Below are 144,179 nucleotides of genomic sequence, written 5' to 3'. Positions count from 1 at the left end.
GTCGTGGCCACATTTGCGGCAATTGCAGCGCTATTGGGAGCGGTGCATTATGGCTAGCTATCCCACAGAGCACCTCTTCCCATTCTGGTGCCATGCGTTGTGGGAAGGGGGCGTAGGTGCGGGGTCCTGTCCCAACGCTTCGTGATGCATCGCTTCGCATCCCAGAAATCCCTTTTTTTCCATCCACCTTTGGTGCCATCTTTCAACGGTTTCTGTGCAGCGCGAACTGCTGAGGCGTATGCTGATGAGTCTCGCCAGCACGTCACGTTTGGCTGTCGAACTATTCCTTAAGATCCAAAGTGACAGTGAGAGTGAGGGTGAGAAGTCCAACGATGCTATTGAGCCGCGTAACGCATATGACACGAAATTGCTTGTGGCATTCACGGACATGCTCAGCACCGTGGAATTCCGCTTCTGGGCTCGGAAAACAAGCACCGAGTGGCGGGATCACATCGTCATGGAAGTCTGTGATGACGAGCAGTGGCTGCAGAACTTTCGGATGAGAAAAGCCACTTTCATGGGACTGTGTGAGGAGCTCGCCCCCACCCTGCGGCGCAAGGACGCGAGATTGAGAGCTGTCCTGCCGGTGGAGAAGCGGGTGGCTATTGCAATCTGGAAGCTGGCAACTCCAGACAGCTACCGGTCGGTCACAAGCCAGTTTGGAGTGGGAAAGTTGACCGTTGGAATCGTGTTGATGCAAGTTTGCAAGGCCATTAATCGCATCCTACTCAGAAGAACCGTGACTCTGGGTAACGTGCAGGAAAATAGTGGATGGCTTTGCACAAATGGGGTTCCCTAACTGCGGAGGGGCGATAGATGGGATGCACATTCCTATTCTGGCACCACCCCACCTAGGATCCGAGTACGTTAATCGGAAGGAGTATTTCTCTATGGCTCTCCAGGCACTTGTGGATCAATTTGTGCATTTCATTGACATTAACACAGGCTGGCCCGGAAAGGTGCATGACGCACGCACCTTTCGGAACACTTGGCTGTTCAGGAAGATGCAGGCCGGGACTTTTTTCCCAGAGCGGAAGATCATGGTAGGGGAATTGAAATGCCCATTGTGATCTTTGGAGATCCCGCTTACCCGTTAATGCCGTGGCTCATGAAACCCTACACAGGGAGCCTTGACAGCAGCAAGGAATGGTTCAACTACAGGCTGAGCCGGTACCGAATGACTGTGGAGTGTGCCTTTGGCCGTTTAAAGGCCCCCTGGCGATCTCTGTATGGGAAGCTGGACTTGGCCGAAAACAGCATCCCCACGGTTATATCCGCGTGCTGTGCCCTCCATAATATTTGTGAAGGGAAGGGTGAAAGCTTCACTCAGGCATGTACCTCTGAGGTTCAATACCCGGAGGCTGAATTTGCACAGCCAGAGAGCAGAGCTATTACAGGGGCCCAGCGCGGGGCTGCAAGGATTAGGATTGCCTTGAGGGAGCAATTTGAGGCTGAAAACCAGCAGTGATATCTGCTGCCCTGCATGGGAGTGAAGTGCAGTAGTTCCAATCTTTAGGAATCAGTGTCTGCTAAGCAGACAAGCAGACTTTCAGTGCCTGTTTATTTCCTGTGCTAAGGAGTCTTTTACTTTATGCAATAATAAAGAATGTTTTCAAAGCCAAAAAATCCATTTATTGAAAAGAAAAAAAAATTATTTATTGAAAAGAAACAAGGGGGTGGAGTGGGGAACGGTACAAACACAGATTTGCATATGTCCTGTCTGGTGTGCTGTGCAGTGAGTGCTGCACTTCAGGACAGCTATACTGCATGGTGATAGGGGTTGAGTGCAGAGGGTAAGGGTCGTGGTTTTCAGGGCTGGGTGGTGAAGATACTGGTGTTGGAGGCAGCGGGTGGCATGAAGAACACGGAAGTTGGGGAAAGTGGGTTGGAGGTGACAGTGGGGTGCAACGGAAAGAGTTTTGGGACAAGGGCTGTGGGGGGGGTGACGTTTGCGTTTGCGGTACTGCTCCTCTTTCTGCATGGTTACCAGCTCCTGGATAGCATCTGCTTGGCGCTCCAGGATGCTTATGAGCCTATCAGTGCTTTGCTGCTGGTGCTCCGTGCTTTGCCGCCGGTGCGCTGCATTTTCCTGGCGGATCCTGCTTTCTCTCTCCCTCCAGTTCTGTGCTTTCTCATTCTCTTTAATAGATTGCCGCCTCACTTCTTGCAGCATGTCTTCTTTGCTTTTACGCGGTCTCTTCCTGAGTCTTTGCAGTCTCTGAGCAGGTGATAAGAGGGACGGCTGAGGTCTCAAGGTTGATGCAGCTGTATAGGCAAAACACAACATTTAACAGAGGCAGCATTGTTTATACCAGACAGAGTAATGATTCCCGCCGCACTTAAGGAGTAGAAAACACACAGGGTCTACAGAATAGCATAATTTTCCCGTCCGAAACAGAGCACACATATCCCATGGGAGCCTCAAAATGGTGAGTAAGGGGGACTGATTGTTTCAGGGCTGCACTGTCCTCTGGGTTTCTGTGCCTTGGGGAGAGCCAACAGCTTCAGGGGGCACCTACACTGAACATTGTCCCAACATTTTCCACAGGAGTTCGTCCTGGACGATATCTCACTGCTGAGGGTGACCTGGGAAGCAAGGGAGGGTCTTCTACTGCAATGCGGCTTCCGCCCTGGCCCATATGCAGCTTGCCTGTGTGCAGCAATGGTCCCCCCGCCCCTCGCGGCACAGTGGCGCAGACATGTTAGCCTGGCTGGGACAAGGACCACAGTGGCTCTCCCGATAAACCTGCGCAAGCGCATTACACACGTTCTGCATGAGACATTCGAGATTACCGAGGCCGATTACCATGATGTGATAAACCACATCAATGCACTATTCCACATCTAGGCATGCATGCCTAACCCTCCTCTCCCAAAGAGCCCGCACCGAAAAAATTCCTTCCCGAAAAAAAACCCCGCTTACCGGGAACCTGCTCTTCTGTTTGTCCTTCACCAAGTACCGGCCGCTGCGACTGGTTACCTTCTTCCTGGCTCAAGAAGAGCTCCTGGCTGCATGGCTCCAGGGATTCCGGGTTGTCTCCATCCGGCCCACCACCATCACTCCCATTTTCCTCCTCCTCCTCCTCTTCCTCCTTCCCCCCCCCCCCCCCGACACCGGCTCTGAACGGTCCATGGTGGTGCTCGGAGTGGAGGTGGGGTTAACCCCAAGTATCGCATCCAGCTCTTTGTAGAATCGGCAGGTCGCGGGGGGAGCACCCGAGCGGCCGTTTGCGTCGTGGGCTTTGCGGTAGGCACTCCGCAGCTCCTTCACTTTAATCCTGCACTGCAGGGCATCCCGGTCATGACCCCTTTCCATCATGTCCTTTGATACCTTCCCAAAGGTATCGTAATTCCTACGGCTGGAGTGCAGCTGGGACTGTACAGCTTCCTCCCCCCAAACTCTGATGAGGTCCAGCAACTCGCCATTGCTCCATGCTGGGGCTCGCTTGGCGCATGGAGGCATGGTCACCTGGAAAGATTCGCTGATAGCACTCCACACCACGCCGGGCTGAGCAAAGAGGAAGGGGATTTTTAAAATTCCCGGGGAATGTAAAGGGTGGGTCACATGGTTGGTTACCTGAGGCCAGGGCAGTAGAGTTTGAACTGATGACCAGAGTGGCTAGAACAGGCATTGTGGGATACTGTCGAATAATTCTGGAGGCCATTCACAGCGCATTGGGCAGCCACACTGGCGCCGCAGCGCTGCAGCGGCAGCGCAATATTCACTATTCCTCTCGGGGAGATGGAGTACATGCAGCGCTGCAACACGGAGATACAGCGCTGCAAATGCCTTGCCAGTGTGGACGGGAAGTGAGTTACAGTGCAGGGGGCGGCTTTACAGCGCTGCAACTCGCAAGTGTAGCCAAGGCCATAGACAGAGATGCACTTCCCTTCCCTTCCTGCTTTCTCTCTGCTCCAACCAGGTAGTAATTTACTGCTGACTGATACCAACAGTAAATTCCTCCTGCCTCCCTCCTCCCCCCAGCCTTGCAGGCACTGGCTCAGCTACCCCAGTCAGAGAGTAAAGAATGGGGCTAAGCTTCACCGATTCCCCACCTGCTCTGGAAAGGGATTAAATGGGGGAGTAGCCCCACAGACTCACAGCCTGGGGTAGCCCACAGGGGGCTGTAAAGTGAGCTCTTACAAGAATAAAAGATGAACTCCTGGGAGAACAAGTGCTGCATCCACACAAATATCCTCACCAGTCAGGAGTGAGGGGAAATACAGAACAAAATGGTGATTCAAACACATTTGTTTCTGAATTGGGGCAGCACTGGTTAGTGGTTAGAAGACAAGCCTGGGGGATGGGACACCTGTGTTCTAGTCCTAACTCTGCCATTGATTTGTTATGTGGTCTTGGGCACCTCACCTCTCTGACACTTTCTCCACCTATGGAATGGGAATAATAATCATTCTTAACTCCCTCACTGGGGCGTTGTGGGGATTGGTTGATGTTTACAAATATGAATGTTATATAAGTGCTAAGTATCATTATTAGAAAATAGATGGTTCTCCATGAGGCATCCAGTGGCTTTTTAACAGCAAGCTAAATTTATCCCTGTGATAATTCCAGTGGCTTGAATTTGTCCCAAGTATGTCTGAGTGCTTCCAAATGTAGGGATATCCGGAATGTTGCTGCTGCTGGCCCAGTGAGGAGGTAATGATTTCTAATATGTGGAATGTAATATCCTCTGACACATGTCTGTGCACTGGCCTTCTGCTGGGCTCCTCGTATCGTGCAGTTCCAACATTTCACTGCATCATTAAGTTGAGCTGTTCTTTTTTAACTCCAAAACTTAGCAAGTGTCTCTAAAACCCAAGAATCCACATAAAAAGATTCTACTGACGTCCTCCTTTGATGCTTTGATCTTTCCACTGTGAAAGGGACTGATTGTGTGGTCACAGGCTTGAGTGGGGAGGAAGAAATAAAGGCTGCTTTTATTTATTAAAAACTCTACAGCATCAATTGGGTAATGACATTTGCCAGCGAAACAGTCATGTTAATTCAGTGAAAACAATCCTAATGTATTGCAAATGTTTATGGAAAATCTTCTGGTTGTAAAATATTTCCATTAATTTCATGCACAGTGCAGTAACTAAACCACTTTCAAATTTCCCTTCTGCCAGGAGCCTCAGAAACATCCTGTAATTCTTGCAGCTACTCATTCCTATATCTATAACCCATCGAGTAAAATGGTCTACTTAGGCTGATTGGGGTGATGTTGGCACTTCTGTAAGAGTATCCACTTCACCCATCAGGACGGTTGGACTAGCCCCTGTAGTGACAGTATAATGTGCTTCCAAGTATGGGTGCTGGTGTCTAAGGCTGAGGCTTGCATCAGTGTTAATGCAAAAATGGGAGTATGTCCCCGAAGTCTCAGATACAGCCCAAGTGACCTGAGCCTAACCCCATTCCTTATTGCCTCTTGAATATCTGACTGGGGGAAAACTTATTGGACTTGGCAAGGGAGATTTTGCCTAGCTAATGAGTTTGGGCTCATGCTGCAGCTCAGCAGTGACTGGGAGATCTGTAGGGGGACAATGCACAGCATCTGAGGGGATGTGGGGAAAGAGATGTCTTGGGTCACCTTTGGCCAACACCCTGCAGAGCACTGATGAGCTAGTGCTTCTTGGCCACTGTCAGAAGACAGGATACTGGGCTAGATGAACCTTTGGTCTGACCCAGTATGGCCGTTCTTATTGGGAGAGGCAGATCTCACGGGTGACCAGGCCCCACCCCCCCACCTCCTCCCATCTCACACACCCTTCTGGCTGGTCAAATCTGCATTCATTGCTGGCTGGCCAGCACCAGATCCCTCACTCCATCATATGAGAATTCCTGAGGGCTGCCTGTAATGTTAATAAGTCACTCTTTTAAAAATTCTCACTCATTTAAAGGGCATGTGGCTCCATGCAACTCCCAGCGAGAGGCTCCAGGTGTGTCTACAGTACAGGGACTATAGTGGCATAGCTATATCACCACAGCTATGCTGGCATAACCCTGAAGTGCAGTTGTAGCCTATGCCAACAGAAGGAGACCCACCACCCTGCACAACATTAGCTAGGTCGACAGACGCATTCTTCTATCCCCGTAGCTGCAGTCTGGGTTACACTTAAAACTTAGGTCAACATAGCTATGGCACTATGGGGTGTGACAAATCCACAGCCCGGAGAACCATTGCTATGCTGCCCTAACCCCCAGTGTAGATGCAGCTAGGTCAATGGAAGAATGCTTTTGTCAACCTAGCTCCCATCGCTCAGGGAGCTGGTGTTCCTGCAGTAATGGGAAAAACCATTCTGTGGTGTAGGCTGTGTCTATACAACAGGGTTATGCCGGCAAAGCTATGGAGCTATAGCTATGCTGCTGTAGCCCCTTAGTGTAGACATGGACTATGGCTACACTGGGGGGGTGAGGTTGGCATAGCCAGGGCCGGCTCCAAGCACCAGCTTAACAAGCAGGTGCTTGGGGCGACCAAGGGAGAGGGACGGCACCTGCGGCAATTCGGGGGCGGCAGGTCCCTCACTCCCTCTGGGAGCGAAGGACCTCCCGCTGAACTGCCACCCCAATCGCGGCTTTTTTTTTCCAATTACCGCCGCCGATCGCGATCGCGGCTTTTTTTTTTTTTTTTTTTTTCCTCTTGGGGCAGCAGAAATGCTGGAGCCGGCTGTGGGCATAACTACATTGGTTAGGGGTGTGGATTTTCACATCCATGACTAATGTAGCTATGTCAACCTAAATTTTAAGTATAGACCAGGCCTCCTCCCTCCCCAGCCCACGTGTGTGTGTGTGTGCATGCACACACACACGCACACACACCATCCCTCATTTCTTCTTGCTAAGCTGAAGTGGGGCTGATATGACACCTCTTATTCCACCCTCTATAATACACAATTTTTGGGTCCAGGAACACCCCTCTACCAAGCTCCTGTCTTCATAATGATTTCTCTCTCTAATCAAAGGTTAATCCTGTGTTCTGTTGTTCACTTTATCACTTGGCCCATAAATGGTTACAAACATTTTCTGCACATAAAGCTGCAGAATCCCAGACAGACGTCTTGCATCACAGCAGCTGCTCAGGACTTTGTCCGTCTCTGACTGGCAACACAATATGAGACTAGAGCCCAGTTCCCTCCCCGTCTGGCTGCTGCTCAGTTTGGATTATACAAATCACGGGACCTGTGACCTCTCAGATCACAATGTTCAGTCCTTACGCTCATTGGCTAGTCGTCATCACATAATCACAAAAATATAGGTCTGGACACGATCTCAAGAAGTCATCTATTCCATCCCCCCACACTGAAGCCATGCTCAGGTGGGACCTCGTTACTGAAAGGATATATTAAATGGCAAAATACTTCATTTACACAGAGTGACGGTTGCCTGGTGACAACTCATGCCCTTCTAGAATGTCAAATTCAGCAAATCTCAAACTTCTGAAAACCAGGAAATACAGCGTTAAGGCAAATGCCCTCACAACTTAACTCTTTCCCCACTGGGGTTATGTCTAGTCTAAAGCGCTTCGACAACACAGCAGCTGTGTCACTATAGACACTTCCTACAGCAACAGGTGGAGTTTTTCTGTCACTACACTTCATCCACCTCTCCAAGAGGCAGGAGATAGGGTCAACAGAAGAATTATTCCCCACGAGATTGTCATTTTAACTACATTACTTAGCTGTGTGAATTTTTCACGCCCCTCAGAGACATAGCTAAGACAATCTAAATTTTAAATGTAGACTAAGCCTGGGAATTATCTGCATGCACTCCTGTATTCACTGAGTTAGGTGTAACTGTACTGAATGGCAAAGGAGTAAGTTGAAGCAGTTTGGAAAAGCTATGACTATGATATGAGGAGATCTGGGTCTCAATTCCCTTCCCCCTCCCTCCCCCCCGCCATGTGTGTTATCAGAGAAAAGAGGTCTATATGTACCTTGAGGATCCAGTCTGCATCATTTCAATACAGGATTGTGTAGGCTGTGTTAGTAGCAGAGCATTGGGGTCTTCTTGCTGTGGGTACTGTCAGTAGTGAAATGGGATATGAGAGAAGTCTGGATTTAATGGTGGGTAGGGGAAGTATAGGTTTTGGTGGTATAAGGTGTGCCAGTGTGAAGACACTGTAAAGGGGTATGAAGTGGTTGTTAAATTTTATAAGTGTGATACTCTGACACGGAAGTGGTCTCAGTGTTTGAGCACAGGGCAGGTGCAGGTAGCGCCTGTCCACTACAGTAAAAAGGTAGAGTGTGAAAATGTGTCTTATAGGAATTGTGAGGCATCTCTCAAAGGGGGCAGAGTTACGTTTGTATGGGCATTTACCTTAGCTCTGTATTTCTTGGTTTTTCAGAAGTCTGAGTTTGGTTGAACATGACATTGTAGAAGGATATGAGCTATCACCAGGCAACCTTGACTGTATTAACAAAGTTTTTTGACACTTCATTTCCAAGTGGTTTTTAAAGAGAAAGAGAAATGTTTGCTGGTAGAAGTTAGTGGTCATTCAGGCAGGTGTAGGTCTCCCCTAGACTTGATCTGTTAATCTGCTGCTGTGACTAAGTAAGAATCAAAAGTCCAAGCTTTATATAGTTGTTTCATCAGTAGCTCAAAAAGAACTTTACATCATTATCCCCATTTTGCAGATGGGAAAATGAGACACAGGTAGAGAAGTGACTTGCCCAAGGTCACCCAGCTGGCCAGTGGCAGAAATAGCTAGAAATAGTCCCAGTACAGTGGACTTCCCCTAGGCCACACCATTACTATGTGATTCTGCAGAGCTCATCCTCCCTCCTGTACTTTTTGTTATATGGAATGAGGATAATGGTCGTGCATTGAAATGTTTGCACTGTATAGCTGTTAAGAGGGCTGGTGAGAGAAATCTCATCCTTGGTCTATGTCCCTTGGCAGTTTTATTACATGGTTGTTACAGTAACTTTGGTATGTGAGAGACAAGTGGTGGGTCTCTCTCCTTCTCCATCCCTGTCCCGCCATTCCCTGCAACATGTCTGCCCCCTTCTCCAAACCAGTGGCCAGCCACCTAGCCCCACACTAGGTTGATGTATATCTTAACTATTCGTTTCTGTATTTCAAATGTTTAAATTTACTTTACCGTCAGTTCTTCCACCCCAGATCCCAGCTAACATGGAGGGGCAAGGAGGGAGAGGGGCTTAGACACCCCAAGAGGAGCAAGCTCCTCCAGATTCCAGAACACACATCAGGCTGGGACTGGAGCTCCTAACCTGCAGAATGGTAGGACTCCCCTAGATCCCAGCATACACATGCATCCCAGCTGATGGCCCTCCCCACCCACAACTTCCTCTGCTATCCCTAATATTCTCCAACCACTCCTGTCTTCTTCCCTTCATTTATCTCCCTCTCCATAATACCCCCATCCCTCACTGCAGACCCAAAGCCCTATTACCACTTACTCTTGTGCTCCTAATCCCCCTTCCCATGAGCAGTCGTGTGTAATTTTATTTTATTTTCAAAAGGTTTCAGCACCTTCTGAATATTCTGTAGTACTCAGATTACATTTTTCAAAACAAAACAAAACAAAATCAACAACAACCCACCTTGACAGAGACTGACTTTTTTCTCTCAAATGTTTACAGTTCATTCTCTGGTTTCTGCCAAGAGTGTATTTCAAACTTCAAAATTGCAGGCTCAGAAAGGTGAGAACCCCACCCATTGCTATAGTGAGTGTCTACACTGATGCACTATACTGTGCCACTGTAGTGGTGCTAGTGAAGACTTAGGTCTGGTCTATACTAAGACCTATATTGGTATAACCATGTCACTCAGAGGTCTGAAAAATCCATACCCTGAGTGACGTGGTTATACCAATCTATACCCCTGTGTAGACAGCACTATATTGGTGGGAGAAGTTCTCCTGTTGACATACCTACAGCCTCTTGGGGAGGTGTATTAACTACTCCAAAGGGAGAGCTCTCTCTCATCGGCTTAGAGAGTCTTTATTAAGGTGCTACAGTGGTGTAGCTACATCGCTGCAGTTGCGCCAATGTTGAGTTTTAAGTGTAGATGTGCCCATAGCCTCAGCAGTGTGTTCTTGGTGCATGCACCTAGCAGTCTGTTCTAAGCTCCCCACCCAGAGAGGCAGGGCTTTCCCAGATCCTGGGTCACATTTACGATGGAGGGGTACAGAGATGGGCTCAGATCTACTTAGAGGAACAAAGCACCCCAGATCCCAAGTCACAATGGGGGTGGAGGGTAGGAGAATGGCTTAGATACCCCCCCAAAGGCAGCACCTTCCCAGAACCTGGTTCACATGAAGGGGGAAGGGAGGAGGGTCAGACTGCAATAAATGGGCAGCTCCCCTCCATCCTGCCTCCCCAAGTCTAGCACAAACATGGGGGGCAGGGAGCAAGGCTCAGAAATCCCCATGGGGTCAAGGATGCCAAGATCTCAGCTCACATAGGGGTGGGGATGAAGAGAGGGGTTTAAAGCCCTACAGAAACTCACATGAAGGGAGGCAAGAAAGTGGGGGTCACACTCCTGTAGATGGGCTGGGGGTCCCAGATCATGGTGCATGCATGGGAGGGGAATGTGGGGCGGATGGATGCTCTGCCTCTATTCTCCCCTGTCCTGTGCAATTTATTTTTGTAGCAAAGAGGCGTGGCCGCCCTCAGAGATTGACAGTGAGGGATGCCCAGATGCCCCCTGGTGGGCGGAACCAGGAAGGCCACACTCTCCATGCCAGAAGCAGAGGGGTGGCACAGGAACAGGAAGTATAAAAGGTGGGACCTGTAGCTAGGATGACCAGATGTCCCAATTATATAGGGACAATCCTGATATTCAGGTCTTTTTCTTATATAGGTGCTATTATCCCCTATCCCAATTTTTCACACTTGCTATTTGGCTCAGTTGAGAAGCAGCTGCCAAAGGAGACAGCTGCCAAAGGAGACAGGGTCTCCCAACTGCAGATGCAGGAGCCTGCAGAAGACTTCTGCTGTCCTGAGAAGGACCCCAAGCTACTTGAATGGCCAGACACGCCTGATGCTGAGGAGTTGCTGGGACTGCCGCTCGCAGTGTACCCCAGGGAGATGGAGGTCGACCCTTGGAAGGTACACTCGAGGGGGAGTATAGGAAGCAGCCCAGGGGAACCAGACTACCGTGTGGCTGCCTCCGGAGACACGCTGTTAGGGCACTAGGCTGGGATGCGGTGGAGTTTGGCGGGCCCGCATCCATCCTGCCACCTCACCGCGGGGTGGCAGTACTTCCCATCCTTAGTCAGGAGGCCTGCGCTCTGCGCTCGACCCCTGCGGCGCCCTAGGCTGCTTACTGGGCACTCAACCCGTGCCCGAGGGCTGGAGCACTAGACTGCATGGTGCGCCGCCCTGCCTAAGGGCCTGGGCACCTGAACTGTGCTTTGTTCTCCCCTGCCTGTGGGTTTGAGCCCTAGAGACAGCTAATTCCCCCACTGTACAGACTGCTGTTCCAGGAGCGTGACAGCGAAGAGGCGTGGCCGCCCTTGGAGACTGACAGCGAGGGACAGCCTCACAAGCCTACACGCCTACAATTTTCTTTTCAGAAATCATCTCCGCGCCTTCTGGATATTCTGTTGTGCTCAGATTACTTTTCCCCAAAATAAAAATCCCCCTTTTGAGAGAGGCGGTTTGGAACAACGGGCCTGCCTTTTTTTTTTTTTTTTTTTTTTAACTTCAGCTTTCTGCCCTGGGTTGGCACAGTGCCTGGGGTGCGGCTCAGATTCAATGACTGTAACATAATCCTCAAAGCCACCCCGGTCCTGTGATGCAGAGAATTTTCCAGATCCTTAGCCTCTTCTTCTGTGCATGCTCTGGAGAAGCACTTTCTTTTGCAACTAAAATTTTAATTTGATTTCCCCCAAATGGCCGTTGCATGCCATGCACTTGAGCCTTGGAGAACCTGTTGCAACGAATCTGAATCCCAGTTTGATCTCTATCTGTGAGCAAAAAAGATTGCCAGAATCAGTTTAAGAAAAGCTGTAAGTCCCGGAACCCCTTGGTCAAATGGCCGTGAATTTAGATCACTAAGAGAAACCTATGCCCCCATGAAGCACCCACACTTCAAGGCAATCTGATGAACCATACAGATTTTAGACCACTTAGAACTGATGATCTTCAGATAGGTTTCAGAGTAGCAGCCGTGCTAGTCTGTATCCGCAAAAAGAAGAACAGGAGTACTTGTGGCACCTTAGAGACTAACATCAGGATTGTCCCATGCATCCGAAGAAGTGGGCTGTAGTCCATGAAAGCTTATGCTCTAATAAATTTGTTAGTCTCTAAGGTGCCACAAGTACTCCTGTTCTTCTTTTTGCGGATCTTCAGATAGAAAGCTGGTCTTAAGCTGTCACTCTGCTATCAATATGCATGGAAATCACTGCACCTTGGTCTAACTGCCAGCAGGCTGCCCCTCCTCCCCCCCATGTCAGGGGCCACCTTCTGTAGTGTCACTTAGCACCACAAAGAAGAGTTAACAGTCCATCTGTAGTGTTAATAGCACCTCTGATCATGGTGTGGATTCCCCCTATTGGAAAGCACACTGACATTGTTTTACAAGTTCCCATTCTTCATAAGCGACATTTTTTGTCCTGTTTCAGAGTAGCAGCTGTGTTAGTCTGTATCCGCAAAAAGAACAGGAGTACTTATGGCACCTTAGAGACTAACAAATGTATTAGAGCATAAGCTTTTGTGGGCTACAGCTCACTTCTTCGGATGCATAGAATGGAACATATATTGAGGAGATATATATACACACATACAGAGAGCATGAACAGGTGGGAGTTGTCTTACCAACTCAGAGAGGCCTCTGCCATGTACATTGGCCAAACCGGACAGTCTCTATGCAAAAGAATTCATGGACACGAATCTGACATCAGGAATCATAATACTCAAAAACCAGTGGGAGAACACTTTAACCTGTCTGGCCATTCAATGTCAGACCTGCGGGTGGCTATCTTACAACAGAAAAACTTCAAAAACAGACTCCAACAAGAGACGGCTGAGCTGGAATTGATATGCAAACTAGATACAATCAATTTAGGATTGAATAAGGACTGGGAATGGCTGAGCCATTACAAACATTGAATCTATCTCCCCTTGTAAGTATTCTCACACTTCTTATCAAATTGTCTGTACTGGGCTAGCTTGATTATCACTTCAAAAGTTTTTTTTCACTTACTTAATTGGCCTCTCAGAGTTGGTAAAACAACTCCCACCTGTTCGTGCTCTCTGTATGTGTGTATATATATCTCCTCAATATATGTTCCATTCTATATGCATCCGAAGAAGTGGGCTGTAGCCCATGAAAGCTTATGCTCTAATAAATTTGTTAGTCTCTAAGGTGCCACAAGTACTCCTATTTTTTGTCCTGATGCTGTATGGAACATTTCATGGGAATTTCCCCCACTCTGCCCACACCTCCTAAAAAAATTCTTAATGCTCCAGTCTCTCTCTTGTAGTTTTCTAACCATCATCTAATATCAAAGCCATACCAACATCAAAGCCATACCAGGGCATGCATTGCTAGGCTACTGCTTTGTTACTTGGGAGGTGAAGACAGGGTCATGCACACTCTAGTGGCTTATTTATAATTTAGCCCCTGAAGATCCTGCACTGCCTTTCACATAGGCAGAACCTGCACCCACCCAGAGCAGCTTTCTTGGTTTCAGTAGGGCTCCCTGCAGAGCCAGGTCGGCCCATGCACAATGCATTGCAGATCAGGACCTTTGTTGGTATAAATTCCTTCATCCTCGCTTGTTGCACGGCCTCCCAGAAATGAACAACTCTGTCAAGGACTAAGTCATTGCATGGAACAATCTAAATACAGAGGTCTTTAACAAAATACAACAGTAGACAGTGTTGATTTGTTCAGTGTCTTTCATGTGATCTGTCTGTCAAGCCACTTCACAGCATTCCCTAAAACAATAGGGCATCAACATGTACAGTATAGCAGTGTTTTTCAAAGTTCGGGTCGAGACCCAGTACTGGGTTGTGGCATGTAAGGCACTGGGCCACTCTGGTCAGCACTGCTGACTGGAACATTAAAAGTCTCATCAGCGATGCTACCCAGCTAACGCAGGCTAGTGCCTACCTGTTCTGACACCGCGCTGTGCCCCAGAAGTGGCCAGCAGCGGGTCTGGCTTCTCGGCAGGGGGGCCACAGGGCTCCGTGTGCTGCCCGAGCACCGGAGGGGAGGGGGACAGTGCCCGTGGGTGGGAGCCACTTGCGCACCTCCGCCTAGGAGCCGGACCTGCTGCCGGCCGCTTCAGGCACAGCGCGGTCCGCGGTGCCAGGTCAGGCGGGAAGTCTGCCTCTGCACCCCAGCTGCACCGCTGACCGGGAGCTGCCGGAGGTAAGTCCATGCCCCAACCCCACGCCCCAATCCCCTGCTCCAGCCCTGAGCCCCCCCAAAACCCAGAACCCCTTCCTGTACACCAAACCCCTCATCCCTGGCCCCACCCCAGAGCCTGCACCCCCAGCCCAGAGCCCTGACTCCCTCTGATAACCCGACCCCCTGGCCCAGCCCTGAGCCCCCGCAAACCCAGAGCCTCTCCTGCACCCCAAACCCCTCATTCCTGGCCCCACCCCAGACCCTGCACCCCCAGCCCAGAGCCCTGACCCCTTCCTGCACCCCAACCCCCTCCCACAGCCAAGAGCCCCCTCCCACACTCTGAACCCCTCATAGTAAGGCATTTGATACGGTCTCGCATGATATTCTTATCGATAAACTAGGCAAATACCATTTAGATGGGGCTACTATAAGGTGGATAAGGTGCATAACTGGCTGGATAACCGTACTCAGAGAGTTGTTATTAATGGTTCCCAATCCTGCTGGAAAGGCATAACGAGTGGGGTACCGCAGGGGTCTGTTTTGGGACCGGCTCTGTTCAATATCTTCATCAACGACTTAGATATTGGCATAGAAAGTACGCTTATTAAGTTTGCGGATGATACCAAACTGGGAGGGATTGCAACTGCTTTGGAGGACAGGGTCATAATTCAAAATGATCTGGACAAATTGGAGAAATGGTCTGAGTTGAACAGGATGAAGTTTAACAAAGACAAATGCAAAGTGCTCCACTTAGGAAGAAAAAATCAGTTTCACACATACAGAATGGGAAGAGACTGTCTAGGAAGGAGTACGGCAGAAAGGGATCTAGGGGTTATAGTGGACCACAGGCTAAATATGAGTCAACAGTGTGATGCTGTTGCAAAAAAAGCAAACATGATTCTGGGATGTATTAACAGATGTGTTGTGAGCAAGACACGAGAAGTCATTCTTCCACTCTACTCTGCTCTGGTTAGGCCTCAGCTGGAGTATTGTGTCCAGTTCTGGGCACCGCATTTTAAAAAAGATGTGGAGAAATTGGAAAGGGTCCAGAGAAGAGCAACAAGAATGATTAAAGGTCTTGAGAACATGACCTATGAAGGAAGGCTGAAAGAATTGGGTTTGTTTAGTTTGGAAAAGAGAAGACTTGAGAGGGGACATGATAGCAGTTTTCAGGTATTTAAAAGGGTGTCATAAGGAGGAGGGAGAAAACTTGTTCACCTTAGCCTCTAAGGATAGAACAAGAGGCAATGGGTTTAAACTGCAGCAAGGAAGGTCTAGGTTGGACATTAGGAAAAAGTTCCTAACTGTCAGGGTGGTTAAACACTGGAATAAATTGCCTAGGGAGGTTGTGGAATCTCCATCTCTGGAGATATTTAAGAGTAGGTTAGTTAAATGTCTATCAGGGATGGTCTAGACAGTATTTGGTCCTGCCATGCGGGCAGGGGACTGGACTCGATGACCTCTCGAGGTCCCTTCCAATCCTAGAATCTATGAATCTATGAATTCCCGGCCTCATGCCACAGCCCTCACCCCCGCACCCCAAACCCTTCATCCCCAGCTCCGTTGGGTCGCGGGCATCAACAATTTTCCTCAACTGGGTCCCCAGAAAAAAAGTTTGAAAACCACTGCAGTATAAAATACATGTGTTCAAAGCCACTTAAAAACCAAGCATTGAGCATTCAGAGGTATGAATAAAAGCAAGCATTGAATATGACAAAATAATCCCTCGTGCTCAGTGGAACTCAGACTTTGGGTTTTTCATTGACTGGACATTGGGTGGAAACAACAAACGGACCTAAAAGATGAGTTAGTCGGTGCTGATGGACAACTTTGTGTCACCATTAGGATTTATGAGGGGCACCCTTCCAGGATCTGAATTGGAATGCCTCAAGGAACTGCTCTCGCTGCCACAATATTCACTATGTGAATGAGGCCACTGTATATCTCTTGGCCTATGAACGCTACAGGTTTGCTCTCTGCTCTGGTTGAAGGTTTGGCTGGATGTGCTGGAGCTATCCCAAACTCAACCCTGAGAAAACAGAAGTCTGACAATGTGGAACAGACATCATTGACTCAAGCAGGGTTGCTTGGCCTTCATGTCTCCACTTGTTGAGAGGATTTGTTCAGAAAGAGGGAGTCAGGTTAAGAATTATCAGTGCACTTTTAACCACATAAAAAGCTCTCATTTGTTGGAAATTTGCACCTACTGCATCATTCTCTATCTCATAACTATCTGTGAGCAACAGAAGTGCTGGTGAGCATGAGGCTCAGTTATTGTCACTTCTTCTTCAAAGGACTGTCATCTCGTGCTACAAGTTCAGAATGCAGCAGTATGTTTGCTCACCAGCTTGAGGGATCATGACAGTTTTTATACCTGCCCTGCAATCTCTGTATTGGCTCCCTACAAAGTTGCAGATTGACTCTGTTAATGGAGCAGCCCCTTTTTTTGTTCTAGACCTGGTCCAAGAACCATATGCTGACTGGTACCTGCACCCAAACACCACCTGCTATGCAGAGATCACACTATTCTATCTTAAGTTGTGGGTCCTGGGGTATAGCACTCATTCTTCTCTGGGATTTGTCTCAGGGCATTGTTCCCACTTTATTAACAAACAAACAAACAAACAAACAAATAAACAAACAAAAAAAGCCTCCACAAATATTGCTTCCCAAGGTGTGTTGGAATATGGCTCCATAAATACTCCCATTTCTCCTTTCTTCATTGACCACACTTGCTTGTTTACATTTTAAATGGTGATTGTATTTTACTTTTCATTGCCCAGTGCTAGGAATGTGGGACTAGAAGGGCCTCTTTATAAATATAGTTAATTATAATTATTTTTATTAACTTCAATAGCACTTTCATCACTTAAATAAGCAATCCCTTCTCTTGCTCTGACGGCAGCTTCTTGTCTTTTGCCTCCAAGCAGATGCTGATTTATCCCCAAATGACGATGTAATAGGGGCTGATGATCAGCAGTTCTACAGAGAAAAGCCACATCAGAGGAAAGGCTTGTCATGAGGCTGCCTTTGATAGACAGCCAACAGGGTTTGGGTCCCAGTTACACTGAATTCCACTATCAACAAATTCAGCTCTAGAGACACTGCAGTTACATGCTGGATGCTTAACAAGTATTGATGACACGTATTTTCAATCAAAGTAAGCGTCCTATATTGCATGTTCCAGGGGTTTCTAGCATTCCAACAGCTGGTCTGGGTCGACCTGTGTCAGGATACAGAGGACTGTAAAGTGGACAGAGACCACCCAGCTATTCTGACCTCAGGGCCACCATCCAAGCAGAATAATTTTGCAGCTTTATCTCCTATTTCCTCATACTTCTACCTGTGCTGTATCAGAGTTTCTCTTCTACAGACCCCCTTTGGCACTCAACCTATCTCAGAGGATCCAGGACCCCTCATGGATCCTAAAAGGTATCTGGAGATTTGAACAACATCTCCTAATTACTTCACCTAATTAGGCCTGAAGTTTCTGCATAGTCCTGTGTATTTTGCCTAATGCTTCTGCTCTGTATTTGACCACCAAGCAAAACATCGTCTTGCTTCCTTGCGGTGCTTTCTAGTGTTTGCTCACCCACCTCTCTTGAGTTTTATTAAAGGCCATAGAAATTTACCATGTATTCTTACCCACTTATCACACAACTGCACCTGATGTGATTACAACACAATTTCAGACTTGCAATATAGATGGTCATGAACCATGTTTTATGTCTCTAAATTGTGCTACAAATGTGGCTTTTGCCAAGGTGGTACCAAGATGTAGGGACCCAATTCAAACAGGCTTCCGACTCACCCGTGCTGCAGGACCAAAGCACATGAAGACCTAGCTAGATCCCACAATATGGTAGCTCCCAATAGTGTAGATGGAAGCCAAAATGTATGTCTGTCAATAGAGCTTGTCTCCACATCTAAAGTTGTAGTGTTTTAACTAAAGGTGTGAGGTTGGACTGACTGAGTTAAACCAGGCCAAATGTATGTGTTGACACTAAACATTAGTTTAAATCTGGTTTATATGGTGTAAACTCAATGTAAACCTGGTTTGAACAAATGTAAGTGTCCACACACAATATTTCACCAGTTTATCTCAATCAGTGCAACATTACATCATTACGAAGGTGCAGCTTAGGACTAATCTACTCTTAAAACATAGATCAGCATTGCTGTTGCACCCAGGGTGTAAAAAATCTACACCCAAGAGTGCCATAGCTCTGCCGACCTAGCTCATGGTATAAATGAAATAGGATCAAGGAAGAGTGGTTCTGTCAACCTAGCTACTGTTGCTTGACCAGATGGTGTTCCTACAATGAAGGAAAACCTCCTTCCATTGCTGTAGTCTGTGCCTACACTACAGGGTTATACTGGCATAGTACAATGCCATGGTCATGCCAGCATAGTCCCTGTAGTGTGAACTGAATGGCCTGTTTTGCAATCTCTGATACCCCGGTGTGCTGATTGTTCACAGTGCCTATCTCCGAAGCCTGGAGCAGATCTGTTTGTGTCTCATTATATGGTGTTTGCGTTGTCCAATGTTGTTCCCAGGATAATAGAAACAAAGCTTCTACACTTAAAACACTACAGCAGCACAGCTGCAGCTGCGTTGCTGTAGCACTTCATTGTAGACACTCACTAAAGTGATGGGACGGGGGTTCTCCCGTCACGGTAGGTACCCTCATAACCCAAGCCTGACCCCAGATGTACAGTACCTTCCCTCTTAACTTGTGTATATTTAATTTTAAACATTAACTTTAATAAAATTTTTAAATCTGTCTCCTTCAGAGGCAGTAGCTAGGTTGACATAAGAATTCTTGCTACAGCAATGAAGAACCAGAACCGTAACTAGGTATTTTTGCGCCCGAGGCAAGAATATAAAATTGCGCCCTCCCCTCAGTCCCTCTTGGAGGGAAGGGCCTGCCGCCGAATTGCTGCCGAAGAATGAATGAAGTGGCGGCGGTACAGCCTGTGATTTTGGGGGGTCAACTCATGATTTTTGACTGGGCTGGTAATGTTGCTTCCAAGATGGTCTTTGGTTCCAGTCCAGTTCCAACCCAGAGAGGGACTCACAGGTTAAGAGAGGAGGGAGGTGCTGGATATCAGCAGTGGCCACTAGGGATCAGCATCCCAGTCCTGAGAATGCTGGGAGTTCAGGTTTGCATGGCAGGATCAGGGGTGGCAGGTTTGTAGAAATTTTGGTGGTGCCCAGAACACGCCTCGCCCAAACTCTGACCTCCCCCCCACTCGCCCAAGGCTCTGGGAGGGAGTGTGGGTGAGGGAGGAGGTCTGGGGTGCAGGCCCTAGGCTGGGGCAGGAGATTGGGGTGCAGGCTCTGGGAGAGAGTTTGGGGATGGGAGGGGGTGCAGAGGGAGGGGGTGCAGGTTCTGGGAGGGAGTTTGGGGATGGGAGGGGTGCAGAGGGATGGGGTGCAGGGGTGAGGGCTGTGGGTTGTGGCTGCAGATGAGGGGTTTGGAGGGGGGCTCAGGGCGAGAGTCGGGGTGAGGGCTCTGTCTGGGGCTGGGAATGGGAGGTTTGGGGTGTGAGAGGGGCTCAGAGCTGGAGAAGAGAGTTGGGGTGTAGGGGGTGAGGGCTCTGGCTGGGACTGGGGATAAGGTGTTTGGGGTGCTGGAGGGGCTCAGGGCTCGGGCAGAGGGTCAGGGTGTGGGGGGATGAGCGGCAGCGCTACGAATTGCCAAGTGTAGCCAAGGCCATAGCCTCAGGGTGAAACTCCACTTGCAATGAAGTGGAATGCAATCCCCAAACTGTTAATGGGATTTCATTCTGTTTTTAATGATGCAGCCCTCGTATTACAATGAAGGTAATTATAGCCAGGATAAGTAATTAACAGGATTTAGCACCTCATTCTATATTCTTTATCTGGCCTCTTATCCCCAGTAGGTGTTAAATGCTTTGGAGATAATTGTTAGCACTTGCCTCCTTCCTCTTTCCCTTTTATTTAGCAAAGGCAAGAGCAAGCTAACCTTAAATTTAAACTTCTTGTTTAAAATTAAAAAAAAAAAATGATGATCCCATGTCCCATTCCATAGCGAAGGAGAGGGCTGGCTGGTCAGCAATGAAGAATTGGCTAGCACTGATGATTTTTTTTGGAACAAGAGGAACTGGGTTCCATTAGTATTAAGTTCTGGCTAGCCATGGTGTACAGCTATTAGCCAGGATGGGCAGGGATGGTGTCCCTAGCCTCTGTTTGCCAGAAGCTCGGATTGGGTGACAGGGCATGGATCACTTGATGATAACCTGTCTGTTCATTCCCTTTGGGGCACCTGCCATTGCCCACTGTCAGAGGACAGGATACTGGGCTTGATGGATCTTTGGTCTTACCCAGTATGGCAGTTCTTATGTTCTTATAAAGAGAACTTGTTAGAATGGGGACATATGGGGAAACTGAGTCACAGAACGGCTAAATCCCTTGCTTGCCCCAAGTCAAACAAAGGAAGTGGCAGAGCTGGTAATAGAACCCTGGAGGCCTGGCTCTCAGCAATGCGCACTAACTTCTTTTTCCGACAAAACAAAGTGAAATTGAATGAATTTGAGAAACTGTTGAACGGGTAAAGAAAAAGTCATTATTCTGCAGCAGGGGTTTTCAGACTCTTTTTTTTTTTAAATCAAGTGGCCAACATAAGAGACTGGCTCGTGGATATTCCCCCCCCCCCCCCTTTGAGTTTACCCAGACCAGCTCTCCTCCTATTCACAATCACTGTGCTTGCCAGCTACTGTACCTGTTCAAATGAAAAAGTAATATTAGGAAAGTATGTGTATTTTCACCTGCTTTTAACATGCTTTAATGGCTGGAAATGAGAAGCACCATTTGACCAGGAAGTTCCCTGCAGACCACCAGCAAATGCTCCACAGAGCATGGTTTGGGAATCACTGTTCTGCAGAAAGCAGATCCTCATTGTGATCGGGCATACAAATACCACATTGAGCAACAAGGGGTTAAGCGATTATTTTGGGGTCAGCCAGCCCCGCCCCAGCACACCTGCTGCAAATGCTCCATCTGCTGGAGGAATTAAAAGATAGGGAATTAGCTCATTTGGGTGGCAGTGCTGGAGGTGAGCAGACCTGTAGCTCACAGCCGCCCAGAGCAGAGGGAAGCCTAAAGGCTCCAAGACAGCTTCCCAAAGGGGTCCCCCTGAGGGAAGGAAGGACTCACCTCAGAAAGGGAAGTATCCCCCTCTCCCCTGCCTGTGGACACTGGACATTGGTAACCCCCTCTTACTTATTTGGTTTGGAGTTCCCCAACAAGGGAAAGTCTTGGACTAAGCTGACCTGGGAAGAAGAATGATAGGAAGTGACCCTGGGAGCAACCTTGGTTGCCAGACCACTGGTAGCCCAAAGGGCCCTGGGTCAGAGCCTGGTAGAGTGAGAGGGCCTGGGCTCCGCTCCCCTCCCCACTACTCCTTTGGCAGTCAGGGGTTGCGGTTGTGACCACTAGGCTAATCTCCCCAATGACCCTGAATGAGGACCATTACACTCACCATTACCTTGTAGAGTACATCACTCTGGGCTGGTCTATATTGAAATGTTTGGTCAAGCCAGCTAAGTTGCTGTGGGGTCTGAAAATCCAGTGCAAGGCAACTTATGTTACACAAACTTTGTAGTGTAGACCTGGCCATAGTGTAGACGTGGACTACAGTGTGAAAGGGGTTTTCCATTGCTGTAGGCACTCTACTTCCCTGAATGATGGTAGGTCAATGGATGCATTTTTTTTTCATTGACCTAGCTGCATCTATACGGAGATTTAAGACAACATAGCTACAGTGCTCAGAAGTGTAGTTCTGTTGACCTATGTTTTAAGTGTAGAGCAGGCCTAAGTTTTCGTCTGAGGAGAGGAGCGAGAAACCACTCCACTCAGAAAAAACCCTAGAGGAAGGTCTCTGGTTATCAAGGTTTGAATTTAAAGTAATTTTGAAAGACTTTGGTAGCCAGGCCAGGTGGATTTGGTGCCAGGAAATTTAAAGGGCTCACCTAGGCCCACCACACCCCCACATGATTAGCTCCTGGGTCTGTCCACCCAGAGGAAAATTCTTCATCAGCGCATTTGGCTGGTCACTGCTTTTTTTGCATTCTGATGTGTAAATATGTAGTGTAAAGCTCTCTACAATGACCCAGCAACAGAACATCTTTGTCCTACTCTGAGGACTGCCTGAATTCCCTTTGGAATGCTGGCATTTGTACAGAAACTAAGGCCATGTCTACACTACCATTTACGTCGGCAAAACTTATGTCACTTAGGGGTGTGAAAAAACACCCCTGAGTAAGTTTTGTTGGCATAAGTGGTGGTAGTGCACAGCGCTATATCAGCAGGAGAGCTTCTCCCACTGACAGCTACTGATGCTCATTGGGAGTGATTTAATTATGTCGACAGGAGAGGTCTCTCCTGTCAGCATAGAGTGGCTACACGAGAGATCTTACAGTGGCGCAGCTGCATCGGTACAGCTGTGCTGCTGGAAGTTCTCTAGTGTAGACCTAGCCTTAGTCATGCTAGAGACTAGGATCACTAAAAGGCTGCATTCTACACCTGTGCAGTTTGGCTGCTTGAAATAAGCCAGAGAACAGAGACGTAACTACCGTTTTTTGTCACTTCTCCCCTACCCCCATTTTTCTTCCACCTCCTCCCCCCCACCTCCAGCTTTGCACCCTGGCTGACTGCCCTGCTCGCCCTGAGTTGGAATGGTAGCACTGAAATGCCCATCTAAGTGGAAAATTATTAGCATCGTTTTCCTGTTATCTAACAATGGGCTGGATTCCAGAAAGGGATAAAGGAAGGCGGTCATCTTCATTCTTTCCCATTGTACCAAACAAACAGCATTCCTCGTCTTTGCTTGTTACTGCTTGAATAGTAGATAGAGAGATCTATTTCTTTCCCCAATTTTGAGGGCTGTAGTTAGTTGCTAATAAATTAAGTTAATATCAGAGGACATGTCTACGCTATGGGTGCTATATCTATCTAAATTTTAGGTGTGGACCAGGCCAAAATGTAGGGGCACTGCTGACTGTACTTATCCTTCTCTAGCCATTTCCATGGGAAGATCTCACCGTGCTTTATGATCAGTTCAGAAACAATAAAAAAGCTTGCAACTTTGTCCATTTTCGGATCAAATCCCAAACCTTTTGGAAGGTCTAAATGCTCAGTCAGTTTTCCCCCTCCTCAGATGTTTTTGTTCCTATGCCTTTGTGTCTTTCACACCAGACGGTGTCTAGAAGGTCTGAAAATAATAAAGCCACAAATTAGAAAGGTATTTGCAATGTAATGTGGCTGCAAAAAAAGGACCAAAGTAACTTTGGGCAGCATTTGTTCATAGGCACCATGTCTGAAGATAGAATGGTGACCTTCTAGTCTAGTCTATTCAGGTTGTTATACTGTACCCTTCACTGTATTATCCTCCTCTACATGGCTCTAAAGTAACCACACCCAAATATTGTGTTCCGTCCTAAGCATCATGATACAATATTGACAAATTGGAGGGCTTTTAGAAAGTGTTCGGGGACTGAAAAGGTTGATTTATTAAGAGGCTAAACACATATAGCCTGGATCAATGATAACTAAAAGGACTGGAACCATGACGATCTAGATCTATCTGCAGGGTGTCCAAATCCAGGAAGGAGAGAATTATTTAGGGTTGGTGCGAGGAGGTACAAATAGGACTCCTGGAGTGAAATGAAGAACAGGAAATTCACAGTGAGTATCAGGAAAGGCTTCCTGAAACCGAGCTTAAGGCACTATGATGGGTCTGTCAGTGAAAAAGCAGGGATAGCTTCTCTAAAACTTCCTTGTTTAAATAAAGAATATAAGGAGAAACTTGGCAAATACAAAGAACACAAACAATGCCAACCCAATGTCAGTTCTCTATCAGTTATATAAAAGCTTATAAGCTAGAGCAGTGACTCTCAACCTTTCCAGACTATTGTACCCCTTTCAATAGTCTGATTTGTCTGGTGTACCCCCAAGTTTCACCTCACTTAAAAACTTACAAAATCAGACATAAAAATACAAAAGTGTCACAGCAGAGTATTACTGAAAAATTGCTTACTTTCTCATTTTTACAATATTATTATAAAATTATCAACTAGAATATAAATTATACTTACATTTCAATGTATAGTATACCGAGCAGTATAAATAAATCATTGTCTATGAAATTTTAGTTTGTACTGACTTTGCTAGTGCTTTTATGTAGCCTGTTGTAAAACTAGGCAAGTATCTAGATGAATTTATGTACCCCCTGGAGTACCTCCAGGGATACACATACCCTTGGTTAAGAACCACTGGCCTAGAGCTCCCAGACAGAGCTAGGCTTCTACCTGATCCCATGTTCCCTCCAGAATAAGTGTGGAAGGTTATCTCCCTTTATAGGAGTATCTTACTCATATTCTTCCACCTAAAGGCATTAATAGCTGGCTGCTCATTCAAACCACTCCCATCCCATCTACTCCAGTGTGATGCAAACCAGCCAAGTGATTCATCACCTCATTTGAATGCACGCATTTAAAAAATATATATATTTTTTAATGTAATCAACTGCAAAGACACATCAGGAACAAAATGATCACCTGACTCTTAAACTACATTTCCCAGAACACCTCAGGCCCAGCATCAAAGAACACACTCCTTCCCAGGCATAAAAGCTCCAGCCTATGAGTATGCTTCCATGAGAGCCAGTTTCAACAACAAGGTGCTCACCAAGGGAAGGTAACAATGGTCTTGTGCTCACTGGGGATTTCATGACACTATCAAGCCCATGGTCACCTTCAGTGACACAATAAGGTATCTGTTGGATAATCAATACACAGTTTCAGTTCTAACATCTACTGTATCATTGGTCTCTGAGCTATTTATTTTTCTCCTAGATAGTGCCTTAAAGTATGTTTCTACTCTGAGAGCTGACTTCTTAAAAATGTTATTTATTATATCCGCTCCCTGTATGTATTCATAGGCACATCTGCTGATTTTATTGACTAACAAGTTCTGTTTGTTTCCCTTTTTGTTCCTCTTAGGCCTGTAGACACAGTTAAGAAAGAATGTGCAAACTACTAACCTGGACTTTTAGGTAATTTCCTGCACAGGTATTTGTATTGTGATAATACTTTATCCTTCTCCAGCCCTTTCCTTGGGAAAATCTCACAGTGCTTTAAGATAATTAATTAATCTAGCCTCGCACTGCCCTGTGAGGTAAATTGTTGTTTTTCACACTTCTCAGAGGAAGGAAAGAACCTGAGGCATAGAAAGACCCAATCCTGCAATGAGCATTGTGCAGGTGCATTCATGTTGAAGTCACTGGGCTTCTGTGTGGTTGCAGGGATCTGTCTGCTTGGAGCTTACTGTAGCATTAGGGCTTGCAGTGGCTTGCCCAAAGGTGCACCGAGTCAGTGACAGGAGAGCGTAGAACCCAAGTGTTCTGACTCCCAGTCCTTTTTTCAAGCCTACTACCTGAAACTCATTTTGAATACTATATACACATTTCAGATATTCTTATCACGCTGTCTGGAGTGTCTCACGACCATGAGTGCCTAGCTCAGAGCAGACTGTCAAAAACACGGCAGATATCTCAAACTGGTGATATGTTCTATAATTAGATTTTACCAAACCAGTAACAAATGTGAACTCCTGTATCATTACACCAGTCTCTCCATAGAGTCACAGACAGTCACCTTAGACTCTCCACTCTGTCTTACCACGCAGACAAGCTGGACTTAATTATAAATGGTCACTTACACCAAAAGTCACACCACGTTCAGGTTGCTTTTAGTCTCAAGAGCCCAGTCACTTAACCCAGATCAACTGGTACCCTTGATCTTACTCCAAAGACAATGCCTATAGCCAGTCCTGTAATAAACTACCTAAAAGTTTATTAACTAGGAAAGAGAAATAAGAGAGTGATTTACAGGTTAAAGCAAGCAAACGTATGCACAAATGAATTGCAATCTAAATCCTAAAAGTGACAGAGTTGTAGTGTCTGTGAGTTCAAAGTGTGTTTCAGAGGGGACCCAGAAGGCAGTCACGGGGGATCTCTGGCTTCAGTTTGGTGTTTCTGACCCTGTGAGAGTTCAAACAGCAAAGAGATGAACAATCTTCATGTCAGCTATTTTTATTTCCCACTTCCAGCATTCAGAGCGATGGGATCAAGCCTTCTGCAAGTACTTCTCCATGGGTGAATGGGGCAACTGACAAAGCTTTTGTCTTATAATGGCCGACTTAAATGTTGATAGTCCTCCTGGCTGGGCAGGGGGGACAATTACCATGCCTGGGTTCACAAGTTCAGAGCAAACATTTTGTTAAATTACAGATTTTCTGATTGCCTGGAATACTGACATTACAAGTGAGCTTAATGCAGGCAGAAACATATAAGCATTTCAGAGAGTCTAAACATTAAATACATTCTTGTAAGACTAATACCTATTTTGAGCAAACCTAACACACAGGTGAACTGGCCTGATCTCCAGCTCTGAGTTTTAGTTCACAGCTAATGTCTGCAGTCTTGGCAAAAACTGGCACCTGATGTGTCAGCATCACAATTATAACCTATCCCCCTTAGTTTTCCTCTAACTTTCCTTGAGACATTCAACAAAGCTGGAAAGCCAATTACAATTCTCCTGAATTTTATCTTGTGTACTAATGTAACGGATAACTCTTGCTTGGCAAAGCTATTGCTGCCAAATAATATACTTAGCTTTGAAAAGTCAATGTTAATGCTAGTTAATGCACTTAATTGGCAGACACTTCTCAGTATTGCCTAGTTACATTGCTGATGTAAATATGAGTCATGCCTGAATTCTGTTGATGCTCTTTTTCTTCCGGGGAATACCAGCTACTACAATAAATAATAGGCAGAGTTACAGTAAAAACATGATTGTTTTCTCAGGTATTTATAGATCATGTATACAGGTGCTTTGCAAATAGACAATTACATTACATTGCTTATAACTGAAATGGTCTCTGGTAAATAATTCATTGGGTCAAATGACTCATAAGGCAGAGGCCCACAGCAATCAGAGAGCAATGGAAAACACATCAGCGTGAGATGCTGAATTTATTGTCCTGAAATGTTGGTTTGTCCTATAATTTCTTTAGCCCACAAGACTTTAAAAATGCATGCAATCGTACTAGAGAGAAAACTAAAACCAATATTCATGTGGTTTGAAAGCAATGCCTGCAATAGCTCAGTAAAGAGTGAAAGCCAGCCAAGGACTGTCGTGAATGGTGGTACTTTCTAGCCCCTTTCATATTTAGTAATTTATTAAATTAGTCACAAAACCCTAAAAATATTGATGTTGATAAGAAAATCACTGTTTTTCTGAGAGACAAAAGCTTAAAGTTCTGTCCAAAGGAAGCAAATGTTGAGAAAAGGGTTCTGTACTCTCTAAACATATTGTCAACTCTTTCCATATTAACGAAGGGATCTTTCTGACCCCAAGCCATGTGGGTTAGAATTGATTTGTGGCGCTAATTAAAAGTGTATTATGTTAGCCTGAGTTCTAATCCAGTCTTTGACACTGTGATATCAGACAAGCTATTGAATGTTTCTGATTCATTTTTAACATCTGTAAAAATGGGAGTAATTCCGTATAGCTGCTCTCAGCATTGGAATGTTTGTCCAATGGTTGGTAATGCAACATACCGTATCTGTGTCTGATCTGTACTGTCTGAGCCTGCTGGGACAGTAATCATGTGCTTAGAAGCAGGGTGTACAATGGAGAAAAGAAATCGTTAAGTGTTTTATTTGAAATAAGTTGTGATTGTGTTAGTCTATCTGAGCATTCACCCAGCTCTAGTGTCTTCCTTACAAACCTGAAGGGGCTGAGCAAACTGGTGGTTATTAGATAATGATGATGATTTCGGTGGCATGAAAATTGGGCAATAGTATTTTGTTCTTTTTGAACCCCTAATTTTAATATATGTGAGCCCTATTGAACCTAAGTCTCATGTGGAGCTATTATATGGTCCCTCTGATTTAAATTTAAACCTCATTTTAACAGGCGCCGCTTTATACTGGCTAAAAGATTCAATCCAACTCATGTAGGTGAACCCTATACCCATATAGAGTTCTACTGAAGTTAGGGCTCCTCATGGCATTCAGGTCTACGTGTTGGGAGTGGATTACATGATCAGAGCCCTTGTTGCTAGGGCCAGAACTACACTATGGACCTATCTTGGTATAACGTTCAAAAATCCATAGCCCCGAGCAACATAGTTATACCGACCTTAACCGCCCTATAGAGAGCGTTATGTCGACAGGAGAGCTTCTCCAGTCAACATCGCTACTGCCTCTTGCGGAGGTGGATTAATTATGCTTATGGGAGAGCTCTTTCCCATCAGTATAGAAGCATCTTCACTTACATGCTACAGCGGCACAGCTGCACCAGTGCAGTTGCGTCAATGCAGCATTTTAAGTGTAGACCTGCCCTAGGTCAGTCAAAATTCACCTGGAGTATCAAGGATTCAGTTCAGATAAACATCCAGCAGGTCAGATGTCCACCTGAAGCTTAATCAAACTATCCAATATCTTGTGTCTATATGTCTTCTAAGGCCAAGCTGTCTCATAGCATTACATGTGCCCCGTCTTAAACTTCCCATTCTTCAGGTCCTCCTTCCATTTCTGTCTTCTGGATTTCTTCCACTCAGCTCACTTCCTGACCTGGTATGACATGCTTTACCCCTTTACTTCCAGTCTGTCCTTAAAGCCCACACCTCTTCCAAGATGCTGATAAACTCTCAAGTGTTCTGCACTGCAAATATAAATATATTGAAAATCCTGGAGCTAGGATGAGGAGTGTTCAACTTCACTGTGCAATCTCAGATCTACATTTGTGCTGGCTACAGTGTTAAACAGTATCACCCAACCCAGTTCACTGCTTTTTGTTATAGTCCATCCTCCATTTGTACTTTGTTTAGCCATTAAGGCCCAGATCCTCAAAAGATATTTAGGCTCCAACTTCCACTGAAATCAAGTTAGGAGCCTGACTACCTTTAAGGATCTGGGACTAAGATCTTCGGGGCAGGGCCTCTGTCATCTGCATTTCTGTTAAGCACCCAGCAGCTGTTGCTGTACACTACTGCTAGAACTTCCACTAATCGTGGGAGACCCAGGCCCTTAGTCTTCCACTGACCTCACTGGGAGTTGTTCTCCTTTTGCATTGGGAGAAGGAAGAAGGAAAGAGTGTTATTGTTCTTTTTGTTTGTAAATGTTTGGTAAGTGATCAGATATGATGATGATGGGGAGCCACATATGTACCTAAATAGAATAGAGCTCTGGAAAGAATGGGGTGGGAGGGAGTTTAGGCAAATGTTACAGAATCTGAGGATTGGTTTGAGTTGTTCTAACAATTAATGATGACTCGGGTTTCTTATCTCATCAGGATTGCTTCACCCACCTCTACCAGACTCTGTGATCCTATCCTTATAGAATCTTGGAAGAGAATTCTTGCCTCTGTCAAGAGTTAGGCTATGTCTACGCTATGGACTTTACAGTGGCACAACTTTCCCGCCGGCATAATTAAACCACCCCCAACCATAGGCACTGACTTCTGCTCCTGCCGATAGGTGCTTGACCCCCCTCTGCCACTGGCCCTGCTCTGACTCCGCCCCGCCCCCATTCCAACCCCTTCCCCAAAGTCCCCGCCCCAACTCCACCCCCTCCCTGCCCCTATTTTGACTCCTTCCCCAATCCCCCCTGAGCCCCACCTCCTCCCCTGAGCGCGCCACGTTCCTGCTCCTCCCCCTTCCGTCCTGCAAGCTCTGGGAGGGAGAGGGAAAGTGCTGGGAGGTAGGCAGAGAAGCAGGGACATGGCACGCTTGGGGGGGAGATGGAGGAGGATGTGGGGGAAGGGGAGCTTGGCTGCCGGTGGGTGCAGAGCACCCACTAATTTTTCCCCGTGGGTGCTCCAGCCCCGGAGCACCCATGGAGTCGGAACCTATACCCCCAATGAGTGGCAGTATATATGTCAGCAGGAGATGCTCTCCCACAAACATAGCACTGTCCACACCAACACTTTTGTCGGTCAGGGGTGTGTTTTTTTTTTTTTTAAACCCCTGACTGACAAAAGTGTTACCGACAAAAGTGCTAGTGTAGACATAGCATTGGAGTTAGCTAATTATCTTCTAGTACATTTTTAGCATATGATGAGCATGTAAATTTAAGACTCCTCCATAAACTACATGACTCATATTAAAGACAGCTCTGGCTGTTGAACCTAAATGAATTGTAACAATCAGACAGTGATTTACACAAGGTGAATGCTGATCTCTGCTGTGAAAAATTGCTAATGTGATATTCTGTGTTGTCCTGGTGCATGGGACACCCTTCACATTCCCTGCTTGCCAAAATACTAGTCTCCTCTTTCAAATCCCTTCCAAAATCTCACTCCTGCAAGAGAGAGAACCCTTTAGCTATGCATATTCCTTAAATTGGTAGCCATATCATCTCATTATTGTCACTCTTGGCCTACCTTTCCCCTCCTTGCCTGATTATTGCACTTGTTGTGTCCTAGAGAGACAAGGTAGGTGAGGTAATATCTTTTATTGGACCAGCTTCTGTTGGTGAGAGAGACAAACTTTTGGGCTACACTGAGCTCTTCTTCAAATCTGGGAAAGGTACTAAGAGTGTCACAACTAAACAAAAGATCAAACAGATTGTTTAGCAGAAGTAGTTTGCACTTATTCTAAGGCGGTGTTTCTCAATCAGGGGAACATGTACCCTTAGGGGTACGCAGAGTTCTTCCAGGGAGTACATCAACTCCTCTAGATATTTGACTAGTTGTACAACAGGCTACATAAAAAAGCACTAGCAAAGTCAGTACAAACTAAAATTTCATACAATGACTTGTTTACACTGCTCTCTATATATACAATACACTGAAATGGAAGTACAATATTTATATTCCAATGATTTATTTTATAATTATGTGGAAAAATGAGAGAGCAATTTTTCAGTCATAGTGTGCTGTGGCACATTTGTATTTTTAAGTCTGATTTTGTAAGCAAGTAGATTTTAAGTGAGACGAATCAGACTCCTGAAAGGGGTACATTAATCTGGAAAGGTTAAGAGCCATTGTTCTAAGGGACTATTCAAGGTGAAGTGGCCCATTAACACCCCTGTAGTCACAGGAAAAAAGGGGGGTTAGTGAGTTATGGGTTGTTGCAATAAGCCATACATCCAGTGTCTCTATTCAGTCCATGATTTTAGTGTCTAGCAAAATTATGAATTTAAGCTCTCAGGCTCGTCTTTTGAAAATATTGTGCAGCTTTCCTTTGAGGATGAGTACTGATAGGTCAGATATAGAGTGATCACTTTGTGAAAAGTGTCCACCCACAGATGGTGTGGTGTTTTTTGCCTTATCATTTTCCCGTGTGAGTTCATTTGAGAGCGTAGTGATTGTCTGGTTTCACCCACAGAGTTGTTGTTGGGGCAGTTAGTGCACTGGAGGGGGTACACCACGTATTGTGATAGGCATGTGTAGGACCCTTGGATTTTGAAAGGTGTGTGGTGGGGGGGTGTTGATCAGTGGAGCTATGTCAGCAGGTTTTGCGTCTGCTGTTCGAGCTGGGTCTGGTGCCGCTTTGAGTTGGTGTATCCTGGTCTCTGGGGAGCTTGCTTCTGGTGATGAGCTTAGTGTGTCCTATCTAACATCCAGGTTGGAAGCACTTCAGGACAAGGATCGGGTTTTTTTAATTTGTTCTGTGAAGCAGTGCAGCACCTAGCACACTTTGGGGGCACCAAACAAATAACTGATGGTAATGAAACTACTCCAGCACTTTCATTTTGGGAGACCTGGAGTCAAGTGCTGGATAAGGCTGCAAGTGAACATGCTTCTGTTATTCAGAGCCTAGTCTCGGTTCAACCACATTTCAAAACAGTCCATAAATAGATATAATTGGGAATGCCTGACAGCCTCTGCTCAAGAAAGACCCAGATCGGAGGGAGCCAGATTCAGGTTGGTTGACTCACTACAGAGTGACCTTTGGTTGCAGAAGGATTTTAGGATATTGACTAAGGCTCAGTTTGTTACCTTTTGTAAAGCTCTTTGAAGATTAAAAATATTAGCTCAGGAATATGCATCAAGTAATTTGCCCATCTATTGGTCCTTCCATATGAGGTTCTCAAAGCACTTCACAAACATTAATTCCCCCTTTTAAGGTACAAAAAGCATTATAATCCCTATTTTACAGAGAGGAATTTAGCTCTTACTAAATTATGATTTCTGGGTTATAGAAACTAGGGGATTCCGTAGTAATTTGGCCTCAATGCTGATATTTCTGGTACGCACAATCTTGCCAGGTGGTGTAATTATGCAGCAATTTACCTCTCTAGGGCTGGAGAGTAGTTTCACCATCCTCTCCAGTACACACTTAACCAGAACAGTGACTCGCTGCTTGTAACTTTAAAAAGGGAATGATCAAATCTGAGTAGGTTTGCACTAGGGAAAAACTACTGCTTCACTGCAACAAGAAGTCGTACGTATACTTAACTTACTTACTTTCTGAATGCCTACATCAAAAATATCTGGAAATCACTATCCCGTATTGCTATGAATGTCAAAAGTAACAGGTTTGGGGGGATATTACTAGATTAAAACACTTTATCACTTAATAATAAAATAATAATAACTTATAAAGATTTTTGATGACTCTTCTTGTTTCTTAACAGCAAGACCTGAAATTAATATAGATCAGAGGTGGGCAAACTACGGCCCGTGGGCCACATCTGGCCCGCGGGACCCTCCTGTCTGGCCCTTGAGCTCCTGGCCTGGGAGGCTAACCCTCCTCCCCCACAGCCTCAGCTCACTGCGCTGCCGGCACAATGCTCTGGGCGGCAGGGCTGCGACTTCTTGCCGGGCAGCACAGCTGCAGAGCCGCACCCTGACTCGGTGCTCTGTGCTGCGTGGTGGTGTGGCTGGCTCTAGCTGCCTGTCCTGGTGCTCGGCGGTGAGGCTATAGCGCTGCCAGCCACCAGTGCTCCAGGCAGCACTGTAAGGGGGCAGGGAGCAGGGGGGGTTGTATAGAGGGCAGGGGAGTTAGGGGTGGTGGTCAGGGGGCGGGGGTGTGGATAGGGATCGGGGTGGTCAGAGGGCAGGGAACAGGAGTGTTGAATGGGGGCAGAGGTCTGGGGGTGGGGGGCATCAGTCAGGAAGGAGAGGGGGGGTTGGATGCGGCAGCGGGTGCCAGTCAGGGGCAGGGGTTCCAGAGGCAGTCAGGGGACAGGGAGCAGGGGGGGTTGGATGGGGCAGGAGTCCCGGGGGGGCTGTCAGGGAATGAGAAGCAATTGGATAGATGGCGGGGGCCGGGCCAAACCTGGCTGTTTGGGGAGGCACAGCCTCCCCTAACCTGCCCTCCATACAATTTCAGAAACCTGATGTGGCCCTCAGGCCAAAAAGTTTGCCAGCCCCTGGTATAGAGGAATAGAGCCAAAAAACTAAATTGCTGGCTAAAATCCTTGATGAAGTCCTACAAATCAGGGGATAACTCTGCCAATTTTGCCCACATACCCTACTGATTTCTTCTGCCCCTGATTTATAATGTCACCAACATCATTGTGCTCAGTGCTGTACAAAACAGAAGGAAGACACAGTCCATGCCCTAAGTTTAATAGCATAAAGTTGACCCTCTCACTTCAGTGTACCAGGAATGGCCTATTTGTGCAGTGTGAACCCTGCTGTCTATGGAGATGTGCCTTGTAGAGAGATTTTCCATAGGGACATTTGCTTTAAAAATCTCACCCAGTCAAAGAGCAGTTGATGCACCTCTTGGTCAGAGGAAACTGAACACAGTGGGGTTTGTTTTCATCAAGGTTTTTCTTATTTCTAAATTCCCCAGGAACCTGGTGACAGGATTAGCTCAAGGAAAGAGGGCCAGCTGCAGATTAGAAAAACCAAACAAGATTGAAAATCTTCACTTAAAGGAAGCACTTTGGAGTCACTCAGTCTCCTTTCCCTATCATAAAAGGGGCTCTTTATATAGTGTGTTTGATAGCCAGCCTGAGTCTGGGTCTCTGTGGAATAATTATAACCTCACTGCTCGTTGTTTCTTCCCACTGAAAAGGAGTGCTGTGAGGCTATAACTGCACAGCTTCTACAGGGGTCATCTCAAGGTAAATTATTCCAGAGGCTAATTGGATGCATTTGAGTAGGACAGGAAGGAAGTGGGAGGGTTGGTGTGATCAGAAGTGTATGTTTGGGGAGAAGGGCCAAATACAAACCGGGTGGAAAATTGGGACAGCTGTGGCTAATGCTTTGGTTATAACTGCCCTCTGAAAGCTCTGATCCATTCTGCAGAGAGTTATAGAGAATTTCAGGCTGGTGGGTGCCTCGGGCACAGGAGATCAAACAACTACACTGCCAGCTCAAGAGATCTGCTTTAGAAAAAGGGATATTGTCACAAGTGAAATGAGTTTGGTGATCGTTTGCTGCACATATATACTATGCAAAGCTTTGCATATTACTTAAGGCTTACACACTTTGGCTCAGGACCGGAATAGCAAGGGAGGCCACATGTTGAGACCAGTTTTTGAGACTGATATTTCAAAAGGGCCATGTTTCAAGGGCTCTTTGCAATTTCACATTTGAGTTAATTATTTAACCACTAATATGCATACAAATCAAGTATTTTCATAATCATGTTCTACCTATAACTGTAGATACTATTGAGCTGCTGGCCCTTGGTGCCTGAACTTTTCGATAGGTAGATGTTTATAAACATGTATATTAATACCACTCTCATGGCAGTAAACTTGCTACCCACCATTAATATCTTATACACTGATCCCACAGCAAAATTACCCTGGAGACCATTAGTGTTGGGTGACAACCTCCTTTCCTTTCTAGATAACAGGAAAGAGAGTGGGAAATTATCTAATATTTTAATGTGGAATTAATCAATCTTTAATGCCAAAAAGAGAAGAAAACAAGAGAATTTTTTTTTTAAAGCCGGTTCTGTAAAAACACAACAGGGACCAGATCCACAGTTTGTGTAAGTCAATTCCATTGAAATATCTGGACCATGATCTTCATTGTTAATGTTGATCTGATTTCCCCCACTCCATCCCACATTTACATAAACATACAAAGTTGACAGATGGGTGTGTCTGCAACTTCCAGGTGACTGGATGGCTGTGTCACAGTAGATTGGTGGCTATGACAAGATTATAGCGTGGAAGTATGGAGCTAACTGTGGTGCTCAGGGCATGAAATTTTTCACAGCCATGAGCAACGTAGCTAGGCTGACCTAATTTTAAAGTGTAGACCAGGACAAAGTGTTTTGCAGACATAGAGAATCCTTACTGCAGACCCGTGAGGTAGGATGTTTTCTAAGTATTATCCACACTTTACAGATGTGGAGACTGATTTAGGGAGATTAAGCAATTTGGCCGATGCTACAGAGCGAATCCATGGCCGAGCCAGGCTTAGAATTCATGAGTGCCTGACTTCTACCCTGGTTCACAAATCCCTGGATGACGCTGACATTCTGTGCTGCTGTGAATGCACCTCACCTTTCCTATCCATTCTAACTGGCAGTGTTCTGTTTTGTTCTTTCTTCTCTCTCAGGGCAAAGAAAGGAATTTCAGTGGAAGATGCATCCCTTTGGTTTGTCACCCCCAAAGCTGTGAAACCAGCCCCCCCATGCACCAGCTTTCTTTGACACACACATTCCACATTGTTTGCACAACAGAGACGGGGGGGGGGGATGTGGGTGGACAAACAAAGGTTTATTGAATTGAAAAACCAGTGATTCAAAGATGGGCAAACATATACAGGTTACACAGTGAATAAACATAAAGACACAACTTCAGGCCTTACACTTCTATATTAGATCAAATCCTTTTGCTAATATAAGTTACCTATTTCATTTGAACAGTTGCCCCATGTACCCCCTCACTTAGGCAGGATCCAGCATTTCACATCTTCCTACTTAGAAGGTGCCCCTCAGGACTTGTCTACATTTAAATCAGCACTGCTGTAGCGCTTCGATGTAGACACTACCTACCTAAGCTGACAGGAGGGATTCTCTTGTCAGCATAGGAAATCCACCTCCCTGACTGGCAGTAGCTAGGTGGAGAGAATTCTTCCATTGACCTAGCACTGTCTACATGGGGACTTAGCTCTGAACAGTGCAGTTAAACTGACCTGTGGATTTTTCATTCATACCCCTGAGCAACATAGTTATGCTGACCAGGGCCGGCGCTTCCATTTAGGCAACCTAGGCGGTTGCCTACTGTGCCAGGATTTGGGGGGGCACCACCCTTGGCGGCAATTCGGCGGCGGGGGGTCCTTCCACACTCCAGGTCTTCGGCAGCAATTCTGCGGCGGGTCCTTCATTCGCTCCGGGACCTGCTGCCAAACTGCCCCGAAGACTGGGAGTGTGGAAGGACCCCCCCCACCGCCGCAGAATTGCTGCTGCCAACCGGGAGCGTGGAAGGACCCCTGCCTAGGGCGCCAAAAACCCTGGCACCGCTCCTGATGCTGATCTAATTTTCTAGTGTAGACCAGACCTCCGTTTCTTGAATGGCTTTCATTTCAAACCCCTTTCATTCTAAAAAGGTTTGCAGGGGGGAGGTCTTCAGTCACTGTTGATATTCATGGTAGGGAAAACTCCCTTCTTGCTTGGCTTCCGAAGACTGGAATTTTCTTTTCAGTTTCAAGTTGTCTCAATGTCTCTCCAACGGTTCACGGTTGTCTTTTCCTGGGCTGGATAATGGATATATACTCGGAGCTGGTTTTGTGTGAACACCTGGCTTAGGTAGCACCCCTCCTTGCTGTGAGGTGTAGTTGAAATTATGAGCACAGTTTTCTGTATACACAAATACATGTATTCAGGTAGGGATTATGAATATGTATCTCATAATGACCATCCAGTTCAGAGCATCAAAAGCTTTTATAAAAGACCTTACTCAATACACTTTTATAATACAAAGAATGAGGAGTACTTGTGGCACCTTAGAAACTAACAAATTTATTTGAGCATAAGCTTTCGTGGGCTAAAACCCACTTCTTCGGATGCATGCAGTGGAAAATACAGTAGGAAGATATATATACACACAGAGGACATGAAAAAATGGGTGTTGCCATACTAACTAACGAGTGTCATCAATTAAGGTGGGCTATTATCAGCAGGAGAAAAAAAACTTTTGTAGTGATAATCAGGATGGCCCATTTCCATCAGCATGCAATCAGGTGGTTCAACTACTCATTTGGGGGATTTTAAACCTTCTTTTCTCCACTTGGAGTGTCTGAAGCCTGATTGTGACAACCAGTCAGGATAACCTAGAGCCCTGTAGTTAGGGTGTTCATATAGGACTCTGATCCCTGGTCTACATCAGGCAGAGCGGGGACTCGAACCTGGGACTCTCTCATCCTGGATGAATGCTCTAGGCACTGGCCTAAAAGTTATGCTGGGAATGGGGTGGCACCATTTCACTGCCACCATTTTTTGAATAGCACCAAAGTCCCTCTGAATCTAGCACCTCACAAAAAAACGTTTGGCTGAAACTTTTTGGCAAATTTATGTCAAATTCAAGAATATAGTTTCCAGTCAACCAAAACGTTTTTTTCCCCCACTGAAAAACACAATTGGTCCAAAATATTTCACCTGGCTTTATTCACGAAGATCCATAAAACCCAGTTTTTCCATGCATTTACCAAAATGCAAATGAGGATGCAAATTTCTCCAGGTTCACTGCCTCCAAGTGTGATGACAACAGGCAGGCAATGAGAGGAGGTAGGACCATAATCCCTCTTACACTACGGAACCCCACCAGAAAAGTAAGTTCTTGCCTCAGAGAGGTTTAAAGCCTCTTAGGAGTACTACTATCTGGCTAGACTTTTGCATGCTATCCCATCTTGCCTCTCCTCCCCTCCCCCTCCGCCATTAGCCACTGAACATAATTCATGCTATACCTCTACCCCGATATAACATTGGTCTCGGGAGCCAAAATATCTTACCGCATTAGAGGTGAAACAGTGTTATATCAAACTTGCTTTGATCCGCCAGAGCGCGCAGCCCTGCCCCCCCGGAGCGCTGCTTTACCGCTTTATATCCGAATTCGTGTTATATTGGGTCACATTATATCGGGGTAGAGGTGTATTTCCAGTATGTACTATGCTTTTATCCAGTCAGACTAATTCCATCTGCACTGAAGTTGAAACCACAATCAAAAATGCCTATGGTGATGTGGGAAGGAGGAGACATAAGTATCACCAAGACCTTGTCAAAAAATTTCAGATGGAACAGTTTAAAAATGCTGATTCAATAGAAAAAAAAAATCTTTTGCTGGAACACGTCCATTCCATCCAAACCTTCAGTAGAAACCAGGCAGACCCCAGGCTGCCTGATTTGCCAACTTGCCAGCTCCCCAGCTGCCTACCTGGTAGGCAGAGGGGCTGCCTAGTAGATAGGGAAGCTTGACAAAGCCCTGGCTGGTATGATTTAGTTGGGGATTGGTCCTTGTAAGCGGGCACAGACTCACCCAGCGGCACCTCCTGCTGGGTCGTCCGTAGGAATTAGCTCACCAGCCCTCTGGAGCACCCTCTGTTGGCCAGTGATCCACTACCGCTGGGCCCCCCGTGTCCCCTCCAGACCCCCGTGCCCCTTTCTCTGGGTTGCTACCCCCCGGGCAGTACCCCCACACTCTCTGGTTCTGGGTCTCCCCACCCAGGGGAACCCCCACCCACTAACCCCACCTCACCTCAGTCTGGGCTACTGCCAGTCACCATCTAGCCCCACTCCCTGAGGCAGACTACAGTATAAGCCACTCATCACAGGCAAGGGGGTTCGGACCTGCTGCCTTCCTCTACCACCCAGAACCCTTTTAGGCCTTAAACTAGGCCTATGCAGCCTGGGGAGTTGCCAGCCAGGAGCAACTCTGTTTCTCTGGCTTTCCCCAGCCCTGCTTCACTCCTAGTACCCTTTCTGCTAGACAGCCAGGCCTTGCTCCCTCTCAGATCAGAGAGAGCCTGTATGACGGCCCCTGGCTTCCCTGCCTTTATAGGGCCAGCTGAGTCTGTTTGGGGCGTGGCCACAGCTGAGGCTGCCTCCCAATCAGCCCAGCCTAAGGCTCCCAGCCCCAGCCCTTTCCAAGGGCTAGCTTTTAACCCCTTTCAGGCCAGGAGCAGGTAACCACCCCGCTACAGTCCTGCTTTGCAGGGCCTGAAGTGCCTCCACACTCAGGTCCATGTCTTCCGCCTCCAGGCCCTGCAGAGGCTCCTTTATGGTGCAGGTAATCCGGCGTGGAGCGTATTGGCGCACGCCTTCCTGCGCCGCTTCCGAGGGCTCCGATACGACCGGCAGCTCTTTTATCTCGATCCGAGAGGGCTTCCGCGAGACCTCTCCGGGCTGCCGGTCTTCTACCAGGACCTCCTCCGGACCTGGAAACTGTTCTCAGCGACCAGGTCCGTGGCGGCCACCGAGGGGGCAGATCTCCTCGCGGAGCCCCTGCTACACAATCCCCAGCTCCGTGTGCAGGTGGCGGAGTCCCCCGCGGTGCGCCAGAGGTTGGTCCTGGCAGAAGTCACTAGAGTCGGAGACCTCCTGGACTACGACCGGGGAGACTGGCTGGATCCCCTGACGCTCGCTCGGCGCATGGGGCTCTCCAGGCCTTGTACTCCCCAGCGCGTACTTCAGGAGGTGAGGGCCGCTTTGCCGCCCGCTGCTCGGGTTTGCCTCGACCGGATCCTGCATGAGGGCACGCCCCGCCCACCCTCCACCCCTGGCCCTCCGGACCTTTTCATCGGGCCCCTGCCCCGTGGACCCAACCGGCCCCTCCGCCCCTTCTCCGTGAGCCGGCTGCACGACTTGCAGCCGGTTCGTTTCCTGACCGCGCCAAGGAAACATCTCTACACGCTCGTGCTGCACACTCTTCACTTCCTCACCCTCGTGTCCCGCCCCGATACAAAGTGGCGGGACCTCCTGCCACCTGTCGAGGGTGAGAAGCCCCGGTGGGCCAGCCTCTATTCCACTCTGGTCCCGAGGCCCGCCGGGGATATCAGCTGGCGGCTCCTTCATGGGGCCGTGAGCACGGGCGTGTACTTGGCGCGGTTTACCCCTGTCCCGGACACCTGTCCTTTCTGCGGCGTGAGGGAGACCCTGGCTCACGTTTACTTAGAGTGTGCCAGGTTGCAGCCCCTACACCGGCTCCTCACCGATATTATGTTACGTTTTTGGTTACACTTTTCCCCTCACCTTCTCATTTATGCACTCCCTATCCGTGGCCCCACAAAGTCGCGGGACCTCCTGGTCAACTTCCTCTTGGCACTGGCTAAACAAGCCATCTATAAAACCAGGGAGAGGAGGTTGGCCGATGGAGGTGCCTGTGACTGCGGGGCCTGTTTCCGATCCTCTGTCCGTTCACGTATCCGGGCAGAGTTCCTCTGGGCGGCATCCACTGGCTCCCTTGAAGCCTTTGAGGAGCAGTGGGCGCTGTCCGGGGTTCTCTGCTCGGTGTCCCCGTCTGGTTCTCTTCTTTTGACCCTTTGACCACACTCCTGTCCCTGTTTTTACATTAGTTGTCCCCCGTAATTATTTGAGTTCCAGGCCCTGTGGATCCTCCCCTTAGGCTGGGGGGGGATCCTTTAGCAGTGGGCGGGCTTACGCCCGCCCACTTCCCGGAACCCAATAGGTACAGTCCTGCTTTGCAGGGCCTGAAGTGCCTCCACACTCAGGTCCATGTCTTCCGCCTCCAGGCCCTGCAGAGGCTCCTTTATGGTGCAGGTAATCCGGCGTGGAGCGTATTGGCGCACGCCTTCCTGCGCCGCTTCCGAGGGCTCCGATACGACCGGCAGCTCTTTTATCTCGATCCGAGAGGGCTTCCGCGAGACCTCTCCGGGCTGCCGGTCTTCTACCAGGACCTCCTCCGGACCTGGAAACTGTTCTCAGCGACCAGGTCCGTGGCGGCCACCGAGGGGGCAGATCTCCTCGCGGAGCCCCTGCTACACAATCCCCAGCTCCGTGTGCAGGTGGCGGAGTCCCCCGCGGTGCGCCAGAGGTTGGTCCTGGCAGAAGTCACTAGAGTCGGAGACCTCCTGGACTACGACCGGGGAGACTGGCTGGATCCCCTGACGCTCGCTCGGCGCATGGGGCTCTCCAGGCCTTGTACTCCCCAGCGCGTACTTCAGGAGGTGAGGGCCGCTTTGCCGCCCGCTGCTCGGGTTTGCCTCGACCGGATCCTGCATGAGGGCACGCCCCGCCCACCCTCCACCCCTGGCCCTCCGGACCTTTTCATCGGGCCCCTGCCCCGTGGACCCAACCGGCCCCTCCGCCCCTTCTCCGTGAGCCGGCTGCACGACTTGCAGCCGGTTCGTTTCCTGACCGCGCCAAGGAAACATCTCTACACGCTCGTGCTGCACACTCTTCACTTCCTCACCCTCGTGTCCCGCCCCGATACAAAGTGGCGGGACCTCCTGCCACCTGTCGAGGGTGAGAAGCCCCGGTGGGCCAGCCTCTATTCCACTCTGGTCCCGAGGCCCGCCGGGGATATCAGCTGGCGGCTCCTTCATGGGGCCGTGAGCACGGGCGTGTACTTGGCGCGGTTTACCCTAGTCCCGGACACCTGTCCTTTCTGCGGCGTGAGGGAGACCCTGGCTCACGTTTACTTAGAGTGTGCCAGGTTGCAGCCCCTACACCGGCTCCTCACCGATATTATGTTACGTTTTTGGTTACACTTTTCCCCTCACCTTCTCATTTATGCACTCCCTATCCGTGGCCCCACAAAGTCGCGGGACCTCCTGGTCAACTTCCTCTTGGCACTGGCTAAACAGGCCATCTATAAAACCAGGGAGAGGAGGTTGGCCGATGGAGGTGCCTGTGACTGCGGGGCCTGTTTCCGATCCTCTGTCCGTTCACGTATCCGGGCAGAGTTCCTCTGGGCGGCATCCACTGGCTCCCTTGAAGCCTTTGAGGAGCAGTGGGCGCTGTCCGGGGTTCTCTGCTCGGTGTCCCCGTCTGGTTCTCTTCTTTTGACCCTTTGACCACACTCCTGTCCCTGTTTTTACATTAGTTGTCCCCCGTAATTATTTGAGTTCCAGGCCCTGTGGATCCTCCCCTTAGGCTGGGGGGGGATCCTTTAGCAGTGGGCGGGCTTACGCCCGCCCACTTCCCGGAACCCAATAGGTACAGTCCTGCTTTGAGGAGGGGGTTGGACTAGATGATCTCCTGAGGTCCCTTCCAACCCTGAGATTCTATGATATGCTCAACCAGGTGGCTAGCTCCCCAGCTGGCAAATAGGCAGGCTGCCTGGTTTCTTTGCTGCCCAACAGGTAGGCAAAATAGATTGTTTCATTTCTCCAGGAGTTCCAGAATGTTGCTATTTTGCTCCAGAACAAAATGTGGGCAACCCAGAATTTTTCGCAAAATGGGAATTTCATTTTCTGGTCAGCTGTGGTCACCACGGAACATCCAGCACTGCATCAAACTGTGAGTCTATAACTGGTATAACCAGGACAGGCACGTCCCCCTTGATATCCCATTTTCCAAGCAATATGCATCTCGTTGAATATCTTATGAAGATATCACTGATCCACCGAGTCCATGCAAGCGCTTGACTACAATAGCTTTTGGCACGTCTTTGTAAGGAGCTTTTTGGGTATCCCTCTATTTCTAATGAGGAGGGTTGAAACCTCCCCTCTTTGCTGTGGCATATCAGCGCATGTAGGATAGGAAAGGTCCACTGGTTTAGGATTTGAATTTAAAAAAAAAATGTGTTGGGATTTTTCATCACCGTCATTACACATTAATGCATGTGATGGTCTGCTTTATTTTTGTCTGCTGAATGAGGCAGCGGTGCGTCAAAGGCATAGTTGCACGATCGTTTTGCTATTTATGCCTGGGTGTCTTGACAACATGCCCCAAGTTCTCCTGCCAGGGGGTCCACAAGGCAGTAATAAGACATGAGACAAAGTTTGCCTCCTCTATTCTGCTTTGTTTGTGTAACTGTAGCCTTTGTATTTCAAAATCTTAACCTCCTTTCTTTCCTGATCCCCTTCCCAGAGATCTCAGTTTTAGCAGTTTCCTCTATTTGTTTCTGTGTGCAATTTCTTCAATTTAAACTTGACTTAACAAGTCCCTTAGTTGACAAGGGATGTCCCTTTGAAGTGGAGGTGGGAAATGTCATTTTCTAGAGGCTGGTACCAGTGCATTCCCAGTTTCTATGCCTGCATACTTCTGGCAGGAGAGAACTTTCAGTTTTACTGCTCTGCACAGCTGAAATGTAGATGCTTTTAGTACTGCCTGTGGCCTTCAGTTTAACAGTGTCCTAATCAATTCATATCATTATGGAACTCAAAGTTCGCCCTCTTGTCTTTCCTGGGCCAGGAAGATGTTTTATACCTAATTCATATAGCTACTAGAATCAAGAATGAACACAGGAATTCATTTATTCGGACAAACCTATACATTCTTATGGACCTGCAGATCTGAACTCAGTCTTCATCCCTTCCAGCAGGACACCTTCTTGAGAAGGAGGGGGTGCCAAAGTGTGGGGCCTCTGGCAGGTGGCAGTGAAAGCCTGGTACACCCATCTACTTAAAGGGGAAGACTTGGTTGGTATTCTTAAGTCACTGGCAAAAAATCAGAAGCAAAATACACATCCTGGACCTTTATTATTTTCCTTGTGGACTCAAACATCCTGTTGAACTCAGTGAGACTTCTGGATCACACAGGATATAATGCCTCAGAATTTGGGCCTGATTTTGATCTCATTTATACCCATTCTATATCAGGGTACCTCCACTGGCTTCAGTGGCACTAACAGAGTTACACTAGTACCCTGTTTCCCCGAAAATAAGACAGTGTCTTATATTAATTTTTGCTCCCAAAGATGCGCTAGGTCTTATTTTCAGGGGATGTCTTATTTTTCAGAAATGAAAAATGCCTTATTATCGGTGGATGCCTTATTATCGGGGAGGTCTTATTATCGGGGCGATGCCTTATATTACAACGAGAGGCAAAACTGTAAGTAGGCCTTATTTTCGGAGGATGTCTTATTTTCGGGGAAACAGGGTATGTGAGGGAATCAGCCTTGTGTCCTATTCCCATCACGTGCAACCATGGACTATCTTGGAACAATTGGTTTAAAATGTTGCTCACTAGAATAGCCTCATAAGTCACATCTCCCTTTCACAAAGTGGGACAACAGTCATACAATATTAGTCTAGCATATGTCAGTAAAATCCAAATAGCATAATGTAGGGTACTCTTTCTCAGAGATGCCACTTTTAGCCTGAGATGCTGCTGGCTCACACAAGCTAAACAGGCATGAACCTGACCAGTGCTTGGATGAGAGGCCTCCAGGGAAAATACAAAACACAACGTGCTGCAGGAAGAGATACTGGTTTTGGTGAGTAGGTCGTCCTTCTGTTTGAGTCACTACAAATTAAAAGTGCAAGCATGGTTTTTGGGGTCTTGTGGATGAGACACAAAGCCAAGTGCTAAAAGTTCTGACCATGTCCAATGCCCTTTTTATCAGAATTAAGTGTTCATCCCCATGTTCTGATCCAGTTCCAACTCTGACTACATTCAGCCAGCCTTAACTACGCTGCTAGTTTCAGTTGGCTGTGGAATTCTTCATTCCGAGTCCCAAGTCACTGTATAGCAAGACTTCATGCTGTTAAACAGCTACTGCACTCCATACGATTGGTGGCTGCATTAGAGGTCTTCTTTGCACACAAAACTTGGTTACTAGTTGAAGCTAAATTGATATAAATTTGGTGTAAACTGCTATAAAAGTGACCACATAGGTGCTTGCACTGGTTTAACTAAATTGATTTAAAAACTGATTTTAGTTGAACAAGGCCTCGGTGGTGGATGGCGTGATTCCTCTGTCTGTATCTTGGGATCCTTTGAGATGAAATGGGCACTGCCACTGTGTGATAGTTTTAACACTGCAGGCAGACCAAGACAACAAGTAGTCACAATCTCCTTACAGTGTCTGGTCTCCAATTAGATAAGGGTGAGGCCTCAAAAAATGCTCAAGTGCTGAAGTTCACCCCTCTGCAGCAGATCAACACAAAGCCTACAGACCACATAAATCCCATTCAGTTTGTGTCACTAAATGCTGCACAGACCTTGTGTTGCCCTTTTACAGAGGGGTGAATTTATCCCAAGGTGTGTCGGCCCGTGCTCCCCTTCGCTTCCCTAACCGATTCCCAGGATTGTTTTGGTGACGTCTCTTCCTAACATGTATTCTATATGCTGGTTGTTCAATTAGTTTTCTGTCAAACTCTTTGGAACTGCTCTGTACAGTAGTGAAGCTCTGGAGCTGCAGCGCATACTTTTACAGCCGAATCTCAGAGCGCCCTCTTGGCTAGCAGCCACTAAAGCAAAAGAGGCAATAAACCAGTTTATAATGGACACATTTGTCTGTCAGAAGAATGTCAACAAACAAATTACCACAACCTGCCTGAACCAGCTCAGACCTCCTGGAAGTCAGACCAGGATTGTCTTGAGAGTCTTTGTTTTGTTGTCTTTTAAATAGACAAAGAAATCAATGGGTATAATCATAGCAATCAGCAAAGCGAGTAGATGATTTGCATGGCTAGCCCACAAGGCATTACCACTGGAGCTGTGTAATTCCCTGGTTGCTATCATCAGCACTAATCACACCTGGATAAGTACCAGGCGTCCCATGAGTCACAAACTTCTGGCTTTCATCTGCTGATGGTAGATTCAGGAATGTAGTTTATATACTGGATCCATCTGGAAACTACCCCAAGATAGATTCCTTGTCCTCATCTCCTTAGATAGCTGTGAAAGTTACTCCTACAGGATCTGATGTGAAAGGAGCACAATCATTCAACTATTTGGAATAAACAACCACTCCCCAGGATTAAAGATACCAGAGTCTGGTTGGCAGCTGGGCCAGGACTGGATGTTGGGGTCTACCAACACTCTCTCATCACACCTCATTTTAAGATTCAAATTTACCTCCATCCCACCTACATCTGGTATCTTGCATTAGTTAGGTAATCGGGCCCAGATCCTCAGTGGCAGCTAGGTGCCTAAATACCTTTGTGTCTTGGTCTAAGTATCAGGGTGATGAGCCCTATAACAAAAGCTGAGGTAGGTTTCACTTTTGTAAATTTACATCAGAAATGATGACTTGGGGAAGTGAGGTGATTTATAAAATTAAATTCTACCTCACACTGATCTTCCTGTATTTTGATATGTTCGTTACAATTATTTTACATCCTCAATGTTGCCAACTTCTGTGATTTCATCATGAGTTATGTGATTTTTGTCAGGGGCTGGAGCCAATAATGCAAGAAGCTCCAGCCCTCTCATGAATTTCTCTGCACTGGAGAAACCATCCTCTGAGTGGCTGCTTTCTCCACTTGTCTGCCTCTTGGGGAAGAGCAGCCAACCAGGTCTGCTGCAGGAGGCAGATAGAACGCTCCTTCTCCACCCTTCCCCTGGCCTCAAGAACCAAGAGCAGTTTTTGGGTAGGAGATGCGGGAGAAGAAATAGCCCAGCCCTCAGGACAGCTCTGCCACCTCTCTCCTGTGAAGAATGGGTCAGCATGCTCCCACCTACCCTGCAATCCTGGCAATACCAGGCCTGGGGAGAGGGAGGTAGAGCCCCTGGAACTATCCCCCCAGGTTGAGGAAGGGGGAGAAGGGGACCCCATTGCAGCTTCCCCCACCAGGCCTGAGACAGGGCATGAAAAACCCCCTAGAACTACAGGGGGATCAGAAGTGTGTGTGTGTGTGGGGGGGGGGGGACTTAAGAATTGATGTCGGAACTGGGCTCACATAATTAGTTGCTGGGCTGGGGGGGCACATAATTAATTAGAATGTTGGGGTTTAGGGAGAAGCTGGAAGCTCTGCACACTTAGGCAGCTGGTGATAGCTCCCTCAGCTGGGGCACAACTCACCTTATTCTGTACATTTGGGACAGTGGGCAACACTAATTCTCTGTCACACACATTTGGAGATGGGAAAGGGAATTTAAAAAATCAAAAGACCATGAGGACTAGAAACTTTTTTTTTTTTTAATGACAGCTGACCTTCTCACGTAATCACATGAATCCGGAAGCTGGTGCCTTAAGACAAACAAATATTTTGAGAATCCTACTAAAAAATGACAAGAGTTGGCAACACTCACCACTCTTTTTGGTATCAGGCACTTGGCACCCAAGATGACTTCATAATGCAGAAAGAGACAAGCAGGGGAGCCCAACATAAGAACAGTCATATTGGGTCAGGCCAATGGTCCATCTAGCCCAGTATCCTGTCTTCTGACAGTGGCCAGTGACAAATGCTTCAGAGGAAGTGAACAGGACAATTTGAGTGATCCATCCCCTATTGGCTAGTCCCAGCTTCTAGCAGTCAGAGGTTTAGGGTCATCCAGAGGATGCAGTTGCAGCCCTGACTTTCTTGGCTAATTGCCATTGATGGACCTATCCTCCATGAATGTATCTAATTCTTTTTTGAACCCAGTTATACTTTTGGTCTTTACAACATTCCCTGGCAATGAGTTCCACAGATTGAATGTGCGTTGTGTGAAGAAGTACTTCCTTATGTTTGTTTTAAACCTGCTGTCTATTAATTTCATTGGGTGACTTCTGGTTCTTGTGTTATGTGAAGGGGTAAATAAAACGTCCATACTTTCTCCACACCATTCCCTCCATCACCTCTCCCATTAGCCCCATCTCTGTTCCAAACTGAACAGTCCCAGGCTTTCCAAACTCTCCTCATAGGGAAGCTGTTCCATACTCTTACTCATTTTTGTTGCCCTTCTTTGTACTTTTTTGCAATTCTAATATATCTTTTTTGAGATGGGGTGACCAGAACTGCACATAATATTCAAGGTATGGGCGTACCAGTGGCATTATATTTTCTGTCTTATCTTCTATCCCTTTTCTAATGGAGCCTAACATTCTGTTTCCTTTTTTGACTGCCGCTGCTCATTGAGCAGATGTTTTCAGAGAACTATACAGGATGACTCCAAGATCTGTTTCTTGAGTGGTACCAACTAATTTAGACCCCCTCATTTTGTATTAATATTTAGGATTATGTTTTCCAATGTGCATTACTTTGCATTTATCAACACTGAATTTCATCTGCCATTTTCTTGCCCAGTCATCCAGTTTTGTGAGATCCCTTTGTAACTCTTCCCAGTCTGCTTTGAACTTAATTATCTGGAATAATTATCCATTAAAGGACCTTCCCTCTTATCCCATGACTGCCTACTTTGTTTAAGAGCCTTTGATGAGGGACCTTGTCAAAGACTTTCTGAAAGTCCAAGTATACTATATTTACTGGATTAACCTTGTCCATATGTTTGTTGACTCCCTCAAAAAATTCTAGTAGATTGGTGAGGCATGATTTCCCTTTACAAAAGCCATGTTGATTCTTTTCCCAACAAATTTTGTTCATCTACATTTCTGATAATTCTGCTCTTTTCTTTAGTTTCAACTAATTTGCATGGTACTGAAGTAGGGCTTACTGACCTCTAATTACCAAGATTGCCTCTGGAGCCTTTTTAAAAATGGTGTCACATTAGCTATCCAACAGTTATCTGGTACAGAGGCTGATTTAAGTGACAGGTTACATACCACAGTTAGCAGGTCTGCGATTTCATAAGAATTCTGAAGGAATTCTTATGATATACCATCTGGTCCTGGGGACTTTTTACTGTTAATTTATCAATTTTGTTCCAAAACCTTTTCTACTGACACCTCAATCTGGGACAGCTCCTCAGATTTGTCACCTAAAAAGAACAGCTCAGCTGTGGGAATCTCCCTCACATACTCTGCTGTGAAGACTGGTGCAAAGAATTCATTTAGCTTCTCCACAATGGTCTTGTCTTCCTTGAGTGCTCCATTGGCACTTCTATTGTCCACTTGCTCCACTGATTGTTTGGCAGGCTTCCTGCTTTGATGACGTACTTAAAAAAAATATTTGTTTTTAGTTTTTGTGTCTTTTGCCAGTTGCTCTTCAAAGTCTTTTTTTTTGTTCAACCTAATTATATATTTACACTTGACTTGCCAGAGTTCATGTTTCATTCTATTTTCCTTGGTAGGATTTGACTTCAAATTTGTAAAGGCTGTCTTTTTGTCTCTAACTGCCTCTTTTATTCTGCTGTTTAACTGTGATGGCAGTTTTTTGGTCCTCTTACTGTTTTTTTTATTTTTTTTATTATTATTATTTTTAATTTGGGGTATACATATAGTTTGAGCCTCTATTACGGTGGTTTTGAAAAGTTTCCATGCACCTGGCAGGCATTTCACTCTTGTGACTGTTCCTTTTAATTTCCATTTAACCAGCCTCCTCATTTTTGTAAAATCCCCCTTTTGTAAGTTGTTGTGGTAGGTTTCTTTGGTATTTTCCACCCTATAAGGATGTTAAATTGAATTACATTATGGTCACTATTACCAAATGGTTTAGCTGCATTCACCTCTTGAACCAGATTCTGTGTGCCACTTTTAGGACTAAATCTAAATTCATAAATCCCTATGTGTAATTCATCAGCTGTTTGAGTATTTACTAACTTTTAGAGTCAAGTCCTGTACAAACATCTTGATCACTGTCACACTGATGTGAATCCAGTTAAATTCCAATGGATTTACTCAAGATTTAGATTCAGATAGGAATCTGGGTCACAAGATATAATTGAGGCTCCACCTCTGGAGGGAGAAATTACAAAATTCCCTTTGTTAAATGAATTAAATTAATATATAAAGAGAACAGATGGAGAGGACGTGTGTTTAAGCTGCATGTCATAGGCGCATGATTAGAGCGACAAGGAGGGTGAGGAAATGTCTTTAACACCAACGCAGCTACAACAACACTGCATAGGAGCACCATGTTCATTCCACTCTTGATCAATGTATCAAGCAATGTTGTCAGAAAATATTCTTCCCGTTTTAACTTTCCCTGCCTCTGGTGCATGAGGATAGCTTAGTCAGAGGTGCTAGTTGCTGGGATGAAGGCCCTTAATTAAGAGTGCCCTTCAACCTGTCCCCAAATGTTATAGGAACTAACCTAGGCACTATGATAATACCAAAAATAAATAATATCATAGTAATGGCAAGAAAAACCGAAAGTGCATTGACAAGACAATAGGACAGAGGCAAGCTATCAAGAAAAGACCATTCAAGCCTTCACACATAGTAACAAATACAGTGAATTGTACTCAGAATTGAGAGTTAGTTCAGAGAGCAAGTGTCTATATGCTCCTAGCTTCTATTCCGCACTAGTTAAGGCTTTCAGGTTTTTTAAAAGGAAACATGAAGAAGCAGCATTGTAGGCCTTATCTACACAAACAAGTTGTACTCCTTTAGCTATACTGGTCTAATCAAACTATCAGCAGTAGGTGAAGAGCTGAAAAAAGAGCACACAAGTAGGAAACTGCAGTATAACGCTGTAAGATGATAAAATAAAGGCCATATTTCAACAGTAGGCAAGGGCAGCTGGTAACAACTAAGGCTGGGTCTACACTACCCGCCTGAATCGGCGGGTAGAAATCGACCTCTTGGGGATCGATTTATCGCGTCCCGTCGGGATGCGACAATCGATCCCCGAATCGACGCTCTTACTCCACCAGCGGAGGTGGGAGTAAGCGCTGTCGACGGGAAGCCACAGAGGTCGATTTTGCCGCCATCCTCACAGCGGGGTAAGTCGGCTTTGATACATCTAATTCAGCTACGCTATTCACGTAGCTGAATTTGCGTATCTTAAATCGACTCCCCCCTGTAGTGTAGATGTAGCCTCTGTAACAGAAAGGGATAGTGAGTACCATAACAGCATGTATTCTGGAATAATCAGTGGATGGGATTAGTAATCTTTTTGACATCTTCTTTATTTAAAGATGAAACTGTCAATGGAATTTGTCCCTACCTTAAAGTGATCTGCAGAGAGAAAACAATAGTTTGTGCCCTCTTTCTCCTTTGATGTCTGGAAAAGCAGTGGTTTTTTTAAAGTGTGTGTGTGTGTGTTTTGTTTTTTAACTTTCATCAGGAATGTCAAGTCTGCTCTTCTCTGGTTTTGCTGGTAGACTCCTTGGAGGGTTTGGATTTGGATTTGGATTGTGAGCTTTATCAGCCTTTCATAGAAGAGACGAGAGGGAGACTGTTAAATCTTTAACAAAGACAAATTTTCTCCTAAAGTGTTTCTCCGGTATTTTGTGATAAGTAGACATTAACAGAAACAAACAAAAGGCAGAGAGTTTAAAACAGTGAATACAAATCACTCCACATCTCAGTTAATCAAGTTTCATTTTACTGAGTATCTCTAAAGTAAGATGCCAGTTCTTTACTCGTCAATAGAATTTTTCAGGAAAAACAATGTAGACAAAACTTGCATTTTTAATTTTTAAAAACAAAGCAAAAATGGGGAGAGGGATATGAATGAGGAAGACCACCTTTTAGGTGTTTATTAATTTATCATAATTTGCATGTTATCTTTGAGGATTCACATTTGAAAGATCATCGGGTAATGGGGGTAGAGTTAAATGAGGATAAGTTAATCCAGATATAGCTCAAAATTGAGGTCCGGTTTGAAGTAGTTATTAACAAACCTTTTTATGAATTTAACACTTTATGGTGTTGTCAAAAGGTCAAACTCCAGTCCAGTGTAACGCCAAGATACTTTGGATTAACTTCGTGGCTGACACTCTCACCGCAGAATTGCACATCGAGTTTGGTATTAGCCATTTTATTGTTCAGATGGAAAGCAGTTACTATGGTAGTGTTTTGTTTTGTTTTTTAATTAGGCCTAAGTTTCCAGCATTGGAAATAATCAGCCGTTGTGCTAAGATCTCGGTTTAGGGTGCCGCTGATGGTATGGAGACTTGTATGCTGAACAGCTAGGGCAATATCATCTGCATACATGAATTTCCTTGTCTCTGTCGCTGGTATAGTGCGGTGTATAGATTTTAAAAGTATTGGGGCCAAGACAGAGCCCTGAGGGATGCCCAAGTTAAGCCCCTGCAGCTTTCTGACTTTTGGTTTCCAACAGCACAACATTGATCTCCTTGACAGAATATGGAGAAGAGAGTGGGGATTCCTCTGGGCATTGTTGAAGGTTTCTGCAGAGTTCCCACTAGATCTCCTGGCACAATAAGGTTAGGTCTCGTGTCGCACTTATCAGAAAATTGCCCAGAACATCATGGGGCTCCAGTCCATGGACTTTATGAACCGCAACAATTGCCTAGGTATAGTCTGCAGCGGAATATTTGCACCAGTGTGGTCTCATAGCAGTCACACTAAACTCTTTGACACTCAACTCAATAATGCTATACACATTGTGTTGGGCACGCTCAAATCTACTCCAGTTGACTGGCTCCCAGTCCTATCGCACATCCAGCCTCCACAGATTAGAAGAGCTGCTCAGACATCTCGCTTTCTTAATCATGTCAATGCAAATACGAGGATCCCACTTCACCATGACTTGCAGAACCCACCAAAGACGAGATTAAAATCATACAACCCTCTATGGAATGGTATCAAGATCCTTACACCCAATTTTGATGCTGAGGCTCAATGGAGAGTCACATGGAGCACTTCAATCACTCAAAACAAACAGCTCATTGTTGATCCTGTTGAGGAACCACCAGGTTTTGATTTATGTTGGAAAGAGACTGGTGCAGACTGAATCGCATCAGGACATCTCCTGGGAGATGTGGACAAACCCTCTTTAAATAGAAAATGAGGCAAACAGCTGTATGCGACTGTCATCACCAGGCACAAATGATAGAGCACATCATATCTGAATGTCCCCTTCGTTCTTTCACCAGGGGCCTGAAGAACATTCACTGTGGCAAGTGCTGGCTATCAAACTTAGGGGGAGGGATAGCTCAGTGGTTTGAGCATTGGCCTGCTAAACCCAGGGTTGTGAGTTCAATCCTTGAGGGGGCTACTTGGGGATCTGGGGCAAAATCAGTACTTGGTCCTGCTAGTGAAGGCAGGGGGCTGGACTCAATGACCTTTCAAGGTCCCTTCCAGTTCTAGGAGATGGGATATCTCCATTATTATTATTATTATATTATATTATAAATTAGTAGTTGTTGCTACCTACCCAAGCCATATGAAAGAAGAACACTTTACAGTGGTTTTTCTGTTTTATGGGGAGTTCTCAAATCTTGTTACCCATCAGTAGGCTTGGAAGGAGTAGTTCTTCTCAGTAAATACTGGTGAACCCTGATTTCACTGAACACACACAAACCAATGAAAAAATATTTTCATCAATAATAATCAAAATGTACAGATGGGCAAAGTAGGAAAAATTTTGCTTGGACTTATTAGAGTCAAAATTAAGTGATATAGACTTTTGAATTCGGCTTGTTACAAATGGACTAGTAAATGAATAGTAAAACAGATATGATTTGTTGATTTATGGGTATTGGCTTTGTATATTTTGACATGTGATGTTCACAATTTGTGCTTTAACAGTTTATAAAGCTTTAACTTTTTGAATCTTAACATCTACTGTCATTATATAGTTGTCTGACCCCTCTCCCCTATAATTTCTGGAACCTGTAAAAATAAAAATCTAAAAAAAATCTTAAAAATAAACATCAAAATGATATAAAAAAATAAAAGTAGAATATTGCCAACCCTACCCACAAGCATCCAGCCCCACCCAGTATGTTTCATGGCTACTACCCAGAAAGTAATCTGCAGCCGCTAGCAAAAGAATAGATGGTCAGAGGCATTGTTACTACTATCTGAGCTTTGGTCTGCTCTTTAAAAACAAGGTTTAGGATGTCCTGTTGAAAGACCTTTCCAGGGAGATGTCATATATTTTCACTTAGCCCAATAAAAGCTACAAAACAGTGGAGAACTGCTCTGGAAACGAGACATATATTGAGGGGGGAGAGTGCAGGTGGTGGGGTATTGTAATCAGAAACACTGACTTTCTATTGTAGTGGGGGGTGCTTGACCCCTGCTCTGCCCTTGGCCCCGCCCCCACTCCACCCCTTCCCCCAAAGCTCTGCCTCTTCCGACCCTCACCACCTCTTTCCGCCCCCACTCCGCCCCGCTGCGCCCCTGCCAGACCTCTTCCTGCCCCATTCTGTCCCTTCCCTGATCATGCCTTGCCCTCACTCCCCCCCCCCATGCCTCCTGCATGCCATGAAACAGCTGATTGTGGCAGGTGGAACTTGGAAGGCACTGGGAGGGAGGGGGAGGTGCTAATCGGTGGGGCTGCCAGAGGGTGGGAGGAGCTGATCGGGGGGGCTGCCAGTGGGTGCTCAGCACCCACCATTTTTTTCCCTGTGGGTGCTCCAGCCCCACAGCACCCATGGAGTCAGCGCCTATTTGTAACTCAGAGCTAGCTCTGGGTTTAGAAGGTGACTTGAGTTTCCAGGAAACCTGTAAGAGCTGAATTCTCCATGTCCAAAGAAAGTGCTGGGGATGCCACTCCTCCAGCTTTCTTTCTGGCCTATGTGTATAAAAGAACTTGTTTCTGTGTCCACACTGTTGGAGGGGAAGCACTGCTATGGAAAGTGGCAGTAAAGATGACAGAGACTTTGTAGGTCCTTATATCTGTTTATAAAATCCCAGTCCTGTATAGGGTGACCAGACAGCAAATATGAAAAATCGGGACAGGGGGTGGTGGGTAATAGGAGCCTATATAAGAAAAAGACCCCAAAATCGGGACTGTCCCTATAAAATGGGGACATCTGGTCACCCTAGTCCTGTATCTGTGTTTTCTAAAGAAAACAAAAATTCAGTGCCAGCAACCCAGCACTCATGGGCAACTCTCCACTGCCAAGTCAGCAAATGCGAGTGGTCAGAGGGAATGGGACAAGTAAGGAAATACATTTCCCTTTCAAGTTTTCAAAGAATTTCAGCAGTGATTAAATATTATTTTAAATTTGTCATGTAAACTGAATTTCCATTTTAAAATATTAGTAAAAGTTGCAGTGATGTGCAAATTAAAATACAAACATCCACTGCAATAAATCAGCTATTTTGACTCTCCAGTACAACTAGCATGGGTTGGCAATGCTGGGTTCTCCCTCATTTTCCCAAGCTCTGAGACAACCTCAGCGTATCAAATACAATATTCCATAGTATTGTTCTGTGTAGTTTTAGTACTATTACAGATCCAGAAGTTAATTTAAAACAACTAAGTGGCTGCTGGCACTTCAACTTTTATAAAGCAAATGGGGTGGCGGGGGGGAGGAGGGGATGAACCACTTTGGTACAGAGCAGATTTTTCAGATACCTCCCTTAATTGCCCACAATACATACCTGGATCAATTTGTGAATGCAAAACTCATTTACACAGTCAAATTGCATTAGTTGAGTGCAGTTACCAGACTTGCATGATAAGATGTGAGATTATTTTCAAATACACCTTCAGGCAGTGTGGGCACAGTTAAGGTACGCTACTGAAAATATGATCCTACGGCCTGGTCTACATCTAAATTTTAGGTTGACCTATCTATGTTGCTCAGGAATGTGAAAGATTCAAACCCATGAGAGACATAGGTAAGCCACCCTAAACCCCAGAATAGACACCACTCAGTCTGCAGAATAATTCTTCCATCAGCTTTGCTACCACGTCTGATGGGGGTGGATTAATGACAGTGATGGACTCTTCCATCACTATAGCAAGTGTCTACACTGTAGTGCCACAGCTGTAGTCCCGCAGCTGTAGTGTAGAAAAGCCTGAAGTCTCATGACAAAGCCATGAAATAATCCATCCAGACTGCTCTGAACTTGGTTGATTTGAGTATAAGCATTACAGCACTCATTGACCTGAGCCCGGTGGGATCTCGGCACCTCCTCTAAGGTGATGAGCTCAGTATCTTGTGGGATTTGCCCATAGTTCTCCATCAAAAGAACATACTGTACAAGTGCAGGGATATTGCATCGTAATGGGAAAATATTTCACAAGTATGGGATAAGCAGGTATTTAGAAATATAAATGTTATGTGCCCCACTTCTTTCAGGCAGTCCTGTATATTTAGGACATGATGCTAATCTAAAGGGCAATATATGGTTAGCTTTTTATTTGTTTTTTTTGGGGGGGTGGAATTGTTTTTAAAGTTCTGCTGCTCCTTATGTTTTCACTCCCCACCACAATTTTCTCCTATTGTGTGATCCATCAGCAACAGGCTTCTGCGGAGAACCTGTAAACAGTCCATCCCTCTGAGAGCAAGGGACAAATAGTTTGTTTTATTGTTTTTTTTTTTTAAAGAGCTTTGTTTCCTCTCGTATGCTGGACCTTGAGAGGGGAATGTACCTTCAGAAATGACCAGCGCCCTTCAAATTCTTATCTAAAGGAATCCCACAGGAAACCTTGGAGCTCTTACAAAAATTTGGACTGTCTGTTATTTATCAATTTTGCAAGGACAGTAGTCTTTGGCTATCAAGCCCCCTTTAAGCCATCAACTCCCCCCTCCTATTCTCCTTGCTTTTAACAGTAGAGTTAAACATTGACTCAAGTTTGTTCATATCGGTGTATCTGGAGTACAAACACATTAACTAGAAATGTTGGCAAGATCAGCATTAGCCACTGAACCCTGACATCAGTGCCTGCTTATGTCAAGAAACAGGTTCTCTACCAACTAACTGCAAACACTTTGGCCCAGCCCACACTGGGTGGGGAAACTGCATAAGCATCTTTTTCACAAGAACAGGTTCTCCAGTAAGGTCTTCCTGGCTCATATGGCCAAAGCCTTTCTCACTTGCAGAGCTCTCCAAATTCTCATGGCTAAATAGCTGTTATATGATATAAAAATAAAAAATATTTCCCATAGAACTATCTATCTACCTGTAGGGCCCCCTCACCATCGTATCTCAGCATCCCACAAACTTTAAGGTATTTATCCTCACAGCACCCACATGAGTTAGGGAATTAGCATTCCCATTAGACAGATAGGAAACTCAGGTACACAGTGCGAAGGAGACTTGTTCAAGATCACACACAAAATCTACGGCCTAGTCACAAATTGAACCCAGGTTCCTGAGCCCCAGTCCAGCGATTTAAAATAAAACCACCCTTTTACACTGCAGTTGTCTCATAACATGTATTACAGCTATATTTCAACCATGTGCTACAATAGTTACATATGTTTAAAAGATTACACTGCTGCCCAGTGCTTAGGATACTTAAGCTATATGGCCACCCAGCCTTTTCTAAGAGCTTGTCTACAATATCGAACCATGGTAAAGAATTGTTCTGTAACATATTTGTGAACCACATGTGTTTATAACAGTGTGGTCCTGCCTGTGTGAAAAGATTTAGACCCTCTATGATTTAACCCTGATCTTTCCTGGTAAGTAATATGTTCCACAGTATTCGAGAACTAAAACAATACATCTCAAAAATACCATATACCAGTGGGATTTATGATAATGTATATCCAAATATTTTGGTGATGAGATGGTTGATATGAATGGTTTTAGGTGGAGAGAGTATTGGGAGTCAAAATTCTTGGGTTCTATTCCTGGCTCTGCCATTGATTTTCTTTGTGGCCTTGGACAAGTCACTTAAACATCTCAAAAAGAACAGGAGTACTTGTGGCACCTTAGAGACTAACAAATTTATTTGAGCATAAGCTTTTGTGGGCTAAAACCCACTTCATCAGACGCATAGAATGGAACATATAGTAAGAAGATTATATATATAATTATACAGAGAACATGAAAAGGTGGAAGTTGCCATACCAACTCTAAGAGGCTAACTAATTAAGATGAGCAATTATCAGCAGGAGAAAAAAAACTTTTGTAGTGATAATCAAGATGGCCCATTTCAGACAGTTGACAAAAAGGTGTGAGGATACGTAACATGGGGAAATAGATTCAATTTGTGTAATGACCCAGCCACTCCCAGTCTCTATTCAAGCCAAAGTTAATGGTATCTACTTTGCATATTAATTCAAGTTCAGCAGTTTCTCCTTGGAGTCTGTTTTTCGAAGCTTTTCTGTTGCAAAATTGCCACCTTTAAGTCTGTTACTGAGTGACCAGAGAGATTGAAGTGTTCTCCTACTGGTTTTTTAATGTTATGATTCCTGATGTCAGATTTGTGTCCATTTATTCTCTTGCATAGAGACTGTCCGGTTTGGCCAATGTACATGGCAGAGGGGCATTGCTGGCACATGATGGCATATATCACATTGGTAGATGTGCAGGTGAACGAGCCCCTGATGGCGTGGCTGATGTGATTAGGTCCTATGATGGTGTCACTTGAATAGATAGGTGGACAGAGTTGGCATTGGGCTTTGTTGCAAGGATAGGTTCCTGGGTTAGTGTTTTTGTTCTGTGGTGTGTGATTGCTGGTGAGTATTTGCTTCAGGTTGGGGGGCTGTCTGTAAGCGAGGACAAACCAGCAGACTAACACAGCTGCTACTCTGAAACCTGTCATTAAACATCTCAGCACCTCATTTTCCCCACCTGTGAAAATACCTGTCTGCCTCACAGGGATGTAGTGAGGATTAAATAATGTCTGTAAAGCAATTTGAGACCCTTGGATGAAAGGTGCTATGTAAATGCAAAGTATTGATATAGTGACTGCTCAATCAGCTTCTGGCTTTATGCCACCTACATATATTTTGGAGCCAAATTTGAACAAGGGCTTTAAAGAATTTCTAATATGATAACTTTTCACTTTTCTGCAGGACTTGGAATATTTTGTTTGATGTGTGATGTGTTTGTGATGTGGGTATGTGTATACATCCTGTACAAACTTACAATGGTTAAAGTTCACCACATTAAATAAAAACTCTTTGCTGACATTTGTCCCTGGCTTTCAAAACCAAATGAGTTATAAAGGGCTTTAAACAATGAAATACTTATGGCTAATAAATTCACAACTTGTTTTTCTGCATTTTTACCTTGAGTGATAGATTGCTGTCAATGAACTTGCACTTTAAAGAACTTTCCGTGACTATGGAGGTTAAGAAGGTTGAAAATAGAGAGAGACCTGAACCAAACCTCCAGCTCTGAACATACCTGAACTCTGGAAAGTTCAAACCAGGAATCAGACTTTGAAGCTCACCTTGAGTCCACAATAATCCTGCAAAGCGTATCTCTTTAAATGTCTCTTTCTGGGTTCAGATATCGAGGGCATCCCTCCATTGTTCTGTGGCATAAATAACCCTTCACTACCATCACCTGGGCCCCCTGACACCTATTTTCTGTGGCATGCAGAGATTAAAATAAGTAAGGGGGAATCAAGAAGGAGCACAGCTTCTCTCATTCTGCTAAAAGCAGAGGGGATCTCTCCTTGACTTAAGGAAACAGCATGTTCCTCCCACGGATTCCCCATCTTCTTGGCTGGTGCAATGAGAGTTCCCACTCCTGTTTCACTCTAGGTTAGCCACTGGTGGTGCTGAAAGCCTTCTCATTTGTGTACAGGAATCTAACACAGTGTTTAGAGCCATTTCCAGGGTGTCAGCCCTGAATACAGGAATCAGGGAAATTGTGTGTCCTCTGAGCTGCTCAGCAGAATATTAATTAATTTGTTTTGTTTTAAAGATACCTATCCCTTGGCACTTGCAAAGGTTTTCAGGATAGGACTCCTTAGGGAAATGAGAACAGTATTCTACTGTACAAGAAAATTACCAGGGATTTAGCGAATATTTTGATAACATGTCCCCATAGTCCTTTTCCAACATAGCATACAGAAAGTAATATTTAAGCAATAAGACACAAGACAGAACAATTTTGGGGGGGATTACCAAGGGCCTTGGCCTGAAGCTGTAAAACTGAGTGACTCTGACCACTTGGGAAGTGAAATAATACCCAAGAAACATGCTGCCTGGAATGACTTTTTGTTATGAAATGAGATTCCTACATAAGAAAACAAGGGAAACATTCAGTCTGATGCATTATTGATGTGGCTATGAGGACAGTGACACAGACTGCCTGGGGTGGGGTATGCTGAATAGGTTTGGGATTAAGGGTAAAATTCACCCCTGTGAAGAGGTCTAGCAGGAGTCCTGTCCACCATTGAAGTCCCTTAGGGCTTATTGGTACTTAGGACTCATGCTGATTGGCTGCATAGAGTGAATTTCACCTTCAGGGATTAAGAAGCAGGTTCTTGTGTGGCGCTATCTAACAAAAGAGGAGATTTCTGAAAAACATGGGTCATTGAGTTTGTTTTGGTATTTTTACATTGAAATTCCTGTTGTTTTCCGCTTGGCTTTCTGTTCTATTCTGGGGCGTTATTTTTGGAGAAGCCAGGCATGTCCCTGCCTCGGCAAGTGCAGTTGGGAGCCTTGAACTGTGATAGCATAGCCGCTGTCTTTAATGGCATTCTGAGCTCTTGCATAGTAGGTTGGGGAGGGAAAACAATGTACTGTACACAGAAAAGAATCTGACACAATGTTCTATTAATCATCATCATCAAGCATGTTATGGCGCAGACACTCAAGCAGGAACGTTTCTGAATAGAAAGCGGACTCCAACCATTAGGAAAGCATGCAGATAATCAACGAAATGGCGTGGGAGGGGTTCTCACTGCTTTATTCTTTTGCAACCTTTATTCTTTTTTATGTGTATTTTTCTACAGACCCAAGGGCTTGTGTGGTTTACAGCCACAAAAGTAAAGTCCCTGCCACAAGGAACAAACCTGCAATTTCTTTCAGGATGAAATTCACTCCTGTCCTGTGCTATGCATTACTTAAGTCCCTCTTGAGGCTTAAGCAGGGCAGGCTCCAGGCACTAGCGAAGGAAGCAGGTGCTTGGGGCGGCCAATGGAAAGTGGTGGTCCGGGTCTTCAGTGGCAATTCAGCGACGGGTCCCTCAGTGCCTCTTGGAGCGAAGGACCCACTACCAAATTGCCGTCGAAGAATGAAGCGGTGCGGTAGAGCTGCCGCCGAAGTGCCGCCGATCGCGGCTTTATCTTTATTTATTTATTCCGCTTCGCCGCTTGGGGTGGCAAAAAAGCTGGAGCTGGTCCTGGGCTTAAGTAGGATTTAAGTGTTGCACAGGCCTTGTGTTGGCTCTCTGCATAGGGTAAATTTCACCCGCTACAAAATACTCAGAGAGAATGTTAAATGGAAAAAGGGACAGCCAGCCCAGTGCTCTAGTGCTAATGTTCTGTCCTAGATCTCCAGTTGCATCAGCTCCCCACTTGGTCTAACAAGTGTTGGGATCACTATGGAAGCCGCACACTAAACTGGAAAGCTAGTGGCTGCAAGATTGGCTATATAGAGAATGTGGGGAATGGGAGTTTTTCAGAGCTCCATGGGAGTGAGATGTTGCCCCATTTCCACTCAAGAAAGAACAATAATACTGGGGCCTTTGTAGTTCCACTATATGAATGTGAGTATTTAACCTTCAGAATATTTGCATAAACCTGGTAATAATCTGTAAACCTGGTGATACTGCACTTTACAGATTACGCACTTTACAGGTTTATGCAAATATTCTGAATTGGATTTTACCTTTCAGTGTCAGTGTACTTTTGACAGCGCTTCCAAGTGCATTTGTGTTCTCTGATTTGGTGCCTGGGGAATGTTAAGTAACTTCCAGTGTCCAAAGACAATACATATCATAGCTGGCAGGTCTGACCCCCTGCATCCTGCACTCCAGTTAATTTCTAAGCTTTCACTTTCATTTGAACCTGCATTCACACAGTGATCACTGTTAAGTTTGGACAGACTTAATTTAAATGCATAGAGAGGAATGGAGATTCCACAGCTCCTTGCTGTAGCAGAAAATAGAAAGAACCCCAAAATGTTTTTCTTTCTGTGCATCTCAGTGTGGAAAAACAAACAAACTGGGTCAGGCGTGCAGGGTTCTCCTATTGTCCTATCTACTCTATTTCAAAAATAGGGATAAATGATGTAAAGATACTGACCAAAAAAGGCAAAGAGCTGGATATGCACTTTGCAGTTAGCTCAGCACGGATTGATTCTCTGAATCATTCTTTCCATTGTTATTCAAACACTTAAATGCTCCCATTAACTGCATGGTACAGTATATTCTTTTGAAGGGATGCTGGTCACAACACTCCCTTGTGTTCTGTTAGCTATGAAACTGATATGCCTTAACCACATCACCCTGATGTGCCATTGGCTTGGAGGGACTTTGACTATGTTACTAGGTGAAAGTGTTAGATTCTGTTTTGTAAGCAGGAATGGCTTTTTAAAAAATCTAATCTATGCCATGATCACACCAGAATGCCGGGGTCTGAAAAATTGTTGGTTAGATGTCACAAGAAACTTCCAAACTAACAGGTTTCAGAGTGGTAGCCATGTTAGTCTGTATCAACAAAAACAAGGATTCCTCGTTCTTTTTTCCTAGCTAACAATCTCTCACCCACATGTAACTTATTCACAGGTGTTTTCCATTCAGTGGGCAACTGAGCAAAAGACAGGAGGAGGTTTGAATTTGAATGGATACATACATGTTGGGGACTCTGTCCAGAGCCAGATGGGAATTTTCATTTAGATAAAACTAAGGAAAGTCAGATTCGCTAATCCACTCCAAATAGAAAAGAAACTTTTTTGGCAAGGAATACATTGGCAATATTTATCTATTCATCAGACATGCTTTAGTTTGCTACAGATGACTTGCAACTGGCCTACACAGCCCTACCAGTAGGTTCTAATGCCATCTCTTTCATGATGTCCAGCCACTTGACTCCAATGCCAGTTTTCCAACATTGCCCTGTCAATGAACTATCCACTCTCCCACACTGTTTAGACCAATGGTCCCCAAACATTTTCTGTCACGCCCCCCCGCCCTTTACCCATCATAGAATCTGTCTGTGCCCCCCTGGGAGCTGCGGTCAGGAGCCGAGGGCCAGGATCTGCAGGCTGGGTTCTGCGGCTAGGGCCAGAGCTGTGGCCAGGGGTGGGGCTGGGTTGCGCTCCCTCCCTGCCCCCTGTGGTGGCTGTCCTGGGCTTGCACAGCCCCCCGAACATTCCTCCACACACCCCTGGGGGGGCACACAGAACCCAAAGAGACATAGCTATGCTGACCTAACCTGTAGTGTAGACAGGACTAGGTTGATGGAAGAATGCTTCCGTCGCCCTACCCATCACCTCCTGGGGAGGTGGATCAACTACAGCGATGGGAGAACCCTTCCCATTGCTGTAGTGAATGTCTGTGCTGAAGTACTATCGCGGCATAGCTGCAGTGCTGTAGTGTTTTAAGTGTAGACATAGCCGAAATTAGGTTTATATTACAAAGAAAAGGTTGCTTTACTTGAGCTAGACAGTGCAATAGGTGAAAAGTACACGCCTTAGTTCTTTTATTGAACTGACAAACATTACTCATTTGTTAATTGTTTTTATAGCTCTAGATCAGTTATCAGCTCCTTCAGTCAAAGTGCAAGTTTCATTGTCATCTGTTTATATAGGCACAAATTTAAATAACATAAAACACAGTAACTCTACCTGTCAAGTTTCTGCTTAATGAGATCAGTATTATCACGTTTCATATTAGTGAGATGATATTTTCTCCATTGCAGGTGTGGGTGATGATGCATGCTCCATGCATCCCAAAAAGCTCTACAATACAGCTCAAGGCTACCGATAAATAACAATGGCAGCAATGCAAGATTATAGCACCCAGCCTGCAATTCTCAATTTAGAGCTCTCTTTAAAGCAAGATGAAACAGTGCATGCTGAGGTCTGGACTATCTGCAGGACACACTTCCATATTCAGATACTGGCTGCTACCTGCAATCGGATTCCTTTTATGAAAGATGAGTGCAGCCCTCAGGCTCTTGGTATGTTGCTAATGCAGCTCTCATTTGGGTAAAATGAAATCTTGCAGCCCCTCCCTTGCCTTTAAACTGCATCACAAAGGCTGATGTTGCAAAGTGAACTACAGATCCACAGACCTACCCTTTACTAATTCTGATTGTTACCCAGTTGCAAAAGTCAGAAAAAAAGATATAAAAACAGATCCTTCAAAACATCATTCACGTGAAGAGTTTTTATTGTAAGTATCCCACTGAAGTCAATGGGACTGCATATGTGAGTAAGGCTACTGACACGAACAACAGTTTGCAGACTGGACCTATAATCTTTACGGGAGTCTTTGTACCAAATGAATTTTAGTCACATTTAGAGAAAACATTTAATTTTCAGTTCTAATAGCAGTGCCAACTTCAAGACTGAATTCATTGGTGTCCCCAACTGAATCAGACACTTAAAACATGAAATACCTTACATAGCTTTATTTTCCTTTTTTCCTATTTGGCAACAGAAAAATCTGACAGTCTAAGGAAATAAGTTGCGAAATCTCTATTGGATATAGCTGACAGTCTGCTAATCATTAGTTTTCATAACCCTTGTTGCTAGCGTGATATATACATCAGACCTGATCCTGGCCCTAATCATCCACCTTGGATGGAAGGGGACCCTCAGGGAGGAAATCTCCGTTAAGATTCCCTTACAGAGAATCCTGCTACATCATCCTGTTGGGGAGAGGACCCTCCACACAGAGAGAGAGACCCAGGACCATCTCAAACCTGGCAGATCTCCAGGTATTTGTGGGAGGCTAGTGCTATCGATGCAAATGTCCTGTGTCTCTCCCCAACCACATCCCTGACATTGTGGGTACCTTGGAACTCTAACCAGGGATTCCCTGTAGAATTTGTGTGGGCTATGCAGTAACACAGAAAGAAGATAAATTATTTATATCTGCCCTAGCCCACCCCCACTCACCCCCAACCCGCCCAGTCTTTGTTCCCTTCTCTGGCACAGACAGGCCTCTGCAAGGTCTGGAGAATGTGAGGGAGATGGTGCTAAAGAAGCAGCTGACAACTTCTATGCAGAAGGGGAGAAACCACTAGGGAGAGTCCCCTCCAAACAGGACTAGGGTGCACAACTGAATATGCTGCAATTTATAGAGTCCCCTTAACTTCTTCCAAAGTCAATGGGAGTCAAAAGCATTCAGCACCCTGCAAACTTGGTCACATGGTCAACTAAAATTTCCAACCAGCTTTGATCTTTATAGTGGTGGCAAAAACCTAGTCTTTAACTGAAGCAACGGTTCTTATGGATTCTTTCTTATGGTCTTCCAACTTATCAGCATGTTAGCCAGTTTTATAGCAAGTTGCTTCCGTAGAGTGATATCAACTAGTGAACTTTGCTTGCTACTCTGCATCTGATCTTGGTATGGAATTGAAGGAAGCAGTGTGACACAATGAATGTTGAAAGCTAAGTACCCTCAAACCCTCTTAATATCCCTCCTGCTTATAGTATCGATTCCTTTTTTTCCCAATAAATTCCTGAGGGTGACATTTCAATAGGCAACTGAGAGACTTTGGGGGAGGCAAGCTTTATCAGGCCTGGCTGTCTTAACACAGAGCCTGCTCCTTCTAATTGATATCCTTTATTATAGGACTCTATTCTGCAAGGTCCTAAGCATCCTCAATATCCGCTACCCTCATTTTGCCACAGCTCCTTGATGTTTGCATCACAACTCATGTTGTATCATGACAATTTGATGCTGCTTCATCTCACTGTATCTCCAACATCATGACAAATCATCAGGGTGTAAAACACTATGCCCTACTAAACTGTATGGAGGTAACTCCATTTTCAAATAAGACCAGGACCAGCTCCACAAGATGTTGCTGCAGGATTTGGGACAAAGGAATAGGAGATGATGAAAACCTGATTTTGTTGTTAGTTTGTTTTGGGAGGTGGTTCTTCTTCCAACATTCTTCTTCCAACAAGGTGACCATCCTTAGAAGGCCACATAAAAGTGATTTAATTAACCTGAAACAGTAAAGAGGAAAAACTACCAACTTTGTCTCACTTTCTCCTGTAGGAATTAGTCTGATGCATTTGCTTCTATGAGGAAAATGGGAGCTATTACTATAGCAAGGAATCCTATGGGCAGACAAAATCTGCACACAACACTCAACAGACATTTTGGCACTGGACAAGCCTTTTAATGCTTGTAAAATAAGGTTAACGAACTGAAGAATTATGCAGTGTTGAGGATTAAAATCGTAATGGAATTTGACAGTTTTTGCAAATTTATATATTTACTACAGTAATACCGTTTATTAGAAACAAACAGAAATTAACAATTTCTTAGGAAACTAATTACACAGACTCTTCAATCATAGAATCATATAAATGTAGGGCTGGAAGGGACCTCGAGAGGTCATCTAATCGAGCCCCCTGCACTGAAGAAGAACCAAGTATACCTAGAGCATTCCTGACAGGTGTTTGTCTAACCTGTTCTTAGAAACCTCCAATGATGGAGATTTTCAACTTCTTTTGGAAGCCCTTCCAGAGATTAATTATCCCCTTATAATTAGAAAATTTTCCCTAATATCTAACCTAAATCTCTTTTGCTGCAAATTAGGCTGCTTACTTCTTCTTCTACCTGCAGTGGACATGGAGAACAAATTGATCACCATCTCTTTTTATAAGAGACCTTAACACATTTGAAAACTACAATGAGGTCCCCCCTCAGTCGTCTTTTCACAAGTCTAAACATGCCCAGTTTTGTTTAGTCTTCCATCACGTCACTTTCTCTAAATCATGGGTGGCAGGTAGCATAGGCAGGGGAAGGCTGTACCTCCCCAAACAGCCTGGAGTGGCCCCCCCACGATCCACTCCAAGACCCCCTCCTGCCTGCTGTTCCCTTGTGTGGCCGAGAGGCTGGGGCAGGCAGGCTGGGGCTGTGGTGTGCACAAGACCCTGGAGCTGGGGCCATGCCACGCTGCCCATCTGTCCGGCACTGGGACTGCGCTGCCCACCCAGCGCTCCAGGGCTGGGGATGCTCTGGCTACACTGCCCGCCCAGCGCTGGGGCTGGTGGTGCTCCGGGATCCTGTGAGGGAGGGGAGCAGAAGGGGAGGAGCCGAGAACTAGCCTCCCTCAAGGGCGTGTTCACCCACCGCCCATGCTCTAAATCAGTGGTTCCCAAACTGGTTTGTTTACCTGCCGCGTCCGCAGGTTTGGCCGATTGCGGCTCCCAGTGGCCGCGGTTCGCTGCTCCAGGCCAATGGGAGCTGCTGGAAGAGGCGGCTCTAAATCTTTTTTCATTTTTGTTACTCTCCTCTAGACTCTCTCCAGTTTGTCCACATCTTTCTTAAAGTGTGGTGCCCAGTACTGGACATACTACTTCAGCTAAGGCCTTGCAGTGGCAAGCAGAGTGGAACAATTACCTCCCATGACTTACATACTACACTGCAGTTAATTTATTAATAACCTTTTCTGTAATTGCATCACATTGTTGACTCATATTCAATTTGTGATCCACTGTAACCCCCAGATCCTTTTTCTGTAGTACTACTGCCTAGCCAGTTATTCCCTATTTTGTATCTGAGCACTTGATTTTTTTCTTCCTCGGTGTAGTACTTTGCACTTGTCTTTATGAATTTCATCTTGTTGATTTCAGACCAATTCTCCAATTTATCAAAGTTGTTTTGAATTCTAATCCTGTCCTCCAAAGTGCTTGCAACCCCTCCCAGCTTGGTGCCATCTGCAAATTTTATAAAGCATATTCCACACATATATCCAAGTCATTAATGAAGTTATTGAATAGTAGGGGACCCAGGACTGATCCCTGTAAGATCCCTCTAGTTATGTCCCCCCAGTTTGACAGTAAACCATAGATAACTACTTTTTCATATGGTCTTCAACCAGTTTTGCATGTAGTTTATAGTAATTTCATCTAGTCGACATTTCCCTAATTTGCTTATGAGAATATCATTTGGAACTGTTTCAGAATCTTTATAAAAAAAATCAAGACATATCACATCTGCAGTTTCCCCACTATCCACTAGGCCAGCAACCCTGTGAAAGAAGATTAGGTTGGTTTGACATGATTTGTTCTTGACAAATCCATGTTGTCTATTACTCTATAACTCTATTATCCTCTAGGAGCTTATGAACTGATTGTTTAATAATTTGTTCCAGTATCATTCAGGTATCAAAGTTAGGCTGACTGGTTTACAGTTCCTCAGGTCCTCTTTGTTCCCCTTTTTGAAGATAGGTACTATATTTGCCCATTTCCAGTCCTCTGGGACCTCATCTGTCTTCAAGTTCTCAAGGATAATTGCTAATGGTTCCAAGATTGCTTTAGCTAGTTCCTTAAGTAAGCTAGGGTGAATTTCATCAGGCCCTGCTGTCTTGAAAATATCCAATTTATCTAAATATTCTTTAACTTGTTCTTTCCCTATTTTGGCTTGCGTTCCTTCCCCCTTGTTGTTGTTGTTGTTATTAATTGAGTTAAGTATCTGATTACCATTAACCCTTTTTAGTGAATCCTGAGGCAAAACAGGCATTAAACACCTAAGCCTTCTTGATGTCATCCCGTTAATAGCTATTCTTCCCTGCTAAGTAGAGGACCTACACTTTCCTTCACCTTTCTCTTGCTCCTAATGTATTTCTAGAATCTCATCTTATTACTTTTACATCCCTTGCTAAGTGTACTCATTATGTGGCATAACTTATTAAATTTATTAGCTTATTATTCTTCATACCTTTCCTTTGCATCACAATAGTTTGCTGTTGTGCTTTTAATATTATCTCTTTGAGGAACTGCCAGCTTTCCTGAACTTGGGAGTTTACCTACAAGTTCACTGTGTTTGTTAAAGTCTACTTTCTAGAAATGGCTCATTCACCATCTCCTCCTGATTTGGTGGTCTGCAGTAGACCCTACCATGACATCGCCCATTTTCCCCCTCTTATCTTCACCCACAGACTTTCAACTGGTCTGCCTATCACCTCCTTCTGGACTTCTGAACAAATGTATATATTCTTGATATATAATGTAACACCTCCTCCCTTTTTTCCATGTCTGTCCTTCCTGAACAAGCTATACACCGGTGTACCAATATTTCAGTCATGAGAGTTATCCCACCAAGGCTCGATGATGATGATAAAGGCATAATTTAGCTTGTGTACTAAGACTTCCAACTTCTCCTGTGTATTCCCCATACCCAGACTCCTTACATTTGTGACATCTAAGATGTGGAGCAGTTTCTCCCACTGTTCTCGCTCACATTGCTTCTGTAACCCTAGCGTAATTTTCCATTTCCCCCACAACACTGAGCCCTCTATTAAGGTCACTTTTTATTATACCTACCTGTGGGCCTTTTCCACCTACCCCTTGTGAACCTAGTTTAAAGCCCTTCTCCCTAGATTGGTGAGTCAGTGTGTGAAGATGCTCTTCCACTTCTTGGTCAGGTGGACCTCATCTCTTCCCAGCAGTCCAAATTCCTGGAATAGCATCCTGTGGTCAAGCAAGCCAAAGCCCTCCTTTTGACACCACCTGTGCAGTCATGCATTCATCTCCAGAGTACATGTCCCTATCTGGGCCCTTATCTGCAACTGGGAGGTTAGATGTTTTATATTACAAACAATAGCAGAATATTTGGCAATTTTCACCATTTTTCTCCTACAATGTCCCAGTAAACCTGATCATGAGGCCTGACTGCCAAAGTTTTGTGGGTATTATGATGGTGAACTAATAAAAGAAAGTGAATACAAAGACTGAAAATACTGCAATTGACTGATTTTTATAACCATGATTTAGATTTTTCCAGGTTGATATGCATGTTAAAATCAAGAGTTATAAGAAGAAATTGGTATTATCAACGTTTGTCTGCAAGAGTTGAAGTGAGGTGGAAGAAGTTTAGAGTTTCTTCATGCAATAGTTTGAGAGAAACAGGACTACACTGTCCAACGTTGAAGGTCAGATTTCTATTGTAGATAGGCGAGGAGTAAGACAGTCAATGACATGCACAGATAATAAACTAAGATATCTGAGTTCCCTCAGGAGGAAGATGCTCATGAAGATTAAAAACTACTCCACTGAAAAAAGAAACTGCAACAGTGTTTAGGCAGCAAAGCAACAAATTACAACCCCCTCCACCTCTCTATGTACAAAAAAGTAAGACAAGATTAGCAACAAGAGCTGAGAAGCAAATCTAGATGGGTCAAAGCTTGTTAAAAGAGTGAGAGATGCAGAGTTGATGGATATCACCTGGCGTGAGACCATGAGCCAATTGGAAAGTAAGGACGTCCAGGTGAGAAGTGTTGAAGCCTGAGAAGATAGATGCCTGAAGCTAATTGCACCTTTCATAGTAAAATCTGCAGCACTTGTCACTATGCAACAGGTTTCCTTTGCCGTAAAATATTTTCATGTGCTCAATCTAAAACATTTTCTAACATTTATTTATTCATTTCAGGGTTGTTCTAGGAAACATCTGTACAGCAAATGTGTCTTAGACATACAGCTTGGCTGAAAGGGATTTCCTTTTTGGACTGGAAAGCCTGAAATGATGATGACTTTTGCAAACAGTGCAAATGGTTGATACTTGTGGTTTCGCTCACAATAGTACTATCTGCTGTTTCAGCCCCGAAATTTTTTAGCCTTTGAGTAAGCCACCCCAGCCTTTTCATTATCTCAACTGGCCTGGGAAGCTGTGAGGCCCATATGACAGGTGCTGTGGGTGAACAATAGGGGCACTATTTAATCTGAGGGAGACAGGGAGTAAAAAAGGGCTGTGGATAAAAGGAGATTGGATCTTTTTATGAGGGCAAGAAAAGCAACAAAGAGAGGTGCCAGCTATGGAAAACCACTTATAAAAAGCACAGCACTATAAGTATCAAATAAAACCACCCATGACTTAAACACATTCTTTCTTGCTACACTCACTTTCAATGCAGTATGAAAATGTGCCTTGTATTTTGTTCTGCTGCAGACAAAAGAAATTGAAGTGAAATATCCAAGCAAAAGGCGCGTACTGACAGACTCATAAGATCACTTCTGCTTCTAGAGGGTAGAATTTGCTTCCTACTGAATTGTGATTAGCTGTTTTCTTGTGTGGGTTACCTCTCTAAAACCCAAAGAAACAGTCTGACAAGTGGAGTAATATTTCAAAATGTCAACTGACTCAATTTCCTGAAAGATTCAGCAGAATAGACGAGGTAGAGTTTGAAAGTAGAAAGATTCCACCCAATCGTAACGTATGTTCCATAACTGTGTTGAAACTTTATTCACTCCTGCTTTATTTGTTATGCAAATCTGCACTATGTTTTGGGATGTTCATGTTGTTCCCTTAATATGGTTGTTTCAGCAATGTAAAGAGTTATAGGTAGTCAGTAAAAGAGGTACAATTTCAAAAATGCAGTCATATATCAAATACCCCCAGGTAAAGAGGCACAAGAACAGAAAAATAGGAACATGTGGTGGATTTTCAATCATTGGCCATTTTAAACTCAAGACTGAACGTTTGTCTAAAAGATATGCTCAGGTTCAAATAGGAATTAATTCAGGGAAGTTCTATGGCCTGTCATATGCAGGAAGTCAGATGAGATTATCACAGTGGTACCTTCTGGCTTTATAATCTATGAACACAAAACTGCTATAACCTGATCAGAGCAGTGGTCAATCTAGCTCAGTGTCTCATAGATAATTCAGAGGAAGCTGCAAAACCCCCCAAATAGGCAATTATACAGTAACTTGCCCAGATCCTTCCTTTATATAGGATTTAAAAATAAAATAAAATGTAATGTAACTGTAGATGTTTTCATTATCCATCAACATCCAGTGTTTTTTTAAAATTATACTAAGCTTTTGGTCCAAATGACATATGGCAGAGAGTTCCACATGGTAAATGTGTATCGTGAAAAAAGTTTTCCCTTTTATCAGATTTAAATTTGCTGCTTTCCAATTTCATTAAATGTACTCTTGTTCTGGCTTTAGGAGAGAGAAAAAATAAACTTGCCTGATTTACATTCTCTATCCCATCCACTGTGTTTATCATCTCCCTTCTTGTCTCATCTCTAAACTAAACAAACACAATATTTCTAATATCACTTCATATGGAAGTTTTTCCATGGTTCTGTGACCCCTTTTGAAGAAGCCTGCACATAATTGGGGATTCCCAAGAGAAGACAGAGATACTGAACAATCAATACATTGACAGATTTATGTTTTTAGTGAACATAAGAATTCTCATACGGGGTCAGTCCTATGGTCCATCTAGCCCACTATCCTGTCTTCTGACAATGGCTGGTGCCAGACGCTTCGGAGGGAATGAACACAATAGGGCAATTTATTGAGTGATCCTACCCCTGTCATCCAGTCCTAGCTTCTGGCAGTCAGAGATTTAGGGACACCCAGAGCATGGGGTTGCATCCCTGACCATCTTGCCCAATAGTCAGAGATGGACCTATCCTCCATGAACTTATTTAATTCTTTTATGAGTTATACTTTTGGCTTTCACAACACCCCCTGGCAACGATTTCAACAGGCTGACTGTACATTGTGCAAAGAAGTACTTCCTTATGTTTGTTTTAAACCTGCTGACTATTAATTTCACTGGGTGACCCCTAGTTCTTGTGTTATGTGAAGGGGTAAATAACACTTCCTTATTCACTTTCTCCACAGCATTAATGATTTTATAGACCTCTATCCTATTCCCCATTAGTGGTTTCTCTCACCTTGCTACTAAACTGCTAAGCTTGAAAAAAAGAGCACCTACTGTAGATTATAGTTGCCTGTGATGAAGGTATACATTGTTGGAGATGGCTGTTTATGTAGGGAGCAATTTAGTTTTCTATAAGCAGTCTCACAAGAGCACTACTTTGATATCACTTCGTGTTTTACACACCAATAACTGAACACCCATACCTATGGCAGGATTTCCCCCCACATTTCTCTCATTTTTATCTTAATTCCACTTATTTCTTCTCATTTTGCTCTGTTTTTCTTCCTTCCTGCACTGTCTCTTCTTTCCAGCTTCCCTTCTCGCCTCTCCCCTCCACCCTTTTTCTCAGTACATGTCATCCTCCCCTTGTCTCACATTTCCAACTCCTCTCATCCAACACAGTGCTGCAACTTTTCCTCTCTCTTTAACCCCTTCTTTAAAAGTAAAGGTCAATACAATTCCTGGGCAAGGCTTTATGAATAAGCCACACTGGACTATCTCAAAGCTGGGAGTTTTTGAATGTCTTACAGAAGAACACTGGCAGGGGTCTCTCTCTCATATGCATTATTTATTAAAGGCATGAAATGTACTAGGGGTTTTACCACCACAGAGGAGGACACGGTTCCTTCCCTGAAAATCTTACAATCTAAACCGACAAGGTAGTGGGCTCCTTTCCCTGTTTTTTGGCCCCTTGCCCATGTTATTGGTCTTCGCCACTTTGGCCAGCTCAGATGAAAACTAAAGACATGTTCCAAAAACTTGTCTAGTGACAGTCTATTCCCTCCTCAGGAGAAATGAGAGCTGCATCCTCTTACCCCTGCTCAGCTCCAGGAAAAAAAAGGATCAGATCTCACACCCCATTAACGTGGGTGGTCATTCACATATATGGGGGAGGTGTGTAGAGCCCCCAGGCACCATAAATGTCAGTTATCTTCTAGATTCACCCAATCTCCAGTAACATGGGTCACCCTTCTAGCCCTGACACTACTAGTTTTAAATAGGGGTTTGTGCTCAAATCCCCATTTATCTGTCACAGATGACAATACACACAGTACAGGCAGAAGTGTCTCACACCCACAGAGAGAGGGTAAGGGCAGAGGTCTCTCTCAGACACACACACAGGGTACAGGCATCTCACCCCCACAGTGCAGGCGAAAGGGTAACACTCTCATGCCCCCACAATACAGGCAGAGGGGTGACTCTCTCTCTCTCTCTCTCTCTCTCTCACACACACAGGCACAGCAGTGTCTCACAAAACCCACACCCCCACAGTACAGGCAGAGGGGTCTCTCTCTCTCACACAGACCCCCACAGTACAGGCGGTGGGGTGCCTCACAGCCCCACAGTACAGGCGGAGGGGTGACACTCTCACACCCCCACAGTACAGGCAGAGGATTGACTCTCTCACCACCCTCCACACACAGTACAGGCGGAGGGGTGACTCTCTCACCACCACCACCCCTAGTACAGGCGGAGGGGTGACTCAGACACATAGTACAGGCGGAGGGGGTGTCTTTCTCTCTCTCACGCACACAGGGCACCTGCGGAGATTAGACTCCCTCCCAGCTCTTTCTACTGGGGCTCTAGTCGCCCTTCTTGGGGCCGCCGTGGTGGGTTGCGCGGCGGAGCGCACACACGTGTCTGCCGGGGGCGGGGGCAGCCCAGCGGAGCGGGGTCACAGCGGCACATGGAGCGGGTAAAGCGCGGCTGAACGCAGGTCCCCTGGCCTCCCCGTCCCGGATCTCCGGGGTGGGAACCTGACCCAGAGCTGCTCAGCCGAAGCGGAGAACTTTCCCCTCCATCTGCCCCGCATGCGCCGTCCGGGAAGGGGAGGGGGAGAGTAGGGGCACCAAATTCAAACAGCCGCCGAAGGCGCAAGGCGGGAGGCAGCCAGAGGGAGAGGGGAGAAGAGGAGGGAGGAGACGGTGGGAGGAGAAAGAGAGCGAGAGGCCAAGGGGAGGGAGAGAGAGAGAGAGAGAGAGAGAGGGAGCCACACAGACAAAAAGGGAGGGAGAAAAGAAAGGTGTGGGGGGGAGGGAGAGCAGGGCAGGAGAAGGAGGAAGAAGAGCGTCCCAGTCACTCTCTAGAGAGAGAGCCCAAGGCTGCTGTTCTCTTCCTTGTGCCCCACCAAGGCATTTCCAGCGCCCTGCTTGTCCCTGTGCCTGAGCCGTCCCCTCCAGCACCATGGTAGACCGGGGCCCCTTGCTGACTTCTGCCATCATCTTCTACCTGTCCATTGGGGCAGCTATCTTTGAAGTCCTGGAGGAGCCGAACTGGCAAGCAGCGACGGAAGATTACAAGGACAAGAAAATTGAGCTGCTCAAGGAGTTTCCCTGCCTGAGCCAGGAGGGGCTGGAGAAGATCCTGCAGGTAAGTGGGGGCAGCTGCCTCCTCTCTGGGGGTGACTATGGAGGGTTGGCCGTTTGAGAGTTTCCCTGCATTGTGTGTGACCCTTTTAACGAGGATCTCAAAGCGTGGTTAAGAGAGCTTCACAAATCCTCCCTGTGAGGCAAGGCACAAGGCAGCATTAGTAACCCTTAGCCGAGACAGGGAGAGCTAAGGCTGATGTCTCCTTGACCAACATCCTCCCAATAACAAGACATGTGTGCGTGTCATGCGATTACCCCTCTGAGCCAAAACTTTGAATGAAGGGCTACACCGCAATAGTGCTTTGTGTTCCCGTAAATGTCTTACAAGTCTCTTTAAAAGTCCCTGCCCCAAGCAGGTTCCTGACTTAACTGGGACGCCTGCCATGCAAAACCTAGGCCCTAAGTAACTCAAAAGTTTACCTCTGGGGGAGATTTCTAACAGGGGAGGGCCAGTCTTCGTGGGAGGTGTGTGTTTTGAAGAGTAAATTCCCAAGTAGGGTGCACTTAAAACAGGTGTATGCATGCCTTTAAGGAAGGGGGAGGGGAATTGGTTTTCTAACAAAGTATTTTCATTCATACCTATGGGTGGGTGGGTGTGTGTTTTTAACATTTGAGATTTCATGAAGAATTTTATTTTTAAAATGAGAAAGGCGAGTTTGACAAATACTTTCTCTTAATTGGTGTATTGAGTTTGAATCAACTTCCTATAAATTTCGCATATTGCAAAAGTGTCAGTGCTGAGCATTCAAGGTTTTTTTTTTGTTTTTTTTTTGCCAGTTGCAGGCTGGGCATGTGGCTTCCTTGGGGCACAGGCCAGCAGACTGGGTTTATATCAGCAGGTGATGTGCTCAGTAGGGTTTTTTCCCCTCTTTTTTTTTTTTTTTTTTCCTTTTAAGACAATGCAGTATCTTGTATAGTTTTAAAACCCATCTAACTGAAAGGAATAGTTGAGTTTACAATAAAAACGTGAGGTTTTCCACTAAAGGGAGAGATGCTAATTTTTAAAATACAGTTGGTTTACTGTAAGCGTAATTTGCCTGTACTGTCTGTGAAACAGTGGTTAGAGTGTTAATTTCATTTCCCTTGGTTTCAAGAAAGTATTGACTCCTCCTTAGGCTGCCTCAATAAGGTACTACTCTGTGGAATTACACTACTGAACTGTTTGCTGATGCATTACTGTAGCAACTCTTTAACGGATGAGATTAGCAGAGCTACCAAAACTAACAGATTTCCCCTTCTTTTTTTTAACTCTATGGGGATACTTTTGGATATCTGAATGGACCCTAGGTGGTGGCATGAGAATCAGGGAAACAAAAGATGAAGCCAAGCAATTGGTGCACTTGATCCTCTTCTTTGCTTGGCCTGTTTTTGTTTTTTCTATGTGCTTAGTAAGTTCTACTTTGAAAAGTTTGCCTGGGATCTGTGTTTAGCTCTAATAACTTGGTCTGGGAAAAACTTGGGTTAAGGGGAAACCAGTTAAAATTGTATGGTTTGCTTGGGTGGGAAGGGTTACAATTTGAACTTCATTTTTATGAAGCTTAGTATATGTGAAGGGGTAAATACTAGATATTTTAATACACCAATTACTGAGAACCCCATATAATATGGTGAGTAAATGCAGCGTATAGTTTAATCTTTGTAATATATAGCAAGTCTATTCTTTGCATCTCACTTAACCTCCATGATTTGTTACATCTATAGCACTGGACCGCTTCCTAACCATAAGGAGTGGTTGGTGGTGGAGGGGACGGGTTCCATGTATGTATAACTCCTTTTTACAGCTACTTAATAAGATTCAACAGATCACGCTGTAATACTAACCTGTTAGTGCCTTGCTATGCATCTAGTGTGTGCACTAATTGGCAAAACCATGTTGTCTGTCTCTTTGGAGCCCATGCAATACTTTTTACATGTAAAAAACACATACACTCAGTGCAGCCGTATATGGAGGTGAGCAGTGGAGAATGAAGAAAATGGGGTTGGCCATATGTTTGGTCCCAGCAGGGCCAGATTAACCTTTTGTGGGCCTTGCGCCAAACATATTTGTGGGCTCCCATGGGGGCAATGGAGCATGGCGTGGGGGGGTGTCGGTCCCCAGAGCGAGGGGCCGGACAGGGGCATGGCATGTCCGCTCAGCCCAGTGTGAGGGCATTATTTACAAACCAGCAGTTGCCAGATGTACAATGGCCCGCCTGGCCCTGTACTGCCAGTGTGCCCTTCCCCTCGGGGGTGGGCCCATGCCATGCCACACATCCTCCTCCTCCCCCCCCCCCACTGGAACACGCCCCCACCCTGATTCCCGATGGCCAGAGCCCCCTGGACCCGCTATGCCCAGTACCCCCCCAGACCCTGCCACAAATGCACAGCGCCTCCCTGCCAACAACCCCACCACAACTGCCCAGCACCCCACACAGAACCCCCACTCCCTAGAGCCCCAACACACAGATCTTCCATGCCCCCTCACAGCCAAGCATCCCCTCCAGACCTCCCAGAGACCCCACTCCCTGCCTCCTGGCACAGTCACGGGCCCTTCTGACTGGCCTGGCTGCCCCTCCATGTTTATGGTGGGGCAGCTGAGTCAAATTTTAGTGGCATTATGACCTCACAGCTGGAGCAACACTCTAGCAGCAGCTGTGCTAATTTAGGACAGGACCACTGCTTAAAAGTGGCTGGGCCAGGGTCCCTGCTGGCTCTGCAGCCGGTGGAACTTTAAGCAAGTACAAAAACCTTGTGGAGGGGGGGGGGGGGGAAGGCATTAGCTCGCCCAGCACCTCTAATTTGATGACACTGCCTCAAAGGACAGACAAGTTTTCCGACAACTGACTGGGAGTGAATCCTAAAGTGTCTTGGCAAAAAGAACTATGGGATACATCTCCAGACACACATGTGTGAATGCAGAAACAGTGAGGACACAATAATGAGGGTAGGCTTTGCTGTGGGAATGTTCACACCCAGGTTAGCCTCACCCAGGTGCCAGTCACCTTGGCCAGCTGTGCATTAAAGACAATACCCAGTGAATTTTCTTTCTATTGCCCCTCAGGATTCTGTCCTTTATCCCCCTCTTTGCCTTTATCTCTCTATACCTGCAGCCTGTCAGGGTAATCCACTGGTGGGCTGTGAGTAGGGTGACCAGACGTCCCGATTTTATCGGGACTGTCCCGATATTTGCTTATTTGTCCCGCGTCCCGACCTACCTTCAGTCGGGCCGCGAATTGTCCCAATATTTCGCCTCCACTCACAGGCAGAGCGGAGCCCGGAGGGCGCTCGTGCCCCCCCCCGCCCTGACTCCGCCCCCTCCTCCCCCTATTGGATCCCTCCCCAAATCCCCGCCCTGGCCCCGCGCCCCAAGCTCCGCCCCTCACTGCCCCATTGGATCCCTCCCCAAATCCCCGCCCTGGCCTTGCCTCTTCCCCAAGCACGCTGCATTCCTCCTCCTCCCCCCCCCCCCCCCAGGCTTGCGCTGATCAACTGTATGGCGGCGCAAGCGCTGGAGGGAGTGGGGAGGTGGAGACGGAGTGGAGGCATGCTGGGGTGGGGGGGGGGCGTGGAGCTCCGGCGGCCGTTTCCCCCCCCCTTTCCCCCCCCTCCGCTGGTAGTTCCCCCCCCCCCCCTTGTCCCAATATTTCACCTGTGTGATCTGGTCACCCTAGCCGCAAGACAGTTTGTTTACATTGACTGTCCGCAGCTCCCAGTGGCTGTGGTTCGCCGTTCCCGGCCAATGGGAGCTGTGAGAAACAGCAGCCAGCATGTCCCTACACCCAGCTCCACTTCCCGCAGCTCCCATTGGTGGGGAAAGGTGAACCACGGCCACTGGGAGCTGCGGGCGGCCGTGTCTGCAGACGGTCAATGTAAACAAACTGTCTCGCAGCCTGCCAGCGGATTACCCTAACGGGCTGCATGTGGGTCACAGGCTTCCCACCACTGCTCTACATCCTTGTCCCTGTTAGAACTCTTCAAGCTTGTATGGCTTCATTTATCATCTCCATGTTGACTACTTCCAAAATAACCACACTTTTCAATATCTTGTCCCACCTCTCTGATGGGTGTTCCGTTGTGAACTCAAACTCAACATGGCTAAATTGTGATGCTGATTTTTCCCTTCTCTCACTCCTCTTGGTAACAGTTGATGATGATATTGCTATCCTCCAGGTCATCTAGGCTTACAATATTGCTGTCACTATTGTTAAACTATTGTATATAGTGTCCTAGTGTGCATGGCATTTCTCACAGAGAATGAAAATGTGGAGTGACATCCAGCCCCACTGAAGTCAGTGGCAAAAATCCTATCGATTTCAATGAAGCCGAGGATTTCACCCATGGTACCTGTATTACTTACAGTCTGAGTCATATTTAAATTTTCTTTCCCCAATCAGTATCCGTGCTTTTGTTGACTCCTGCTGGTTCTTAAAACATCTCTAAAATCCATCCTTTTTCTGTCTGTCCCTGGTCATCCGCCTGAACCTCTGGAACCACCTGTCAACTTACTCCCCCTCCAGCACATCCAAAACTACTACGCTGGTAAAATTATCTTCCTCTCCCACTGCTCAAACTGTCATGCCCCTGTTTGAGTCCCTTCATTTGCTTCCCTGAACTTGTCTTCAAGGTTCTGCATGACTCCAGACCCACTCACATCTTTACTTTTGTCTCTTCCCTTCTCTCCCACTACTCCTCTTAAGCCTTCTGCGTGGTTGCTCCTTTTGTATCCTTTCCCCTCAGTACTTGCCTTCTGCAATGCAGCCTTCTGAGGCTTTGAATAGCCTCCTTGACAGGGGCAGCTCCAGGCACCAGCGCAGCAAGCGCGTGCCTGGTGCGGCAAGCCACGGGGGGCGGCAGTCAGGCAGCCTTCGGCGGCATGCCTGCGGGAGGTCCGCCGGTCCCGTGGCTTCAGCAGCAATTTGGCGGCGGGTACGCCGAAGGCGTGGGAGCGGCAGATAACGCACAGAAACGCTGCCAAATCCGCATGACCAGTGGACCGCCGGCAGGCGTGCCGCCGAAAGCTGCCTGACTGCCATGCTTGTGGCGGCAAAAAACATAGAGCCGCCCCTGGTCGTTGATCTTGTATGTGTCAGTTGACTGTCCTCCCTTCTTTAATGTCCCTTCTTCCTGTGAAGCCTTTCAACAAGTGTCCACCAAACTTAGCTTATCTGCTAATAATCAACCCCAAGGAAACCACAAAAAACATGCAGAAAAGGTTCGCTCTGCTGACCTGCTTTATGTAATAGGATGGTGGGAAAGAAAACAAAAATAACAAGAAATAATTTTGTCCCAAGAGCAGGGCTGCATGCTGTCTTGTCTCATACCCAGCACGCTGTGTTCTGATTTAGTGTCCAATTAAGTAGACACATTGGGCACAGGAACAATGGAAATTCTTTTTGTGGAGTGGCTGCAGAATCTGGTCCTATGATCTTAAGCTCTAAGGAGCCAGGGACCTTATCAATTTATTTGCTTGTCAAGTCCCATTTAGACTAGTATTTCTATATTAACAGACTAAAATTGCTTTTAAGGGGGACAGTGTCAGGTCAATTTGGCCTAAAATTTAGATTCTGGAAAACAAGGTTTCACTACACTTAATAGAAATGCACCGAATTAAAATACATTCTCGTGGAAAAAGGTTAACAAACATTTCCTACAGAATTTACAAATAACACATTGCAGCAAATGCTAGAGCATGAGAACCTGCAGATGAATCCAACCAGTCTGTTTTTACCACCTGCACTGAGAGAAATGCAAAAAGTAAATAATGCAGTGAAAAATAAACTACTCTTCTAATAACTTTATGTAGTGTTTGTAATAAAGGTAAGGACACTTGTTCCCTATTAAGGATTCCTAAATGCAATGTTTGAAGTGTGTCTCACTGAGGCATGTAGAATTATACCAATGTGCACAGTGTGTATATGTTGTGTAAATGGCTGCTTTAGCCAGGTGACGCTATGCTTCTAGATAAAGCAGTTAAGCCATGTTTCAGTTTTCCTCTGATCAAACCCTGTGTGTCCTTATTTTGACAATTTTACACACGCCTACAAGGAGATGTTGGGGATTGGTGGGGAGGCACTCACATGCTCAGTGATGTAAATTGGTGTCTGAGGGTCCACTCCCAAAACTTTGTGAAATGCCTTGTGTAATTTTCCACCTCCAAGAAGATTCTGAGGAATTTCAAAACTGCACACGTTAATTGGTAATTTATCTGGAATAACTATAATTTACAGTTAACTAAATTACCAACAAATGATGAACACACAAAGTAGAGGGCCCCAAATGCCCTTGAGAATTATATTTTTAAAAGTCTTTTGCTTTCTAAATCTGCCAGAGCTAACTCAACAGAAGGCTGCATGTTGTTTCTGGTGAGGAAGGTTGTCATTTAGCTTCACGGGGCCAGGCAGCTTGATTTTTCAGCTGGGCTGGCTACCACAGGAGCATAGAGGAGAAGCTTGGGATAGTTTACAGCAGTTCTCAAACTTTATTGCAGAGCAACCCCCTTCTGACAACAAAAATGACTAAATGAGCCCAAGAGGGGGGATTGAAGCCTGAGCCCACCCAAGCCCTACCACCCGGGGGGAGCTGGAGCCAAAGCCCAAGCCCCACTGCCCTGGGCGGGGAGGTGGACAAAGTCCTGCCACCCCAGGCAGCAGGGGGCCAAACCCAAAGTCCAAGCCCCAATGCCCAGGGCTGAAGCCCTCGGGCGTTGGCTTCAGCCCCAGGCATTTCGGCTTGGGCGTCGGCTTCAGTCCTGGGCCTCAACAAGTTTTACGCCAGCCCTGGCGATCCCATTAAAACAGAGTCGTGACTGAGTTTGAGAACTGCTGGGATAGTAGCATAAGGTTTGGTCTAAAACACAGTTTTTGTACTGGTATAACTATGTTGGGAGGGGGTTAACCAGCATGGTTGTATTGGTATAACCCCACTACTGTGGATGGAGTTATACTGGTATCGAGGTGCCTTATACCAGTATAGCTTATTCCTGTTCATGTATGGAAATAGCTATACTGTAATGGACCCTTTTATACCAGTATAAAACTGCATCCACTCTAGTGGGGTTGTACCACTTCAACTACAATAGTATAAAGTGGTACAACTTTTTGTGTGCAGACAATGAAATATGAAAACTTGTACATGCAACCTGCTGTTGCAGCCAGTTGCAGGAGGAAGCCTCTGATAGAGCAGTGAGGCCAGGTGGTGACTTCTGAAGACCTGCCCACTGCTTTTCTTCCTCTGTTGTGGGAGTGCATTTTCAGCGCAGGGGTAGATGAGGCTATGCAGTCTTCCCCCTTAACTCCAATTTCTTTCATCTGCTCATTATTGCCCCACCCAGCTTGTGAAACACTCAGGTAACAATTGGGAGCTATACTCATGTGGTGAGTCTTACCGATCTTGTTTATTGGGAACTTTTTCTTGTGGCGGTGGTGGGGGCAGCCAAAATATTTCTCTTTGATAAGCCAGTAAGTTTGACTGGTGGCAGTGACGGAAAGAATTCAAAGCTATGTGTAGGAAACTTGTTTTGGGAGAAAAACCTACAAAAGGAAGAGGAAAAACTGCCTGTTCCAGCTAGTGATGTTTGCTTCCTTCAGGTATTTGAGCAAATAATTAAGGTCTTTATTCAAAAATCTTACAACACTATAACCAGAAGGCCTAAAATATATCTAAAGTAACCAGATAGCTTGACTATTTGGACCAGGGCCCAGTGCTGTGAAGAAGTGCTAGAGAGAACCTCAAGGAGAGCTCGGATTAGTGTGCATGTGGTTTTTTTGTTTTTTTTTCGTGTTTTTTTTTCGTGGGGTTTTTTTTTTGGGGGGTGGTGGTGGTGGTGGTGGAGGGGTGTGTGTGTGGTTGTTTGGGGTTTTTTGCTAAAGAAAAATACCTGCAAGGCAGTTCAGAGAGTATGCAAACAGAAGGATATAGAAGTTGACAACTTCAGGCAGGATTTAAGGATTTTGTCTCAATTCCATTTTGTACATGTGGTGGTTTTGTTTTGTTTCCCTCTCATATTGCACTTCTTATAAAAGAAATAAAATACTTTCTTTGAATGCTTGATATCCAGGGTTCATTACTTCAAAGTTAACATCATAAGGTTTAATTTTGTGTACAATATTTCTCAGGTTTGAGAGCATCTGTAAGCTATTTTTCCAAAACTTGAAAGGCTATTAAGATTTAACTCCACTTGCTCAACGCTCAGTAAAGGGAATAGAGATTTTTAGTGGTGATTCATTCCCCTCCAAGTTAATAAAGTAATCAAATTAGATTTGCTCTTCATTGAAAAGTGCCACTGGCATATTTTCATAAGAATTGTGTTGTATGTAAATTGGGCACATAGTGTCACAGACCACATAGCTGCCCCGATTTCCTGATTTGCTGCCATCTAAAGAATTGGGGGGGGAGAGGACCGAATTTAATAGTAATCTGAGCTTCGTAGTTTGCACCAGGCTGTCTGATTTTTCCCAAAGCAAAATACAACATAGTTTAAATCCATGAAATATTTCCAAGTCTTACATGGTTAAAAAAATAAAATCGAGCCACCTCCACAGGAATGGGACAGGAGATTGCTAATACAAAATTCTTCTTAAGGGAAAATATAATCGTTGTTAATCTCTAGAGCCAAAGAATTTTTAAAGCACAAATTAAGTCTTATCTCTGAAAGGTAAGTATTGTTTTACACATTTTAGAAATAAGGGAACTAGGAACTTGGGCCTTAATTGACTTATTTGAGGTTGCTCAGCAACCAGTTGCAGAGGAGGGAATGGAACCTAGGACTCCTGTCTTCTTTGGGATTGCCAACCCTCCAGGATTGTCCAAGAGTCTCCAGGAATTAAAGATTAATGTCATGTGATGAAACCTCCAAGAATACATGCAACTAAAACTGGCAATCCTAGTCTTCCTGCTCTAACTACTAGGTTATGCTGCTTAATAGGCAATATCTATCTATACTAGGAAAATTGAGACCCACAATTCACCAGTAGAAAACAGCACTGCAATACTCTGTAGTTTAGGTAACTTCAGAGTGAGTAGGTGGAGGCTGGGGAAGGGCTGGGTGTCTTGTGGGGTTTTTTGTTGCTGTTTGTTTTTAGTTGCTTTATTGTCTAATCCTATTTGGAGCAAGGTTAAATGGCAAGGTGGAAAAATGCCTGAAACCTATCAATGCTACAGCCTCCCCTATTGCCACTATCTGTGGAGAACTCTGAGTCCTAGCTTTCCTAGCACAGACTCAGCCTTAGGTGCTGCTAACATAGTCTCCCCCTGGTTATTTTAGGAAATAATGCATTACATCATGCCACCATACGGCTGTTGCATCACCCCTCTTGCTTCTGAAGCTTGTAAAAATTCAGGATTGCATTCCATTTTTCACTGATCTCCTTTTTGGAACAAAATGTTACTTTCACCATAAATAAGAGTTCAGTTTGTTTTCAATTAGATTTATTTTCCCACAATGCTGTTAAATCCTTAGAACAAACATACTAACAAAATAGAGATACAACCAGAAACAAACTACGTTGCAACTGACATTAACAGTCAAGCAACTGTGCAGTCTCTTTAGAAAATAACTAAAACATTTGTTGCTATTAAAAAAACAACCGCAAAACCAAAAAAAAAAAAAAAAGACATAGTTGGGACACACGGCTGAAAGATCATATTTAGTCCCTCTTTAAACAAAATACTGCATTTGTAGCCCTCTCACAGAGTTCTTAACATAGTGCTATATTTAAAAAATGCTTTTACGGTGGGCGACATGGGTGACTGCCTAGGAGACCGTGGTTGGGAAGGGCGGGGCGCAGTGGTCAAGAGGGTGCTGGCACCCGGGCAGGGTAACCCCTGCCACTTGTGGGTGGCTTTGTTGCCCCATGCGAAGTCCTGGCTCAGCAGCAAGCAGGTGGGTCGGGCCGGCTTCCAGGTGGGGGGGGTTGTTGCAACTTGCCTCTGGTGAGGGTCTGCCCCAGAGATGAGCTAGGGGAGCCCCAGTGGACCCAGGGGAGTGCCCTGCAGGGCGGGCTGGAGCCAGGGCTGGCCTTGCCCCTGGGGCTGTGCCATGCACTGGGGTGGAGGGGCCAGGAGAGTGCCAGAGGAAGAGCTACTTCTTCCTGGTGTCTCCTGCACTCACACTGGGCTGCCAGGCGCAGTCTGCCAGCCACGGTAGTTGCTCACCCACCCCCAAATGCCCGTGGAGCAGGGGCGGCTGGAGTGTGCCCGGGCTAGTGGCGAGTGTTCCTGGGAGCACACAGCAATGCCTGAAGTTGAGTGGCACTGAGGAGCGGAGCCAGCGGGGCTTCCTGGGGGGGCGGAGGGGTAGGTTCATGGCAGTTCAGGGAAACAGACCCTGTGCTGGGCATGTGCTGTGCTGAGCTTCAGTTTGTGCCTTGCAGAGCTGCCTTCCCCCCTCCCCCGGCGCCAGGCACTGCCAGTGCCTTTTGCAGCAGTCTCTGCTGTAGGTGCACACAGTCCGTACGGTAACTTAAAAGCTTCTCCAGTAAACTCAAGGTGTGTGACTGTACGGTGTATCTGTACTTAAACACAAAGAAAGGGGGAGCCAAAATACAAGTTTGTCCAGAGTGCCATTTTCTGTAAGGCTGGCCCTGCTTTTACTTGAACCATGTGGTAGCCTTCCTGGGGGGCTAGTAGTTTAGTTTCTTAGCAGTGGCTCTCAACCTTTCCAGACTACTGTACCCCTTTCAGGAGTCTGATTTGTCTTGCGTACCCCCAAGTTTCACCTCACTTCAAAACTACTTGCTTACAAAATGAGACATAAAAATATAAAAGTGTCGCAGCACTGAAAAAATGTTTACTTTCTCATTTTTACCATATAATTATAAAATTAATCAATTGGACTATAAATATTGTACTTGCATTAGGGTGATCATATGGCCCATTTTATCCGTGACAGTCCCCTTTTTAAGCCCTGTCCTGGACGCCCCCACTTTTTTTGGCAAAAATGGGTATTTGTCCTATTTGCTCTTGTCAACTGATCATCAGTTGGCAAGAGCCAATGGAACAAATGCCCAGTTAGCCAACAAAGTGCGTATGATGGTGTGGAGGAACGTTCAGGGGTGTGGTGAGCAGCAACAACAGGCACTGGGCCTCAGGCTGTCAGCCGCAGGCGGCGTGGGGCTCAGGAAGTCAGCCCCAGCCCTGGGCAGCACAGTGTGACCAGAGACTCCAGGTGGCTTGGGCCAACCCCATGCGGAGATGGGGGAGCGGGGGCGGAGACTCAGGCCAGCCCCGTGCAAGCCCAGGGCTCAGGCAAGCATCGCCACCTGGCAGCTCAGGCCAGCCCCATGCAGTGTCCTGTTTTTACTTTGGGAAATACGTCAGCTCTAGTATGTAGAGCAGTGTAAACAAGTCATTGTCTGTATGAAATTTTAGTTTGTTCTGACTGCTGGTGCTTTTTTATGTAGCCTGTTGTAAAACTAGGCAAATATCTAGATGAGTTGATGTACCCCATGAAAGACCTCTGCGTATCCCCAGGGGTACATGTGTCCCTGGTTGAGAACTACTGTCTTGGAGGGATCACCTTGTGCAGCAAAATTCCTTTAACAATACTAACCCAACTGAAAATCCAGGTGACTTGGTTTCTAAAGGATGTAGATCATGCTAAGACTGTTCATTTTGACTATTAAGTGGAGTATATATTAGGGGAATTGATTTGGGTGGCAGTGGTTTGATTTTTTTAATGTAATGATAAAATCTATAGGGGAGTTTATGTTCATCAAAAAGAAACTGGAATTTCAAAATGTAATTTTGTCAAATGCAAAATGAGAAATTCTTGAATGCTCATTACCTATCACTTAGTATCTCGTTACTAACTTTTTTTGGCAAGTTTCCTACATATAACTAACTGTATCTGAATTTTTTCCCAACTATCTTGGCTTAAGACCTTGATTAATGACTAATTTAAAAAAAAGAAGAAAAAGTTGTGCACATCATTTTAAGCAAAAAGGCCCCAATTCATAAAATCACTTGAACGCATGTTTAAATTCTACTGACTGTCTACAGGACTCAAGCATATGATTTGCTGAATCTGGATGCAAGTGCCCTTATCTATTCACATCTCTACAAACCTGCATGTGTGAACTTCACTTCAGTTTCATTGGTTTGATCTGCCACGTAGCAGAAATAAGGAGAATGGTGAACGTTTATCACAGAGTTATTTAAATACCCTGGAATAAATTCTGCCCTTAAATTCACTGAAGTTAGTGGTCTGAGAGCAGAATTTGGTCTTCTGTACTCTCCATTCTACCTCAGGTTCAGGTTTGTTAAACAAAGACATGACAGAACCCTGGTGTGTTAGCTTGGTATTGGTATGAAGTGCTCCTATTCCTCTGATTAACAAGAAGTTGGGATACATATTGCAGTTTCCAAAGAGTTGTGTTCTGCTCCATACATTTCGGCAATATTTTCTTACCATGTGGCTTAACTGTAGCCCTGGATATATTTGCATAAATGATGTATTTAAATACAATTTTAAAAATCTGAGTTAACAGGAGGATAAGCCATTCCTCAGCACTCTGCCCGAGCAACTCTGTTTTCACATTCGTCCCTATTTGACTCTCTCACTCGGGTGCATAAGTTCCTGTGACCCAAGGAGCCATTGATTGTCAATTAGCTTCTGAAAGCTGTTGGTAGTTCAAAGACCTTGGGTGTTTCTTCCTTTTCCCTAAGAAAACAGCATAAAGAGGGAAGGGGCAAGGAAGCATATAAACAAATTGTGGACCATAGTCTTTCAGAAAGGGCTGAATCTATCACACCATTAGATATTTCAAAAGTTCATGTTCCATCACCATGCAGGTCTGTAGTGTGTTCTCCATACTCACTTGGTCTTAGCCCTTGCTGTGGGGTTGGTGGTACAGTAACTTGTGCTCTGGGGCAGTGGTTCTCAACCAGGGGTCCAGGGCCCACTGAGGTGGGGGGGGGGAGAGCGCGAGCTGGTTTCAGGGCATCTGCCAAGCAGGGACGGCATTAGACTCACTGGAGCCCAGGGCAGAAAGACGAAGCCCCACTGTATGGGGCCCCCACTGACGCTGAAAACTGAGCAACTAAGCTTTGCAGGGCTCTCTGTGGTGGGGACCTCAGGCAATTACCCTGATTGCTACCCCCTAATGCTGATCTTGGCTTTTATATGCAGAAAACCAGATGTTGTGGGATAGGTGGACTGTCAAGTTTTTGTAGCATGTTTGGGGGCCTCAGAAAGAAAAAGGTTGAGAACCCCTGCTCTGGGGATCGTGCTGCCTTCTTAGAAGAGAGGTAAGAGCTGGGCAGGCTTGCACAAATTGGCAAATGCTGAAGGGATTCGGTTCGTGTTTTATGAACGCATCCTCCCACGATTGTGTAACCAGTTTCCAGCTGCTCAGAAATAAAATCCAAGCCTTTCAGACTTGTGTGTCTGCGTGATGTGTATATATAAACTAGCTTGTTTTTGAAGTCACAGCAGGTGCAATACTCTAATAAAATTAGATAATGGCTATGTCTGAGTTGGCTCCATCAAGGGAAACTTCCTCTGCTATCCTAGAAATATGAATCGTGGCTGTCTGTAACAACAAGGCTCTACATATGTATCTGTTATTTAATGTTACTTTGGATTCCCAAAGCAGCTTTCATCTGACAGTCTCTATAGTTTACAAACTACCATAAGTGACAACTCCGTTCAGCACCCATCAGCAGCCAGCTCTTCTCTCTCCCCCCAGTGCCTCCCGCCTGCCGGCAGCTCCACCAATCAACTCCTCCCCCTCCCTCCCAGCGCTTACTGCCCGCTGCAGTCAGCTGTTTTGCAGCATGCAGGAGGCCCTGGGGGTGGGAGGGCGCAGGAATGGAGCGCGCTCAGAGGAGGGGGAGGCACTGGGTGAGGAGTCCAGTGGCACCTTAAAGACTAACAGATTTATTTGGGCATAATCTTTCATGGGTAAAAAACTGCACTACTTCTTCAGATGCATGGAGATCCATGCATCTGAAAAAGTGGGTTTTTTTTACCCATGAAAGCTTATGCCCAAATGATTGATAGTGACACTTCTTTAGCCATCAGGACAGAGCCTAAGTGTGTGTGGTTTTTGTTTTTAATTTTTTTTTTTTTTTTTTTAAATGTGGGAGCCTTCTTGGCTGCCTGTCTTCACCTTAAAGCAGCAAAAAAGGCCACAATCAAGTTCACTCTACCCTTTTGTAGGTAAATTGTAAAGCGGGTTTAGATTTTCAAGGCATGATTGTAAGAGAAAACGATTGGGTCTTTGGGACAAGGACTATCCTTTTGTTCTGTGTTTGTACAGTGCCTACCACAATGTGGGTCCTGGTCTTTTACTGGGGCTCCTAGGTACTACAATAATATAAACAATAAATATACTACACTCATTACCTGTGTGGTGTATATTTGGTGTATTTGTGATAACTTTGCTGTACAGTATCTGTTTGGAAGGTCCTAGACCTTACAGCTTACTCAGTAAAACTAGTGTAGATACACCTCTTTATTTGACTTCTGTGAAATGTAAGATTTAGCTTATATTTTTGGAGCATCCTGGCTTTATTGGCCAACACTTAAGAATGCATACTCAGCTTTGCAGCGATATGGCCAGCTGGTCAGTTGGACAGATGTCACAACAGCTGCTTTCTCTTTTCCGGCTGAAGAATGTTTTTGTAATGCAGTTTCAGACTAGATGCTAGAAAGAAATTTGCTGCTGAACTTGTGTGTCTTTGAGAGGAAGGGTGTATAGTTCATTTGCTTACAATTTTTCTAGGGTTCTGATGATGAGCAGCTCTTAAGCTAAAGATGTTTCTGCATAGCAAAGAGGGAAATTTAATTGAGCAATGACTTCCTTTATCTTGTGGCATATAAGGAGGAGTAAATAGAGACACTTGCTGAGTCTGTAACAGAAGCAGGAAGGAGAGAAAGGGTAGTAAACGGAAGCCTGCAACTTCACAGTAATTGTGCTAGCTAGTTGATCATTTTTTCAGTTAGAAGATCAAGTGTGACTCAGCTTTCCATACCCTCTGGGGTTTTTTTTTTCTGTGCTGCTTGCCCTTAAATATCAATATTGCCTTTTGCTTTCAATAGCAATCTGTTGGATATGTAAGAATATGCTGCAAATACATAGAAACTATCTTGCTGGTCTAGAAGTGCACACAGTTCAACAGTCAATAACTCTCATATAACGTTTTGGACTTTTTCCAAATAAACTGAAACTGTTCTATGCTAAGTGCAGCTCTTGAAATTAAGTGATTACTGCCCCACAGTTTACTTTACTACGTTGTAAAATCCACTAGCTGAAGTGGAGTCATTAGTGAAATCTTAGACCTATGAATTTGTGTGGGTTTTGACTGTTTGAGTGTAATCTTAAATGTTCTTGGCACTTAGTCAAACCATTTGCAAAGAAGTACTATTTGTGATGTCATATGGGACATATGGAATTTATATAAAATGTTTGTAGGTTAATTTCCAGTTAGCTCCTTTGACTTCTTACTTTTTTGTGTGTACCCACTGACTCCCCTTGAGAGGAGAAATCAGGAATTGTAGATGGAGGGTTATTTAAAAATTATATTTACTTCATGTATAAAACTAACAAAAGATTCCAGTAGTTTCTATGGGGATCTTATGCAATTGTGGAGGGTTGTGGAGGTTGATCTGTGAGATAGCAGATTGGAAAAGGAAGTGTTCATGAGGCAGTGTATTGTTAAGATGAGGTCTGTAGTATGAAAAACTTTTTGTGAATCCTTGAGGTACTGTGTACTCAGAGGTGAAAGTAAGCCGGACTGCACCGGCTTCTGTGCGGGGATTTAAAGGGCTCTCCCAAGCCCTTTAAATTCCCCCCGCAGCTCCGGCAGCCAGGCTGGGGCTGGGATTCAAAGGGCCCGGAGCTTCCACCCCTGTAGGGAGCCCCGGGGGCTCCCAGTCACCTCTGTAGCTGGGAGCCCCGGGTTGATTTAAAGGCCCTGGGGCTCCCAGCCACAGCTGGTGCCCCAGGGCCTTTAAATCTTGAGAGACCCCGCCTCTTCCAGTTGAGACCACGCCCCCCCCATGACTCCAGCAGTACTGGTAAGTCCTGTAAGTTACTTTCACCAGTCCATGGCAGAAATGAGGAAACTAGAACAAAAGTTATCTTCACTTAATTATTCCCTCTTATTCTCAAGGAAGTAAATATAGTTCTTACTTTTGTAGTGTTGGGAGGATATAGATCAAAATAACCTTGACATACGTATCCCAGCTTCTCAATGAGATTAAAAATTAAATTGGAGCTTTCATTATAGAGAGGTGCAGCATGACTTCCTTTTACGACCTGAGTAGCATGATGAGTGACTTCATCTCAGCTCCTTCTAGCAGCCAAGGACTCCACCTCTATGCCTTTGGCAATGTTCTATGATATTTTTTTAAAACACCTGTGAAGTTCTTCAGTTGTTCGAAGTGTCATAGAACAGTCAGCTTTGGCCATATACCATGGAAAACATCCACCTGCTGTAGTGTGTTTCTGCTCTTAAAGAGAAATTGGAGCAAAATGATATCCTCAACCAAACCAATTTCAAGCGCAGAAGCAACTATAGAAATTTAGGTTATTTCTGAGGTAGGGAAGGTTTAACCTCCTGTTGAGGAATATTTGCAAGTATAGATGTGAAAGATGCCACTGAGACATCTTCATTCCTTGCTACACAATTATGCCACAAGCTGTGGATTCTTTAATAAAACAAACATTAAAGGAGTGGATCTGGTCACATGCTCTCTGATGTAATTCCATTAAGTTACACCAGTGTCAGAGAGACTGGAATCAAGGCCCAAGACTTCTAGAGCCTTAGGGGGATAGTGGCTACTGTAAAACCATAAAAAGAACAGGAGTACTTGTGGCACCTTAGAGACTAACAAATTTATTAGAGCATAAGCTTTCGTGGACTACAGCCCACTTCTTCGGATGCATATAGAATGGAATAAATTTGTTAGTCTCTAAGGTGCCACAAGTACTCCTGTTCTTTTTGCGGATACAGACTAACACGGCTGCTACTCTGAAACCTGTAAAACCATAGTGACACACACCTTCTCCCCTGTTTGTGTATCATTTGCCTTATGTGGCTTGAATGAACTGAAGCTGGGATTTTGACTACTGTACACTCTAAGGCAGGGGTCGGCAACCTTACAGAAGTGGTGTGCTGAGTCTTCATTTATTCACTCTAATATAAGGTTTCGCGTGTCAGTAATACATTTTAACATTTTTAGACGGTCTCTTTCTATAAGTCTATAATATATAACTAAACTATTGTTATATGTAAAGTAAATAAGGTTTTTAAAATGTTTAAGGAGCTTAATTTAAAATTAAATTAAAATGCAGAGCTCCCCAGACCAGTGGCCAGGACCCAGGCAGTGTGAGCGCCACTGAAAATCAGCTTGCATGCTGCCTTTGGCATGCGTGCCATAGGTTGCCTATCCCTGCTCTAAGGGGTGGCCAAACTGCGGCTCGTGAGCCACATGCGGCTCTTTTACGGTAAAAGTTGTGGCTCACAGAGCCCCCCACGCCCCCTCCCCTATTCTCCACCTGCCAGACTTGGGGAGCGGGGGGGCGGGAGCTCAGGGCTTCTGCCCTGTGGTGGGGGTAGGGACTTCTGTCCAGCAGGGAGGGGAGTCTCGGGGCTTCAGCCCTGCAGGGTGTGCCTGCTGGGGCTCAGGGCTTCAGCAGGAGCAGGGCTGAAGCCTCGAGCCCCGGCATGTGCCTCCTGCAGAGCTGAAGCCCCTAGACCTCCCTCCCCACAGGGTTGAAGCCCCGAGCCCTGACAGTTGCCTCCTGCGGGGCTGAAGCCCTGAGCCCTGGCAGGTGCACCCCATTTCTTGAACTTCTGAAGATTGTCATGTTGCTGCTCTGAGGGCCAGCAAGTTTGGCCACCTGTGCTCGAAGGTCTTGATTCAGGAAAGGAAGGCTCATGATTTTCCCCGTCCCTTAGAGATTCCCTATCTCCCTCCCCCTCGGATTTTTTTTTTTTTCCCAGTCTGGAAGCTGGCTGTCTCACTTAATGTACACTAGAAAATCGCCCTTGTTGTGAAATGTGTTCACATCATCACCACCTCTGGGGACATAACGATGCAGCTTTGCATAATGGCACAACTTTGAAATATCTTGCAAGATACTGCCATGCTGAAACCTGAACAAATCTAGTCTTGTTTTTGAGGGTAGGAGTGCATGTTAAAACCGGCATGTGAGAACTTTGTATTTCTAAGGCTCAACATGAAGATATAATCAGGTTAACCACTGAGAACTGTTAATTTAATAAAGCAGTAAAAACAATTATAGGCCAAACTTTAAAGCTGAACTCAAGCTGCGAAAGTGAGTTTGCTAAAGCTGTCACAGTCAAACGAAATGGCTTTTTATTTATTTATTCAAGATATTTTCCACAGGATATATCCCAGTTAAATGTGACAACTTATTTACAATGGGTTCTTGCCCAAGGACTGAATGTGATGCAAAACTGACAAGAAACTGCTTAGAAAAACAAACTTATTTTCCTGTGCATCCTTTCTTTGTGTGTGCGCGCATCTGGCTTTTAGATTGGATGCTCTTTGGGGGCAGAAAATGTCTTTATTCTTGTGTACTGAACACCACAGAGCACAGTGTTAATATCACAATTGTGCTAGACATAGTAAGAGACCAGCAGAAGAGTGTACGTTTTGTTTGTTGTTGTTTTCACTTGTTCACAAACATTCATCCAAAATACGCAATCCCTCTTTCATTTTGAAAGCATCCAGAGCTGAGTGTGGAACTTGTGTTGGAGGGAATCATGACACAACATATGGGACTGCGGTGGATATTGGCCAATGTTTTGTCCTAACAATTGGGAAAACGGGGGTCGTTGTGGTGTGGTGATCAGGACATGCATTAAACTGGATGCATAGTAACATAAGTCTCAAAGAAAAGTTAGCCTGGTCTACACTGAAAACTTGGGTTGACCCATCTATGTTGCTTAGGGGTGTGAAAAATGTACACCCCTGAGAGATGTAGTTAAGCTGACCTAAGCATACAGATTGGTCACCAGAAAAATTCTTCTGTTGATCTAGCTACCACTTCTTGGAGGGGTGGATTAATGACAGCGACAGAAAAACCCCTTCCGTCAATGCAGCTGTGCAGCTGTAGTGTTTGTAGTATAGATGTAGCCATAGTTTTTCTGTGCAATTTCTTTCCCACTACTCCTGTTAAAATAAAACTATCACCTCGCTGCTCTTAAAATGCATCCTGTCATTGTTGACATTGGAAACTTGCCTTGCTTCCCTCTCTCATTTGTTGAAATGTTACAGAGCAGAAGAGTAACTAATGTGTTTAAGACTCTTGCTTGGTTTTTCAGCAGGAGTATTTCCATGGTAGTTAACTAGTTAGTAAAGATACTGCATCGGAACACCTGTATCGCCTACAATGCAATATCTGCCTCTGTTTTGTAGCCCAAAAAGTCACCCAGTAAAAATGCCATCATCTTACTCAGGACCTATGAACCCTGTGTGTGTAGAGTCATATCTGCTGATCTTACTCCTGTTAGCTTGTAGCACCCATGCAGCTGTGGAAGAGGAGCAGGATTTTATTCTTCCATAGTTGTTAGGCCAATATTTTTGTTCTCCAGACACAGTTACTGGAGGTATCAGTCCCCCATCCACAGACAAACAAAAACCACCAACAACACTGGCTTGACTTTCAAATCCTTGATAATGTTCTGGCTCATCCTGCTGTAGGTTTCGGGCTGCCACGCATTAGGAAAAAATCATATTTGGATTTGTAAACTGAGAAAATTCTTAATGTAAGTTGTTGTGTCTGTTAACTTTCTAACTGTGCCATATCTTGGTAGTTTTAAAGTGGGAGGACTAATGTTAATCAGTCCTTCTTTGATTAAAATATCTGGACAGTATCTTCCAGCTTTCTTTCTTAACAAAGCAAGACCTTGACAATAATGGCTAAATTTACTAACCTTCAAAACTAACTTGAGACAAGTAAAATCTTTAACCTTTTTACTTTTAGCTGTGTTAAATCTTTCACATAAAAGTTAAATCATCTCTCTCTTTCAAATAACCTCTAGTTGCCGTCACTAAGGTCTGGTCTATGTATAATATATTAGTTACTATAGTAAAGTGAGAGGTTGACCGATATAAACATCAATGTGTTTAGTAGCTTATACCACAACATATTCAGTTGTTAAGGGGGCCTTTAGAATTCTGTAGGTTAAGTTGCTAGACAGTTTGGTTGTTCATCTGAACTTTTTCTCATTTTGCTTAATTGTAACCAATTGAAATTATAAGGGTAAACTTATTCTTCAATTTTACTTCCTCTCCTACAGACTTGTATAGCTGCATTTTGCAAATGGGTAAAGTAGTATAGTGAAACTAACACTGGGGTGCTAGTCAAGAGCTCATGAATCCTTGTCTGGTTGAGAAAGTTGTGCTACTTGAATGAAAGGTGCACTGCTTTTTTTTTTTTTTTTTTTTTTTTTTTTTTTTTTTAAACCAATTTAGTTTTGGTTTAATCGAGGCTTTTATTGGTTTGGCTTAAGTCTATTAAAATCAGTTTAAGCTAAATTGAAATAAGCCACTCTTAAACTGAAATAAGTCTCCATACTGGTTTGTACCTGTTTAACCAAAATCAGTTTAAAATCACACCTTTAGTTAAACTGTACAGATTTCTTGTGTAGACAGGGTCTTGGTTCTAATCTTTGGTATGTCACTGACTTGCTGTGTGGGTTTACCTTTTGTTCCTCCACTTCCTTATCTGTAAAATGGGAGGCAACAGCATTTACCCAAGCTGAGCCAGAAGGGAGGTATTTACCCATCATATTGGTATTTTGTTAGATCCACTGGCAGACTAAACTTGTCTCCGAACCAACTTCTTGGTTCAGCTGATGCTGAATAACAACAATATTTGAACAAAAGAAAGGGCATGTCTATATGGGGACACTCAGGAAGATTAAGCCAAATTAATTGAAGGTGTGAATTTAAAGCGCATTAGTTAAAATACCTTGATTAAACCCCTATGTGGATGCTCTCACTCAGAAAAAAAGTGGTCAGTTCACTTTAGCTTAATTCTATGGCCACTTTCTTTTTCAATCAGAGCATCCCTTCAGGGGTCTAATGCACCTTAACAAATGTTCTTTAAATTTACACATACAGTTAATTCAGCTTAATTTTCCTGAGTATACGTGCCCTAAGAGGCATTGATACACACAATTTTATGCCTCATATTTTCATGTCCTGATCATGACTAGGGTAAGTCTACACTACAACCTTTTGTGGAATAGCTGTGTCAGTCAGGATACGACGAGATGAGATTTGTGACTGACATATCTGTACTGGCAAAAATCACTAGTGTAGTCAGTTATACTAACCTATATTGGCAAAAGCATAGTTTTGCTGTTTCATTCAGGGGGACTGGATAAGCTATGCTGGCAAAAATGATTTTTTTCTGATACAAGTAGCGTCCTCACTAAAAGCATTATGCTGTTATTATGTCGGTATAACTATATGGCAAAGAACTCCTAGTATAGACCTGGTCTAAGTAAATGTCCCAAGTACTGACTAAGGAAAAGGAGTCTGAAGCACTCCATACGGAAGAGGAGACTGAAAAGCCCTGTTAGAGTTCTGTATTCATGTCTTCTGCTGTCATGGGTCAACCAACTCTGTTAATGAAAACTAAGTTTGGTCAACACTTAAGTTTAGCTATGAAAAATCACACTCTTAGCTGACAGCTAGACCAGCAAAAGAGTCTTTTTGCTGGTCTAGCTTATTTCGTTCAGGAAACTATACTAGCAAAACTGCACTCTTGCCCGCATAAGCTGCATCTACGCTAGGAGGATTTGCCAGTATAAGTATACCAGAAAACCCTTTCTAGTGTAGATGCAGCCTTAGTTTCCTCTGCTTCTTAATCACAAAAACAGAGTGATTGTGTGGCACTAAATGGCTACTCAGAGCATTAATTTATGAAACTGGGTTCTGATCTAGGGCTTGTTTACACTGCAGATGCCATAATGGCACAGATACAGCACGGCTGCTGTAGCACTGTAGTGTAGACTCTTCCTACAGCAATGGAAGGGTTTTTTCCATGGCTATTGTAAGGTCACCAGAAGAATTTTTCCATCCACTCTAGCTGTGTCTACACGAAGGGTTAGGTCAACCTAATTACAGCTCTTGGGGGTGTAAATTTTCACATCCCTCAGCATCGTAGCTAGGTCAGACTAGCTTTTTGGTGTAGACCAGGCCCAAGTAAAAAAAAAAAAAAAAAAAAAAAAAGCCTAGCCTTCTTGCATACGTCGTTAGGTGACTGTGTGTGTCTGTTTTCAATAGCTGATGTTGGCCCTTAAATTGTAGAGTCCGTGTTAACTGACAAAGATGCCAATGGCTTATATAGAGAGTACAGCCCTTTTAAAGTACTTCACAAGCAAATGTGGGAAATTCTGTATTTATTTGACTGGCTGATATATCTATCTATCTATCTATCTATCTACACGTGGGATTTGTGAGTGTCGGGGGTGGTAAGTTCCAGTTTTCACTACTGCAATGACAGAACAGTTCCATCCAACTAAAACTCATAATTCAGCAAGTTATTGTTTAACTCTGCAGAAAAGTACAAGAGGAAATCACCTCTTTGCTCTCTTCCCATTAATACCCCTCACTTTTTTTCTGTCCTATGAATTATGGCTTTATAGGAAAACTAAACTGTCTGGCATTCTTCATACACAAGCAGATCTTAAACAGTACTTTCTGTGAAAATATTGACATGCCTCCAAGAGATAAATGCACAAACCTATCAGAATTCTTGCCCAGAGAGGATAGTAACATATCCAGTTATTTGGACTGAATGCAGAATGGAAGTAGAGCTCCAAGTTTTAACCTCCCCTTCACATTTCATTGTTCTTTCTCCTGGCAGTGCTCTCTGTCTTCCTAAGCACTTAAGTGATTTTTACTGTCATGTTCACTCTTCATCTTACAAATGACAAATACTCTAAACTTTACTGTTTTATTTTTATTTCTCTGTTGTTCCAAGAAGTATTAATCACTATATCCCTTTCATGGCTGCTACTGCATAGCTCTTGGGACCAACAACAGCATGACTTCTTAAGGAGCTGAAATACTACGGGGAAAGGTGGGCAGCAGAGCAGGTTGTGCTGAGGCACTGGAGACCCTGCAGGCTGTCTTCTGCTTTAGAGGCTGACTCTTTTGCCTGTCCCATGGGGCTGGCATTATTATGTGGTGTTTGTATTACCGTAGCACCTAGGAGCCCTACTCTTGGGTCAGGACCCCATCGTGCTGTACAAGAGCAGTGGTCTCATCCCCGGATAGTTTAATGTGAGGAAACCTGTCTGGAGTGAAACATGCAAAATTTTCTGCCTTCTCTTACCATTCTGTGTCTTTTGGTAGAGTAGAGAATGTGGTCTTTGGTCTTGTCGTGTTAAAAAATTGGTTAGTTTGACCTATTAAAGACTTGCCTTACAACAACTTTTGAAACTGATTTCTAGCAATAAAGGTGCCTCTTTCAGCCCTGCTGTACCTTCCAGCAGGGACGCAGTAGTTACATGATGTGAAGTAAAACTGAAAAAATGACGAAAGTGGCAACCCCTAAGAGGCAACAGAATCATGCACTGAAAGGACAACCGATATTTCTTATCTAGGGACCCAAATACAGTCCCACCTTCTTCTTTTTTTTTTTTTTTAATGGTCATCCCATATGATTGTTTTTCATATGTCTTGTTTAGTACATTAAACAAGAAACAAAAATGCTAATGCTTTTTGCTTTCTTAAAAGCACGAGAGCGACTAAGGCCTAGTCTACCCTTTTAAATTACATTGTGCAGGGGTGTGAAAAATCCATGACCCTGAATGACATAGCTGTGCCAATCTAACCCCTTGGTATACATGCAGCTAAGTCAATGGAAGAATGCTTTAATCCAGGGGTCGGCAACCTACGGCACGCATGCCAAAGGTGGCACGTGAGCCGATTTTTCTCCTGGCACGTGGCGTGGGCTGAGCCGCTCAGCCCCGCCGCCACTCTGAAGTTCCAGCTGCCGGCTCCTGCGGGACCCGCCGCGGGTCCAACTCAGCACCTGCTGTTGGCCTGGGGGGAAGGAACCCCAGGCTGGCAGCGGGCTGAGACCCTGGCTGGCAGGAGCCACCGGTGAAAACCCCAGAGCCGCGGCGGGCTGAGCTGCTCAGCCCGCCCCGCTCTGGAGTTTTCACCGGCGGCTCCTGCCAGCTGGGGTCGCACCGTGGGTCCAACTCAGCACCAGCTGCTGGCCTGGGGTTCCTTCCCCCAGGCTAGCAGCGGGCTGAGATCCCAGCTGGCAGGAGCCGGCAGCTGAAACCCCAGAGCGGGGGTCGGGCTGAGCCGCTCAGCCCACCCCGCTCTGGAGTTCCGGCTGCCGGCTCCTGCCAGCCGGGGTCCCCGCGGGTCCAATTCAGCACCCGCTGCTGGCCTGGGGGGGAAGGAACCCCAGGCTGGCAGCGGGCTGAGACCCCGGCTGGCAGGAGCCACCGGTGAAAACCCCAGAGCCACGGCGGGCTGAGCCGCTCAGCCCGCCCCGCTCTGGAGTTCCCGCTGCCGGCTCCTACCAGCCGGGGTCCCCACGGGTCCTACTCAGCACCCGCTGCTGGCCTGGGTTAAGGAACCCCAGGCTGGCAGCGGGCTGAGACCTCAGCTGGCAGGAGCTGGGAGCAGAAACCCCAGAGTGGCGACAGGCCGAGCCAGTCGCTGATCTGGGGTTCTGGCTGCTGGCCCCTCGCCAGCAGGGGTCTTTACCGCGCAGCTCCACTCACCTTGCTTCTGGTTGGAGGCTCTCTTGCAGACAGGGTCCAGGCCTCCAGCCCTGCTCAGGCCTACCAGCCACCTACTCTACTCACCTCAGCTGCCAATCTTGGTTTCCAGCCCTTGCTCATCCTGCTTTCGGGCCTGGAGTCCCAGCAGGCCACCCTTTACATATAACAGTAGTTTGGTTATATATTATAGACTTGGAGAGAGACTTTCTAAAAAGTGTTAAAATGTATTACCGGCACGCGAAGCCTTAAATTAGAGTGTATAAATGAAGATTTGGCACACCACTGCTGAAAGGTTGCCGACCCCTGCTTTAATCAATCTAGCTATCATTGGCTGGGGAAATGGTGTTCCATCAGTGTAGGCAGTATCTGCAGGTTTATGCCGGCATCGCAACAGCACCATAGCTAAGCCCGCATAGTCCTGGTAGTGTAGATATGGCCTAAGAGAAGTGGTCTGGTCTCTGCTTCCCTTTTAAAAGGGAGAGAGGAAACAAAAACTAACCCTGGTTCTGAACACCCTTATGAGGAAGATTATAAAAATCATTCTGGAATTCACTGTTATGAAAGTTTAAACTATTTTTGGGGGTGGGGGGAGAGAAGGGGTGTAGGGGCTGTGTGGCAAGAAAGGTTGGCTCTGTAATTGCTGCAAATTTCATGTGAATCTGAAGAAGGAATGCTAATATCCATCAGCAGGAATCAAGCTAGAACTTGGCAGAGTGCAACTAAGGTTTATTGTTTACAAAATGGGGATATTTTTTAAGCATTTACATGTTGACTAAACATCTCTTGAACGGTTTCTTATAAACTCAAAATATAGTGTGTTTATAAATGAATCTCTTAAAGTGGAAGTAATGAAATTGGTGTCTTTCTTGCCACAACAACTATGTAGACAACACCCAGCGCTTGTTTAATGTGTAGCTTGGGGATATATTGATTTTTTTTTTTTTTTATTCCTTTTTTATAGTTGCAATATACGTCTTGATTTTGATCCTATCTCCATTAACAAGTTAAAATATTTAGATGCAAACTTTCCTTAATTTGAGGATAGCTTTGTACTTTATATCAGATGTGTCCAAACTTTTGATAATGCAGCACTTTGTACAAGTAAAGAATCATACGGATTATCATAAAAAGAAATCTGCAGTTTGATTCTATTTTTTAATAGCAGAGGTTTATACTGAACTATCAAGACGTCATAAAATATTATGTATCAGTTTTGGAACACCACTGAAGCACACGTCAAGAGAAGAAAATATATTCATGCTCATTGCTTTTTTAAAAATTTGCCCAAAGAGCTAGCATCTTGTAATTAGTCTCCCAGACAGAAATGCAAATGAGCAAGTTCCTATTGCATGTTTTTGTTTGTTTGTTTGTTTTTTGTTTTTTATTAGCTGCGTTATTTCCATAGTGATGTGCCCAGGTGATTGATTTTCACCCTTTGGCCTTCCTTTGTTCTGACACATCTTTGTAACATTTTGGTAGCCCTTGTGGGAGAATTCCTGTATATCTTTGAAACATGCTGGTGGAAAGGTGTGATTGTTGGATGTTCCTTGTATGTTCTATACAAAGAACTTGCTCTTTGTTCCAAAGCTGTCAGTAGTATTTAGCAGAAACTTTCAGAGCAGTCATCATGAGAATTTCAGAGCTGGAATGATTTGTTTCTCAGAATACATCACCTTTGTCTTATCCTCATCCTTTTGAGCAGCTTTGCAAAACTCAGTAAAATGGATCAGCCAGGCAGAAAATCCTACGTTCCTGTGATTTATGATTGATGATGTTAACGACGTACTTGTCCAGTGGAGGGCAGTGGGGAAATAACTTGCCCTTCGTGAGTAGAACTTTTCAGAGCTTGTTTGGAAAATGCAACTGGATGATGAACCACAGAGGGGCCTTTTCACATTAAAGCAATAGAACTATTCATGTGTACAGTTAAACTTGAGTATAGGTGTTTGTAGAATCAGACCTAAAATCAGTTCAAAACATATGCTGTCCACAAACCCAGTGAGGTGGTAATGCTTGGCTATACTCAGGATTTCTATTTTATTATTAACAGGATGTGCCATAGAGCAATATGAGTGATCTCTGCAAAGGCATTTTTCATATGGCATCACTCCCACATCTATTCATTGTTAAACTATGCAGAAAGGTAAATCCAACATGCCTGCTGACTGCTTCTATCATTACCTCTATGCTTACAGAAGGACTGCAGTGGCTTATCTCAAAACGGTACACTACAAATTAAGGACCTTAAATGGCAAATGAAATATAATGTGGATAAATGTAAAGTAATGCACATTGGAAAAAATAACCCCAACTATACATACAATATGATGGGGGCTAACTTAGCTACAACTAATCAGGAACGAGATCTTGGAGTCATCATGAATAGTTCTCTGACGGCGTCCACGCAGTGTGCAGCAGCAGTCAAAAAAGCAAACAGGATGTTAGGAATCATTCAAAAAGGGATAAAGAATAAGACGGAGAATATCTTATTGCCCTTATATAAATCCATGGTACGCCCATTTCTTGAATACTGCGTACAGATGTAGTCTCTTCATCTCAAAAAAAGATATACTGGCATTAGAAAAGGTTCAGAGAAGGGCAATTAAAATGATTAGGGGTTTGGAATGGGTCCCATATGAGGAGAGATGAAAGAGGCTAGGACTTTTCAGCTTGGAAAAGAGGAGACTAAGGGGGGATCTGATAGAGGTATATGAAATCATGAGTGGTGTGGAGAAAGTGAATAAGGAAAAGTTTTTTACTTGTTCCCATAATATAAGAACTAGGGGCCACCAAATGAAATTAATGGGCAGCAGGTTTAAAACAAATAAAAGGAAGTTCTTCACATAGCGCACAGTCAACCTGTGGAACTCTTTGCCTGAGGATGTTGTGAAGGCTTGGACTATAACTGGGTTTAAAAGAGAACTAGATAAATTCATGGAGGTTAAGTCCATTAGTGGCTATTAGCCAGGATGGTTAAGGAATGGTGTTCCTAGCCTGTTTGTCAGAGGATGGAGATGGATGGCAGGAGAGAGATCACTTGATCATTACCTCTTAGGTTCACTCCCTCTGGGGCACCTGGCATTGGCCACTGTCGGTAGACAGGATACTGGGCTGGATGGACCTTTGGTCTGACCCAGTATGGCTATTCTTATGTTCCCATTGAAGTTGATGGCAAAACTCCCATTGGCTTCAAAGGGCATAGGGTCAAGGCCCAAAACAGTGACGGAGTTTTTGACATCTCCTTCTCTACTTTGATTCTGTCTTCAGACCAGTAAGAGAAAAGTTGTACCCATTTGTCTACTTTTTAAGTCTCATCTTGCCTGATCCTGTTTCCTTCTGTGAAAAGACAGAATTAAGCCAAGTCCAGTTGGATTCCCATTGGGTCTGTTTTTGTCTTTCTGTATGTTAATCTACCTGGACAGGCACATTTCCATTGGCAAATATTGTCATGTGTGTAACATCCATCACTTAATAATACATCTGTGGCTTAAGTGCGGTTAAAATCCCCTCCTGGGACTCCTGTTTCTCAATTTGTGACTTCTGCAGTGTTTAAAGATTAATGAAAAGGGGGGTTGGGAGGGTTAAGTGAGGGGAGATTCGTTTACTCTCTGCCTGTTTATTTGTAATAAGATAATGTCCCACAGTAGAGTGTTTTCTTGTCAAGTCAATGATCATTATTTCCCAAGATATTTTCCATTTCCTTTAAAATTCTCAGCCCTTGTTCTCTATGCCAAGGGACAAAAATTAAAACAAAAAAGAGAGAGGGCATTTATGTCTCAGCAAGGCCGCCAAGAGTGGGTTCGGGCCTCGGTAAAAAATTGTTTTCAAGCCCCCCAGCAAGCGGACCAGCTAAACAGGGCCGACGAGAGTGTGTGTGGGGGGGAAGCCGGGCCCCAGGCCCCCTTCCGGACCGCTGGGCTGCAGTAATTTGTACCAATTTCCCCCACACACACACCCCTCGTCGGCCTTGTGTCTCAGGAAGAATCCTGTCCTCAGCCAGATTCACTGCATTAGTGCTTCTTGTTCAGCTGTAATTTTCTGTGTGATAGTTGGAAATGTCACAGAATTCCCCAAAACTTCTGTTTGCCCTCCTCCCCCACACACACTCTGGGAACAATACCAGCATCAGTCAGAACTGGTGGTGCCAGAGTATTTTTATTGGAGATGCTACCTAACGCTGGTTGAACAAATAGTTTAGACTACTTTACAGTGACATTGAAGGACACTGTCCCTCTGAAGAGATATAGATAGATCCCTTGGAATTCATTGTATCTAAGTACATATTTTATTTTAAGGAGCATCTGGTAACATGAACTATTAAGGCAATTAGCACATAACTGTCTGATTTGGATGGGGTATACTTTGCTCTTTTGTATTTAGGCTACATAACTTTTAAAAGTATGTAGAGAATGAGCACACTAGAAATTCCCAAGATTATATTGCTCATCTCTTTGTACCTCATGCACTTTATCCCTTGCTATCCTGTGTCTAACTTGGATTGTAAGCTCTCCAAGGCAGGAAGTTTATGTATAAAGCGGTGTCTCTGTGCATGCATGGTGCTGCAAAAATAATGTCTTAAAGTCAAATCCAAAGTAGCTCTTCAAGTTGCCTCTGATGACACTTTAAGAATCAACCACTCAGGGCTTGTCTAAACATGGAGTTATTCTGGAATAATAGATGTTCCAAAATAACTCTGTCTGGATATTCTGATTCCAGAATAATAATGATACCTAGCTCAGTAGATATCAAAACACTTTACACAGGAAGTCAATATCCTCCCCTTTTTACAGATGGGGAAACTGAGGCAGAGAAAAGGGAACTGACTTGTGCCGGGTCACCCAGCAGGTCAGTGGCATAGCTAGGAATAAAGCTCAGGTCTTCTAAGTCCCTGTCAGTGCTCTCTCCACTAGGCCATACTGCATCCCTTTTCAGATTTGGTTTAATCCACTTTGAAAATGGGTTAAACTAAACCAGAAAAAGGCACCGTTATTCTGGAATAAGTGTCCACACATGAAGCTATTTCAAAATAGCTATTCTGCTTTAAATTCACCCCCTGCCTTATTGTGGAATATCTTTCCTGTGTAGACAAGACATAGTTTTCTAACGGCATGTCTACCCATGGAAACTCAGAGAAGTTTAAGCCAAATTAACTAAGGCTCTGAATCTAAAGTGCATTTAACCCCGTGTGGACGCTGCCATTCATAAGTAAAGTGGCCTTAGGCCAGGTCTACAATACAAACTTTTGCTAGCATAGCTATCTTGGTTGGGGTGTAATGAGATTTAATCCCTGACCGACAGAGCTGTGCTAGCAAAAGCCCCTAGTATAGATGCAGTTATGCCAGCAAAAGTGCAGTTTTGCTGGTATCGATTATTTTGCTCAGGGTTCGGGAATAAGCTAAACCAGCAGAGCACTTCTAGTGTGTGGTTGGGGTTAGCTTAATTCACAATTAACCTAAAGTGATCTAAGGCCACTTTACTTCTGAATGAGAGCATCTGCAGATGAGGTTTAATGTACTTTACATTCATACCTTTCAGCTAGTTCAGTATAACTTTCCTGAGGACTGGTCTACACCTAAAAGTTAGGTTGACCTAGCTATGTCGCTCAAGGGTGTGAAAAATTCACATCCTTGAGAGAGACAGTTAAACTGACCTAAGCCCTGGTGTAGACACTGTTAAGATGACAGAGTTCTTCCATTGACCTAGCTACTGCTTCTCGAGGGGTGGATTTACTACAGCAACAGAAAAACTCCTTCTTCGAGTGATTGCTGATGTCCATTCCATTATAGGTGTGTGTGCTCGCCACATACACCAGTGCCAGAAGCTTTTCCCTCAGTGGTACCGGTAGGGGACTGGCTCTGGCGCCCTCTGGAGTGGCACACGTATGTGCCAGTCTAAGGGGTGCCGCCGGCTTCCCCCTCCCTTATTTCCTTCTTACCGCCAGTGACGGTGCTGGAATGTCTCTTTGCCTCGGCAAGCTTACTTCTCTGAACTGTCTAGTTGAGAACTGTTTGCAGGGCCGTCCTTAGGCATACGCAGAATACGCAGCGGCCTAGGGCACCATGTAATTTGGGGCACCAATTTCATGGTGCCCTAGGCAGCTGCATGCTGCGTATGTGGCATTGGCTCCAGCGGCCAGCCCCATCCCCTGGCCAGCCCCCCTACTCCGCCCCCGCCTGCCCCCATTCGACCCCTTCCCCCAAATCCGCACCCCTGCTCCACCCCACCCCACCTCTTCCCAACGCTGCTCCGCCTCCACCCCACCCACATCCCATCGCTTCCCCCAAGCCCCCTCCCCCAAGTGACGTGGCCCACAGGATTAGCCCTGTCGCTTGGGGGAGGGGGCTTGGAGGAAGGGGTTGGGCCCACCCCCACACTCACCAGCGGCAGGAAGCAGAGTGACCCGGCCCCAGCCCGCTCTGCTAGCTCCCAGCCGTGTTGTTCCGCTTCCTGCTGCCGCCGCTGGTGAGTACAGGGGTGGATCTGACCCCTTCCTCCAAGCCCCCTCTCCACCCCCCCCAAGAAAAAGGGTTGGGAGCTGGGGGAGCAGAGCAGGCTGGGGCTGGGTTGCTCTGCTTCCCGCTGCCACCGGTGAGTGTGGGGGGAGGGAGGCAGACTTGTCTCCTGCTGCGGTACAAGGCCCCTCGCTAATCCCCCGTGCTGCCCTGGGCCTCCCTGCCCTGCTGCTGCCCCCCACAGCTCCTGCCCCCATGGCACTGCAGCCCTTGAATTCAGCTCCTCACCCTCACCCTACTGTGGAGGGGCTGCCCCCTACCCCCCACAGTGGGGGTGCAGGTGCTCGGGCTGCTTAGGGAACCACCATAGATAGGGATGGCCCTGACTTTTTGTGTATAGTTGTTAAAAACTTGTATAGTTTCCTTAGTGTTAGAGTTAGTTGGTTAGTCCCGGACGGGTCTTAGCCTTGGGACAGAGCATGCCACAGTCCCTGGGCTTAAAGTCTTGTGACTGCTGCAAGACACCTACGTCAGGCAGTGATCCCCATAAAAGCTGTCTAAAGTGCTTGGGGGGGGAAACCCATGTGAGCGACAAGTGGCGCATCTGTAAGAGCTTCAGGCCTCGAACAAAAAAGGAGCAGGACATTCGTCTTCCAGCACTCCTTATGGAGTCGGCCCTCATACTGGCATTGGAGCCGACTAGATCAGACTCTGCTCCAAGCACTGTAGCTTCGGTGCAGAGCGCGCCGCCAGCAGCAACCTCAGACCAGCGCTGATCCCCATCCCCAGTACCAGCTGAAAAGCAAAGAAAGGCTGGGAGGGGGCGTTCTCCTGCATCCTGTAAAGGGAAGGAGAGAGCCGGAGGACAGCAAAGACCCCGAGGGGTGGCTCTTTCTCAGCGGATGGTGGCCTGGCTCCAGCACTACTGAGCTGTCGAGCTCCTTCGAGACCTGCCCGCCACCCTAGAAAGTGGCAGAGGCACTCGGCGCCTGACGGTGCCATCCATGTCAGAGGCCTTTCAGGCTGCTACGGACATATTGTCCCTTCCAGTGCTGCCTATGCCAGCTACTGAGGTGCCTCATTCAAGGGGAAAACCTGCCTTGGGACCCTTCCAGCCATATCCATCAGTGCAGCACCACTCCCCACCACAGGGAGTGCCCTGCCAGCTTTCCACCTGAACAGTGCCACTGCCCTCCGAAGTGCATCGGCTTACCTGCCAGAGTTCCCGGCGTTATTCCCCGCTCTCTAGGCAGTGTTCACTGGGATCTCAGTGTCAATCGCCAGCTGCCTGGTGCTGACCCTTGGAGGCATGTCCCCAGAGCCCCAGTGCCCGGAGTGTCCAAATCTGTCTCCAGGCTCGCGGCACCATTCCAGAGGGTCGGTATGCTGGTCCCTGGAGTCCTGTCTTCTGTTTTCAGTTCGCCGGCATGGATCCCTACAGGCGCGTCGACCGTCTCCAAAATGTTGATCCTCTAGCTCCCGTTCTTGCTTCCGGTCCACAGAGCGCCACCACTCTCATAGTGTGAGGCGTTGATTGCCGGGGTACTGTCGCCAATCTGCTGAATGCAGTCACCAGAATCGCAGCACCAAGACACAACGCAGCTCCCTGGTAGAGGTCCGCAGAGAGAGCAGACAGCAATGGGGTAGACAGGCAACATCAGTCCCGTCCTGGTCCCCCCAGACAAGCCTCCCTCTCCTCAGGCTCTGAAAAAGTGAGGAGGAAGAACTGCCTGTGGGCCAAGGCCACCTGCTGGGGGCATCGGCATTTCCTTCTGGTCTCCCAGAGGCTGCATGGCCCATGGGCCAATGGACAACCCCCTGGCACCTGTGGAACCCCTGGGCATTTCCCCAACCGTCACAGGGGCATCAGTCGGTCTCGGGCATCAGAAATACGGTCAACCACAGTCCCCTGCCTGCCCCCTGACTCAGAAGCGGAGTCAGAGAAAGCTTCCCAGGGACAGCCAGCCCCAACCGAAGCTCCCTAGGCAGACGCAGTGGAGTTACCAGGCCCATCTATGCCTGCCTCTTCATCATCTTTGCCCGACGAGGCAAAAGTGAGGACCTCTCACGCGGTCCCCCAGGATGACGCAAAAACCCACCTGAAGCTTTTGAAGAGGGTGGCATTGAACCTCAGGCTGGAAGCCCAGGAGCTGGCAGAGCCCTTGGACTCCCTGTTGGATGTGCTGAGTGCAGCAGACCCCTCAAAGGTAGCATTACCAGTCCACAAGGAAGTTGTGAAACTGATCAAAGCCCTTTGGCAAACCCCCTCCTCCCTGCCACCCTTCTCTAAGCGGACGGAGTGGAAGTACTATGTCCCCGCTAAGGGGTTTGAATACCTGTACACACATCCCGCCCTAAGCTCACTGGTGGTGTCAGCAGCCAATGAGTGTGATAAACAAGGCCAACCGGGATCGACCCCTAAGAATGAGGTGAAGAGGCTCAATCTTTTTGGTAGAAAGATTTATTCTATAGCCAGCCTCCAGCTAAGAGTGGCCAACCATCAGGTCCTATTTGGCCACTATGATTTTAACATGTGGCAATCCATGGCCAAGTTCGTGGAGTTGCTGCCTGAGGAGCCCAGGAAGGAATTCCTGGCTATTCTGGAGGAGGGCAGAGCAGTAGCCAGGGCAGCCCCTCCACGTGGCCTCAGATGTGGTGGACTCTGAGGCCCGGTCTATGGTTTCGGCCATTGCAATGAGGCGGGCATCCTGGTTTCAGTTGTCAGGCTTGTCAGCAGAGGTCCAACAATCCATCCAGGATCTCCCCTTCGACGGTTTGGTGCTGTTTGCAGAACAGACAGACACAGCAAGTTGCATGGCCTAAAAGACTCTAGTGCCACGTGTACATGCCGGCGCCTGCGAGGAAGAAGTTCAAGCCGCAACAGTCCCACACGTTCGGAGGCCCTTCCCGTTCATAGCCCTTCTGTAAAAAGGGCATGGGCTACAAGCACCGGCAAGGCCATCAGCCGGCCTTCTCAGCTCACTCGAGCTCTATCCGTACCCAACTGGGTAATAAGCAGGCATTTTGAGGGTGTGCTCGAGGGTGACCTTCCAGCCTCTGTCTTGGATCTAGCATCCCTATTTATTTGCAACTGCCTGTCTCCCCTCCTCCCTGCCTGGGCCTCTAGAACATCAGACTAGTGGGTCTTCAGCACAGTAGCAGGGGGATATACCCTCCACTTATTTCTATTTTCCCCCCTCCTACCCTCCCTCCCAGTCCCTCTTCAGGGACCCTTCTCATGAGCATCTACTCACTCAGGAGGTGCAGGGCCTTCTACAGGCAGGAACAGTAAAGGAAGTCCCTTTGCATTTAAGGGGAAAGTACTCCTGCTGTTTTTTGATCCCAAAGGTGAAAGGGGATCTACACCCCATCCTTGACCTGCGGGACCTCAACAAGTATTTCAAGAAGATGAAGTTCTGCATGGTCTCCCTGGCCTCCATCGTTTCTTCCCTGGATCTGGGAGACTGGTACGCTGCCCTCGACCTGAAGGATGCCTACTTTCACATATCTGTATTTCAGGGACACAGATGGTTCCTACGTTTCATAGTTGGGACCACCCACTACCCTTTCCTTTGGTGCTTCCCTTTGGCCTAGCAACGGCACCAAGGCTATTCACAAAGTGCATGTTGGTGGTAGCAGCCTACCTCAGACCTCAAGGTATCCAGATCTACCCATACCTCGGCGACTGGCTCATCAAGGGCCATCCCAGGTCCAACACAGTGTTGAAGTTGCGGGCCACTTTCCAAGCTTTAGGCCTGTTGATAAATGATCAAAAATCAACATTAATCCTGGTTCAAAGGATAGAATTTGTTGGAGCAGTACTCAACTCTATCCGAGCCAGAGCATTCCTGCCAGAGACCAGGTTCAGGGCAATAGCAGATCTGATCACCAGCGTCACAGCCCATCCGCTAACTGCTGCCCAGGTTTGCCTCAGACTATTGGAGCACATGGCAGCTTGCATGTACATTGTCCGTCACACTAGACTCGGTCTGCATTCCCTCCAGATGTGGCTGACGTTGGTCTATTGCCCGGCCATATATCACCTTGACAAGATTGTCACAATCCCATCACAGGTACTTATCTCCCTGTAGTGGAGGTCCGTTCCAACTCTGTTAATGAAAGGTGTGCTGTTCGTGAGCCCACGACCTATGGTGTCCCTGATTTTGGATGTGTCCGACCTCGGTTGGGGAGTGCATCTCCGTGTACTGCAGACACAGGGATCGTGGTCACGGGAGGAGCTCGCGTTACATATAAAGTCTTCCTTCCCCAACTGTCCAGGTGGGCAGTGCAGGTGTTGACAGACAACACAGCCTCCATGTTCTGTGTCAACCGGCATGGGGGAGCTCGTTCGTTGGCTCTGTGTCAAGAAGCCCTCCGTCTATGGGACTTCTGTATTCAGCATGCAATCGACCTGGAAACCTTGCACCTCCTCAGCGTTTGGAACATGCTGGCAGATCACCTCAGCAGGTAGACTTATTTGCCACCAGACAGAACAGAAATCGTCATCAGTTCTGCTCTCTGCAAGGTCTAGGCAGAAGCTCGCTTTCTGATGCCTTTCTCCTATTTTGGTCAGGAGACCTGATGTACGCCTTCCCACCAACTCCGCTCATCAGCAAGGTTCTCTTGACGATCAAGAGGGACAAGGTGCGGGACATTATGATTGCCCCGGCATAGTCGCACCAGGATTGGTTCACCATGCTCATGGACCTGGCTATAGCGGACCCATGGCCACTTCCCAGCCACTCGGACCTACTCTTGCAGGATCATGGTCAGCTCTTGCACCCGAACCGTGCCCTTCTCCACCTCACGGCTTGGATGCTGTGTGGCTGAACCTAGAGGAACAAGCCTGCACTAGGTACAGCAGGTTTTCTTGGAGAACAGAAAGCCCTCCACCAGACTTACCTGGCAAAGTGGAAGCATTTTCTCCTGCTGGGCGTCAGAGTAAAATATTTTCCCCAACCCAGACATCCCTGCAGTCCATCCTGGATTACCTGCTTCACTTGAAGCACCAGGGCCTCACCTTTTCCTCAATCAAGGTGCATCTGGCTACCATATCGGCCTTCCATCCCTGCATCCAGGGTACATCTGTATTCTCACATGAGATGATCAGTGTCCTGAAAGACTCTTTCCGCCAATCTGGGGCCCAGTTCCCCAATGGGACCTTAACCTGGTCCTCTCCAGGCTCAAAGGGTGGACCTGTGAGCCTGATGGCTTCTTGTTCCCTTCTTGGTAACCAACCCATGCAACAAACCTCGATGCCAACTCTGCCCACATATCTACACCAGCAACACCATCACTGGACCTAACCAGATCAGCTACAACATCACCGGCTCATTCACCTGCACGTCCACCAATGTTATATATGCCCTCATATGCCAGCAATGCCCCTCTGCTATGTACATTGGCCAAACTGGACAGTCACTACGCAAGAGGATAAATGGACACAAGTCAGATATCAGGAATGGCAATATACAAAAACCTGTAGGAGAACACTTCAACCTCCCTGGCCACACAATAGCAGATGTAAAGGTAGCCATCTTACAGCAAAAAAACTTCAGGACCAGACTCCAAAGAGAAACTGCTGAGCTCCAGTTCATTTGCAAATTTGACACCATCAGATCAGGATTAAACAAAGACTGTGAATGGCTATCCAACTACAGAAACAGTTTCTCCTCCCTTGGTGTTCACACCTCAACTGCTAGCAGAGCACCTCACCCTCCCTGATTGAACTAACCTGGTTATCTCCACACTGATATATACCTGCCTCTGGAGATTTCCATTACTTGCATCTGAAGAAGTGAGGTTCTTACCCACGAAAGCTTATGCTCCCAGTACTTCTGTTAGTCTCAAAGGTGCCACAGGACCCTCTGTTGCTTTTTATAGATTCAGACTAACACGGCTACCCCTCTGATACGTTACAAGTTGGTGCAGGCTGCGCCTCCACCAATTGTGAAGGCTCACTCTACTAGGGCTCAGGTGTCTTCGGCGCCTTCCTGGCGCATGTCCCTATCCAGGATGTCTTTGGTACACACGTTCACCACATTACGCCATTACCCAGCAGGCCAGAGATGATGCTGGATTCGGCAGAACTGTGTTGCAATCGACACGTCCATTAACTTCTGCCCGCCTCCAGAGGTACTGCTTGGGAGTCCTCTACAATGGAACGGACATGAGCAATCACTAAAGGAAAAAAAAACAATTACTAACGTTTTGTAACTGCTGTTCTTCGAGATGTGCTGTCATGTCCATTCCATGACCCACCCTCCTTCCCTTCTGTCAGAGTTCAGGCAAAAAGGAAGTTGGGTGGGGGGAGCTGGCGGCACCCCTTATAAGGGCGCATACATGCGCCACTCCGGAAGTCGCCAGTTACTCAGAGCCTTAACCCCTGAGCCTCTCCCCACCCCCCCTACCCCAGCCTTGATTTCCCCCCCCCCCTCCAACCCCCCGTCCAGAGCACCCTCCTACACCCCAAACTCCTCATCCCAACCCCATCCCAGAGCCCACACCCCCAATCAGAGCCCTCACCGCCTCCCTCACCCCAACCCCAATTTTGTGAGCATTCATGGACTGCCATAAAATTTCTATTCCCAGATGCGGACCTCAGACCAAAAAGTTTCCCCACCCCTGCTTTCGACCCTTTCTTCTATACCACACTATGAATTATCTGTATGTTTATATGAGAATTTTGTGGTGTGGGGAGGGTCTTAGGAGCAATGGAAAGGAGAAAAAAATTATGGCTTTGGGGGGAGGGAGGATTTTTAAAAGCAGAAACTGTTCTGGGTGCTAAGTATCAAGCGTATTATTTCATTTGTGACTGTTCCAGCAGCTGCAGTTAGAGAGGAACTTGATTGTTCCGCTTGTGAAACAGGGACATCTGCAGTAAAGACAGTGGCTAGAGGCAGAATCTTAATCCACTGGTGGTTTTTTTTTTGTATTTATGGTGTTGCATCATTGTACTTGATTTCTGAAGAGGGATTCAACCAAACAAACTCCTATCCATTTTCCCCTGACAGGTCACAGAGAATCAGTGTTGTGAACAGGAATCTCAGTAATAACCAGGAACATTCACTTTCTTTTGTCTAGAGGTTGCTCATTTGTTTCTTGTCAGAGGTTTACAATTTAACCAGAATAGGTGATCCTTAAAAAGAAGATTGGTTAATCAACCCTTTATCAGAACAAGTCATTCTCTTCAAGGATGACCTGTAACTTATTAACCAAAAATGGCTAGTATTGGTCAGAGTCAAAGAAGTAACAAAAGTTTTCTTCAAATACAATGATGTAGAACTGAAAGGAGATTCCTTTCCTATGTTTTCTGCTTGTTGTCTATAGACCACGCAAGCAGGTCTAAAGTTCAATGGAGATGCAAATAACAATGTCTGTATGAGGTTGATCCTGAACCCCTTTCAATAACTTTACTGGGGCTAGTGCTCATGTAGTCAGAGGCTGCAAGATGGAGTCCTGGACAACTGACTCACATCTGTCTCTCCCTTAGCCCAGTTATGATATGTATCATAGTGGTTTTGGGCACCCAGAATAGATACTCTTGAAACTCAAAGCCTTGTCAGTTGTTGGTCATCTCCTTTAGTTGTTCTTCACACCTGTACAGAGCCCTGAATCTAACTTCCCCAGGGCCACAATAATGTTAACGTTTGTGTTGCAAGAGCATGGCTTTTTTTTTTTTTTTTTTTTTTTTTCTTTTTAATCCCCTGTTCTAGATAACCATGTTGATTTTTATTTTGGAACTAAACATGGCCTTCCTCAAGGCAAGGAGTGGGTGGTGCAGTCATTGAGGCAAGAATATTTTTGCCATATCAAAACTCATCATTAGGTGTCTTAATATCTTACGTGCTTTGCTGTGCTTGTCATCTTGGTCTTCATGTATTTATGCTAGAACAATCTGTTCCGTGGTGGGTTTTTTTGTTGTTGTTTTTTTCTGGCTAATCAGTGATTTTTGGAAGAACCTCTAGCACTGATCCTTAGTCTCCCCTCCTAATCTATGCTTGATTGCTTTCCTTGGAACCTGACTGGTTCTAAAGTCCTGTGCAGTGCAAGCTGGTTAGGGGTTCTCTTCCTTCTCCGAAACTAGCCAGTCTGCTGATAGAGCAGTACTGCGAGGAGTAGAAATTGGGAAGGAAAGGAACAAAAAATCCCCATTAGTGGTTTCTAAAAACCCAAAGGGAATTCTGAAGATACTGAGCGATTAATTAGTAGACCTAGGCTGTAAAAACAGCAGAAAAATAGTTTGGCCTGCCACCTCCCAAATCATATCTGATTTGTTGTCCTTTTTCAAAACCAATATGCAAAGCAACAACCAGGCATGTATTTACTTGCATGCTTTAAATATCAGACTCGGAGGCAGGGACAGCTCTATATGAAGCTGGAGGCTCTATATGTGCTGGAGGCTCTATGAGGTAAGGAGAAATTTGCTCAAATTTAAGTCCTGGTTGTGAACAGAGTAACATTAGGAGCAATAAGTACAACTAGCGTAACTTGGATCCTCCAAATATATATGTGCAGAGTTGCACTGTTGCATAATTAGCATGAAAAGCCGAAAAACTGACTGGGCAAATGGAAAAGGAGCAGCTTCTTAGCTTAACAACTTACAGGTGTTGGGTATCATGGAGCCAAAGTTCTTTGTTTTTATTTTTTATCTTATTTTGATAAGAGTTAAATATTAGATAACTAAATTGCATATGACTCGTCTAAGGGCTCATTAAAGCTTCATGTTCTGCCTGTAAAGATATCTGTAGTTTGTTTAAAAGAATTGCTAGTGAAGGTAGCAGGAAGTTGCCACTCATCTTGTTAAAACTTGTCACATCATGTTGACTTGACGCCTGTTTAGAGAATACGTTCCCCTTCCTCTGAGGATTGAGGAAAGCTGAGCAGGTCACACATGCACACTTCAGAATTGTACATTAAAATGTTGACACACACATGACTGGATTATGTTTGATGCACCCTAAAGTAAAAGCCTGTTAGTGTCCCACTGTAGTACACAAAGCTATACATTGAATAAGACTGGGAAAAGAGCAGTTGAAACTTAGTTAACTTTGCTTTTGGCCTGCAGTGGGAATCTATTAAGATAAAAAAAATCAGTTAAAACAATTGTTGAAATGATTGTTGCTAGCTATCATTTAATCGGCCCTTTATTAAAGGCAGTATATGACTACAAGAGAAAAAAAAATGTGTATGGTCTACGTGTAAATGTGTTATCTGGGAATGTAAACAGTGTAGCTAACACCTGTTCTTTGGGATTTTTTTCCCCTTAGTGAGGGAGGAGGAACTCTCTCTCCAGTGATATTAAATTTGTGTTACTAATTAGTTATTCAGGTATTGTTGACTATGGGTTTTATTAGACTTATTCTTATTTGCAGTTTTCAACACCTAATTCCTATATCTTGATGACATCCAATTAATTGAAATACAATGCAGCCTCTGCATGCAAATTTCAACAGTTTGTTACTGGTTTTGGCCCCATTGTGTCATAAACTATTCAATGCGATGATCATATGCTGCTGCTAGATGGGATCCTGCTAATGTTCTTCTTGGGGAAGAATAAAACTACTACAGGAATTCAAGGGTCTCTGCATATCCTAGAAGTCGAGACACCTCTCAAAGCATCTTCTCTAACTGAGGGTCTGTTTACAACACACTCAGTTGATCAGGAATTGAATTTGTGCTGCCAACGGATGTCTCTTATTTAAAAACTGGAATTTCTTTCTCACTGGATTTATCACTCACCATCCTTCCCCTGTGCAGGTGCAACTGAATGCTGCTGCTGACTCATATCCTGGAGGCTTTGCCCCACACTCCTCCTAACTACATTCTACATAGATCATAAATGACAGTTAAACACTCACAGGTTTGTAAGGCACCAGGGTGTTGCCTGTTAGCTTGAGACAATGTGGTTAACCTGTCTTATTTTTCTTTCTACAAAAAAAGGTCACAAACCATTCCCCACAAAAGCAAACTAGGAAATCCCAGGACTTTCCTAAAAAAAATTTTTTTTTTCTCATCTGGCATGGCTGTTATCCTGATGAACATCAAAATCCTATTCCAGCCCCAGATAATGCAGAGAGAGAGGGGAAATGAAAGGTCAACCATCCTAAGTCCTGTTGATTTCCAGAGTCCCAGAGACACTTTATCAAGTGCCTGAGGCTTCCTGAAAGGCTCGCTTGCTTGGCTGTGCACACTGACCCTGATCATGTGCCAGCATGTTTCAAGCAGCTGAGGATTGAGGGGCCAAGTGAACAATCACGATGATACTGTCATTATGTCTGAGATGGAAAACTGGGATGGGCAGTAACCAAAATTTGTGCTTTCCTGCTGATTTAGATCCATCTGGAAGGAGTCGTTGTTCTGTATTCCTGAGAATTCATACATTACACACATACCATGAACAACTTACCTCATACCAAATGACTGGGAGAAATATACAAAAGTAGAAGGAGAGTCTTAAAAGGATGCAGCTGTTTTGTACATTGCCACATGTGCTTTGATTCCTTCCTTTGCAGCTTTCTCAGCTGTCCCTGAAATCATGAGCTATAATCTCCCCCTTTGCCACCATTCTTGCATTTTTGCTACACAGACCTGCTGTTGTAACCTTTTAATCAAGAGGAAAAATGCAGAAAACAGTTTAATGTCTAAGTTTACACTTTGATAAAGCCACTAATCAGATAATCACTTTCTCTTCCACCCCAGCCCAAGAGTGTTTACAGATGAGAATATTTATTTTACCCTGTATACTGTATCAGGTCACAGTACATAAAAGGGCTCTGTTGGCTTTAAATCCTTTTTTTGTAGTACTGCATGCCACACAGCAAAGGCTAGATTGTGAGAGTTCATAAAATGAAACATTCATTGCTAAAAACTAACACAATGATTTCTGTCTGCTACAGACAAGTGGGGAATGCTGTCCGCCAGTACTGATACACTCAAGGTTTGTTGAAATCTTCAGACTTTAATTCCATCATATGTAATGTGCCTAAACTCCTTCACACTTACTGTGAATCTCCCAAAAGAAGATTGCCTTAGTGAATAACTGAACCTGTGAATCAGTTTCTTTTTTTAATATTGCAAAGGTCAACATATTATATTCAAGCTGCTGAATGTATAAGCTCCGATTATTTTCAGTGCCGAAGACTTATCATTTCTTTACTAGCATACAAAGGGCTTTGCAGCCTTCTAATATTGTCTCTTGGTTTCTGGGCTTACCCATATTCAGTAGTTGCACAGGTTTAATGTTAGGTGTGTCTTTAAACCAATGTAGTTCAAATTGTGCAAAATCATGTGCCGACACTCTTAATTCTGTTTAATTAAAATAAAATCAATATAAACCAGATTATTAACCTAAATTAAATTCCATAAATAACGCCTAGAGTTAAACTGGTGCAACTCTGAATATAGACTAGGCCTCTGTCTCTAGGTGGCTGGATATGGAGATAATGCAACATGAATTGCTTTCACCTCCTTTGCCCTACACGTTGGGATTGAGTCTCTTATTGTCTTGGGAATGTGCATATGCTCACCTGCATTAATATAGGACTTTCTGGAGGGGTCTGAGCAAGTGCTTTCCAAGTAAGTTTATTTTATTCCCTCCACCCCCCCCCTCCCCCCGAATGTAACTCCCTCCACCATAGCCTGCTCCATCATTACCATTGCACCCCACTTCAGGTTCTCTCTACATGAATGCTTTTACTATACAGACTTCCCTGACAACCAGGGACAAAAAAGAAGAGGGATGGAAGTTCTCTTTCAGTAGGTACATGTGGAGACTTCTCTCCCCTTGGACTTAGCCCTGTGGATGCATACGTACAAGCATATCTAGCTCTTCCTCCACCCTGGGGCTCCTTCCTCATTTGTTAACTTGATCTCTCTTCACCTCTTGAAATGGGATGTAGTAAAATCAAAGACGTGACTGCGGTGCCGATTTTGTCTCCTGCTATTTCACTCTGTTGCTGCTGGATTCTGTTAAAATAAAAACTGCTGAAAGAGGAATGGCAGTATAAAGTTTCATCTGATTATAAATGCAAACCCCATGCCTTTGGACATTTTATTGTGATTGGCTAAATTGTTGGTATTGCATGTACCCGTGATTAGATAACTGATCCACAGTGTTTTCTATCTTTAAATTTATGTTCAAGACTCTGGATGTAGGCATGAAAAATGAGATGTTAGTTAAAATCTGAGGTACAGCAAGTAATGAAAAGAAACATGAGCAGGTTATGGGAATTCAGAGCCTTTTTTGGTGACTTGGGCCAGTAAATATTAACTGAGTCTGCTGTAAAGGAGCCAAATACTAAGTGCGTATTATGTAGAAGGTAGTTGATCAGGAAAAGGATTTGAGGATGGCATAAAAATCTTTAGATGCCTGCTTAGCATATGTTTCAGAGGGTTTGTGAGGTAAACAGTCTACTTCAGCTGAGGAATAGAATGCAATCCCAAGAAGCAATACTGTTACTGTACACATTATCAGTTAGTTTCCATTTACCTTATGCTTTGCATTTGTCTAGCATATTTTTACTGGAGGGGCTCTAAAGCACTTTGAAAACCTGTAACCCCTTGGAACACCACTGTGGGCTGTCCTCATTTTCACAGATGAGGAATATGTAAGGTATTGAGAAGTGAAGTAAAGCTTTGTCTATACGATGCACCTTTTAGCGACACAGCTGTGCTGCTACAGCCGTGCCACTACAAGGCACGCAGTGTAGCTGCTGTTTGTAGGCAGGAGAGAGCTCTTCTGCCGACAAAAAAACTTCCACCCCGCAATGAGCTGCAGCAGCTCTCTCGGCAGGAGAGCGCTCCTGCCAACAAAGCATTGTTCACACCGGTGCTTTTCTTAACGCCCCCGAACAACAAAAGTTTTTTGCCTACGAAGTTCCGGTGTCGACAAAGCCCAACGTTTCCAAAGTCATTCAGTGTTTGGGTCAGAGAAGGGGACAGAGCAAAGGGCTACTGACAGGGCACATCACAACCACTGCTTTAACCAATAGAGTGTGCTGTCAAATGCAGTATTCAGTACTGACCACTGTGGCATATAGAGTAAATATGGTGCTGCCAGGGTGAGAGTATAATGAAAGCTGACTGTGCTGATTCTAGGCTTACAGGATTCGGTTACTCTGGCCCACTCTGACTAAAGAGAATTATTTCATATTAGGACAAGATCATTGTTCACACTGCAGAGTTTTAAAATGCCATGAAAGTCAGAAACTGGGAAACTTGGAGAATTGTTTTGTTCAAGTGCAACAGAAAACAAATTGCAAATTAAAGGCCACTGAATCTAATGGGTAAATGTAGGAAAGGATGTGCAGAGATTATCTATGCAACTGCCACTGGCTTGTTTGATCAAATCTGCCAACATGACTTGACTGGGTTTATGGGAAGAGAGGAAATGCAGCTAATCTAAAGGGGGATCTAATCTTTGGGCCAAGTGATTTCTTGCTGTCCTTTCCAGACAGAAATAAAGTGCCTGTTGGGCAGGGTGAACTGTTCTGGCTTGTAGCATCCCTGTAGTTACCTACCACGTTCAGCTCTCTTGCCTGGCTAATGCTCAGGAAATCTCCTTTTCTGTTGCTTATGTAACCTGGCCCAGCCATTCCTTTCCAAACATATACAAGTTTACTTTAAAAAAATAAAAATAAAAAAAAAAGCGATGATTCCTAAAGGGTTAATGGGGACTGGTTCATATGGTTCATACAACCCTCTCGTATTCCTTAACTCTTACTGTAGTATTTCTTAGTGGGTGTTCTACTTGCACTGACATTCAATCAGCCTTGTGCCAAAGGACAGAGCGATAACAGGCATTACCTGGCCAAAACCTGTTGCTGCCGTAACAAAGCAGATTTTTTTTATGTACATCTCATTCTTCTGCCTTATCTGGGCAGATTAAAATTTTGAATGTACTGACTTATCTTCAGATAATGCTGTGCTAGTTACAGCCATAACACTCCAATTAAAGAGCTTACCTGGATGGGAGATGAGCCAGAAAATCACTGCAGGTGTCTAAACAGGAGACAGTGTGTGACCATTGTCAATTTTTTTTCTCCCTTGTGAGGAGAGATGTAATGTGGATTTTTTTCCCCCTAATGTATATGTGACCAGACTTTCCTAAAATAAAGTGTTCATTTGCTCCCGAATGGTATTCTGTGGTTGTAGAGGCCTGCTGTGTTGCAAAATTGACCACATTTGTTTAACAAAGTTGCATCTTATTGCTGTGGATGTGACCATAACTATGTTACATGTTTTTGGTTTGGTTTGTTTAAAAAGGGGAGGGGGAAGCCATGGACCAGGTACAGGTTTATTTGCACAGACAAAATGTAAAGGTCTACTTTTTTTAAAAGTTTAAAAACTGGGGCTAAAGCGGCATGCTTTTTGTATATCTGGCTATGGTATGGCTCACTCCTATTCACACAGGCAGGGCCCAACTGTTTACATAGTTGTAATTTAACATGGTCAGGTGCCTTTGATTAATAGCCTGGGGGGTACTGTGGCCAAGTTTGCTTGTCATTCGACAGTTGTGTTCTTCATCCAAGCCCCCACCATTCTCTTGCTGTTTTCTCGGAGGGCTGGGTGCATGCTCTCCTTTGTCCCCTTTACAGTGACCCAAAGGTCTTGTCTGCAATACCATTTTTATTCAAATTTCCGACCACTGCACTAACAGCAGGTCTGGCAATAGTTGAAACAGACCCGCCGGCTGCCTTTGAACCGCCTTAAAGACCTGCTCTGAGCATAATCAGACAGCCAGAAAGTTAAAATACAGGTGGCTTGTCTTTAGTGACACACTCATCTTTGCTAGCACTGGAGCTGTGCTGATATTGCGGTGGTGGGAAATTTGAAGGGAAAATGCTGATGTAGGCACAGCCAAAGTATATGCGTGTATGGTTTGGTTGTTTGGAAAGGCTCAGCCTTCTTACACATTCTTGTTTTGCTATCTAAGCTTTCTTTCCCCCCCTTTCCATACTACCAGAAAAGGAAGATGTCAGGAGAGAGATCCATCTATCCATCCATAATATCTGTTTTTTCTTACTCTTTTATCTTCCTGCAAACTAATTTTGTCTTTTTTTTTAAGTGCTCTTTTGTTCTTGTTTACAGTCATATCCTTATTTTGATGGACAATCTAAGTGGAACATGTGTCTAAAACTCTTTAAACATTAGCCTGGATAACCTCCTGTATATGCAGCTGTGGGCAGAGGGGACAAAGTTATTGGACTGGCACTTTGACCTTTGGTAAATCCTCAGTCAAGTTGGTCATTAATAGTTAACAGTAAAGATGTCATTGAAGGAAACCTGAAGCTGCATTGGAGCATTATTTTATCCTGGGGAAGTACCTTGGAAAGAGAGAGAACTTTGTCACCTTGATTATGTCGGAATGATCTTTTGCCTTCAAGTTCATATTCCAGTTGACATCATTGAAAGATGTATTAGTTTCTTCCCTTTCTTGGATTCTAGTAATAACTCCAGGAGTCTAGGAAATTGTATACTTGAGTGGGGAATGGCAAAGATGGCGATGTCTGACACAATCTATTTGAATTCAAAAAGATTTTAGCAGCCTAACACACTTTTGTGCAGAAGTTTATTTGCTATTTAATGGTATTGGTGTCCGCTTGAATTCTCTGCTGATGTCAAAAAGACATAATTGTTTCCAAATGGTCAAGAAGTTGCACTCTGCTTAGAAAACTGCTACATATTTTTCACTCTGCACCAAAATTAACTTATTTTTGAGCTCTTTGTTTTTATTTCATGCTGGTACGATCAGCGGCGGCTCCAGGCACCAGCGCTCCAAGCGCATGCTTGGGGCAGCAAGCCGCGGGGGGCGTCCTGCTGGTCCCTGTGAGGGCGGCAGTCAGACAGGCTTCGGCGGCATTCCTGCAGGAGGTCCGCCGGTCTCGCGGATTCCTTCCCCTTCCCTCCCTTCTCCCCCTCCATCCCCCCCCCCCAAAAAAAAGAGAGCAGAGGGTTGTGTAAGCAATTGTTCATCTGTCCCAAGGGTTTCCTCATTTTGGGATTTCACTGAGGTTTTGTCTACACAGAGAAAGCGCACTTGTTGAACTTAAACTCGTACAAATCCCTGTATGGACATTCGCTGATCTTGGTGCTTATTTCAGTTTAACTTAAACCTATTCCCAGCTGACTTAAACTAAACAGAAATGCCATTCTTGCATCAAAGAAGTGTCCACGCACGCTGTTTAACTACACTGGTTTAAACTGACACCTTAGTTTATACTAGGGTTACCATATTTGAACATTCAAAAAAGAGGACACTCCACAGGGGGTGTCGGCCCCGCCCACAGTCCACCCGCGCTCCGTCCCCACTCTGCCCCAGGTCCTGCCCCCTCCCTGCTCAGCCCAGCCACCGTACCCCTCCTCACCCCCTGGTCCGCCGCTGGCTTGCTGCATCAGTCCCCTATCCACTGCTCGCTTCCTCCCACTGCCACTCACCTCCTCACTCCCCTGCCAGAAACCCCCATGCCCGCCCCAAGAACCCCTGCCTGCCGCTGACTCGCCGCTGGGTCCCTCGCCGCTGGCCTCTTCAACCCCCGCTGTCTGCCACTGGCCTTTTCACACACACACACACACACACACACACACACCCCGCTCCCTACTCACCCCATACCTACTCAACCCCCGCTGCTCACAGGTCACCTCTTCACCCCGCCCCGCTCACCTACTCACCCCTCCTGCCACAGGTCCCTCTGGCTCCTAGGATCAGGGGCAGCCGAGAGGTCTCCACGTGCTGCTCCGGCCACAAGCGCAAGCTCTGTGGCTCCCATTGGCCAGGAAAAGCACCAATGGGAGCTGCCGGAGCCGCGGAGCAGGACTTGCAGATGCCAGCAGCATGCAGAGAGCCTCCCCCCGGCCCCCAACCCGAACCTAAGAGCCAGAGGGACCTGCTGCGGGGCGAGGTGGGGAGTCCAGGTGGTGCTTACCTGGGGTGGTTCCCGGGAAGCATCCAACAGGTTCCTCTGGCTCCTGGGGTCAGGTCGGGGGGGGCGGCGGAGGGAGGATTCTCTGCGCGCCGCAAGCCCTGCTCCGCGGCTCCGGCAGCTCTCATTGGCACTTTTCCTGCCCCCACAGCTCTGATTGGGCAGGAGGGAGCCGGTGCAGCATGCGGAGACCCCCTCCATCTCTGTGCCTAGGGTCCGCCCACTCTGCAGGCTCCTGCCCACGGGTGGGTGCCGGGAGCCTCCCCAGGAAGCGCCGCCAGCCCCGGGACTTTGGACTTAGGGTTACCATACGTCTGTATTTTCCTGAACGTTTTTAGATATTTAAAAATTCCGGATGGCGATTTAAGAACTAAAAAGCCGGACATGTCCGGGAAAATACGGACGTATGGTAACCCTAGTTTATACCAGTGCAACTGTCTCATGTAGGCCTTAGTTTTCTCATTTCTTTCCTGCTCAGCATGCATATGAATAGCGTATGGGCTGTCAGCTGGCATTCGGCTCTGTATTTCTATTTCGTGTGACCTGCCTGGCTGCTGCAATTGAAAGACTTAGGCCATGTCTATAGTGTGGGCTACAGCAGCTTAACTGTGGCATCATAGCGCAAATACTTCCTACAACGAAAGAACAGGTTTGTCTATCACTGTAGGAACTCCGGCCTCAGTAACTAGGTTAATGGAAGCATTCTTCCCCCAGCCTTGCTGTGTCTAGAACACCTGCCCCTTCTAGGGGCACTTATGGCTTCAACAAATCTGCCTACAGCAACACCCATCTTTGTCGTTTCTATCAACTGATAACAGTCCTCAGCAGGCCAGGCCCATTTTCTACCTGCGCCTCTAGCTATAGCCTTTAGCCTACAACAAATATTGTACACTAGCTTCCCCAGTAGAGAGCTCTGTAGTTCCTTCATCCAGACTCCAAAGCTCCCTTCTTTTTATCTCTAAATGGGCTCCAATAGTGACATGCATTTAAATTTTTTTTTAAAATGGTGTTTCTCCACCACATACCCAATAAATGCACTTTGAGGACAATGTTGTTGTAGGAAGGGTAGTTGTATGTATTAGGGCTCAAAATTAAATAACCTGGGTTTTATTATATTTATTTAATTAGTGCTGTGTGTTTGTTAATTGGGTTTGGGTCTCTGTGCTAAGTACAGTATCTGATCCACATTGGCAAGGTCAGAAGGGTAGGTGCATGGGTGAGAGAGAGAGACTTACCTGCATGGTGTTGGCCAGTGTAAGGAGAGCCTTCTCCTCAGAACACACAGTATACAATGTATTGTCTCTGATCCTAGAAGAGATCATTTCTTTGTGCTTAGATTAGACTACATTAAAAGTGCCGGGAGTGCAACCTGAGAAGTCCTAAATTGCATTTTGAATTGAAGAGTGAGGACTAACTAATCAGTTACGGATTTCTATTAAGGGCTTGTCTTCACTAGACTTTTGAATTAATTAATTGAGTTAATTGCCAATTAAGGGTAAAGAACAAACATTGATAGTCAGGATCAAATGTGTGGGGAGAATGCGTGCCAGCTTTTACAAATGTGTTAACTACCTCGAATTAATTGCAATCAAAAGTCTAGTGAAGACATATCCGAAGGCCATATCTACACTACCACTTTCGTTGGTATAATTTATGTTGCTCAGTGGTGTGAAAAAACACACCCCTGAGTGACATAAGTTACACCAACAGAAGTGCTGGGGAAGTGGACAGCACTATGTTGACAGGAGAGCTCTCTCCCGTATTCATAGAGCGGCTACATAAGTGATCTTACAGCAGTGCAGCTACACTGGTACAGCTGTTTCTGCTGTAAGCTCGCTAGTGTAGACAGGGCATAAGAGTGAACTGAGTAACCAACTATTTCTAGTGAGGAAGGTTCAAGTATATATCAGAACTGTGGTCAGATGCATTAATTAATTAAAACTTTATAAACTTCTATACAAATTATCTGTTGCCACTGGGCTTAGGTGGTGTTTCCAGTGCAACCTCCCCGTGGTTCAGTTTGGGAAACGCTGGACTAGGCTAAAATACCTCCAAAGATCGTCCCCACAAATGTGAGGATTCTTCATGAATCTTCAGTGCCGTCTAGGCCTGCGCTGATGATTTGCTAGGCTTTTGATTTGCTAGCTCTGCAAAGCAAAAATATTGACCCCACCACAAAATATTATAAACAAACATTTAGCATTCAAATAAGCTCAGTTAATACAAAGACACGTTATGAGAAAGAAAGCTGAATAAGAAGCAGGGCTGATTCAAGAAACTAGAGACCGGATAGCATGAAATAACTTGGAAAAGTTAAGCAAAGGAAAACAAACCAAAAGGAGCCCAGTTTTGTGCTGACTCGTCAGCCTTTGCCAGCAGGTGAAATAGGACTCGTCTGTGCTTTTTTGTGTTTGCATTTGTGTAGCTTGGCCAAAGGATTCCATTAGGCCCTGTTCATGTCCAAGCTACTCTAGGCCTTGTAACAATGTTTGAAAGTTTTACAATTTGATTGACTGTTTTGCAGAATATGTCCCCACTAAACCATATTCAGTAGCTGTGTTAGACACCAGCTGAATACTACTTCACCAACATAATGTGGGAGTTGGCTCATGAGCTGCTTGGGGAACCATGTAACTCTAGCCATAGCTTATTCCCAAGTAAGCCTGTTTAAACACTGCTGCAGTTTTGCAAAACTCTACTTGTGTGGAGAAACGTTTAAATAGGCAAGAAAATTTTCATTAGTGGGTTGGGGAAATCTGAGGAACTGTCCCAGATTGAGGTGTCATTAGAGGAGATTTTGGAAAAAATGGATAAACAGTGATAAATCATCAGAACCAAATGGTATTCACCAAGAGTTCTGAAGGAACTCAAATGTGAAAATGCAGAACTACTAACCTATGGTATATAACCTGTCATTTATAATAGCTTTTGTACCAGATGACTGGGGGATAGCTAATGTGATGCCAATTATTAAAAAAGGCTCCAGAGGTGATCCCAACAATTATAGGCCGGTAGGCCTAACTTCAGTACCAGGCAAATTGGTTGAAACTACACCTCTACCTCGATATAACGCTGTCCTCGGGAGCCAAAAAATCTTACCGCGTTATAGGTGAAACCGCATTATATCGAACTTGCTTTGATCCGCTGGAATGCGCAGCCCTGCCCCCCTCCGCCCCCGGAGCACTGCTTTACCGCGTTATATCTGAATTCATGTTATATTGGGTCGCGTTAAATTGGGGTAGAGGTGTATAGTAAAGAACAGACTTATCAGACACATAGATGAACATGGTTTGTGGGGGAAGAGTCAACATGTTTTTTTAAAGGGAAATCATGCCTCCTCAATCTACTAGAATTTTTTGAGGGGTCAACAAGCAAGTGGACAAGGGTAATCCAGTGGTTATAGTGTACTTAGATTTTCAGAAAACATTTGACCAGGTCCCTCACCAGAGGCTCTTAAGTAAAGTAAGCTGTCATGGGATAAGAGAGAAGGTCCTCTCATGGATCAGTAACTGGCTAAAAGACAAGAAACAAAGGGTCGGAATAAATGGCCAATTTTCAAAATGGAGAGAGATAAATAGTGGTGTCCCCCAGGGGTCTGTACTGGGACCAGTACTGTTCAACATATTCATAAATGATCAGGGAAAAGAGGTAAACACTGGGGTGGCAAAATTTGCAGATGATACAAAACTACTCAACATAGTTAAATCCCAGGCAGACTGTGAAGAGCTACAAAAGGATCTGTCAAAACTGGGTGACTGGGCAACAAAATGGCAAATGAAATTCAGTGTTGATAAATGCAAAGTAATGCACATTGGAAAACATAATCCCAACTATACATATAAAATGATGGGGTATAAATTAGCTGTTACCACTCAAGAAAGATCTTGGAGTCGTTGTGGATAGTTCTCTGAAAACATCCACTCAATATGCAGTGGCAGTCAAAAAAATGAATAGAATGTTAGGAATTAGGAAAGGGATAGATAATAATACAGAAAATATCATATTCCCTCTATATAAATCCATGGTATGCCCATACCTTGAATACTGTGTGCAGTTCTGGTTGCCCCATCTCAAAAAAGATATATTGGAATTGGAAAAGGTACAGAAAAGGGCAACAAAAATGATTGGGGTAAGAAACAGCTTCCATCTGAGGAGAGACTAATAAGACTAGGACTCTTCAGCTTGGAAAAGAGACGACTAAGCGGGGAGAGGATAGAGGTCTATAAAATCATGACTGGTATAGAGAAAGTGAATAAGGAAGTGTTATTTACTCCTCATAACAGAACTACTAGTGGTCACCCAATGAAATTAATAGACAGCAGATTTAAACAAAAGGAAACATTTCTTCACACAACACACAGTCAAGCTGTGAAACTCTTTGCCAGAGGATGTTGTGAAGGCCAAGATTATAATAGTGCTCAGAAAAGAACTAGATAAGTTCATGGAGGATAGATCCATCAATGGCTATTAGCCAGGATGGGCAGTGATGCAAAACCATGCTCTGAAGTGTCCCTAGCCTCTGTTTTCCAGAAGCTGGGAATGGGTGACGGGATGGATCACTTGATGATTGCCTGTTCTGTTCATTCCCTCTGAAACACCTGGCATTGGCCACTATCGGAAGACAGGATACTGGGCTAGATGGACCATTGGTCTGACCCACCATGGCCATTCATATGGTTGGTTGTGTTTCATTCTTTCCCCCTTCCCCCAGTCTTAGCAAGGATGTGTGAGTAAACTTTGTGCCTGGTGTCCAGTAAAATTTCATTACCATTTTTCAAGGTTGAACTAAGGGGAAGTCTTGACGGGTATAACTTTCTACTTCATGCTTCGTGTTGGGCATTATGTCCAGATGATTTTATCTATAAATTGTTTCCTTGTAGGTGGTGTCAGATGCTGCCGGGCAAGGGGTTGCTATCACTGGGAACAACACCTTCAACAACTGGAATTGGCCTAATGCTGTCATCTTTGCTGCTACAGTAATCACAACAATCGGTGGGTATTTAGCATGTAAAGTCTCCTAGCCTTTAAGTCCAATGGGCTGGTACCCTCTCTTGTCCAACTGGCTGTCCACTGAAGGAAGATAAAGGCTTACAGGAAGTGTATACAAATCAATAAAAACCTTAGAAAATGTATCTTTAAGACACATTTGGTGAGGCGATGAGTTTTTCAGTTTCTGTGTCCACAGAACTCAAATCTTAGCAAGGGAAACATTTCTATTATGTATTTCAGAGTAGTTACAATCCTGTGTGCTGACAAGGTGGGATTAATGTGTTCTTAGTTCACATCAAGGCTTACGCTTGCAAGTCTGTGTGATATAAATTTAGCATAGAGTGTTGCCTTTAACTTAAAGGAATATTCTTGGCACATTCACAAAATCTCATGCATGTGTGGAACTCTCCTATCCCATACAATCCCACACACTCCCAAACAAGCTGTCGATAAATGCATTGTCATTAGTGAAAGAGACAGATCAGAAGGCCTTCCTGTTTTGTCTCCTGTATTTCTTGGAGAAACCTGGGCAGAATTGATGAACTCTCCTTAATCTCACTGCTGATGTGTTCGTGTGGAATCCTATTGCACTGTAAGGCTTATTCCTCATCTCGGATATGCAGACAGTATGCTGCAGGACTTGCAAAATCAGCTGCTACCCTTTTGCAAAAATCTGCCTTTGCTTTTGCAGAAGGTCTTTGCTGATATGTCCAGAGAACCCTGCAAGATGCAGGAAAACATCAGGGGCACTGTTTGTTGTTTTTGTTCTGACACGGAACACACACAGTGTTTGCAAACACAAATTGACCAGGGGAGATGGAAACCTTACTGCAAAACCAAATACAGCATCGTGTTCTGCTTGTTACTATTATTAAAAACCTTTTGGAAAAAAAATGACTTAATTGTTCTTTAACTTGCAGTAAAAAGTTCAAGAAAGCAAAAACTGGTTTAAACAAGAAAATTCTAGCAGAGGGTTAGAAATCGGACTAGTTGTCCTTCCTGGGACTGTGCTCAGAATATCTGCTCACCTCAGTTGCTATCAGAGGGCCAAATCCCTGACCAAGGCAACTTGCTCTATCACAACTTTTCCTCCACTTCTTCACTATCAGGCTTCCTTTATCTGCAGAAATACCAGGGCAAGGCGTAGATGTTCGTCTTACCTGGGGCTTCTCGTACAGCAGATGTCCGGGAACAACTCCCTATGTATATGCTGAACTGCCTTGAATTGGCATCTGTGAAAATGGTCTTTTATTTCTTTCAGGCTATGGAAATGTTGCTCCTAAGACACCCGCTGGACGTGTCTTCTGCATATTTTATGGGCTTTTTGGAGTTCCTCTCTGCTTGACATGGATCAGTGCTTTGGGGAAGTTCTTTGGTGGGCGTGCCAAGAGGCTGGGCCAGTTCCTAACAAAGCGAGGAGTAAGCCTGGTATGGATTTCTGCTTGTTTTTCCTCCTGCAGGGTGTGGTTGGTGTGTGACTTGAACTTCTAGTTCTTCAGCTCTCTGCTAATCAGGGTAGTGTACTTGGCTTTTAAGGCCCATGTTCTGCAATGGGATTACATGGATTGAACTGAGAAAAGGACTCAGCCCTGTTTGTAAATTTGTAAGAGGCAGGATCCGTGACCACTGGAGTTTGTACAGCACAATGGGGCCCTGATTGGGCCCTCTAGGTTATATGGCAATACAAACATTTGATAATATCGTAGTCACTATGGAGACATTTACAAAAGTGTTACAAAAATGTGTATAATCGGTATACATAACTGAATGTTAATGCAGTAAAACCAAGCAGGTACAGGAAACTATTGAGGGTGAAATACATGTATGTACGCAGGCAGGTAAATGGGTTTTGTGAAGGCATTGGGGGAGAATGGGAAGGAAAGTGCTAAAATTCTCTCCACATGTGCCATGAATTGCAGTGTGTATGGTGATCGCTCTTTTATGGCTACTCCAGCCACAACATCCCATCTCTCCAGCACAGAGCTTAAGTGCTATGGGGGTCACGTTCTGCCTCTCTGTATCAGAATGAGTTTTGCCTATAGAGAATTAATAGGCTGATATGGATTACAGTGCTGTTGTTCTCTCAAAGATGTTAGTGGTGTCACCTACACCTTAGTGCAGCTTGAGTGGCTTGTGTAGTTCCCCAAACCCTTTGATAGAACTGAAGCCTAGGAATTCAGAATACTGCATGTTTAATTCATGTAACATGCCCTGGCTCTCCTTTTTCTCTTGAACCCTCCAGTGCTATCTCCTGTCAATCCCATAGTGCTCCTTCACTGATCACTTGCTCCTCTTCTGTCAACTGTGCCCCTACCTCCACTAGCCTTTTGCAACCCCCTTCCTTACTACCAGAACACTCCTTATCTTTTGCTTCAGCAGCCACTGTGCGGGGTTGGTGATATGCTCATGGACTTCAGCATTCAGGATAACATTTATGGACACATTGTAAAATGCACTGAGGTGGAAGAAAACTTGACTTGTGTTTCTGAATTATTATTTTTTTCTTTATCCTTCACAGCGAAAGGCACAAATTACATGCACAGCTATTTTCATTGTCTGGGGAGTCTTAGTCCATCTGGTCATTCCTCCCTTTGTCTTTATGGTGACTGAAGGCTGGGACTACGTTGAAGGTCTCTATTTCTCATTCATCACAATCACCACTATAGGATTTGGAGACTTTGTTGCTGGTCAGTTTACTCCCTATTTTATTATTTGTATATTGCCTGAGGTGTCTGTCTTCAGTGTAAATGTCAGTGCTCTTGTGTGTGTGTTCAACTTCCTGAGGTCTGGGTGCGTCTGGAGGCTTTTGCATTACTGAAGCTTTTATTAAAGATCAGCACTACTCCAAGAGACTCTGGAGCTGGCCCTGCAACTTCTCAAAATGGCACTTCCTAGACCCTGAGCTCAGTGCTCCGCAGAGGTTGTGGGAAACAGATGGGCGTGGGGAGGTAAGGAGAATTGTCTCAGCATTGTGGAGTGGGAGGCACTGCTCCATGCCTGCCCTTGCTTCCTCTGGTCCTAGCAACCACAGGATTTTGCTAGTGTTTCATCATGTGGGAGTGACCCAGAGGGCTTGTGATCTAACCCCATCAGTGAAAAAGTCTTGGGTAAGGCCAAAGTGCTGGGAAACCACGGAGCCCCTAACTTTTAGGTGACATCAAGAAAGTCAATTGAATTCTTTATACCTGTCTCAATAATCCTAATTTGAGTTAAATATTTCTCTCACACTCACTCTCTCTCACACTCACACACACACACACACACACACACACAGCGCAATCAAAACTTTTAGAAACAAGCCTCATAGCATCACTGGGGCAAGCATTGTCCCTGTTTCTCAGGTGGGAGAAAATGAGGCACAGAGGTGTTGAGGCCTAATTTTTAAGGAGTGACCTTTAATCTTGGGTGCCCAACTTCAGCCACCTAGGCTCTGCTTTAGTGAGTTGTATTTGTTCCCCAGAAGTGCCAAGCACTCAAAACTTAACTGAAGTCAGTGGGAGCTATCGGTGACCAGCACCTCTGAATATTAAGCCCAAGATATCGAGAGTTCAATCCCCTAAATTAGAGGGCACTCCTGAAAATTTGGGCATAGCTTGTCCAAAACCATCCAGGAGAGTTTGAAACAGAATCCAGAATCTTGATTACTGACCTCTGCTTTGATAACTAGATTGTCCTTTCTCCCTAACCCATTTAAAAAAAAATGGGTTTTTTAAAGAAAGATTATTCATATGCAGTAGCTCATTCTAGGAGAGTTTTTAAATGCAAACCTCCACATGTTTTCTGTTTCAACTTTGCTCTTGGAAGGCAGGTATGAAAATGGTGGTCTGCAAACTCTTGAAGATTCTTCATTGGATTTCAAGTTATATCCAGACTAAAACTTCCTTAAACGTTGTATATACTTGTTATATAACCTTTATTGTTTTGAATTCTTTATAGGTGTAAACCCGGACGTGAACTACCATGCCCTTTACAGATATTTTGTGGAGTTATGGATTTACCTGGGCCTAGCTTGGCTTTCACTCTTTGTCAATTGGAAGGTCAGCATGTTTGTGGAAGTCCACAAAGCAATCAAGAAACGGAGGAAAAAAAGGAAAGAGTCCTTTGAAAATCACTCTCCCTCTAAAAAAGTCCATCAGATGGGCAGCTCCAAGGATGTGAACATCTTCAGCTTCCTTTCCAAGAAGGAAGAGACCTACAATGATCTCATCAAGCAGATTGGGAAGAAGGCTCTGAAGACAAGCAATGATAAAATGATTAAAGCAGAAAATTCCAAACCAAATATCCAGAATGCCAACAAGGATGCCCTGGTGACATACACAAAGAGCAAATCATTCGATTATGACAACATTTCCCTAGGACTCAAAAACGGTCACATTATGAGGCACCTAAATGACAAACGCACTGGAGACCGCCCCCTGGAGGGCACAGTGTTTATAAACCAGCTGGACCGAATCAGCGAGGAAGAAGGGGAAGCTTGGGACTCCAGGGATTACCGACCCTTAATCTTTGAGAGTGCCAATATAAATTTTGTAAATGAGGAAGAAGACGATGAGGAAGATCTTTCAGATGATGAGGAAACTTCAAAGTCCTCCATGGATGACAATCTTGCAGAGGAACCTGAGACTCCCAAAAAACTGGTGAATTTCCCATCCTCTGATGAATCTACCTTTACCAGTAATGAGTCGGAGATTTCTGTGCCTTATGAACAACTGATGAATGTGTACAACACAGTAAACAATGTAACAGCTACAACGTGAAGCAGCACGCATTTTGGCAATGGTTTTTTGAAGGTGGTTAATACTGTCTATTCAAAATTTATGCAGGAGGAAGGCAGATTTATTGCTAGCACCTCCTGTCTCCAACACCCAAACCAAAAACCTCCTATGTCTTAATGTCATCAACAGTTGCTTTTTGGAGTCCAATCAGCTTTGCTTGTCTATGTTAGAACAGTTGCAAGATGACAATTTAAAGCTTGAGGCATCTTGCTTCCTCTTGGGCGTCTAGTTCTTGAAGAAAGTGGGAAGAAATGACTAAAGTTGTTACACTGGACCTGTTTTTTTGTGTGGTTTTGTTTTGTTTTGATTTGATTTGTTTTGTTTTGTTTTTTATTGTGCTTTTCATGGGAGAATTCATTTGGGTGTAAAACTATACAGTTGCAGACAAACTGGTTTAGGCATATAGAACATGTTAGATTACTGCCTCCCACCTCTGGAAAGCTGGATTCAAGTCCTGCCTAGCTCACAAGTGAAAATAAGTGCGAGGTCTTATCCTAGCCACACATCACCAACTTGCTACCACTAGATGTGGCATAACTGGTAGGCTGTCTCCAAGAGAAGCTTGGTACTGGAATAGCAGGATGTACTTAAGATCAGAGTTGAGGTGCATTGGCAGAGGTGAGTAAAGAAGATTCAGAGCTACCATGGTGTTTGTCTGGGTTATGCCAGTGTTATTAGTAAATGGTGAACAGTGAATTTATGAACAAAAATATTAAATTTAAAAAAACGCCGAAGGAACTGGCTTAAAGAGAGCCTGCTTAGCAAACCAGAACCTACCTGGGATGAAATCATCCTTAGGGGCATGAAAAGCACTTGTGGCTAAAGTTCACTGTGTCCAGCAGCCAAGAACTGTGCAGGGGGGGAGAGGAAGCCACCGTGATCAAAGTAAAGAGGAGCACAAAGGATATGTCAGACTTTTTACATGGAAAGTGTCCTTCCACTGTCCATATTTTAGAGAAAATACTTGAATACACTTTGTCTGTACAGATGAAGTTTTCGTTAAACTGTCTTTTTGAGTAAAATCACCTTTTGGGTATCAGATTCTGTCTGAATGTTGCAATGCCTGTCAAAGGGACCTGAAGAGCTGCTACAGAAACCTGTACAGTATGATCACTATCTCTGGTTCAGAAACTCTTGCTGTGCCTCCCCAACTTGATACTTCAGATTAGACTTGAAGTTGAGATGGTTTTGAAAACAGTCACATTTTGAATATGGTATTTTTAAAAGCATGACCCACTTGGGTATTCAATGGTTATTCTAACACCCTTCCAAGAAGGTTGTGTAATGGTAGACTTGGGTAAAATTTTCAGACGTGCCCATGACTTAGGGATTGTCTACTCAGAGGATTATTGCACAACAGATAAGAAAGTGAATCGACAGTGCGCTAGTTTGCTGCATGCTAACTGGCCATGTGGACCCTGCTACCATGCACTAAAATCTCTTTAGTGTGCTTTGACATATTCTCATGTGAAAGCATACTGTGGAACTTTTAGTGTGTTGTAGCAGGGTCCACTTGACCAGTTAGTGTGCACCAAGCGAGGGCACTGTAGATTTATACCCTGGCTTGCTTCATGCTAACTCTGGGTAGACAAGCCCTTAGGAGTCTGAGTCACTTTTGAAAAAGGCTCCTAAGTCACTTGGGCACATCTGAAAATTTTACTACTTGCCTCTAATTAGAGCTTTTGGTTGGTTGTGGGGCTTGTGGGCTGTTTTTTTTTAAATGTTAACCCCAGATGTTTTGAGTAAAAAGAAAACGGTAATATGTTTTTCTTCCCTTTTTAAAAAAAAGATATCCACGCATACACCATGTAAAACTCTTTCAAGTGAGCTCTTGATTACATGTTGGCAAGAGGTGCTGCTACTCTGGGTACTGGCGACACTGCGGAGGAGGGTGTGCTGGGGGAGGGGAAAAGGACAGTGTCCCAGTATCCAAAGTATTTTTAGAACAGAGAATTGTCAAGACCTTTGGACTTAAAATGGCAAGCTTTTGTTTTTGTTTTACAGTATCTAAATCATTCCAAGATGCCCTAGAAATTTTGAAAGTTCAGAGAACAGTTAAAACTGAAATATATGGATTTGGGAAGGAGAGAGGTAAATATTGCTACCTCTAGAACTCGGTGAGAAGGATTGTGTGGAATTTTGTAATACTAATCTTGAATGACTAAATTTACTAATAACTGTAAATATTGGCCACTGCTTGAATCATGGGTGTCTCCTTACATATTAGGAGGAGAAACTGTGGGAACCCAGAACTCCAGTTAGATATCATGTTGACAAGAAGTTTTGAAGCCACCTACTGTAACACAAGGAATGTCTGTATTGATTACTCTATGGAAACTTGTATTATGTTCATGAAGGTGTGTAACTTAATTGTAACAAAGGGCAAGATCCTGCTCTGTTAAAAATGTTGGCAAAAATGTGGAATTAACTTAATTGGTTGCAGTGGTTATTCCACCTTTACAATATTATAGCTGAAGAGAGAATCTAACTCAAAGTGTAATTTCATACTTTTACTGCTTTTTGGAATCTTGGTGACTAGGTGATCAGATTTGCAACAGGCTGGAATGAATGAGTGTCTGTACTAGAAAGGTTTTGATGAGTTCTAATAGGTTTTCTTTTCACAGCCTTTCATCATGACTCCAGGCCCCTCAGGTATGCCTCCTTGTGTAGAGGGTTTTGGGTGATTTTTTTTTTTTCCCCCTTCAACCATAAGAAATGGGAGGCAGTGCTCCATTTATAGAGGTGTGACTTTTACTGTGGCAGGTCTAATATTCTCATTAAAGAAATGCACATTACTTAAAACAAAACACTCCAAAAAACTATTCTTGTTCTCCAGCTTGTCTTCCATTGTTGACACAAAGATCAAAGTTTTAGTGACCTTTAACTGCAGGGTTAGGGTAAGGGAGAAAGGCACACTGAAAAAGATGGAGAAAGCAAGTCCAGCTTGGTATTCTCTGTTAAGTAGAGAAGAGGAGCAGCCAAAGTGTGGTCCATGGAGCTTTAGAATGTGGCTCCTCTTTAATACAGAAATTACATGACCCAGACACTTCTCTTGGCTGCTCTGGCTGTTGCACGATCTCCATATCAAACTGTAGCTGTGTCTTTAAAGATGTGGAGGGATGTAATCTGTTTCATGTTATCAAGTTAGGTGCAGCTCTCTGCCTTCTGCCAAGCTGCTGACGTGGCCCTCATTTGGACCTTCCTGACATAGAATATAAAAGTCTACATTATAAACACCATAGATTTTCAGGTACTGATTAACTTTCCTGGAACTAAATGCAGAATTCTTTTTTTGAGACATAAACACATCTCACTCAAGACAACCTACTCACGTGCCTTACTGTAACGCTACTGGGCAAAATTCACCTCTTTGCAGTGGGCCAGCACAAGGGCTATGCACCAATTAAATGGGATTTAATTGGTACATTGCAGAGGGCCAGCACAAAACCAAAGAGGTGATTTCTCCCCCTCCCCTGAAAGTATTTTTCAGATCTGGGGCCATCTCAGAATTGCTTGAGTTCTAAGCCAGCCAGCCCTCTTTGTCCACCTGTCTTCCACATTTTAAGAAAAGCAACAGCCTGGGGCATTAACTAGCATTGTCTTCTTGCCCTTTGATTCTCATGTAATGAATCAGAAGTGTGTCCAGTGTTTTAGCTCTTCAACATAAAAGTGCCTATAGCTAGTTTCATTTCCCAGATGCTGCTTGGGGAAAATGTGAAGTAGTTCAAGGAAACTTAAGTTTACTATTTGCCACCATTTAGAATTTCACTGGGGTTTGTGAACTGGGGCTGGGGTTTGTTCTTCAATCATTTCAGTTTTATAGGTGGGATTATGTGGGTCAGCTGCTAACTTTAATAAAAAAAAAACAAATTTATGGCAGATATAGATGTGGGGCGGGGGGGGGGGGTGGAATCCTTCCAGCTGCTAACCTATTTCCTAATGGCTGCTAACCTATTTCCAGCCACCTCTGGGCCATTAAATCTGAGCATGGTTTCCCCTCTCATGCCTGATTTCCATTTGCCAAGACGATCCAATGCTGTAAAAGACATTGGCAGTTGCAACCAGGTCTTTATGTTGTGTTTTGAAATGTTGTTCCTACATCCAAATTAAAAAGACAAAGCGGCCTCATCTTCCACTTTGCTCTCCCCTCTGTCTTATGCCAATTAGACCAGTTTGAGGGTGACTAAATGGGTTTCAATGGTGTGTGTGTTTTGTGGAAGGCAGACTAACAAATCTGATACATTGGTACAAAACTGCTGAATAATAGACAAAAAGAGCCGTGTTCTTCCAGTGCTGGGGGTTTCTGTGAATCCATTGCTGCCAATGGACGCCACAAAACTTAAATAAAACCAAAACCAGTGCTTACTGACAAACACCTTGTCATCCTGCATAGGAGATGATTTTTTTTTCTCCATTTGATTTGAGTGGTACAGATAAAAAATATACCAACATTCTCAGTAAAATAGGAACAAAAAAGTAATACAGAAACCTATTGACCTTAATAGGAGCCTGAGAGCTCGATCTTTTCTATACTCTTCTTGCCTTCTAGGCTTCAGTCTACTAATTTGATGCATTTAACTTAAAAATATATAATATGAAAAAGAGCCCCTGATTTTTAGTCTGTACAGTCCTGGTGATCTCACTTCTGTCACTCCGTCACATGAACAGATACAACATCTGTTTGTTCTTTGTTTGTTTGGTGATTGTCACTGGAATCACAATGTATGTAAATATTGGATAACTCGGTGTCAAATGTAATTTATTTTAATATTTTGCAATAAAACATGAAATGTACAAGTTGTTTTCTCCAGTCATAATTGGGGGAAGGGAAGAGGTATCAAGGAACTGAGTCTTATTTCTATAACACTATACATTTTGTATTGTAATTCACAGACAAGGCTGGTCTTGCTCCAAAAAGCTGAGGCCCTGATACAGCAAGTTGTAAGTTAATACACTGCACTTTGAGGGAGCAAAGTCTGTCAAAAAGACAGGCATGTTGGAACAGAGGTCAGCATTTGGAAGGCTAGCCAAAAGGTCATATGGATATGCTTGTGTACCCACAACTGCTCTCCAAATCTTTCACTCCACAATGTCTGAATGGGAGGTAGATAACAAATAAATAAATAAATACTGTATTAGAACTGTAGGAACAATCCTACGGTGGCCATTGAATGGGCTAGAAGGCCTAACAGCACTTTTCTGCCTCCGGCAGTTTAATGTACGGAGCACCAGCAGCTCCCATAGAAATCAGTGGAAGCTGGGGTGACTGACACTTGAGGAAAAATCAGGCCACTTACTGCACATGCCTAACTTTAGGCACCCAAGTCTGAACATAGCCTGATAGGTAGGTGTATGCTAGGTACACACCCAATGGCACGCTCCAGCTATTTAACACCTAGCAGTTGATGACTGGAAGTACCAGACTGGGATACTGTTAAGTTCTGACTCGGGGGGATAAGATTCCAAAGGGTAAAACTCAGACACACCTTCCTGTAACACCCGGTGATTTCCTTTGAGTGCTCTCCCCAAAAGGGCCTAACCAGCTTTGAGCCTGAAAGTTTGGGGATGTGCTCCTGTCAGTTTTTATGTGGTGGCATCCCTGCTGCTATGAGGTAGTGTTGTCTAGTGGCTAGAGCGGGACCATGGTTCTAGTTACTATTTGATTGCTACTGACTCATCATATATCTTTGAGCAAGTCACTTTACCTCTTTGCCTTAGTGTTTACACTCCTGTAAAACATGGATGATACATAGTGCTCTAAGACCCCTTGAATGAAAGGTTACTATGCAAGTGCAATATCTATTAGACTTTGCCCCTCTCTCTTGCAAACGGGTAGAATTACACTCTGAGTCAGAGTGTGAATGAGGGAGCTGATCCTACATACCATGCCTGGACTCTGTGTAACTACCGAGGAATGTGGTTTTATTTTGGTTACATACGTGATGAAAAGAGGGAGATGGGAGGAAAATTTAACCCTGCCCACAATAAACAGGGCTGGCAGGTGTCCTGTATGGCCTGTGAAACTCTCACATTGGACAGCCTTCTCGCAGCTGCCTGCATTTCAGCTGGGTTCTCTGGCACGCATCCATCCAGCTGAGCTATGGGCAGGCATCAGGCTTGTGGTTTGTGCCTCCTGGCCACTTGGGGCCATTGTGCAATTATCCATCTGCCCTTTGTGCCTCAGCTCCGGCGGCTCCCATGCTGCAGCACAGCCAGGAAGAAACAGCTGGGAGGAGATGGTGGTGTAGTGGTGGCCCAAGGTGAGGAGCCCAGTACTGACCCCAGGCTCCCTCAGCTCCCCAGCATCTCCCATCACAAGCTGCCAGGCACCTGGGAGAGTAGTTGGGGTTCTTGGGTTTATGATGAGGAACAGGCATCCAGGCTGCCTCTCTTTTCTGTCTCCTGCTCCTGCTACTGCTCCCACTTGGCTGTGAGGAAGAAGCGGTGGCTGCTGCAGTGTATCTCGCTCAGGGCGGGTTAGAGGTTTCTTTCACAATGAAAGAAAAGGGAATGTGGTATTGCCTACCCCAACAGTTCAAAAATCATGTCCCCTCTGCCCCTTCCCAGGATGGGTGTTGCAGGGAGGGAGGGGAGAGGACCTGTCCCTGTTACTCGCAGGAGGGCTCTTTCTGTTCCCTCTTAGGGTTACTATACATCTGGGTTTTCCAGGAGTTCTTTTTTGAGCCTCTATCCAGGGGAATTTTTCAAATAACATGAAATGTCCAGGGTTTTTGCAGAGCAGAGCAGAGGCTTCACCTCTGAAAAAGCCCCGATTGGTCCCTCCCCTGCATTGGCATCAGGTCCATTTCCCTACAGCCACAGCTTCTGGACCCCACACAGCTCCCAGCCCTGGGGGGGAGGGTCCTGCAGGGTGGCACTGACTGATGGCTCTCACGGCATCCTAGGCTTGCTACCATGACAAGGAACAACACTGCCCCCCCCCACCTCCAGTGAGTCCCCCTCCCTCCCACAGTGTCCTAGTCTTCTCCCCTCTTTGCCTCAGTGAGAATGGTGTTGGCTCCTGAGAGCGAGGAAGGGGTAGGCAAAGGCCGTGGAGAAGCCAGCCAGTCAGAGGGGTTTCCCCCTCTTCCCGACCAGTGCTGAAATGCTCCACAGGGCTGGAGCTTCTGGTGTCCTCACTGGACTGGCTCCGTTCAGCCCTTGCTGAAATCTCATGATTTGCAAAGGTATCCTGAGAGTTGGTGACACTATAAATGAGGGGAGCATCCCTTGGCCTCCTGACACACTTGTTCCAGTGACGTGTAACTTGAGGAGCTGCCCTACCCTTGACAGCCATGAATATAGGCGGGAGGAAAGGAAGAATCTATAGACCCTATCATTCCTCTCAACATTAAGGCAGCAGGGATCCTGCTGGCTGGGCCTGGGGGGAGGAGAGTTGCAGAGCAAACCACCCCATGCTGCAGCAGCTCTAGTGCTGCAGCAGCTCTAGTCCTGCAGGACTGGCTGGGCTCAGCTCCCCATTCAAGGCATTGCGACCCAATGTATGGGGACACAGCACATACGGATTTGGCCTGGCTGCAAAGGGCAGCTGAGCTTAGCCAACCCTCTGGGACAAGAGCCACTTCGACCAAGACAGGGAATTTTGTGGGTCAAAGCAGGACCGTCCCATGAAACCTGGGACTCTTGGGAGGTCTGCCCTACCCCGTCCTAGTGTACATCCCTTGATGTTGATATTAGGCTTTCAGCCCCTCCTTTTCCATAGGTCCTTTTGGCTGTTTACCCTGTGGTGACTAGATTCAAATATTAGCTGTAGACCTTGCACAGCCTGGGATATTTAAAGTATTTGGGGGAATGTTGTTTAGTTTCCATGTTGACAGACGCCAGCCTGCCCATGGCATCTGGCATCGTTTCTGCTGACGCATGTGCAGGCACGCTCCCAGCAGAACAGAGGTTGCCTTTGTAACATTGCTCAATTAGGTGTTCATTCCTCCCACCCTTGCCCTAAACTCTCAAGAAAATCAAACTGAAAGATTCTTCTTTGGCCACCTTGGGGGAGAGAGGAGTAGAAGTCCACCAAAGGGGGTGGGGTGGAGCGGATATTAAAAGTCCCATCATGTAATCAGCACCAGGATGGGAAATCCTGGTTTCATGTTATAACTAGGGAAAAAAAACAAATCCTGTCTTCAGGATATAGTATTGTGCCTAGTACAAACCAGCTATAAATGTATACAAAAACCGGGCTCAGTGCCCATAGAAATTAACAATTCCAGATAAAAAGGGGTAAAAGATAATCCCAAAAGGAAGAGTGGGAGCAGAAAGAGGTCAGAGAGAGAGAGACCCATCTTCCAGAAACAGAACTTTGAAAACAAGCTGAGCCACTCTAGGCTGGAAGCGCTTTCTCTGATGTTCACATTCCCAAATTGAGCTTTACTTCTGGATAGAATCCTGTTGACATACAGGACTGTGGGTTTACATATGTTTTATCTTCTGCTGGTGTAAGTTACTCAAATACAATGGTGTCAAGAATGGTATAAGACCCCAGATAAGACAATCTTCAAAAACTATTATATTTTAAAAATATTGATCAGACTAGCTGTCGGATAATTATTAGAGATAGTCAAAAAACAAAAAGTTGACTGAAATTTTTTTCCATCAGATTTCAGAGTGGTAGCCATGTCAGTCAGTATCAGCAAAAACAACGAGGAGTCCTTGTGGCACCTTAGAGACTAACAAATGTATTTGGGCATAAACTTTCGTGGACTAAAACCCACTTCATCAGATTCATGGAGTGAAAAATACAGTAAGCAGTATAGATATATATTACAGCAAGCTTATGCCCAAATAAATTTGTTAGTGTCTAAGGTGCCACAAGGACTCCTCATTGTTTTTCCATCAGAAAATGTAATTTTTGTTGACACTGGCATTTCTATAGAAACATTTTGATGAAATATTTTAATTTTCATACTGGAAAAGTCTATAGTTGTTTGGAGTAACTGTGTAACTGAAAATTCCGAACTTTTTTTTTCAGTTTTGAATTGATGTTTTGAAATTACATTTTTGGATAATTTAGAAATGAAATTTCTTTCAGTTTTTGGAAACCAAAACAATATCCGTTTTTTCCATTTTCAGGTTTTGGATTTTTGAGGGGGGAGGCAATCTGAAAAGGTAAAACTGAAACCTTTTGATTTCCAAAAATTGAAAAAAAATTTCATTTTGACTTAATGTTTCATTTTAAAATGTGTTAACATTTCTCACAGAAAACAACTTTTTTTACTGAGAAAATTCAAATGGGCATTTTCCCCATAATTTTTTGTGGAGGAAAAATGTTGATTTCCCCCCCCCCCCAACTCTAGTATTTTTGAGAAATAACAACGAATCTCCAAACCTGTCTGTCATTCTGCCTAAGCCTGAGTGTATTGCAGTACAATGCACTCTACCTTTAATTGTACTCAATGCATCACCTCTTCTTTCAAAGGAGCACAGGCCTACACTGAAAATAGGAGTGCCAGTCTACACCGATCAGAGTCTTTACTTCGTCCTATAGCTTTAGGCATTTGCTGATTGCATCTCTGTTTACACCTTTTGAGTCAATTTCTGGGTGTATAAGGAAATATTGTAATTATTTTCTAATGCTTTTCAGATCACAGCTTTAAAAACTCTTGTGCATATTTATGGGCTGAGCACTGCTTATACTTATGCTTAAAAATATGCTGCGGTCAGAGAAGCACTTATCCCAACCATACACCCTGTCCGTGGATGGGACATAAAAAAAATGTATGGCTTAAAAGTGTGGAGAAAATCAATTTGTTCCCCTGCATGCAGGCCTACAGAAAGAGTCTCATAAAAACTAGAAAGCTGCTATAAAAAAAGCAGAGACCACCTAATGAAAACTTCCTCTTTGCCTTCCTGCATGTGGCTGGCTATATTTTTACTGCCAGAAATGAATGTTGTATTTCTCAGTTTGGATTTAACTCCCACACCCTGTGAGGTGAGATTATAGGGTTTCATTTACAATGCCAAGGCTGTTCTTCCCATACAGCCCCCAGACCTGTTGCTTATCTACTGCATGTTGGCAGTCAGTGGAAAAGTGGGGGCGCAGCTCAAGACTCCAGGCACGGACAGCCTCCTCCAATATTTTTCTACTCGTTTCAGGCTGGGACAGCTGCCAGCTCCATCTCTGGCACAGCTGGAAAAGAAGGCAAAATTAGTAAGGAAATTGATGTGATTTTTAATTTCTGACTAAAATGGGAAACGAATGAAAAGCTAGCAAGATGCCTTGGGCATTTGTTGGGGAACACTGCCTACTGTGACTAATTTTATGGCCATCTGCCATTATAAAGTGATGCAGTAGTTGTGGCTTACCCCAAAGAAAATCAGAAGGGTTCACAAGGAGGGCTCTGATAAAACAAAGAAGCAGTGATATATGAGAGACCTGCTATTCTCTCATAAGGTTTTCCAAAGGAAAGTGGAAGCCGCATCCTTTGAGTCATAGAACAAACAAACAAAAAAACACTTAGACTGGACTAATAATATACCCTGCAGAACAGTTCACTGTTGGCAGGTAGATGGGGTAGATCACAGGTTCTCAAAGCACATACCACACTGTGCTTGCTGGTCATGTGATTATGACTCTTCTTTCCTATAGTTGCTTGCTTGCCTGCCTGTCTGTAGAAATAAGCAGTTAAGAATCAAGCCTAGCAGGGAATGTTGCAACCACCAGTAGGAAAAGAGACAGGACGTACTTGAGGAAGCAGAAAGGAGTAAGGAACAGAAAAGTAATTCATGAGATTGAAGACCTGCTTTCCTTTCTAGTCTGTACTCTGTGGAGCCTTTCCTGATGGGCCACAGAATGAAAGCTTTTCTAGAACCACGAGGGGGGGAATTGAGAGGGGCCGTGTGCATGGAAGGGGGCAGGGTATGTCTCACATGAAACTGTTCACGGAAGTAAGCTGACAGAGAACCCCTGCTATAAGCCCAGCACAAAACATCATAGGAGATTTAAAGGAAGCTGATTCCTGAGCTGAGGAAAGGTGGAAATATGGCTAAATAGAGGAACTAAAACAGAGGCAGAGCAAGCAAAGCATCAATGGCAGCCGGTCCACGGATAGAACCAGAGCCGGTAAGGGGACCTGCCTGGAGACCAACAATTCACACTGTACTGGCCAAGCTGATGCAGGAGGGGTGCGTGATTCAGGAACCGGGACCAGCAGATCCGGCAAATGATGCAACGACTTCTTGCTCTTGTAAGCCTTGGAACGCACCCCTCTTCTGTGGCCAGAACTCCTCGAGGGTGCAGTGTCTTTCTTGGGTTTGGAGGAAGACTTACTGCTATACTTAGGCACATCCTTCCAT

General features: G+C 45.1%; 1 protein-coding gene and 1 long non-coding RNA gene across 3 annotated transcripts; both read left to right on the top strand.

Moving 5' to 3' along the window:
- Window positions 1-25,003: 25,003 nt before the first annotated feature.
- LOC135982060 (uncharacterized) lies at window positions 25,004-64,145 on the top strand. The gene is made up of 3 exons (XR_010599267.1): window positions 25,004-25,115; window positions 25,346-25,398; window positions 63,701-64,145. It is a non-coding gene; the product is annotated as an uncharacterized LOC135982060 (long non-coding RNA).
- A 10,494-nt stretch (window positions 64,146-74,639) lies between these two features.
- On the top strand, window positions 74,640-137,660 carry KCNK5 (potassium two pore domain channel subfamily K member 5). 2 transcript variants are annotated; one of them, XM_005307403.4, is made up of 5 exons: window positions 74,640-75,015; window positions 127,983-128,094; window positions 129,353-129,519; window positions 130,610-130,778; window positions 132,028-137,660. In XM_005307403.4, exons 1-5 carry the CDS (start codon window positions 74,830-74,832, stop codon window positions 132,846-132,848), a joined length of 1,455 nt encoding a protein of 484 aa, XP_005307460.1. In that variant the 5' UTR covers window positions 74,640-74,829; the 3' UTR covers window positions 132,849-137,660. The 2 variants fall into 2 exon arrangements, with proteins under 2 accessions (XP_005307460.1, XP_065445339.1); XM_065589267.1 differs by lacking the exon at window positions 74,640-75,015 and adding an exon at window positions 117,075-117,119.
- The last annotated feature ends 6,519 nt before the right edge of the window (window positions 137,661-144,179 follow it).

This window comes from Chrysemys picta, chromosome 3, assembly GCF_011386835.1.
Source record: "Chrysemys picta bellii isolate R12L10 chromosome 3, ASM1138683v2, whole genome shotgun sequence".
In the NCBI taxonomy this organism is placed as follows: domain Eukaryota; kingdom Metazoa; phylum Chordata; order Testudines; family Emydidae; genus Chrysemys; species Chrysemys picta.
This window is presented reverse-complemented; position numbering and strand designations above follow the sequence as displayed.

Excerpts from the sequence above, each read along its gene's own strand:
- KCNK5 (XM_005307403.4), top strand. The coding sequence starts at position 74,830 with ATGGTAGACCGGGGCCCCTTGCTGACTTCTGCCATCATCTTCTACCTG. Across the intron at positions 75,016-127,982 it reads GGCTGGAGAAGATCCTGCAG|GTGGTGTCAGATGCTGCCGG; the intron begins GTAAGTGGGGGC and ends GTTTCCTTGTAG. Across the intron at positions 130,779-132,027 it reads ATTTGGAGACTTTGTTGCTG|GTGTAAACCCGGACGTGAAC; the intron begins GTCAGTTTACTC and ends AATTCTTTATAG.